The 144,179-nt window shown below is 46.2% G+C and overlaps 6 protein-coding genes and 1 pseudogene across 6 annotated transcripts; 5 read left to right on the top strand and 2 right to left on the bottom strand.

Annotated features, from left to right (window-relative positions):
* Positions 1-58,219: 58,219 nt before the first annotated feature.
* Positions 58,220-96,752, top strand: LOC147963841 (putative wall-associated receptor kinase-like 16). Its single transcript, XM_087531254.1, has 2 exons — positions 58,220-58,767; positions 95,494-96,752. Exons 1-2 carry the CDS (start codon positions 58,235-58,237, stop codon positions 95,945-95,947), a joined length of 987 nt encoding a protein of 328 aa, XP_087387380.1. The 5' UTR covers positions 58,220-58,234; the 3' UTR covers positions 95,948-96,752.
* A 275-nt stretch (positions 96,753-97,027) lies between these two features.
* On the bottom strand, positions 97,028-98,775 carry LOC125514160 (pentatricopeptide (PPR) repeat-containing protein). Its single transcript, XM_048679435.2, has 2 exons — positions 98,431-98,775; positions 97,028-98,344 (listed from the first exon to the last, which is right to left on the bottom strand). The coding sequence occupies exons 1-2, from the start codon at positions 98,704-98,706 to the stop codon at positions 97,157-97,159; spliced, it is 1,464 nt and encodes a 487-aa protein (XP_048535392.1). The 5' UTR covers positions 98,707-98,775; the 3' UTR covers positions 97,028-97,156.
* Positions 98,776-103,574: 4,799 nt separating this feature from the next.
* On the top strand, positions 103,575-104,294 carry LOC147963840 (uncharacterized). Its single transcript, XM_087529728.1, has one exon. It carries the CDS (start codon positions 103,575-103,577, stop codon positions 104,292-104,294), a length of 720 nt encoding a protein of 239 aa, XP_087385854.1.
* A 750-nt stretch (positions 104,295-105,044) lies between these two features.
* On the top strand, positions 105,045-107,113 carry LOC147963839 (uncharacterized). Its single transcript, XM_087529727.1, has 3 exons — positions 105,045-105,830; positions 105,932-106,496; positions 106,596-107,113. The coding sequence occupies exons 1-3, from the start codon at positions 105,045-105,047 to the stop codon at positions 107,111-107,113; spliced, it is 1,869 nt and encodes a 622-aa protein (XP_087385853.1).
* Positions 107,114-109,413: 2,300 nt separating this feature from the next.
* Positions 109,414-110,745, top strand: LOC147963838 (uncharacterized). Its single transcript, XM_087529726.1, has one exon. It carries the CDS (start codon positions 109,414-109,416, stop codon positions 110,743-110,745), a length of 1,332 nt encoding a protein of 443 aa, XP_087385852.1.
* A 378-nt stretch (positions 110,746-111,123) lies between these two features.
* On the top strand, positions 111,124-111,990 carry LOC147963837 (uncharacterized). The gene has a single exon (XM_087529725.1). The coding sequence runs from the start codon at positions 111,124-111,126 to the stop codon at positions 111,988-111,990; it is 867 nt and encodes a 288-aa protein (XP_087385851.1).
* A 7,950-nt stretch (positions 111,991-119,940) lies between these two features.
* Positions 119,941-121,023, bottom strand: LOC125516514 (wall-associated receptor kinase 3 pseudogene; annotated as a pseudogene).
* Between the last annotated feature and the right edge of the window lie 23,156 nt (positions 121,024-144,179).

Here is a 144,179-nt window from a genome sequence, read left to right as displayed (position 1 = left end):
CACCACTTCACTCCCAATTCTATCGTGTGTCTTGCTGCTTTCATTTCCTTGTGTGAGGGTTTCTTGGGTTGCTTCCCCCATTGGGGACTCTTTAAGCACATCTTTACTTGCCGTTCCCAATCGGTCAAGAAGGCCAAGTCGAGTGATGAAAGGACGCAGGTGATCTAGCTGTGCGGGGGCCTAGCGATCCAGACGAGGGGAAAAAGTTGTTTTCCATCTATCACTTTCCCAGAGTCGGTCCGTGGTTGGCAGGCGACCTGGTTCTACTGTAAAGACCAGGCGACTCCAGGACAGTCGAATGGGCTTCCCCCTTTCTCTCTCGACCGAGCCCAAAAACCTGCTTCTTTGAAAGTGACGCCAGAAGAAAAGGCCCAAGTCAAAGTGCTGGTTGGTCGAGTGGTTCAACTTGTCCGCGATGGCGTAACTGGCATGGACTTGCTGGAGGTCTTCCTTCGGAGGCGCATCCAACCGCTCCAGGCTCGTGACCACCCGATGTGGCTGTACTCGGGTCTCGACGACACCACTCGGATCCACCCGGAGGAGGTCACTGATGAGATGTTGGAGGGGTGGCTGTCGAGTATCACAGGAAACAAAGACAACCCCCGAGGAGCCAGGAGGGTTGTTCCACTCGACAACACATACGAAGTGGACCAGGTCTGACTTTATGCTCCTGACTGAGATCTTGTTTTCTTCATTGGTCTTCTTTGAATTGGTCGATTGACTTTTGTCTTGTCTGTTATTTTCCAGGCAACTACTGAGATGTACTCGACGCCCAACGGGGCACAGGAGCCAACTGAGGAAGGGGAGGCGAGCGGAGGTGAGAGTGGAGACGAACAAGGCGAGTGGGAATCCGATGGCGAAGGAGAGGGAGACGACGATGTCGACTCCAGCGAAGAGGAGGAGGAGGTTGAACCCCCCCCCCCCCCCCCCCCGCCCGGAGAGGCGATCCAAGCTTACCCACGATCCAGCGTGGGAACGCGGTAAGGCGACTGCTCCTGTTGGGCAGTCGTCGAAACGCCCTCGGACCTCTTCTCCTACGCCGACCGAAAAGGCTCCCAAGCACCCGCGCACGACGCTGTCCAAGCCGCCCAAGGCTCTGCCCAAGATGAAGATGACTGTCCCCACCATTTCTGGGTAATAATAAAACTTGTTTTCCTTTGTCGACCGTGGACAGATCCTTGGTCGACTCATTGAGCCAACTGACTGACTTTCGAGATTTGCAGTGCTGCTACTTCTGAGCTCTCCACCAAGGACGACGATCAAGAGATGGAGGATGTTGTTACTTCCAACCCTGGTACGATTACTGATGTTCTGCCTTGCGTCGACTGGACATTTATTGCAACCCTGGTCGACTGAATTTTTTCTTGTAGCTCCTCCTCGTGTTATCGACCTCCCGGATGATGACAACGACGTGCCGCTGAGAGTGAGAAGGAACAAGAGGGCGTTGGCTGGCAAGACCCCCCAATCCACTCCAGCGCCTGAGGCCGTAGCTCGAGACGGTGGTGAAACCACTCGGGCTTCTGTGACTTTCGCCATTCCTCTGACGAGTGTGCGGCCCTCGACACCGACTGCGGATCCGCCTTCGCTCTTCGCCACACACCACGTCCCTGAGGACCAAGTGGATGCAGCTAAGGAAGTTGTACGCCAGGCAGGGATCATGATGGAGCAGGTCAAGGTGGTTCGAGAAGCCAACCAAGCAACTTATGACGCGAGTTCAGCTCTTCAGAGTAACGTCCAGGTCAGTCGATTCACTGCTTGTTCCGTTAGGGTATGCTGTCTGAAGAATCTCTTTTCTGTAGATCTTTAAATCTGTACACCCACTAGGTGTGTCTGTTAAGTCTTGGACGAGTGGGGGCACGCTTAGTGCACCCACTGGGTGTAGTCCCCGAGACTACGGTGGACTGCTGGCAGTCGACTGTAGTCTTTATATTGTGTTGCAGTAGTTGTACTTCTTCACTCAGTCTGGTCAGGCCATGTCAAATGAAACTGTATCCGGTCGACTGCGGGCAGTCGATTTTTTTTTTGCAAAACCAGTGGGGGCACGCTGAGTGCACCCACTGGGTGTAGTCCCCGAGACTACTGTTGAATGTTTTTGATTCAGCTGTAGTCTTAGAAGCGCCATTATTGTCTCTTGGTTACTCGGAAGCAACTTATCTTGGACCTCTGTCGACTGATTTTTGCAGAAATCATGTGGACTTGTGGCTCTCTTTATTGAGTTGGAGAACAAACAGGTCCAACTCAACCTTGACTTGAAGCTTGCTCAACAGAACCTGCAGAAGGCGCAAGAAGAAGCAAAAGGTATGGCTGGTGTGGTCTCTCATTCTTGACGAGTAACTTTTCTTTCTTGCCCGTTCTTGATGCTGAGCTCACTCGACGTTCTGTAGATAAAGTGGAGGAAGCTCTGAAGCAGAAGGATCGAGATCTTGCCGAAGCGCAGAAGGACGCCTCAAGCAAAACGAAGCTTGCAGAAGAGAAACTGGCTTCGGTCGGAACTCTTGAGCAGGAGAACTCCAAATTGAAAGCTGCTATCGAGATAGCTAATCAAGAGGTCAGCCGACTAAAGAACGACAAGATGGGTCTGCACGACAAGGCGGGTGAGCTGGCGGGGAAGGTGAACGATCTGGAGACTTATCTTGGTGGACTCGCCAAGAAGCTGTTCGTTATGCTCGAAGGTAGTTACTCCGACCCAACTGTTTTTCGGTTCCCAAGCCCGTTTAGGCTCACTGTCTTATTCTTGAATCATGTTCGCAGAGTTCTGCCAGAACTTTGAAGAGGAAACCAGTCGAGTGGAGCCAGGCTTGGATCCCACCAATTCTCTCGTGAAGGACGAGGCTGCTATGAACGTGCTCCGACTGGAGTCTCGTGTTACCAGCATTGTTGACTATCTCACCCGGCTGAAGGTTGCGATGTCGCGGATCGACACATCACTCTGGCATGAGACGACGCTTCAGAACGACCTCGAGTCCCTGATGGCTTGACTTAATGAAGTCCCAGGTCGAGTGGCGGAATCGAAGAAATCTTCTGCTAGATGTGGTGCTGATGTCGCTCTATCTCTGGTCCGCGTCCATTGTAAGGAGGCGCGAGAAGAGAAGCTGGCTGCCATTCAAGTTGCCAATACCAGGAAGCACAGCTTCCAAGACTTCATGGAGACTTTCATCGCTGCCGCTACTCGTATTGCAGACGGGGTCGACTTGGACGAGTTCGTCGCCCCTTCCAGCCCTCCTCTTGAGGAATAAAAACTTTTATGCTTCGCTTTAAATTTGCCTCGGAATGCCGAGTGCATTTGTAACCGTTAAACTCTGCCGAGCCAAGGCTCGAGTACTTTGATCTGAGGTTTGGGACCTTTAGGCCTTATCTGAACTTGATTTCTCGTTGAATATCTTCATGGTTTGATCCGTCGAGTGGAACTTGATCTTCACTCGGAATAACCTTGTATTTGTGGCGTAACTCCGAAGGAGAAGGTAGCAGTCGACTTGCGCCTCGTCGTCTTTGCGGATTAGGTTGTGTCCTGTACTTAGGTGAGCACTGGGCTGCAGCTAAGCCTCTGAGTGGGAGGTTTGCTCTCCACTCGGTAGGATTTTTAAACACTTAGGCGAGCACTGGGCCGCAGCTAAGCCCCCGAGTGGGAGTCTGGCTCGCCACTCGGTAGGATTTTTGAACACTTAGGCGAGCACTGGGCTGCAGCTAAGCCTCCGAGTGGGAGGTTTGCTCTCCACTCGGTAGGATTTTTAAACACTTAGGCGAGCACTGGGCTGCAGCTAAGCCTTCGAGTGGGAGGCTGGCTCACCACTCGGTAGGATTTTTAAACATTTAGGTGAGCATTGGGCTGCAGCTAAGCCCCCGAGTGGGAGGTTTGCTTGCCACTCGGTAGGATTTTTGAACACTTAGGCGAGCACTGGGCTGCAGCTAAGCCTCCGAGTGGGAGGTTTGCTCTCCACTCGGTAGGATTTTTAAACACTTAGGCGAGCACTGGGCCGCAGCTAAGCCCCCGAGTGGGAGTCTGGCTCGCCACTCGGTAGGATTTTTGAACACTTAGGCGAGCACTGGGCTGCAGCTAAGCCTCCGAGTGGGAGGTTTGCTCTCCACTCGGTAGGATTTTTAAACACTTAGGCAAGCACAGGGCCGCAGCTAAGCCCCCGAGTGGGAGTCTGGCTCGCCACTCGGTAGGATTTTTGAACACTTTGGCGAGCACTGGGCTGCAGCTAAGCCTCCGAGTGGGAGGTTTGCTCTCCACTCGGTAGGATTTTTGAACACTTAGGCGAGCACTGGGCTGCAGCTAAGCCTCCGAGTGGGAGGTTTGCTCTCCACTTGGTAGGATTTTTAAACACTTAGGCGAGCACTGGATTGCAGCTAAGCCTCCGAGTGGGAGGTTTGCTCTCCACTCGGTAGGATTTTTAAACACTTAGGCGAGCACTGGGCCGCAGCTAAGCCCCCGACTGGGAGTTTGGCTCGCCACTCGGTAGGATTTTTCAGACTCAGGCGAAACGGATTCGCAGCTAAGTCACCCACTGGGGGATTTCGTATGCAAAAAAAAGTGACAGCAATTATTGGAACACTCTCGTCTTTGATAAAAATGAACTGCAGAAGTTTTTCTTATTACATCTCGTCCAAGGGAGAACTCAAGTGTAAAAGGGGCGGAGCAGTTTCACATTCCAAGATCACGGCTCGTCGATCTGGCGATCAACATTGTAGAGGTGATACGCTCCATTGTGGAGGACTCTGGTGACAATGAAGGGGCCTTCCCGAGTAGGAGCAAGCTTGTGTGGTTTCTGTTGATCCACTCGGAGGACCAAATCTCCTTCTTGGAAGGCTCGACTCTTCACATTCCTGGCGTGGAATCGACGCAAGTCTTGCTGATAAATGGTCGATCTGATCATGGCCATCTCCCTCTCTTCTTCTAGGAGGTTGACTGCGTCTTGCCGGGCTTGTTCTGCTTCATCTTCGGTATAAAGTTCGACTCGGGTGTGTTGTGAAGAAGATCACTCGGCAGAACTGCTTCGGCTCCATAAACCAGAAACAATGGAGTTCTTCCAATTGACCTGTTCGGGGTGGTCGTCAATCCCCACAGAACTGACGGAAGCTCGTCGACCCAAGCACCCGCCGTGTGCTTGAGATCACGCATCAGTCGAGGCTTTAGTCCTTTGAGAATCAGACCATTTGCTCCCTCAGCTTGTCCATTCGACTGGGGATGGGCGACCGATGCGTAGTCGACTCGTGTGCCTTGTGTGGCGCAAAAAGCTCTGAATTTGTCCGAATCAAAGTTTGATCCGTTGTCAGTGATGATGCTATGTGGGACTCCATATCTGAATGTTAACCCCCTGACGAAACTGATAGCAGTGCAAGCATCAAGATTCTTGATAGGCTTAGCTTCAATCCATTTGGTAAACTTGTCGACTGCCACGAGCACATGTGTGAAACTGCTCCTGCCTGTTCTCAGTGGGCCAACCATGTCCAATCCCCAAACAGCAAAGGGCCACACGAGTGGAATGGTCTTCAGGGCTGATGCAGGCTTGTGTGACATGTTGGAGTAGAACTGGCACCCTCCACACTTGTCAACTATCTCCTTTGCCATCTCATTTGCTCTTGGCCAGTAAAATCCCGCTCGGTATGCTTTAGCCACAATGGTCCGAGAAGACGCATGGTGACCATAGGTCCCCGAGTGGATATCATCAAGGATTATCTGGCCCTCTTCTGGTGTTATGCACTTCTGACCGATTCCAGTCGCGCTTTCTCTATACAACTGTCCCTTTATGACCGTGAAGGCCTTGGATCGGCGGACGATCTGTCGAGCCTCTTCCTCGTCCTCCGGGAGTTCTTTCCTTAGGATATACGCGATGTACGGTATCGTCCAGTCAGGAGTGATTGCCAAGACTTCCATGATTAGGTCGACCACAACAGGGACTTCGACTTCAGTCGGATCTGTGGCACTTTTCGGCTGCGGGGCTTCTTCTGTAAAATGATCTTCTTGGACTAACGGCGAGTGGATGTGCTCCAGGAACACGTTGTTGGGGATGGCTTCCCTCTTGGAGCCTATCTTTGCCAAATCGTCAGCCGCCTGATTTTTCAGTCGGGGGATGTGATGAAGCTCTAACCCCTCGAATTTCTTTTCTAACTTTCTCACTGTATTGCAATAACCAGTCATTGCCAGACTTCTGACGTCCCACTCCTTCATCACTTGATTGACCACCAAATCTGAGTCGCCATAGACCATGAGGCGACGGACGCCGAGTGAAATGGCCATGCGCAACCCATACAACAGTGCTTCATATTCTGCTTCATTATTGGAGGAATCGAAGTGAATCTGGAGAACGTATCTGAGCTTATCCCCTCGGGGGGAGACTAATACTACCCCAGCACTGGAACCATTCAGCATCTTAGATCCATCGAAGAACATGGTCCAGTGCTCCGAGTGAACTTGAGTCGGAAGTTGTTGTTCAATCCACTCGGCGACGAAATCTGCGATTGCTTGGGACTTGATAGCCTTCTTTGCTTCAAACCTGATATCTAAGGGAAGGAGTTCAATCGCCCACTTAGCCACCCGACCAGTTGCATCTCTGTTGTGCAGAATCTCTGACAGTGGGGCGTCACTGACGACTGTAATGGAGTGGTCAGAGAAGTAATGTGCAACCTTCTTCGTGGTCATATAAATCCCATATACAAGCTTCTGGTAATGAGGATATCTTTGTTTTGAAGGGGTCAAAACTTCAGACACATAATATACTGGGCGCTGAACTCTGAAGGCCTTTCCTTCTTCTTCCCGCTCAACCGTAAGTACTGTACTGACAACTTGTCCTGTGGCTGCAATGTAAAGCAACAGAGGCTCTTCGCTGATCGGGGCAGCAAGCACCGGCTGGGTGGAGAGCAGAGCTTTGAGCTCTGCAAACGTTGCATCAGCTTCTGGAGTCCACTCGAACTTGTCAGACTTCTTCATCAGTCGGTAAAGAGGCAACGCCTTTTCACCGAGACAAGAAATGAATCGACTTAGAGCGGCCAAGCAGCTTGTAAGCTTTTGGACATCGTGCACACGCACAGGACGCTTCATCCGGAGTATGGTACCAACTTTTTCAGGATTGGCGTCGATCCCCCGTTCAGAAATGAGAAAACCGAGTAACTTTCCACCTGGAACTCCGAATGTGCACTTTGATGGATTGAGTTTGATATCATACCTCCTGAGGTTGGCAAAGGTTTCAGCAAGGTCAGTCCGCAGGTCAGAACCTTTCCGTGACTTGACCACAGTATCATCCATGTATGCCTCCACATTCCGACTGATTTGAGTGAGGAAACACTTCTGAATCATCCTCATGAACGTGGCTCCGGCATTCTTGAGGCCGAACGGCATGGTGACGTAACAGAAGCATCCGAATGGAGTGATGAAAGCCGTTTTGATCTCGTCGGGTCCATACAGACGGATCTGATGGTACCCGGAATAGGCGTCTAGAAAAGACAATCTCTCGCACCCCGCGGTCGAGTCGACTATTTGGTCGATGCGATGGAGAGGAAAATGATCTTTCGGGAAGGCCCGATTGATATGTTTAAAATCAATGCACATGCAAAGTGACTTGTCCTTCTTGGGGACCATGACGACATTGGCGAGCCACTCGGAGTGGTAAATCTCTCAGATGAACTCCGCTGCTAAGAGCCGAGCGACCTCCTCGCCAATGGCTTTCTTCTTCTGGACGGCGGACCGTCGAAGATGTTCTTTCACAGGCTTGAATTTTGGGTCGACTCGTAGACGGTGCTCAGCCAGCTCTCTGGGAATTCCAGGCATGTCAGAGGGTTTCCATGCGAAGATTTCCCAGTTCTCACGGAGGAGCTGGACGAGCGCTTCTTCCTATTTGGAGTCGAGCGTCGTTGAGATGTGAGTCGGGTCAGCATTGGGGTCGGTCGGGTGAATGTGGACTGGCTTTGTTTCACCGGACGACTGAAAAGCTGATTCTGAAGCAGGCTTGTTGGCTCGTAGCACTTCACTCGGATCAGCAGTCTTCTGGTACTCTTGCAGCTCGACCACTGCCATCTGAGCATCAGCGATCTTTGAGCCTTTCTGAAAACACTCTTCTGCTTTCTTCCGATTCCCTATAACAGTGATCACACCTCTGGGGCCAGGCATCTTCAATTTGAGATACACATAACACGGTCGAGCCATGAAGCGTGCATAAGCTGGCCTGCCCAAAATAGCATGATAAGCACTTTGGAAGTCCACAACCTTGAATGTCAACTTTTCCTTGCGGTAATTCTTTGAATCACCGGAAACCACATCAAGAGCAATCTGGCCGAGTAATTCGTCTTTCTTTCTGGGAATGACTCCGTGAAAGCTCATGTTACTAGTACTGAGCCTGGACATCGGAATGCCCATCCCTTTCAATGTTTCTGCGTATAATATGTTCAGGCCACTGCCACCATCCATCAGGACTTTGGTCAGTCGAGTGCCTTCGACAACTGGGTCGACCACCAAAGCTTGCCTCCCAGGGGTGGCAATGTGCGTAGGGTGATCAGATTGGTCGAATGTGATGGCAGTCTGAGACCACTTCAGATAACTGGGTGTTGCCGGAGCAACCATATTAACCTCACGGTTAATGACTTTCAGTCGACTTTTGCTTTCGACATCAGCAAAAATCATCAGGGTGGAATTGACTTGGGGATATCCATCGTCACTATCTTCCTTGTCCTCAACTCTGTCCGGCTCTTTTTCCTTATCTTTGGACTGCTTGCCCTGAAACTGCTGGATCAGGAGCCGACACTGTCGAGTGGTATGCTTTGGGCAAATAAAATTACCCTCTTCATCTTTCTTGGTGTGGATTTGACATGGCAGATCCAAAACATCATTTCCATCTTGACCCTTGACTTTCTTGGGCTTCCAGGGCCCCTTGGGTTTTCCCTGGAATTTCCCTTGGGTTACAGCCAGGGCCTCTCCAGGGGCGGCTGGCTCGGCCTTCCGCTTTTGTTTCCGACTGAAATTTCCTCCGATTTCTTGGGCGACTGCCTTGTGCTTGCCACTCCGGAGTCGATCTTCGTCTTCACCATTAGCGTATTTGGTGGCAATCTCCATCATCCAATTCAAAGACATCTCTCCAGTTTGACCGAACTTCAGATTCAGTTCTCTGTACTTAACGCCTTCTTTAAAGGCACAAACTGCTTGATGATCTGGCACATTCTCAACTGTGTGGTGCAATGTGATCCACCTCTGGATGTAATCCCTCAGAGTTTCATTTGGTTTCTGCACGCAAGACTGCAATTCTGTAAGGCCTGTAGGTCGCTTGCATGTTTCCTCAAAGGTTGTGACAAACACTCGGGAGAGGTCCTCCCAAGTGTAGATGTTGCTGGGTGCTAACTGATTTAGCCACGCTCTGGCTGAGCCCTCTAACATGAGAGGCAAATGCTTCATAACCACCTCATCATTGCCACCGCCAATCTGTACAGCCACTCGGTAATCTTCGAGCCAAGTGTCAGGTTTAGACTCACCGGTGAACTTGCTGACTCCAGTCGCCAACCTGAAGTTGGGAGGAATCACTGCGGCTCTGATGGCTCGACTGAAACACTCTGGGCCCGAAACATGTACTCTGCTGCTGGCAGGCGCATCTCTGTCGTGGCCTTCTCGGTGAGCTCTGTTCCTGTCAACCAAACCTTGAACGAGGATGGATCTCGCATCAAAGCCTGGGTCCCTGGGGTCGACTGGAATCCTCTGCCCAATACTATCAGGGCGCCTGTCATCTCGCCGTCGAGGCACATATGACCCACTCCTCGGGGGAGGGGTTGGTACTCGACGTCGATCATCACGATCGGATCGGTGATCATACTTCTCATTTCTTCTATACTGATCGTGCCGGTCTCCACGTCCCTCACGCCTCGGGGGCGATCTCGGGCTGTGAGCCGACTGGACTGTATCTGTTGCAACGGATCAACTGTGGATCCTATTCCGTGACTGAGAAACAGCGGAATTCTGGTTTCCCGTCGCCCGGAGCAATGCTCTGATCTGCAACAGGCCCCTGCTAGTCTCTGACTGGGAGGGCTGAATCGATTCTGCTATACGGGCCGTGGCGGCCAAATTTTGAACTGGGGTTCGATATACCTGCGTCGGCGGGAAGAGCTGACGTCGACTGGACTCGGGAGCTCGCTGACGCGCTTGCTCGTCGAGTATTCGCTGGAGATTCTCCAGTCGAGTGCGCTCGGCCAAGTTAGCCAAGCGCGCGTCCTCCAAGGCCCGGGCCTCGGGGGTTTCTCCGACGATGGGAGTGCGGAGTGCGTCCATGTTCCGGCGGCGAAGCTCCTCTCGCTGCAATGACGTGAGAGGCTCGGGGAGATACTCATCGTGGGGATGCGACGGGTCGCCCCCACCCGCGCCTCCATCAGCATGAGGGAAACCAGGAGGACTGTGTGTTCCATCGACCGCCAGAATCTCAGCCGCTGGGTCGCTGCTGTCGCACTCGGATGCGGTCTCCGTGGAGCCAGTCGACAGGTCGAACAGGCTGTAGAGGGAATCATCAGGCTCGATTGCCGTGACTTGTGGGGCGGCTGACTGGCGGGCCACGGCATGCCTCACCCACCTCTGAAGTCTCGACCGACCGGAGCGCTTGCGCTGGTGGGAGACAGGGCGGGGAGACGACACGGGGGCCGACCGATACTGGGTCGACGGCTGCCGCAGGAGGACGCCACGAACGCATGCGCGGAAGTGCGTCGCACCGTGAACGGGGAGCGCGTCGATGTCGAGTGGTGCCTCCTGAAGCCAAGCGGAGTCGTCGGCGATGAACGTGAGCGCGCCGAGACGGATCTCGCGGCCCGCCACCAAAACTCCGCACGAAACCATGATCAAAGGGATCGGAAAAATCGCAACTTCTCCAACTAGGCGCTAAGATTCCTGCCCCAAGGTGGGCGCCAACTGTCGTGGTTCTAACTCTGACAGTGATGTAGGGGGGTAAGTATGGAGAGGCAAGATCTTAGCTATGGAGTAGTTGTAAGCACGCGAGGTTTACGAGTTCAGGCCCTTCTCGGAGGAAGTAATAGCCCTACGTCTCGGAGCCCGGAGGCGGTCGATTGGATTATGCGTGTGTGAATAACAGGGGTGCGAACCCCTGCTACTGAGGAAGGGGGTGGCTTATATAGAGTTCGCCAGCCCTCTCCTGCCCTCAGTAATGCAGGGGTTAAGGTACATTAAGGTTGGACGTTACTGGTAACGCCCCTAATAAAGTGCTATGATGACCATAAAGACTATTTAATGACCGACCGTTTGCCTGCGGAGTGACTATAGATTTCCTGGCAGTCGAGTGGTTGACTTCATGGTCAAGTGGTAGCTCCTTGGTCGAGTGTCTTGAACCCGTCGAGTGGGTACCTTCAAGTCGATTGAAAAGTGACTTCTTCCAGGGATGTCCTTGGGTAGGGCTCTTAGGACAGGTCCATGCCCCTACCCTAGGTACATAGCTTCATCAATGGCCATGCTTCTTCGGAAGGAAATTCATGCCTCACGCGGAAAAAAAAAACGTGTTTTTTCACGCAAACTATTTTTAAATTTTTTTATCCAAAAGCTAAAGAAGATGAGTGGAAAACCAAAAGGCCGAAAAAACGTGAGAAAAAAACCATCTAAAAAACCCAAAAAACATGTAAAAAAATAAAAAAATCCAAAGAAGCACCCAGAACACGACACGTGGCGGCGACTGAGAGCGAGCCAAGTCTCATCCCACCCCAAGTGACCCTTGATGAGGCTGGGAACAAACGTTCCTTAGTTGATTGCTCCTGCAGTCACTAGGCCATCGTGGAGTTCAAGTTAGATAAGATGGGCGCGAACTACTTCAAGAAAAAACGCCGGCTTTCCACTGGCTTTTCGTTTTTGTTGTTTCAATCGGGTTTTCTCTGTTTTTCTGCTTTTTTTGTTTATTTTCCTTGGGTTTCTTTGTTTTTAGTGCCTTTTTCTTTTTCTTCCGTTTTGTTGCTTTCTTTCTCTTTTTTCATTTATTTTTCTTTTGTTTTCCCTTGGGTTTTCACTATTTTCCAACACACATTTTTGGTATATTTCTAATACACGTGCAACATTTTTCGAATACAAGTTTAATATTTTTTGGATACAAGGTCAACACTTTTTTATACAGATTTTTAAATGCTTGATTAACTTTTTTTCAATACAAAATTAACTTTTTTTGAATATGTGGTCAACATTTTTCTCTATAAATTTTTAACATTTGAACTTGTATGTAATATTGAAGAATGCTTAAACAGGTCAAAACTGATGGATGTCGGAACCAATTATCCCCTAGGAATTTTATGTCTACTTGTGGAGCTTAATTAGCTTAACCTTCAATTTCATACTGTTTGCACATTGTTTGCATGCAGGCAAGAACTTTATATCTACAACTGACCAAAAATGCTAATCCAGGCCTCATCTATACTTCATCAGTGTTTCGTCATTCAAGTGAGAAATATGTACGGTTATTATTGTAATCTCGTTGAATAAGTTTATCATAGACAATCAGCAAATGAAAATAACTATTAGCACCCAAAATTGCATAACATTATTAAACTGTGTTGAGAAAAAACACTTAATTCCAGTGAAAACATTCCTTAAGTAAGTATGCAGTGATTGACAGTTTCAAGTTTCGACAAAAAAATACAAAAAATATGAATAAAAGAAAACCACATCTCAGACTATCTGCGCTTCTTCATCAACTGAAATAGGAGTAGCGACATATGTTGTTTAGACGGTGGCTTTAATCTTATTGTTGTATAACTTTGTAAGGTCTTGCATTAATAATTAATAAAATGACTATATGCATCGTCCAGATGCAGAAGCCGGGGTCTTCCTCTTTAAAAAATAAAGGAAAACCACGTGCCGACGGCGGCGGCGGCGTTGCCGATGCCGTTTTTCATTTTCACTGGAGGACAAGTAGTACTAGTAGTAGGAGGTGGTCCGAGCTCGACCGCGACGCTGATTGGGATGTCCAAGTGCGTCACATCGTGCGGCGGCGTGGAGGTGCCGGGCCCCTTCAGCATTGGTCAGGACACCAGCTGCTACCTGCCGGGGTTCAACCTCACCTGCGACAGCACTACAAGCAGCGCTGGGCCACACCAGCTGCTCCTCCATCCCTAAAATTCAGAGTATATTTACTCCATCTCTACGCGGCCGAGTAAAATCGACGTTTCTTCTCCACGCCTCCTTTTCTCCCCCCACACTGCCGCCGGCACGCCCTCCGCTCTTCCCTGCCTTCCGGACATGGTGACCGCCGGTCCCCGTCCGCCGATACGCAGCGCGGATCTGCGCCGCCACGCACGCGGGTCGTCCTCCCCAGGCTCTTCATCGAGCCACCGTCACCGGTCGCCCGATCCGCCCGTCTCTGCACCACTACGCCGGTTCGAGGACTTACCCGTCCTCCCTTCGCCCCGGCTACCGACGAGGACCCACCTCGAGGTCCGGCAGCGTCACTGGGGGACGTGGGTGGCCGAAATCACGGATCAGGAGACCCACGCCCGGCGGTGGCTCGGGACCTTCCACACGGCCGAGCTCACACCATGGAGTACGACCGCTGGCAGGTTCGCTACCACGGCGCGGCGACTCGGCTCAATTTCCCCCAGGCACACGCCCGGTCCACCTCGTCCCGCCGGAGCCAAGGGTGGTGAGCTCGGCTATGGCGCGAAATGACTGTGAGGCGAGGGAGCGCCTCGAGGCCGAGCTCGCCGACGAGGCCTGCATGCAAGAGCTCCACCGGCAGCACCTGGAGCTCGTGGAGACGGAACGGATGATCTTTGCCAACACCGACGACGAGGTTATCATTGTCCCCTCCTCCGACGAGGTCGAAGGCGGCGAGGTGGGTGGCGATGATGAGGAGATCGACGTCGACGAGTGGAGGAGTGTCTTCTCCGACGACCCCGACGACGGCACCGGCCCGGACCCGACTCGCGGCACACCGTACCTAACGAGGAAGGGTTGGCTCGACATCCACTTCAACCAAAAGTAGTTTAGTTGCTTAATTTAGTTTAAATTTATGTTTTATGTTTGATTGTGCAAAATTATCTATGCTTATATTTGATGCAGACTACTTTCGGTTCAGATTGCTTGAACTTGATTAAATTGAAGTTTACTTCGTTGAGTTTAAAGAATCGGCTAGAAACGCTAAAAGTCCCCACTAAGGATTTTACTTCCTTGGGATCGGCTAGAGAAGGCCTGAGCAGCAAGCAAAGCTAGATAGCCAATCAATCAGAAAGCACACAGTACACACGTACAATAAGAATGGCGAGGTGGTAGATTAGGAGTTTGACCAAACAAAAGGTGGTACAATATGCGAAGTGCACATAGATAAGTCAGTCCTGCTACATATGTGCGGACGTGCTGACCTTCTGCATAGCGGCTGTTAGCTTAGTTAGTTACATCTGTTATTCAACCTTACAATCTGTCAAAACTATCACTAGTAGAAAAAGGGCCATTTGTTCCGGTTCGTAAGGGCCTTCTGTGCTGGTTTTGGAACCGGGACTAATAGGTCATTACTAATGCCTTTGGCCTTTAGTCCCGGTTCTTACATGAACCAGCACAGATGGGTCTCCACGTGGCCGCTGCGGCCAGCCTAGGCAGGGAGGACTTTGGTCCCAGTTGATGGCACCAACCGGGACCAAAAGACGAGCTGAGTTATTATTTTTTTTGAAATGGGCTGGTTTAAGGGTTTTGGGGGTTAACTTAGGTTGTTATTAGCTAGTTAATAGAGATAAGTGTCCTATCTTATATCTCCGTGCTTGATTTACCAACACTACTGCTATGCCTAAACATGGTTTAGATTGAAGTGAAGGCAACATGTGGTGCATGTCGAAAGTACTACTAATCCTAACTTGATCAAGTTTGGATTGTACTACTTTCGACATGCACCACATGCATGTTGCCTTCACTTCAATCCAATCCATATTCATTTCACCCGCTGATATATAATAAATCTTCATGCTCGCATCATGCATCATCATATATAATAACAAGTCTACTAACCATCATCATACAACTTCTACTCGTTATTAATAACAAGTCATACGATCATCATCCTCATAGTCATCGAACCAACCCTACTTAATTGTTCTTAGCACATGATCATCAGTATTAGGTAGGACCTATATACCCTCTTTAAGGTAAAATAGCATAAAACAATATAGACCCCGACTCTCCATTATGGAGAATGGAGATCATCCTGTCTCCAATTCTTGCGCTTCGCTTCCTTTTGCTTCCAAGAACCTCCTTACGACTGTCCATACATTTTTTTATCCTTTGATTTGCATGTCTCCATTTTTTTAGAAATCTGGTATGGACAGTTGAGATTCGTAGGATGACCTGGCTGTATGTTCAAAACATTAAGGCTACCTTTCTGATACATCAAATGAGGCACACAATTCTCTGGGATTATCTGTTGAAAAATATAGTAATAACTTCATAGTTAGCAATGATGTACTAGTTTTAAAACTATGCAAAAGATGCATGGATGTCGTAATAGTAAAAAATCTTACCAGGGTATCTCCATGGTAGTTACCGTAGTTCAACACGTGCACTAGTGGCGCGTATTGACCATAATGTTGAGGAGTTTGATTGTACATATTGTAATTCTAAATATCAGTACAAAATCCGAACAGATGATTTTTCTCCTGATAAGTTAATTCGGAGCCATCGGTGTAGTGGATTTTGTCTACCATCTTCCGCACATTCTTTGAAGAATGAAAATAAGCTGTCAATGGAAATAAGCTGTCAACTATTTTGAAATAAACAATATAAATTATTTAATAACTATGTTTGAGAAACTCACATAGCGGTAGAACTGGAAGCGTATCAACAAGGACCCAAATGTCCGTATTGTCTTGGTCCATGTCAGGATCATCAAGATCCATGGTGATAAGCATACCCTCATGAAAACCATACATCTTGCAAAGTGTTTCCCAATTTTTGCAACCAAAATGGGTTACGCTCTCAGAATTATACAGATTTACTTGAAAATCCACATCATGATAAGTCCTTAGGTGAATTTTCTTTGTTTCATAATTTTCATGGTCTTCAAAATCCATCATCTCCAAGACATAGCGTCTTGCATGGCATGGGATAAACTACTCGAATTGTAAAAGATGAAAATTACACGTTGAAATAGTTGAAGTCATGCTTAATTACGAAAAAACACTTGTTGTCGTTGCGTACCGTTTCAACATCGAAGGTCTCCTCGAGCTTAATGCTGAAGCGCCGATCATCTTCCAGGTGAGGCCTGTCGCACCGACCTCGATCGTCGTGGCACCAGCTGCACTCCCCTGGGAGACTTTCATCGTCTGATGACGATATTTCCTACATTCATAATTCAAAGATTAAACTTGTACAATCAAATATATGTACTAAAAAAACTAAATTAGATCATTATTATTCATCACGGGTTGACTATCGGTCTGTCGAGTCTTTCCTTGAAAACTCTCAGCTCACGTGGTGTATATATTCGACTCTCGGTGATGGTCGCTCCTCCCTTCATCCCCGAGTGCATTACACCAAAATGTCTGGCATAGGGGAACGAAGGAGAAGCAACCCCCACGACAACAGTCGGGATTCTTCGTCCTCTCATATATATATATGATGGAACTCTCCCTCACTGATTCCTCTCTAACATTTGCGACCGTCGGTGATGGTAGCTCCTCCTTTCGTTCCCGAGTGCATTACACCCAATTTTCTAGCACACGGGAACGAAGGAGAAGCTACCCCCACGACAACAATCGGGATTCTTCGTCCTCTCATATATGGTGGAGACTCGAAAGACTTAAAGTCAACCCAAAATATCGTTTAATTATATTTCTAAAAAAGGACATATCGTCCTCTCATATATAGGACTCATATTGACATCGAGATTTGGCTAGTCTCACCTCGAGGTCGGAGGGGGGTCGGTGACGGGGACGACGGTAGGGATGATGGAGGGGCTCCTAGATTTCTGCAAAAACATAAACCCTATAAGCTATCAACTAATAAAATGCATACGCCTTGCATAGTGCTCTGCAATTTTAGCATTCAAAGTAGGAGTACTTTTCCGATTTGAGCATTCAAGAAGAAAAACCAAATCGTAAAATAAAGTAGTATTCAAATTAGCATGCATTCAATTATAAGCAAAACTACATCATCTCTTGCGTCCATACATCATCGAATATTATCACTAATACACCTCGAATACTATCATACATATAGCATCGCTAATATAGCTAGAACCGTAGCGCCCGACGGGTATTGGCGTGGGCGGTGGACATCCAAAGAGAAGGAACCATCACAGGATCACTCCAGTGAGATCCCTGAAGAACCTGCCAGGTATTGTCGAACCTGCCCTCCAACGCAACCATGTAGCGAGAGACGTGCTCGTCCTCCTCGCTGACACGGTGACGTACCACCTCTACGGTGTCCGGAAGCCTCGCCACCGTCACTGGCCCACGCGACAGCCACCAAACAAGGATCGGGTCAACAACGGGCTGGCTCCTCACCAACCTACGCCCCCGGAAGGTAGCACCTCCCAATACCAGCCCGACGGAGCCCAGTCCCGGACATGGCCCCTCTAATCAAGCCGGCCTCCTCCGCCGAGTCGACGACGAGGATGCGGGATAGGCATCGTCGACGTCGATGCGGGAATAATTGCTTGAACTAAAAAAATAAACTAGTTCTATTAATTTTCTTGCTAAAAATAAACCACTTCTATAGTAAAATAAAGTAGTTTTATTAAATCAACTAGTTCAACTACTAAGCACTTACTATAAATAAAATAAAGTAGTACTTACTAAAAATAAACTACTTCTATAATAATATAAAGTAGTTTTCTTAAATCAACTAGTTCAACTACTTAGCACTTACTATAAATAAAATAAAGTAGTACTTACTAAAAATAAACTACTTATATATATAGTAAAATAAAGTAGTTTTATTAAATCAACTAGTTCAACTACTAAGCACTTACTATAAATAAAATAAAGTAGTACTTACTAAAAATAAACTACTTCTATATATAGTAAAATAAAGTAGTTTTATTAAATCAACTAGTTCAACTACTAAGCCCCTCAACCCTCGACCCCTCGACGACCCTCGAACCCTCGGCCCCTCGATGACTCTCGACCCTCGACCCCTCGACCCTCGAACCCCTCGACCCTCGAACCCCTCGACCCTCGACCCCTCGACGACCCTCGCTCGACCCCTCGGTCACCCTCGACCGCTCGGTGATCGAAGAAAAAAAAGAAAAAAAAAGAGGAGAAGAAGAAAGGAATAGAGGAGAAGAAGAAAAAATAGAAAATATTTTCTATTTTTTCTTCTTCTCCTCTATTCCTTTCTTCTTCTCCTCTTTTTTCCTTCTTTTTCCTCTTCTTAATTATTTTTTCGACATCCCCCCCATGTCATGTCCGACGCCCCCCTCATCACATGTCCGACCCTTATTTTTTCCCTCTCCTTCTTTTTCTTCCTCTTCCTTCTTCCTTCTTCCTAAAAGTAGAACAAAGCTAAAATGCACTAAATCAACTAACATAAAATGCACTAACCTAAAATCGATACCTACTAATTACAACCTAAATAATACATATATGAACAAAACAATTCATCATTCATCTCATTATGTACATCCATGCATACATATGAACAAAAAACATCATATATATCATCATCTATGAACAAAAAAAAGCATAATATGAACAAAAAAACTTGTATGAACAAAACAAAGAGGAAAAGGGGGCCGGCCGCCGGACCGAACGGGGAGGGGCGACGCGCACCGTCGGGGTAGGCACAGGTGCGCGGCGGCACGTTGATGGCGAGCTCGGGGCAGGGCAGGGGCGTGGGGCGGCGAGGCGACGACGAGCTCGGGGCTGGGCGCGCAGGGGCGTGGCAGTGGCGCGGACACAGCGAGCTCGGGGAAGGGCAGGGGCGAGGGTGTCGACGGCGAGCACTGGCAGGGGGGCGGCGGCGGCGCGTCGACGGCAAGCTCAGGGCAGGGCGAGGGAGACGGCGTCTGGCAGCCTGGCTGTGTCCTGTCCGCGCGCGTCGTTGGGGGCGAACTGCAAGATGCAATCCAAAATTTTCACAAGTCTGCCTTATATACAGGAAGCCTTAGTCCCGATTCTTAGCCCTGGACTGCTGAAAAGAGACCTTTGGTCCCGGTTGGTGCCACAAACCGGTACCAAAGAGGGTCATTGGTCCTGGTTGGTGCTAAAAACCGGTACCAATGCCACCCATTAGTCCCGGTTGGTGGCACAAACCAGGACCAAAGGTTGTGTGCTGGAACTGGCGTGGTGCGGTGCTATGTTTAGTCCCACCTCGCTAGCCGAGAGGGGCTTGGAGTGGTTTATAAGCCCTGCCAAGCCGACCACTTCGAGCTCCTCTCTACTGCAGGCTTACGGGCTTAAATCTAGTCTTTGTGCTTGTGGGCCTACTGGGCCTACTGCGGGCCTGCATCCTCGCCCTAGTAGTGGGTTTCTAGTCGTATGCAGGTCGTGGTGGCCCAGTAGGTGGCACTTTTTTTTAAAAAAAACAGTTTTTTTGCTTTCTTTTTTGTTTTATTTATTTTAATTTGTTTCTACTTATAGCAAAATACTTACTAGTTTTTAAGTTATTCTTTTTGGTTTTAGGTAATAAAAATTATAAACTTTCTGTTAGTGCCATTATTATTTTTCCAGTTTTTTTGCTTTATTTTTTGTTTTATTTATTTTATTAAAGTTTATTTATTTATTTTTCATGCATTTACTTATTTTATTTATGTTATTAAAGTTTATTTTGTTTTATTTTATTTTGTTTCTACTTATATATTTTATTTTATTTTGTTTCTACTTAATAAAAATTGAAAAGCATTTCAAATGAACTCTGAAAAGGTTGAAAGTTGACATGGTATCATCATTTCATCCACATAGCATGTGCAAGAAAGTTGAGAAGGTTACGGCAAAAACTGGATGCACTTTGTGTACAAAATGGACATTCTCTTTCGATGTATCAGGATTTCATACGGAAACTTGTGTGTTACAAAGGGATTTCATTTTTTAGAACTTATTTGAACTCCTGACTTTTCGTGTGTTCAAAAGGCACCATTCAAAGCCACATCATCAACTTTCAACCCTTTCTGACTTCATTTGTTATTTTTCATGCATTTACTGATTTTTTTGAGCTATAAGACCCTGAAATTCAAAAGCATTTCAAATGAACTCTGAAAATGTTGAAAGTTGGCATGGTATCATCATTTCATCCACATAGCATGTGCAAGAAAGTTGAGAGGGTTACGGCAAAAACTGGATGCACTTCGTGTACAAAACAGACAATCTCTTTCGAAGTATCAGGATTTCATACGGAAACTCGTGTGTTACAACAGGAATTTCAAATGAATTACGAAAAGGTTGAAAGTTGGCATGGTATCATCATAATAGTTGTGGAGAGAAAGTCTTCACTTTTTCTTTGCTTGTGTCATTTGCTTATTTCGCCGTAACCATGGATAATCTTCATCGTTTATTAGGATGCTTGGGTCAGTCTTGACTTTGAAGGGAGGAATTTCATGAAACTTTTCATAATCTTCGGACATGTCTGTCTTGCCCTCCACTCCCACGATGCCCCTTTTTCTTGAAAGAGCTATGTGGTGCTTTGGCTCATCGTATGATGTATTTGCTTCCTTATCTTTTCTTTTTCTCGGTTTGGTACACATGTCCTTCACATAGATAACCTATGCCACATCATTGGCTAGGAAGAATGGTTCGTCAGTGTACCCAAGATTGTTCAGATCCACTGTTGCCATTCCGCACTTTGGGTCTACCTGTACACCGCCTCCTGACAGATTGACCCATTTGCACTTAAACAAAGGGACCTTAAAATCATATCCGTAGTCAAGTTCCCATATGTCCACTATGTAACCATAATATGTGTCATTTCCCCTCCCGGTTGTTGCATCAAAGTGGACACCGCTGTTTTGGTTTGTGCTCTTTTGATCTTGGGCGATCGTGTAAAATGTATTCCCATTTATCTCGTATCCTTTGTAAGTCAATGCAGTCGAAGATGGTCCCCTGGACAACGAGTACAGCTCATCACAAATAGTGTTGTCACATCTGAGACGTGTTTCCAACCAACTGCTGAAAATCCTGATATGTTCACAGGTAATCCAGTCGTCGCACTGCTCCGGGTGTTTGCAGCGCAGACTGTTCTTGTGTTCATCGACATACGGGGTCACCAAGGTAGAGTTCTGTAGAACTGTGTAGTGTGCTTGAGACCAAGAATATCCGTCCCTGCATACTATTGAGTCCCCTCCAAGCGTGCCTTTTCCAGTCAGTCTCCCCTCATACCGTGATTTAGGGAGACCTATCTTCTTAAGGCCAGGAATGAAGTCAACACAAAACCCAATGACATCCTCTATTTGATGGCCCATGGAGATGCTTCCTTCTGGCCTAGCGTGGTTACGGACATATTTATTTAGGACTCCCATGAACCTCTCAAAGGGGTACATATTGTGTAGAAATACGGGGCCCAGAATGACAATCTCGTCAACTAGATGAACTAGGACGTGCGTCATGATATTGAAGAAGGATGGTGGGAACACCAGCTCGAAACTGACAAGACATTGCACCACATTACTCCTTAGCCTTGGTATGATTTCTGGATCGATCACCTTCTGAGAGATTGCATTGACGAATGCACATAGCTTCACAATGGCTAATCAGACGTTTTCCGGTAGAAGCCCCCTCAATGCAACCAGAAGCAGATGCATCATAATCACAAGGCAGTCATGAGACTTTAGGTTCTGGAACTTTTTCTCTGGCATATTTATTATTCCCTTTATATTCGACGAGAAGCCAGTCGGGACCTTCATACTAAGCAGGCATTCAAAGAAGATTTCCTTCTCTTCTTTGGTAAGAGCGTAGCTGGCAGGACCTTCATACTTCTTTGGAGGCCTGCTGTCTATTTCGTGCAAACGTTTGATACGTCTCCAACGTATCTATAATTTTTTATTGTTCCATGCTATATTATATCTTGTTTTCTACATTATTGGGCTTTATTATACACTTTTATATTATTTTTGGGACTAACCTATTAACCGGAGGCCCAGCCCAGAATTGTTGTTTTTTGCCTATTTCAGAGTTTCGCAGAAAAAGAATATCAAACGGAGTCCAAACGGAATGAAACCTTCGGGAACGTGATTTTCGGAACGAACATGATCCAGAGGACTTGGACCCTACATCAAGATATCAACTAGGAAGGCACGAGGTAGGGGGGCGCGCCCTCCACCCTCATGGGGCCCATGTTGCTCCACCGACATACTCCTTCCTCCTATATATACCTATGTACCCCCAAACTACCAGATATGGAGCCAAAACCCTAATTCCACCGCCGTAACTTTCTGTATCCATGAGATCCCATCTTGGGGCCTTTTGCGAAGCTCCGCCAGAGGGGGTATCGATCACGGAGGGCTTCTACATCAACACCATAGCCCCTCCGATGAAGTGTGAGTAGTTTACTTCAGACCTACGGGTCCATAGTTATTAGCTAGATGGCTTCTTCTCTCTTTTTGGATCTCAATACAAAGTTCTCCCCCTCTCTTGTGGAGATCTATTCAATGTAATCTTCTTTTGCGGTGTGTTCATTGAGACCGATGAATTGTGGGTTTATGATCAAGTTTATCTATGAACAATATTTGAATCTTCTCTGAATTCTTTTATGTATGATTGGTTATCTTTGCAAGTCTCTTCGAATTATTAGTTTGGTTTGGCCTACTAGATTGATCTTTCTTGCAATGGGAGAAGTGCTCAGCTTTGGGTTCAATCTTGCGGCGTCCTTTCCCAGTGACAGTAAGGGCAGCAAGGCACGTATTGTATTGTTGCCATCGAGGATAACAAGATGGGGTTTACATCATATTGCATGAGTTTATCCCTCTACATCATGCCATCTTGCTTAAAGCGTTACTATGTTCTCTTGAACTTAATACTCTAGATGCATGATGGATAGCGGGCGATGTGTGGAGTAATAGTAGTAGATGCAGGCAGGAGTCGGTCTACTTGTCTTAGACATGATGCCAATATACATGATCATACCTAGATATTCTCATAACTATGCTCAATTCTGTCAATTGCTCAACAGTAATTTGTTCACCCACCGTAATACTTATGCTCTCGAGAGAAGCCTCTAGTGAAACCTATGACCCCCGGGTCTATTTTCCATCATATTAATCTTCCAATACTTAGTTATTTCCTTTGCCATTTATTTTACTTGCATCTTTATTTCTCTTTATCATAAAAATACCAAAAATATTATCTTATCATATCTATCAGATCTCACTCTCGTAGGTGACCGTGAACGGATTGACAACCCCTTTATCGCGTTGGTTGCGAGGAGTTTATTTGTTAGTGTAGGTGCGAGGGACTCGTGCGTGGCCTCCTACATGATTGATACCTTGGTTCTCAAAAACTAAGGGAAATACTTACGTTGCTCTGCTGCATCACCCTTTCCTCTTCAAGGGAAAACCAACGCAGTGCTCAAGAGGTAGCAACGTTGCAGGTCCTCTCGTGCCTCAGCTGTATCTTTTGTCTTCCCATACACACTGAAGAAGCCTAGCAGGTTCACGCAAAGGTTCTTCGTCACGTGAATTGCGTCGATCGAAGAGCAGACCTCTAGGTCTTTCCAGTAGGGTAGGTCCCAAAGTATAGATTTCTTCTTCCACATGGGTGCGCATCCCTCAGCGTCATTCCGAACAGCTAGTCCGTTGGGACCCTTTCCACAGATTACTTGTAAATCATTAACCATAGCAACTACGTGATCACCGGTACGCATGGCGGGCTTCTTCTGGTGATCTGCCTCGCCTTTGAAATGCTTGCCTTTCTTTCGACATTGATGGTTGGTCGGAAGAAATCGACGGTGGCCCAGGTACACATTCTTCCTGCATTTGTCCAGGTATATACTTTTGGTGTCAGCTAGACAGTGTGTGCATGCGTGGTATCCCTTGTTTGTCTGTCTTGAAAGGTTACTGAGAGCGGGCCAATCGTTGATGGTTACAAACAGCAACACGTGTAGGTTAAATTCCTGTTGTTTGTGCTCATCCCACGCACGTACACCGTTTCCATTCCACAACTATAAAAGTTCTTCAACTAATGGCCTTAGGTACACATCAATGTCGTTGCCAGGTTGCTTAGGGCCTTGGATGAGAACTGGCATCATAATAAACTTCCGCTTCATGCGCATCCAAGGAGGAAGGTTATACATACGTAGAGTCATGGGCCAGGTGCTGTGATTGCTGCTCTGCTCCCCGAGAGGATTAATGCCATCCGCGCTTAAAGCAAACCATACGTTCCTTGGGTCACCTGCAAACTCAGCCCAGTACTTTCTCTCGATTTTCTCCACGACATGCTCTTTGTTTCTGAACAGTCGTTTCAACGGTGGTATTATAGGAGCATACCACATCACCTTCGCAGGAACCCTCTTCCTGCGGGGCTCGCCGACAACATCACTAGGATCATCTCGTCGGATCTTATACCGCAATGCTGTCACACCCTAGCTAGTCTATGCATTAGAGTGTGCATCATGTTTACTTTCATCAGAAACTTGAAATGGGGAAGGCAGAACCCCCAGCACCCCTCTTGAAATCAACTAGGGTTTACTAAAAATAATTTCAATGAACCTGAAATGCCCTTCTAAAATGTTCACCCTCTTTGTCTTAGGTTAGAACCTCTGGCAAAATTGGTGCACAATTTTCTAGGTCAATAGAAGGTCATTGAATTAAATCATAAGTATTTGAATTTGGGAATTTAAATGCTATAAAATAATTTAAATGCTCAAATAATTCTGGGAGTAAATGTTTCCTGTTGGAAATAATCTAAACAGAGGCCACATTTATTTTCAGGATTTTTGTAAATGTTTTAGTATTTTTAATAAAGCCCTAAAGCTACAGAGAAATAGAAAAAGAAAACAAAATCAAAAAAAGGGGAGAAAGAAGCCCACCTGGCGCCACCCACCAGGCCCACCTGCCGGCCCAGCCCAGCCACCGCGCCAGCGAGCAGCTTGTCTTGGCTAGGCAGGCAGGCAGGTGCTCGACGGCGGCACCAGCTCGCGCCACGTAGCTGGCTGCCGTCCTGCTTCCTCCCCTCGCCGCCCTGCTGGCCTGGACAGGCTCCACGTCACTGCCTCGACCCCCTGGACACGCTCATTCGCCCCCTGCCTCTCTCTTTCGCTCCCCTCCTCCATGGCCGACGCTGCTGAGCTCGCGCCATCGTGAAACCCCCGTCCACCGACGTCCCCGTGATGCACCACCGTGTCCATCCTCTCCGCCATCGTCGACTCCTTCGAGCAGCCAAGCCCCGAGCGCTCACACGCTCTGCAACGTCTTCTTCGACCTCGTCTTCACCGAGCATCGCGGGAGATCCCCTTCGACGTCGCCGCCGCATCGACTCGTCCCGGACCGCGCCGTCTACTTCCTCGTGATCGCCGTGAGCTGCTGCACCTCCCCAACCTCTCCGTTCCTCTTCTCGTGCACCACAACGAGCACATGAAGCTCACCCGCACCCGCCGCCGTGGAGCTCGTCGCCGACGTGTCTCCGGCCAAACTCTGGCCACGCCACCTAGTCTAACCACTCCACCGCATCCCTAGGGGCACAACGTACCTCACCACACGCCCTGCCGTGCCCCGTAGCCTCGGGCTCGTTTTCACCCGACTCCGGCGACCGCAAGGCTCGTCGCCGGCGACGTTCCCGGCCACCCCGAGCCCAACCACCACCACCAAACGCCGCGGTTTGTCCCCAGCTACCCGTAGCTGCTCTCCGCGCACCAAATGGTGCCCTGTGGGCGATTTCCGCAGCGCGCCACCGCGTCTGGCCTCGCCGGTGGCTAAACGCCGGCAGGCTTTGACCCGCTGACCGGCGAGGTTGACCTGCTGACGTGGGTTGACCTCCCCCCCTCTCTCTCACCGACATGCGGGCCCTGCCCGACTAATTACCCTGTTAGTGCTAACTAAATAGGTTAGTTTAATTAGTATAGTCACTGACTAGTGGGCCCTGCCAGTTAATTAGGCTAACTAAGCGTGGTTAGTGCACAGAGACACTGACCAGGGGGCCCCACCAGTCAGGTTTGACCTGGCTGGCGCCTTTGACCTGCTGACGTCACCCAGACGCATTGCTGACGCAGTAATTGATTTTCTGGCTTTATTCTTATTCAGGAAATTCCAGAAATAGTTCAAACTTCAAAAATTCATAGAAATTCAACCATAACTCCAAATGAGATAAATTATATATGAAAAATTATCAGAAAAATTCAATCTATCCATCTGTAATGGTTTCATGCATGAAAAAAAAAGTTTACCTTGCTGTTTAAGCAGAATAAGGAAATGCACTATTAAGGCCATATTTAATGAGCTAATATTTGAATCTTTGATTCAAATGAGTTCATCCCTTTTTATTCTAGCTTGCATTAGGCCAAAACACATCCATATTGCCATGTCATAGCATGCATCATATTGTTGCATATCGTCATGTGTTGATTGTGTTCGGTTGTGTTCTTCGTGGTAGGTTCTGCCTCCGAGGATATTCACGAGTATCCAACTGAAGGGCAGTATCCCGTTACCACTCCATCAGGCAAGCAACCATTGATCATTCCGATACAACCCATGTTCTCACTCCTGCTCTTGTTTACTCCATTAAGACAACGCGATTTAAACTGCTGTGTGCTACGGTAGTTGAACCCTTATCCTCTGCATGACCTGTCATTGCCACAGTAACTAGATGAAACCCACTAGCATGTGTAGGTGTTGATTGAGCCATGTTTTGTGATTCCTACCTTGCTATGCCTGCTATGCTTAGAGTTGTGTCAGGTCTGGTTCATCTGGGTGATGGGCTGGAGTGAAATGCTTATGCGGGTAATGTGAGGGATGTGTTGAACATGTTTTGGTAAAGATATCGATGAGAGGCCATGTAGGAGTACATGGTGGGTTGTTTCATTGAGGCGGTCCATAAGAACTGAGATCTGTATGTGTGATTTAAGATGCAGTTACTACCGTACATTGGGCCCGAAACCAATGGACCCCCTCGGCTTCTTAATCACCCTAGTACTCTGTCCAGGAGTTGCAATTAGTTTCTGGTGTTTGTAGGTTATGTGTTGGCGGCCGTGCGTAGCGCTGACCCTAGGGGTGGGCTATGTTGCGGTAGATACACCGTGGCCAGGTGTACCGAGTCACCCGTTTGGTGTCTCGGGAACCCTGTTCACATCGTTCGGGGCCGTATGTGGAAACCTCGGCCGGACTCCCTGCGGATGGAACCTGGATAGGCGATAAACCTAGACTAGAGACTTAAGTGTTTAGGTAGGCCGTGGCCGACACCCTCGCTGGGCTTCCGCTTGAAGGTTGCCGAGTACATGTCGTGTAAACGGCGGTAAGTGGTGAAAGCGTGTATGACGAAGTACACCCCTGCAGGGTATAAACTATTCGAATAGCCGCGTCCACGATAAAGGACTACTTGGTTACCTATACAGTTCATAGACAAGTTAATGGATACTACTAAAAGACTCAAGATAAGTGTGAGTACCGAGGATGGCCCTCTCGTAGGATGACGAGGGAGGATCCCCGGTGGAGTATTGTGTTGGTGAGTAGTGGACTCGTGTGCGAAAACTATTTTATTGGTGAAGTTCCGTAGGATAGCTTAGCCAAGAGTCAAAGCTGGCTTGCTGCATTAACCCCGCCGCCTTCTTGAGAATAAGCATGTATAGTAGGTTCTGATGTAAGACTTGCTGAGTACCTTTGTACTCATGTTTGCTTATTTATTGTTTTCAGACGACAACACTGCCCCCTCCGATGGATTTTATGTAGACCTTGACGTCGACGAGTGACTAGCCACCCAGGTGGTGATCTTGGCCATGGAGGGCCCTATGTAGATAGACGGGCTTCGAGAAGCCTTCTTTCTTTTTTTAAACTCTGTACTCAGACTAGTTGCTTCCGCATGTGCTTGTATGATTGTATGACTTGAGTGTCGGGTCATGTGACCCCTATCTGTATGATATGTTATGAATGGCTCTCTGGAGCCTTTAAATAAAGTACTTAAGTTGTAGAGTTTTGTTGTGATGCCATGTTGTATGTACTCATATCGGGCATATTGTGTGTATGATTGAAATGCTTGGTATGAGTGGGATCCGACAATCTAGTTGTATATCCTTGGCAGCCTTTCTTATGGGGAAATATAGTCTAGTGTTCCTCGAGCCATAGTAGTCCGCTACAGCCCGGTTCACCGGAGTCCTGCTAGCCCAGCACTACTGTTCAGGACACTTGACTGGCCGGCATGTGTTTCACCTCGTTCCTATGTCTGTCCCTTCGGGGAAATGTCACGCGGTGACTTCCGGAGTCCTGCCTAGCCTGCTACAGCCCGGGGTTCCCCGAAGTCCTGTTAGCCCAGTGCTACAGCCCGGATTCACTCGTTGATGACCGACATGCTCGATGTGATTCATGTATGCCTGTCTCCATAGGTCTGCGCCGCTTTGGGTTCACGACTAGCCATGTCGGCCCGAGTTCTATGTCATATGGATGCTAGCGACACTATCATATACGTGAGCCAAAAGGCGCAAACGGTCCCGGGCCATGGCAAGGCGACACCCGTGGGTTACCGTGCGTGAGGCCGCAAAGTGATATGAGGTGTTACCGGCTAGATCAATGTGACTATGGAATCGGGGTCCTGACAGCGTTGGCATCAGAGCCGGACTGCCTGTAGGTTCGTTGAGCCAAACTGGTCGATGTCGAGTCTAGAAATGCTTTAGTTATATGTAGGGCAATTGATTGTGGGAGGGAACGTAAGGCTCTTTTACTCCTTTACCCTATGCCTCTGATCTGAGTCATTCTCTTCTCATTCAACGTGGGTTAAGGACTAGGCTTTCTTCTTCTATCAGGTTCACGTGTTACTAATCCGTAGTAGCTTATAGGATTATTGCTACGAGTCCCAGTCCAGTTTCTACTATTCTTAATATGTTGCTATTTGAATCAGAACCTTGATATGATGTTGTTGAGCGGTATTGTGAACTGTTGTGGATGTCAGCTCATTATGCTAAGATCGATTGTGCCACTAGAGCCGTTCAACTTACTCACCCCTCGGGTAAGACAGTTAATGTCTTAACTCGAGTGGCCAAGCGCCAACTTTACTCCCTAAATGCCAACCCTCTTCCAGACCTTGAGGATGTTCCGGTAGTTCGAGACTTTCCGGATGTCTTTCCAGAAGAACTGCCAGGTGTTCCACCTGACAGGGATGTCGAGTTTGTGATAGACCTTGTTCCAGGAACCATTCCAATTTCTAGAAGACCCTATAAGATGGCACCCTTAGAGCTAGCCGAGCTTAAGAACCAACTCGATGAGTCCTTGAACAAGGGTTTCATCCGTCCTAGTTCCTCTCCTTGGGCTTGCCCCGTTCTCTTCGTCAAGAAGAAGGATGGAACGGATCGAATGGTCGTGGATTACCGACCTGTCAATTTGGTCACCATCAAGAACAAATATCCGCTTCCCAGGATCAACGACCTGTATGATCAGCTCGCTGGATCCTCAGTCTTCTCCAAGATGGATTTGAGGTTGGGCTACCATCAAATCAAAATCAGAAACGGGGACATTCCCAAAACGGCCTTTGTTACTCGTTATGGCCTATACAAGTACACCATCATGTCCTTCGGTTTAACCAATGCCCCGGCTACTTTTTCTCGGTTAATGAACTCAGTCTTCATGGAGTACTTGGATAAATTCGTCGTTGTATACCTCGATGACATACTCATCTACTCCAAGAATGAAGAGGATCATGCCGTACATCTAAGGCTGGTATTGATGAAACTTCGAGAGCATCGCCTTTATGCCAAATTCTCCAAGTGTGAATTTTGGTTGCCAGAAGTGACCTATCTAGGCCATGTAATCTCTGGTAAGGGTATTGCTGTCAATCCCGAGCGAGTTCAAGCCGTCCTTGATTGGACTCCACCTGAGACGGTCAAGCAAGTTCGGAGCTTCATTGGCTTAGCGAGCTACTGCCGCCGCTTCGTCGAGAATTTCTCCAAGGTTGCTAAACCTCTAACTGAACTCCTCAAGAAAGATAAAAAGTTCGAGTGGACTCCACAGTGCGAGTTCAGTTTTCAGGAACTGAAAAGACGCCTGACATCTGCTCCCGTACTGGTACCGCCAGATTTCTCCAAGGACTTTATTATCTACTGCGACGCCTCGCGACAAGGACTAGGTTGCATACTCATGCAAGATCGTCAGGTAATTGCCTATGCCTCACGGAAATAACACCCACATGAGGAAAATTATCCTACACATGATCTAGAGCTTGCAGCTGTAGTCCATGCACTTAAAACCTGGCGACATTACCTTCTCGGTAATCGTTGCGAGATCTTCACCGATCACCAAAGTTTGAAATATATCTTCACCCAACCAGATTTGAATCTCAGGCAAAGACGTTGGGTCGAGTTGATCTCGGATTACGACTTAGGAATAACTTACACCCCGGGCAAAGCCAACGTCATGGCTGATGCACTAAGTCGTAAGTCCTATTGTAACAACCTGATGTTACAACAAAGTCAACCACTTCTCCATGAGGAATTTCGTAAGCTAAACCTTCACATTGTTCCTCGAGGATTTCTATCCACACTGGTGGCGGAACCTACCCTTACGGATCAGATCATCAAGGCACAGAAGGTAGATCCGGGAATCTCCCGCATTAAGAGAAACATTAAGAAAGGAGTCGCGAATTGTTTCTCCATTGATGATCAAGGTGTCGTATACTTCGGGAATCGCCTAGTGGTTCCAAAGGCACGAAATCTGAGGCGGCTCATCCTTAAGGAAGCTCATGAATCCCCTCTCACCATTCATCCCGGTAGTACCAAAACGTATCAAGACCTACGCCAGAGGTTTTGGTGGACTAGGATGAAGAGAGAAATCGTTCAATACATTGCTAATTGCGACGTTTGTCGTCGTGTTAAAGCAGAGCATCAACGGCCTGCTGGCACCCTTCAACCTTTGGCTATTCCTGAATGGAAATGGGATAAAATCAGTATGGATTTCATCACTGGGTTTCCCAGGACCAAGAGAGGGAATAATGCCATCTTCGTTGTGATCGACCGACTTTCTAAAGTAGCCCACTTTCTACCTGTTCGTGAGAGTATCACCGCTAGCCAGCTAGCTGATTTATACATCTCCCGAATAGTGTCTCTTCATGGTGTTCCATTGGAAATTAACTCAGACCGTGGGAGTCTCTTCACCTCTCGATTTTGGGAAAGTTTCCAAAATGCTACGGGAACTCGTCTCTCTTTTAGTACCGCCTTCCATCCTCAATCAAGTGGTCAAGTAGAGCGAGTCAATCAAATTCTGGAAGATATGCTCCGAGCTTCTGTTATCTCATTCGGAATGAGTTGGGAGAAATGCCTTCCATTCGCGGAGTTTGCTTATAATAATAGTTACCAAGCTAGTTTGGGCAAAGCTCCTTTCAAAGTTCTTTATGGACGAAAATGTCGAACTCCTCTTAACTGGTCAGAAACCGGGGAAAGACAACTCTTTGGCCCGGATATGATTCAGGAAGCAGAAGAGCAGGTTCACGTTATTCGTGAGAAATTGAAAACAGCCCAATCTCGTCAAAAGAGTCAATATGATCGTAAACATAAGCCCATGACTTATGAGGTCGACGAGAAGGCTTACCTTCAGGTTACTCCGTTAAAGGGAACCCATCGTTTCGGTATCAAAGGCAAATTGGCTCCTCGTTACATTGGACCCTTTCGCATTCTTGCCAAACGAGGAGAAGTTGCCTACCAATTGGAACTACCTCCGCATTTGCTTCGCGGATCCCATCCGTGGAGTGGACCACGACACGCTTGATCTACAAGATAACCTCTCTTATCGGGAATATCCCGTTCGTATCCTTGATCAAGCCGAGCGTACCACTCGACGTCATAATATCAAGTTTCTCAAGGTTCAATGGTCACATCACTCCGAGGAAGAAGCCACTTGGGAAAGGGAGGATCGTCTTCGACTCGAGTACCCCACCTTCTTTCTGGAGGGTCCTAAATCTCGGGACGAGATTCTTTTGTGTGGGGGTGAGTTGTCACACCCTAGCTAGTCTATGCATTAGAGTGTGCATCATGTTTACTTTCATCAGAAACTTGAAATGGGGAAGGCAGAACCCCCAGCACCCCTCTTGAAATCAACTAGGGTTTACTAAAAATAATTTCAATGACCCTGAAATGCCCTTCTAAAATGTTCACCCTCTTTGTCTTAGGTTAGAACCTCTGGCAAAATTGGTGCACAATTTTCTAGGTCAATAGAAGGTCATTGAATTAAATCATAAGTATTTGAATTTGGGCATTTAAATGCTATAAAATAATTTAAATGCTCAAATAATTCTGGGAGTAAATGTTTCCTGTTGGAAATAATCTAAACAGAGGCCACATTTATTTTCAGGATTTTTGGAAATGTTTTAGTATTTTTAATAAGGCCCTAAAGCTACAGAGAAATAGAAAAAGAAAACAAAATCAAAAAAAAGGGGAGAAAGAAGCCCACCTGGCGCCACCCACCAGGCCCACCTACCGGCCCAGCCCAGCCACCGCGCCAGCGAGCAGCTTGGCTTGGCCAGGCAGGCAGGCAGGGGCTCGACGGCGGCACCAGCGCGCGCCACGCAGCTGGCTGCCGTCCTGCTTCCTCCCCTTGCCGCCCTGCTGGCCTGGACAGGCTCCACGTCGCCGCCACGACCCCCTGGACACGCTCACTCGCCCCCTGCCTCTCTCTTTCGCTCCCCTCCGCCATGGCCGACGCTGCTGACCTCGCGCCACCGTGAAACCCCCGTCCACCGACGTCCCCGTGATGCACCACCGTGTCCATCCTCTCCGCCATCGTCGACTCCTTCGAGCAGCCAAGCCCCGAGCGCTCACATGCTCTGCAACGTCTTCTTCGACCTCGTCTTCACCGAGCATCGCCGGAGATCCCCTTCGACGTCGCCGCCGCATCGACTCGTCCCCGACCGCGCCGTCTACTTCCTCATGATCGTCGTGAGCTGCTGCACCTCCCCAACCTCTCCGTTCCTCTTCTCGTGCACCACAACGAGCACACGAAGCTCACACGCACCCGCCGCCGTGGAGCTCGTCGCCGACGTGTCTCCGGCCAAACTCTGGCCACGCCACCTAGTCTAACCACTCCACCGCATCCCTAGGGGCACAACGTACCTCACCACACGCCCTGCCGTGCCCCGTAGCCTCGGGCTCGTTTTCACCCGACTCCGGCGACCGCAAGGCTCGTCGCCGGCGACGTTCCCGGCCACCCCGAGCCCAACCACCACCACCAAACGCCGCGGTTTGTCCCCAGCTACCCGTAGCTGCTCTCCGCGCACCAAATGGTGCCCTGTGGGCGATTTCCGCAGCGCGCCACCGCGTCTGGCCTCGCCGGCGGCTAAACGCCGGCAGGCTTTGACCCGCTGACCGGCGAGGTTGACCTGCTGACGTGGTTTGACCTCCCCCCTCTCTCTCACCGACATGCGGGCCCCGCCTGACTAATTACCCTGTTAGTGCTAACTAAATAGGTTAGTTTAATTAGTATATTCACTGACTAGTGGGCCCTACCAGTTAATTAGGCTAACTAAGCGTGGTTAGTGCACAGAGACACTGACCAGGGGGCCCCACCAGTCAGGTTTGACCTGGCTGGCGCCTTTGACCTGCTGACGTCACCCAGACGCATTGCTGACGCAGTAATTGATTTTCTGGCTTTATTCTTATTCAGGAAATTCCAGAAATAGTTCAAACTTCAAAAATTCATAGAAATTCAACCATAACTCCAAATGAGATAAATTATATATGAAAAATTATCAGAAAAATTCAATCTATCCATCTGTAATGGTTTCATGCATGACAAAACAAGTTTACCTTGCTGTTTAAGCAGAATAAGGAAATGCACTATTAAGGCCATATTTAATGAGCTAATATTTGAATCTTTGATTCAAATGAGTTCATCCCTTTTTATTCTAGCTTGCATTAGGCCAAAACACATCCATATTGCCATGTCATAGCATGCGTCATATTGTTGCATATCGTCATGTGTTGATTGTGTTCGATTGTGTTCTTCGTGGTAGGTTCTGCCTCCGAGGATATTCACGAGTATCCAACTGAAGGGCAGTATCCCGTTACCACTCCATCAGGCAAGCAACCATTGATCATTTCGATACAACCCATGTTCTCGCTCCTGCTCTTGTTTACTCCATTAAGACAACGCGATTTAAACTGCTGTGTGCTACGGTAGTTGAACCCTTATCCTCTGCATGACCTGTCATTGCCACAGTAACTAGATGAAACCCACTAGCATGTGTAGGTGTTGATTGAGCCATGTTTTGTGATTCCTACCTTGCTATGCCTGCTATGCTTAGAGTTGTGTCAGGTCTGGTTCATCTGGGTGATGGGCTGGAGTGAAATGCTTATGCGGGTAATGTGAGGGATGTGTTGAACATGTTTTGGTAAAGGTATCGATGAGAGGCCATGTAGGAGTACATGGTGGGTTGTTTCATTGAGGCGGTCCATAAGAACTGAGATCTGTATGTGTGATTTAAGATGCAGTTACTACCGTACATTGGGCCCGAAACCAATGGACCCCCTCGGCTTCTTAATCACCCTAGTACTCTGTCCAGGAGTTGCAATTAGTTTCTGGTGTTTGTAGGTTATGTGTTGGCGGCCGTGCGTAGCGCTGACCCTAGGGGTGGGCTATGTTGCGGTAGATACACCGTGGCCGGGTGTACCGAGTCACCCGTTTGGTGTCTCGGGAACCCTGTTCACATCGTTCGGGGCCGTATGTGGAAACCTCGGCCGGACTCCCTGTGGATGGAACCTGGATAGGCGATAAACCTGGACTAGAGACTTAAGTGTTTAGGTAGGCCGTGGCTGACACCCTCGCTGGGCTTCCGCTTGAAGGGTGCCGAGTACATGTCGTGTAAATGGCGGTAAGTGGTGAAAGCGTGTATGACGAAGTACACCCCTGCAGGGTATAAACTATTCGAATAGCCGCGTCCACGATAAAGGACTACTTGGTTACCTATACAGTTCATAGACAAGTTAATGGATACTACTAAAAGACTCAAGATAAGTGTGAGTACCGAGGATGGCCCTCTCGTAGGATGACGAGGGAGGATCCCCGGTGGAGTATTATGTTGGTGAGTAGTGGACTCGTGTGCGAAAACTATTTTATTGGTGAAGTTCCGTAGGATAGCTTAGCCAAGAGTCAAAGCTGGCTTGCTGCATTAACCCCGCCGCCTTCTTGAGAATAAGCATGTATAGTAGGTTCTGATGTAAGACTTGCTGAGTACCTTTGTACTCATGTTTGCTTATTTATTGTTTTCAGACGACAACACTGCCCCCTCCGATGGATTTTATGTAGACCTTGACGTCGACGAGTGACTAGCCACCCAGGTGGTGATCTTGGCCATGGAGGGCCCTATGTAGATAGACGGGCTTCGAGAAGCCTTCTTTCTTTTTTTAAACTCTGTACTCAGACTAGTTGCTTCCGCATGTGCTTGTATGATTGTATGACTTGAGTGTCGGGTCATGTGACCCCTATCTGTATGATATGTTATGAATGGCTCTCTGGAGCCTTTAAATAAAGTACTTAAGTTGTAGAGTTTTGTTGTGATGCCATGTTGTATGTACTCATATCGGGCATATTGTGTGTATGATTGAAATGCTTGGTATGAGTGGGATCCGACAATCTAGTTGTTTATCCTTGACAGCCTTTCTTATGGGGAAATGTAGTCTAGTGTTCCTCGAGCCATAGTAGTCCGCTACAGCCGGTTCACCGGAGTCCTGCTAGCCCAGCACTACTGTTCAGGACACTTGACTGGCCGGCATGTGTTTCACCTCGTTCCTATGTCTGTCCCTTCGGGGAAATGTCACGCGGTGACTTCCGGAGTCCTGCCTAGCCTGCTACAGCCCGGGGTTCCCCGGAGTCCTGTTAGCCCAGTGCTACAGCCCGGATTCACTCGTTGATGACCGACATGCTCGATGTGATTCATGTATGCCTGTCTCCATAGGTCTGCGCCGCTTTGGGTTCACGACTAGCCATGTTGGCCCGGGTTCTATGTCATATGGATGCTAGCGACACTATCATATACGTGAGCCAAAAGGCGCAAATGGTCCCGGGCCATGGTAAGGCGACACCCGTGGGTTACCGTGCGTGAGGCCGCAAAGTGATATGAGGTGTTACCGGCTAGATCGATGTGACTATGGAATCTGGGTCCTGACAAATGCACCGCATACCGGGCATGCGTTCAAATCATTGTACGCACCGTGGTAGAGGATGCAGTCATTAGGGCATGCATGTATCTTCTGCACCTCCAATCCTAGAGGGCATACGACCTTCTTTGTTGCGTACATACTGTCAAGCAATTTGTTATCCTTTGGAAGCTTCTTCTTCAATATTTTCAGTAGATTCTCACATCCTTTGTCAGGCACAACATTCTCTGCCTTCCACTACAGCAATTCCAGTACGGTACCGAGCTTTGTGTTGCCATCTTCGCAATTGGGGTACAACCCTTTTTTTGTGATTGATACGTCTCCAACGTATCTATAATTTTTGATTGTTCCATGCTATATTATATTCTGTTTTGGACATTATTGGGCTTTATTATACACCTTTATATTATTTTTGGGACTAACCTATTAACCGAAGGCCCAGCCCAGAATTCCTGTTTTTTTGCCTATTTTAGGGTTTCGTTGAAAAATAATATCAAACGGAGTCCAAACTGAATGAAACCTTCGCGAACGTGATTTTCAAAACAAACATGATCCAGAGGACTTGGACCCTACGTCAAGACATCAACCAGGAGGCCACGAGGTAGGGGGCGCGCCTACCCCCCCCCCCCCACCCTAGGCGTGCCCTCCACCCTCGTGGGCCCACTGTTGCTCCACCGACGTACTCCTTCCTCCTATATATACCTACGTGCCCCCAAACTACCAAATACGGAGCCAAAACCCTAATTCCACCGCCGTAAATTTCTGTATCCACAAGATCCCATCTTGGGGCCTGTTCCAGAGCTCCGCCAGAGGAGGCATCGATCACGAGGGCTTCTACATCAACACCATAGCCCCTCCGATGAAGTGTGAGTAGTTTACTTCAGACCTACGGGTCCATAGTTATTAGCTAGATGGCTTCTTCTCTCTTTTTGGATCTCAATACAAAGTTCTCCCCCTCTCTTGTGGAGATCTATTCGGTGTAATCTTCTTTTGCGGTGTGTTTGTTGAGACCGATGAATTGTGAGTTTATGATCAAGTTTATCTATGAACAATATTTGGATCTTTTCTGAGTTCTTTTATGTATGATTGGTTCTCTTTGCAAGTCTCTTCAAATTATCAGTTTGGTTTGGCCTACTAGATTGATCTTTGTTGCAATGGGAGAAGTGCATAGCTTTGGGTTCAATCTTGCGGTGTCCTTTCCCAGTGATAGTAGGGGCAGCAAGGCACGTATTGTATTGTTTCCATCGTGGATAAAAAGCTGGGGTTTATATCATATTGCATGAGTTTAGCCCTCTACATCATGTCATCTTTCTTAAAGCGTTACTCGGTTCTTATGAACTTAATACTCTAGATGCATGCTGGATAGCGGTCGATGTGTGGAGTAATAGTAGTAGATGCAGGCAGGATTTGGTCTACTTGTCTCGGACGTGATGCCTATATACATGATCATACCTAGATATTCTCATAACTATGCTCAATTTTGTCAATTGCTCAACAGTAATTTGTCTACACACCATGAATACTTATGCTCTTGAGAGAAGCCACTAGTGAAACCTATGGCCCCCGGGTCTATCTTCCATCATATTAATCTTCCAACACTTAGTTATTTCCTTTGCCTTTTATTTTACTTTGCATCTTTTATTTCTCTTTATCAGAAAAATACCAAAAATATTATCTTATCATATCTATCAGATCTCACTCTCGTAAGTGACCGTGTAGGGATTGACAACCCCTTATCACGTTGGTTGCGAGGATTTATTTGTTTGTGTAGGTGCGAGGGACTCGTGTGTGGCCTCCTACTGGATTGATACCTTGGTTCTCAAAAACTGAGGGAAATACTTACGCTACTCTGCTGCATCACCCTTTACTCTTCAAGGGAAAACCAACGCAAGTGCGCAAGAGGTAGCAAGAAGGATTTCTGGCGCCGTTGCCGGGGAGGTCTACGCAAAAGTCAACATACCAAGTACCCATCACAAACCCTTACCTCCCGCATTACATTGTTTGCCATTTTCCTCCCGTTTTCCTCTCCCCCACTTCACCCTTGCCATTTTATTCGCCCTCTCTCTCTCTCCATCCTCCCTCTCTTTCTCTATTCGCCTCTTTTTGCCCGTTTCTTGTTTGCTTGTGTGTTGGATTGCTTGCTTGTCATTATGGCTAGGCCCCTATCTTCTCCTTTGTCTCCCGAAAATGAAGTTCTTAATTTTAAGCAAAGGGAAGGAGAAAACCTAAAAGACGCTTGGTATAGAATTTGCAATGCTCAAAATAGATCTACCAGGAAGCAATCTAATTCTATTATTCTTCGCAATTTTTATGTAGGCGCTATTCCCTGGCACAGATATGTCCTTGATACCATTACCGGAGGGAACTTCTTGGGTAGCCACACTTTTTATTCCTATAATGCTATGATAGATTTATTTGGCTCACCTCCTCTTTTGGTTAATGGAACTATGTTAACTTTGGAGCATGTAATGCAAAAATTTGAAATTATTGAAAATAAAGTTGCTACCGTTGAGTTAATTGAAAATTTCGATAAAAAGATGCACAACCAAATTACCCAATATGGATCTAAAGTAGGAGTAACTTTGAAAAATACTAAAGAGAAGGAACCTATAGTTAATGGAAGAATAAATCATGATTCCACTAGAATCGATAAACTTGAGGGTATCATTACCAACTTGGGAACCGCTTTTTATTCCGTAAAGAATACTCCAAGTCCTCCAACTAAAATTTCCAAGCTTATGTATTTTCCTAAAAGTAAGGGTGAATCCTCTAGCAAAGAAACCGCGGATCTCAAATCTATAAGTATTCACCCTAATCTTTTTGCTATCATTAAGGAACCATTTGCTACTAATGATTTTTTTCGATCTCGTGCCTAGAAGTTTGATTATTGATAAAAGGAAAGAAAACTACTAAAGGTGATAGATGTCTCATTAAAGAATTGCCAACTAAAGATGGCAATACCTAGATCTATCCTTGCTTTTATGCCTAGCTAGGGGCGTTAAACGATAGCGCTTGTTGGGAGGAAACCAAATTTTATTTTTATTCCTTGCTTTTTGCTCCTGTTTATTAATAAATAAATTATCTAGCCTATGTTTTAGTTGTGTTTTTTGTGTTTGATTAGTGTTTGTGCCAAGTAGAACCGTCGGGAAGACTTGGGGAAAGTCTTTTTAATCTTGCTGTAAAAAACAGAAACTTTAGCGCTCACGAGAACTGCTGCCATTTTTATTTGGAAAGCGATATTCAGTTAATTCTTTTTGCAGATGACTAATAGATAAATTCCCCACGTCCAGAAATTTATTTAAAATTTTTGGGGTTCCATATCTTGCGTTAGCTACAGATTACTAAAGACTGTTCTGTTTTTGAGAGATTCTGTTTTTCGTGTGTTGTTTTGCTTATTTTGATGAATCTATGGCTAGTAAAATAGTTTATAAACCATAGAGAAGTTGGAATACAGTAAGTTTAACACCAATATAAATAAAGAATGAGTTCATTACAGTATCTTGAAGTGGTTTTTTGTTTTCTTTCGCTAACGGAGCTCACGATATTTTCTACTTTAAGTTTTGTGTTGTGAAGTTTTGAAGTTTTGGGTGAAAGATTTGATGGATTATGGAACAGGGAGTGGCAAGAGCCTAAGATTGGGGATTCCCATGGCACCCCCAAGATAATCTAAGGGCACCTAAAAGCCAAAGCTTGGGGATGCCCCGGAAGGCATCCCCTCTTTCGTCTACTTCCATCGGTAACTTTACTTGGAGCTATATTTTTATTCGCCACATGATATGTGTTTTTCTTGGAGCGTCTTGTATGATTTGAGTCTTTGCTTTTAGTTTGCCACAATCATCCTTGCTGCACACACCTTTTTGAGAGAGACACACATGATTAGGAAATTATTAGAATACTCTATGTGCTTCACTTATATCTTTTGAGTTATATAGTTTTTGCTCTAGTACTTCACTTATATCTTTTAGAGCACGGTGGTAGATTTGTTTTATAGAAACCATTGTTCTCTCATCCTTCACTTAGATTATTTTGATAGTCCTACAAAACAACATGGTAATTTGCTTTAATTATTTTAGGCATTCAAGATTAATAATAAAATTTTCTTATGAGTGTGTTGAATACTATGAGAAGTTTGAAACTCGATAATTGTTTTGAGATATGGAGATGGTGATATTAGAGTCGTGCTAGTTGAGTAGTTGTGAATTTGAGAAATGCTTGTGTTGAAGTTTGTGATTCCCGTAGCATGCACGTATGGTGAACCGTTATGTTAAGAAGTCGGAGCATGATGTATTTATTGATTGTCCTCCTTATGAGTGGCGGTCGGGGACGAGCGATGGTCTTTTCCTACCAATCGATCCCCCTAGGAGCATGTGCGTAGTACTTTGCTTCGATAACTAATATATTTTTGCAATAAGCATGTGAGTTCTTTATGACTAATGTTGAGTCCATGGATTATACACACTCTCACCCTTCCACCATTTCTAGCCTCTCTAATACCGTGCACCTTTCGCCGGTATCATACACCCACCATATACCTTCCTCAAAACAGCCACCATACCTACCTATCATGGCATTTCCATAGTCATTCCAAGATATATTGCCATGCAACTTTCCACCGTTCCGTTTACTATGACACGCTCCATCAACTTCATATTGCTTTGCATGATCATGTAGTTGACATTTTAGTTGTGGCAAAGCCACCATTCATAATTCTTTCATATAAGTCACTCATGCATCATTGCTATCCCGGCACACCGCGGAGGCATTCATATAGAGTCATACTTTGTTCTAGTATCGAGTTGTAATCATTGACTTGAAATAAATAGAAGTGTGATGATCATCATTCATAGAGTCCCCCCCCCCAAAAAAAGAGAAAGGCCAAAAAAAGGGAGGCCCAAAAAAAGGGGCAATACTAGTATCCTTTTTCCACACTTGTACTTCAAAGTAGCACCATGATCTTCATAATAGAGAGTCTCCTATGTTATCACTTCCATATACTAGTGGGAATTTTTCATTATAGAACTTGGCTTGTATATTCCAACGATGGGCTTCCTCAAAATGCACTAGGTCTTCGTGAGCAAGCAAGTTGGATACACACCCACTTAGTTTCTTTTTGTTGAGCTTTCATATACTTATAGCTCTAGTGCATCCGTTGCATGGAAATCCCTACTCACTCACATTGATATCTATTGATAGGCATCTCCATAGCCCGTTGATACGCCTAGTTGATGTGAGACTATCTTCTCCCTTTTTGTCTTCTCCACAACCACCATTCTATTCCACCTATAGTGCTATGTTCATGGCCCATGCTCATGTATTGCATGAAGATTGAAAAAGTTTGAGAACATTAGAAGTATGAAACAATTGCTTGGCTTCTCATCGGGGTTGTGCATGATTTGAATACTTTGTGTGGTGAAGATGGAGCACCAGACTATATGATTTTGTAGGGATAACTTTCTTTGGCCATGTTATTTTGAAGAGACATAATTGCTTAGTTAGTATGCTTGAAGTATTATTATTTCTATGTCAATATTAAACTTTTGTCTTGAATCTTTTGGAGCTGAATATTCATACCACAATTAAGAAGAATTACATTGAAATTATGCCAAGTAGCATTCCACATCAAAAATTCCGTTTTTATCATTTACCTACTCGAGGACGAGCAGGAATTAAGCTTGGGGATGCTTGATACGTCTCCAACGTATCTATAATTTTTTATTGTTCCATGCTATATTATATTCTGTTTTGGACATTATTGGTCTTTATTATACACTTTTATATTATTTTTGGGACTAACCTATTAACCGGATGCCCAGCCCAGAATTGCTGTTTTTTTTGCCTATTTTAGGGTTTCGCAGAAAAAGAAAATCAAACGGAGTCCAAACGGAATGAAACCTTCGGGAACGTGATTTTCGGAACAAACATGTTCCAGAGGACTTGGACCCTACGTCAAGACATCAACCAGGAGGCCACGAGGTAGGGGCGCGCCTACCCCCCCCCCCCCAGGCGCGCCCTCCACCCTCGTGGGCCCCCTGTTGCTCCACCGACGTACTCCTTCCTCCTATATATACCAACGTACCCCCAAACTACCAGATAGGGAGACAAAACCCTAATTCCACCACCGTAAATTTCTGTATCCACAAGATCCCATCTTGGGGCCTGTTCCAGAGCTCCGCCAGAGGAGGCATCGATCACGGAGGGCTTCTACATCAACACCATAGCCCCTCCGATGAAGTGTGAGTAGTTTACTTCAGACCTACGGGTCCATAGTTATTAGCTAGATGGCTTCTTCTCTCTTTTTGGATCTCAATACAAAGTTCTCCCCCTCTCTTGTGGAGATCTATTCGATGTAATCTTCTTTTGCGGTGTGTTTGTTGAGACCGATGAATTGTGGGTTTATGATCAAGTTTATCTATGAACAATATTTGAATCTTTTCTGAATTCTTTTATGTATGATTGGTTATCTTTGCAAGTCTCTTCGAATTATCAGTTTGGTTTGGCCTACTAGATTGATCTTTCTTGCAACGGGAGAAGTGCTTAGCTTTGGGTTTCATCTTGCAGTGTTCTTTCCAAGTGACAGTAGGGGCAGCAAGGCACGTATTGTATTGTTGCCATCGAGGATAACAAGATGGGGTTTATATCATATTGCATGAGTTTATCCGTCTACGTCATGTCATCTTGCTTAAGGCGTTACTCTGTTCTTATGAACTTAATACTCTAGATCCATGCTGGATAGCAGTCGATGTGTGGAGTAATAGTAGTAGATGCAGGCAGGAGTCGGTCTACTTGTCTCGTGCGTGATGCCTATATACATGATCATACCTAGATATTCTCATAACTATGCTCAATTTTGTCAATTGCTCAACAGTAATTTGTCTACCCACCATGAATACTTATGCTCTTGAGAGAAGTCACTAGTGAAACCTATGGCCCCCAGGTCTATCTTCCATCATATTAATCTTCCAACACTTAGTTATTTCCTTGGCCTTTTATTTTACTTTGCATCTTTTATTTCTCTTTATCATAAAAATACCAAAAATATTATCTTATCATATCTATCAGGTCTCACTCTCGTAAGTGACCGTGTAGGGATTGACAACCCCTTATCGCGTTGGTTGCGAGGATTTATTTGTTTGTGTAGGTGCGAGGGACTCGTGCGTGGCCTCCTACTGGATTGATATCTTGGTTCTAAAAAACTGAGGGAAATACTTACGCTACTCTGCTGCATCACCCTTTCCTCTTCAAGGAAAAACCAACGCAAGTGCTCAAGAGGTAGCAGTGATCCTCTAACATGCGATCGAACTTCAGCTTCTCCTTTTGACTTTCGCATTGCGTCCTTGCATCAACAATGACCCGACGGAGATCATCATCATCGGGCACATTGTCTGGTTCCTCTTGATCTTCAGCAGCTTCCCCCGTTGCAGCATCATCGGGCACATCGTCTGGTTCCTCTTGATCTTCAGCAGCTCCCCCCATTGCAGCATCACCTTATTCAGGGGGCACATAGTTTTCATCTTCCTCTTGTTCTTCGTCGTCTTCCATCATAACCCCTATTTCTCCGTGCCTCGTCCAAACATTATAGTGTGGCATGAAACCCTTGTTAAGTAGGTGGGTGTGCAGGATTTTCCGGTTAGAGTAAGACATCGTATTCCCACATTTAGGGCATGGACAACACATAAAACCATTCTGCTTGTTTGCCTCAGCCACTTCGAGAAATTCATGCACACCCTTAATGTATACGAAGGTGTGTCTGTCACCGTACATCCATTGCCGGTTCATCTGCGTGCATTATATATAATTATGTGTGTCAGAAGTAAGAAAATCAGACAAGTATCTATCTAAAGTAAGAAAATCAGAAAGAAAATAAGAATAAGAGGCTCACCACGGTGGTGCCGGCGACGAGATAGGCGCGGGCGATCGACGGCGGTGAAGACGGGTATGGGACGTGACAGACCGCTAAACCTATGCAAATCTCGAGGAAAATGGAGCTTAGAGGTCGAGCTTCGAGAGGAGAAAGCATAACTAGCGTGGCTCGGGTATTTCATCGAACACCTAATGTGCATAGGAGGTGAGCTAGAGCACCCAAATGCCCTCTCCTCGCCGGCCAAAAAAAACAAAGCACTGTGGAGTGCTTTGCTGCGGCGACGGGGTATATATAGGCAACTCATTTGTCTCGGTTCATCGCACGAACCGGGACTAAAGCTCCCTCTTCTGTCCCGGTTCTTGCCACGAACCGGGACCAATGTATGTGGGCCAGGAGCGAGGCCCATTGGTCCCGGTTCATGCCTAGAACCGGGACAAATGGGTCCATACGAACCGGGACCAATGCCCATGAGGCCCCGGCCGGCCCCTTGGGCTAAAGAACCGGGACGAACGCCCCCATGGGTCCCAGTTCGTGACTGAACCGGGACTAATGGGCTTGCCCTGCCCGAACCAAAGCCCTGTTTTCTACTAGTGTATAGTATAAGAACACAAGCTAAACACCTCGGTAGTTTTGGCAAAACTGAGAAAAACAGGTGTGTATAGAGCACATCTAGATTGCTTTACTTATTGCGCATCTAAGTGAGTGAATCATGCATAAAGAGGAAGAAAAAAGAAAAAGAAAATATCCACACGAATCTCAAAGTAAGATCAATGAGATAGGTCTTAGATGTGCAATACTTATGGCACATCTAGATGTGCTTTAGCAAAACTGTTTCTTAAAAACTATGTTGCCAAACTTGTTTTGCAAATAAAAAAATTCATTCATCAACCAGGAGAATTACTTTACCTCAAAAGAAAGAAAACCCCAGGACAATTAGAGCATCTACAACCGGACCCCCAATGCAGGGCGCAAGGTTTTTTTTTTTTGAAACTTCGTAACATCTTTTCCGCATGACTTTCCCCAGTTTTCATTGGATGTTGGTTTCCATGTGATAATCTCCTTATGTTTACCGCCGTTTTCCAACTGAGTTTTTTTTAGTAAATGAATGCCCTTTTTAGACATTAGATAGTGTAAAAAATTTCCCGACATGTTATGTTTATAGGTGCTATATTCTTGTTTTTAGTTTGTTTTCATTCAACAAATAGTCTCCTTCTCCACAAAAAAAGCTAGGGTTTCTGCCTTTCGCCGGCGCCGCCGCAGATCCGCCTCCTCTCCGGTGGCCCTAGGGCCATGGGGGTGCGGTGGGTCTCGGCAAGGGCTGGCGGGAGGACTCCGGTTTTAGCCGTTTCTTTCAGTTTTGCTAGGGTCTGTGTCATGCTCAGGAAGACGAGATGGCGGCAGCTCCCTGAAGGTGGAATAAAGGTCTCCCCGCCTAGCTCTTGTTCCCTGATGGCGGCAGCTCCCTGAAGGTGAAAAAAAGCAACAACATTGCATACAGTAAGTTTAGGGGGAGATTGATGTGCTTGGTATTCTTCAACTCAATCAACTTAGGATGCATAAAAACAGACTGATATATAATTTGATGTTTGTGTTTGCACCATCATAATTTGCATGCATGCATGCACGGCATTTGGTTCTGATTCGTTTTAATTTCAAGTCTGAACGTGAATGCTTTTGTGCAGGCCGACTAGCCAAGTCACGAGCTCATGCCAATCCAAGGACAAATCGCGTGGGATTGACAGGAGAAAGGCCAAAACAAAAACACAATGATAGCCGTTAAGACTGAAATAACCCGCGTTAACATTTTTGACGGGAGTTTCGGCTGTCGGTGGAAATAGAGGTACTCACATACACACACGTGTCTTTCTCTGGCTGGACCGAAATGGCTTGGTGTCTCATCATCTCCTCACAAGAAAGAATCGAACAGGGTTCGCAGAAGACGCCAGTCCTCTGAAGTTCGGCGTCAAGCTGCATGGGAATCAACAAGTCCGGCCGGCCATCATGGAAGCAGCGAGCGAGCAGCTGCCATGGGAATGGATTGATTTTTAGCCGGCTCTGCAGACATCGCAGTTGGTAACACGCATGTTTTCCACGTGAAACTGGTGGATCCGTGTACGTACTCACAACAACTGGCGCCGGCATGATGACGCTTGAGGTAGCCAGTGCCAGGCTAGCGCTTTTATAGGGCTCGATCCACCGTTGAAGCATCCATCCATCCATCCATTGCAATGGCAATCCCTGCCTCATCGACGGGTGTAAAGGTAAATCTAATTAAAAAAACATAATTTTGGTATCTTTTGCAGGCATTGATAATTCTGTTTATCTGATGATTGTATATGTAGATGCGAACCCGTGCGGCATAATACGACAGTCACTCACTAACTGCTACGGTGAATGTATCAACACCGAAGGGTCCTTCACGTGCCGATGCCCGCCAGGAACCACCGGCGACTACGCCGTACCCGGTGGGTGTGTTAACATTACTGTCCCTCTGAAAGGTACGTCACCATGTTTGTAACAGACAGTTCTCCCGACCAGTTTCTCTTTGTCGGTTTTAATTTTCTTCTTCATGCAATTATGTTTAGATACATCTTCTGTAACATACTCCCTCAATTCCAAAATATAGTGCCTCTGCGTTTTCCGATGTTCGACTTTGACCATAAATTTAACCAACGAGACCGACTGCGGCGAAAGAAAAAAATATATAATTGAAAACTTCTTTTGAATACGAATTCACTGGTACAATTTTTGCTTCCGCCGCAGTCGGTCTCGTTGGTTAAATTTATGGTCAAAGTTGAAGCACAAGAATAGAGAAAGCACTATATTTTGGAAAAAGGGGGGTATTTCCCAACTATAAAAAGAGAAAATGTTTCCTTCTAAAATTCTTAAAAGCATCTTATATATCATTATTTATTTATTATGATAGGAGGAAGAGGTAATATCTTTGCTAGTCACGGAACTTGTGTTGGATGTGCAGTTTGGTGCTAAAATTTTAAAAATACAGTCTTCTGGTGATCTAACTTGTGTTTAGGTGCAAATACGGCCACTCCGGTTGTTTACACGCGTACACGCTGCTCGGCAACACGCGCACAGTTTTTATTTTGCACAGCCCTTGTATGTATTTAATTACAAACAAAGACCCCCTCAAATAAAATAAAAAAGGCGCCCTCAAATAAAATAAAAAGACTGCAGCCGATGGGTCTGAGAACCCAGGACTTCCTAATAAGGCACCCGTGCACAGTGGCGGAGCCAGAACTTTTGTCGAGCCTGAGCAAGTTGAGCCTAAGTGTATAATCTAGAAATCAAAAATTGGGTATTCAGATGCACATCATATAATATATCACCAAACTTTTGAATCACAAATCCACATTAATAATGATTTCACATAAATATAATAGTCACACAAAATGTAATTTTAAAGTGAACTAATATATAATATATCAATATATGTTTCATAGACTAAATAAAGTTGAGACTTCACAACAAAAGATAAATAACTAGCCTTGCATAGAGGCAAACCGGCAATGATGCCAACAAAAGTAAAGCTATCCATACGAGACTAAATGTCACCGGATGTCATGTCGCAATTTCTTCCACCACGGTCAAAACAATCTCGCATTTGTTCATTTTCGCCGAAAGAAAGACATACAATCAGCCTTTCTCTGTGCCAACATGAGCAGTGCACCCAACTGGCTAACCCATTTGGTCGGCTTCAGCATTTTTTTGCCAAATTTTCTGAAATGACATTCCATACATATATATCGAATGGACAAATAAAAATAAAACATTGACACAAGTAAGTCATATAGTTATTCCAACAATAAATAAAAATCGCATAGTTTACAACCAAATGAATTTAAAGTTGTAGCAAATATACTGAAAGGAAATGAGCATATACATCTATTGGTTCCCTACCTGAGTACACATATGCTCAACCAAATCATTTTGAAGTTGAATGTGAGTTGTCAAATCTCTCATTCATTGATCGCTAACAACCGGTTGTATCTGCAATATTTAGTTCTCTCAAGTACTCAATGTCAAACACTGCAACGACAAATTTGCAGAACATGTGCAATGCCCCAAGGCATCTGGACTCACTCATGCAGACATACTCGTCCACAAGATCACCGGGAACTCCATATGCAACATCTGAACAGTTGCAATACATTTTTGATAAGAGGAGAAGACAACCTTTCCCAGGGCATCAGGCTTGCATTTGAAGTAATCATCATACCCATCACTCCCTTCCAAAGACGGCCGAACACATGTCTTGCCATCCAGAAGTGTCAATGGAAAAGTTTGGCAGGGAATAGTGGGTCATTGAGCTCGAAGTAATCATTGTAGAGAGTAGCCAATGACTGCTTTCTCTGTTACGATTCAACCCCAGAGCATGGCCCGGGATCGATCCCCTAAGCAATGGCCACTGGCTCAAGATTTGCTCACTGACCACCATAGTAGCCACCGTGAATTCCTCATCGTCGGACTCATCATCGGACGATGAACATAGGATGTTTATGAAAAAACAACTCATTCGTGCTATCCACCATTGCCCCTTCGGAGTGATCAATTGGTACCTTCTGGGCGTGGAGGAGCCTCGGCCGGTCAAACGGCCGAACAACTTGTGGGCATCGACAGAGGCGAGAGTGAGTGAGTCGCGGTCGGTGAAGGCTACCGTCCTTGGCCCGTCGCGGTAGGCATGTCCAAGAATGTGCCCTCTAGTGGTGTCGTGGAGGTAGAGGTGGTACACCGAGGGTTGCCGCCGACCTCGGGGTAGGCGTGCCTTGTAGTAGTCTGGCGGCAGCGAGAAGCGACCACAATGCCGGATAAGTGGGCATCGGTGGTTGTGGTGGTTGTGGGGGTAGTCGGTGGATGCGGTCACGGGGGCTATGGCGGTGGTGAATCGGCAAGAAGTAGGTGGCAGCAGCAAGTGTGACGAGACCGGGGTGTCGTTGTGGAGGGGGTAGGGTCAACAATGGTTGTTGTGCCACAGATGGCGGGCTAGGGGAGGACAATGGGAAGGACAGCGCGGGAGTCCATGCTGTGTTTGCACAAACGCAAAATCGGCCCAAAGTTGGATCGGAAATGGGTTATCTATATACTATACCTACTAATAAAAGAAATAGATATTCTTAGTCCGTCATGTTATTTCGTAGAAAACCCCTTGATGTTTCTGACATTAAACCCGCAGTACATATCAAATGTTTTTTAAAACACTCATATCTTCTAAACCGCAACTGTAAATTTAACATGTTATATATGAAATTTGATTAGAAAAATATATAGAATCTGAATATGATGTTATTTTACCTGTTAAAATTTAAAAAATACTATCTAGGTTGCAATGTAAATCAATAATGCATTATCCGTCTTCTTTTCATACCAGGATTGGATATAAAATTGAAGATAAATTTGCTAGAGACACCTAATAAATAAAGACATGCATGACAAGAAATAAAAGAAGAACCCAATAAAGATGGGATGTCCGCTATAAAAGGACACAATAAAGATGGGATGTCCCCTATAAAATAAATAAAAGAGAAAATGCAGAGAAGATCCAATAAAAGATAAGATGTTATGCTATTCTCCAATATAGAAGAATAAAAAAGAGAGGACATGCATGCAAAAAGTAAAAAGAAGGCATGCATGACAAAAAATTAAAATAAAAGACAAGTTTGAGAAGATATAAATAGTGATGAAACAGGGACCAATACCTATGACATGCATGGCAAGAAATAGTGATGAAATAGGGCACAAGTACCCGCGTCAACAGGAGACCATACAAAAATGTTCTTTTCCAGACAAAAGAAAATCTCGTTTTATGATTGAAAAATACTATATCTTTTTAACAACTCTTCATGTATTTAAGAACAAATTCTCAGATTATAGAACATTTTTTATAAACTAAGAGTACAGTACTTTTTTCTCCCGTTGCAACGCGCGGTTCTTTTTGCTAGTGATGGACAAAAAATATGGACACAAGCCCACTTGTGTCGGCGAGTTGGGCCGTATATTTTATCCGTGCAGATCCAAATAGAAGCAAACTAGACGAAATGTGTCTCTGTGTTGGAGTTGCCCTTTAAATGCATGTTAGAAGGTAATCACCTTATTTAGAGCAACTCTAGCAGACCCCGCAAAACGCGTTTGTAGTTCGCACAAAACAGCTTTTGCGGGCCGGCGCGGGCTGGCACAGATGCCGACCCCCCAAACGGATCCGTAAAAAAGTATATTCGCGGAATATGCTTTTTTACGGGTCGGCTATGCGGGTTCTGCTCTTTGCGCCGCTGCATCCCCGCATATCATCAGCCCGCAAATATCAAATCCAACATAATTCAACAATCGAAAACAAACTGAATTATTCAAATCAAACATAAATCAATAATCATCCGCATTACAAATAATTATTCAAATCGCCGTAGCAAACTTAAAATAATGCAATACAAAACTTGTCATGAATACAAATACAAATGAATACAAAAATTAGTCACTGTCCAGCCCTTTGCCAATGGTACTCAATGAGATCTTTCTGAAGTTGAAAGTGTGTGTCTGCATTTTCAATCTCCTTGTATATCTCAAGAAAAGCTCTAATGCGGCTTGGGTCTCTAGCTGGTTTGACACGGCTACCCACATTGTCATAAAAAAATTCTAAGTTCATTCCTCTCTCATCTTCAAGAATCATATTGTGCAGGATAACACAGCAAGTCATGATGTTCTTCAGGGTTTTCTTATCCAAAAAACGAGCAGGACCACGGACAATGGCAAACCTAGATTGCAAAACACCGAATGCTCTTTCAATATCTTTTCGGGTTGCCTCTTGCACCCTTACAAATTCACATTGTTTTTTGTTTTGGGTTCTTTGATGCTCTTGACAAATGTGCACCAAGGAGGATATATACCATCTGCAAGATAGTACCCCTTTGTATATTCATGCCCATTGATAGTGTAGTTGCAAGCAGGAGCATCACCACTAGCAAGCCTAGCAAACAAATGAGAGCGTTGCAACACATTGATATCATTGAGTGTGCCAGGCATACCAAAAAAACAATGCCAAATCCATAAATTCTCGGATGCTACGGCCTCTAGCACAATTGTTGCATCACGAGACTTGCCACAATACATTCCTTGCCAAGCCTTGGGGAAATTTTTCCAATTCCAATGCATACAATCAATGCTACCTAGCATGCCAGGCCAACCTCTCCTCTCATTAGCTGCCATCAATTTCTTTGTGTCATCTTCGTTTGGTGCCCGAAGATACTCGGGACCAAAGACACGGACGATCACTTTCGCAAATCTACGCACAGACTCAATTGTGCTATCTTCACCAATGCGAAGATACTCATCGGCATAGTCAGCCGGAACGCCATATGCAATCACCCGCATAGCTGCGGAGATTTTTTGATATGCACTAAATCCCTTTAAGCCCGCGGCATTCCTTCTTTGAGTAAAATACCGGCAATTTGCCTCGCAAGCTTCAACAATTTTCCCAAAAAGGGATCGGCGCATTCGGTACCTTCTGCGGAAGACGTGTGCAGGATATGTAGGATTCTCCGAAAAATAATCTTGCATCAACATCTCGTTCCCAAGATGGCGATTCCACGGAATGCACACACGCCCAACAGTAGATCCTCGCCTCCTCTTCCGGTACTCGTCTTTATGCCCCTTCATGCCAAGCGCCATGACCAATGTTTGCTGCCGAAAGGTCGCAAGCATGGTCTCCACATCCGAGTCGTCCGAATCGGACGAATCGGATAGCAAGAACTTCTCGCACAGGGTCAACTCCATCTACACGCACACCGGCGCGTAAATCTACTACATAGCTCGCAAAAATCACAAAAAGGGACTAACCGGTGGCGAGTGATCCCGGGCGGCGACGAGGGGGGTGTGCTCGGCGGTGGTCGATCCCAGCGGCGGCGGCGACTAGGGGGCGGCTCTTCTTGCCGGATCCGAAGGGGCAGTGCAGCGGCTCGGCGCGGGAGGGTGTGGGGCGGCCCTGCGGAGTGATTCCGCCCGCAGATATGGCCGGAATCGCCGGTGGCGGGCGGGCGGAAGCAAGGGCGGGCGGCGGCAGAAGGAGGGAAAAAGAGCGCGAGGCTGAAATGTCCCTCCCACCAACTGCTTCTCTGTGATGCAGGGCACCGCAGCCGCGAGTGGGAAACCCGCGTTTTCCCGGGTTGGGGTCGGGAATTTGCCGCGCCCCCTAAAAATTTTTGTGGGCCGGGACGGGATGCGGGGTCTGGTCGGGCAGGCTTTCCGACCCGTACCCGCATTTTGGCGGTTATTTTGCGGGTCGGGGGCGGATGCGGGGTCTGCTAGAGTTGCTCTTAGACAACCTTTCCTCCTCCTCTAGCGCTCACTGCGGGCAGCAGGGGAGGAACCCTAGTCGTCGGCAACCTCACCACCTCTCCTCTCCTCTTCCTCCTCCCGTCGCCGCCAGAGGGCGCGCCCAAGAAAAGCCCAGCCAACGACAGCAGCGGCAGGGCCTTCTCACCCCCTAACGAGGCAGGGGTGGCGCGGGCCAGCGTTGTCGAGCTGGGGCACCATGGAACACGGGACGTGGCGGCGCGGCGGCGGCTCTGCGGGCAATGGCGCAGGGATCTAAAGTGTCGATCAATCTTGATGTGGTTTTTTATCATGCTCGACATTGTTGTTTGCCATATCTATAGTTGTATTACTACCACACTTCAATGACGTGTGCCACCATGTAGGTGGAATTCATCCAACAATATATTCAGCCACATTGGCTCACAAACACCCAATTCCATGGCTCCATATTCTGCATTTGCCATTGACCGATCCACTACATCATGTTTCTTGGTTCTCCATCTTAACTAATTTCCACTTACATATGCGCGATAGCATGCGGTAGACGGTTTGCTATTGTCCAAGCAACCTACTGAATCAACATGCGTGTCCTCCTCAATATTATGATGACCATTAGCACCAAGCAATAAGCATTTTCCTGGACATCCCTTAAAGTATTGGAGTATTATATTGAAGATGTGCATGTGCCCCTTCCATGGGCCATACATGTGCTACTCACAATACTCACAACACAAGTAATATCTATCTAGTATGTGATATATAAATGAGATGGCCTACTAGCCTTTGATGTTAACCAATTTCCACTTGTTCATCTACCTCAGATTGCAGCTAATGCTTTTGCTTGATAGGAGTAGATAATGGTTACCATGCAACATACCCATTCTAGATAATCAATTAAATACATATTTCCGTTGTGACACACCTTAACGGTAGTAGGCACCAATAAAATAACCAAGACGCTCCAATCTTCCATTCAAAAGATTTTGTTAACTTCTTTTTGTGAAAAGAGGAATACCCCGGCCTCTGCATCACAGGATGCACACAACCATTTTATTGAACATGAATAAAGTTTAAGTCACCGAGTACCAGATACAGATAAATAAAGTTGAAAACACAACCGCAGCCGGTAGGACCTGAGATTGCATAGATCATCATGTAATCTCCGAGTGGCTCGCCAGTCAAACTGGTTGAATAAGCCCTACACAACCGTTTCTGCCAGTTAAACCCAAAGGCCATAAGCGCCTGCGCATCCACATACTAAAGTGATGACCACATACAGATTGAAGTCATAGTCCTGCAGATAGCCTCCAAGAAATTAGGAGTAGATGATCTGTTAAAAAGGCAGTCATCCCAACAATCCCATATTGCCTAGAGAACGGCACAAATTTCCACATGAATTTGACCCTTCGGCTTATCATGAATACCACCTAACCAATTTCCAAACAAATTTTGGATACTCGTTGGCGGTGCTAAATTGTATGTAACATGGATCATGCGCCAGATCAAGGTGGTACATGATGAATTATCTCCTCCTAATCATGAAACAACATTTTCTGCTTCCATGCCAGTTACGCTTAGCAAGGTTATTTTTGGTAAGAACTATACATCCCTTTTCAAAAACCACATGAAAACTTTGATCTTGGAAGGAACCTTTGTTTTCCAAATGTGTTTACTATGAAAAAGTTGTCCAGAATTAATAAGATCCACATACATAGACTTCACAGTGAAGATAACATTAGTGGTTAACCTCCATTGGGACAAATCTAACATCTGAGTTAGATTAATCATGGATCCACTTAGTACATTCATCACCCAGTATTGCCCTACAAAATTGGATGCTCAAAGGGCTAGCCCCAAGAACAGAAGCCACCGAATCCTCTTTTCCAAACACAATATTATACAAGGTCGAGTATTGTAGAGCTAATGGAGTATCACCCAACCAAGTATTGTCTCAAAAACTCATTGATTGGCCATCACCAAACTTAAAGGAATGTCACTTAAAAAAAGATGACTTGACCTTGGTCAAGCCCCTCCAAAATGGTGAATCCATAGGCTTAGAATCTTAAAGGAACGTCTCTTAATGGAGTTCGGGTATTTTTTTGTGCAGCAACTCTTGCCAAATACCTTCCTCATGAAGTAGCTTACACAGCCATTTGCTGAGCAATCACTTGTTTTTATTTCAAGGTTTTCAATGTCCAACCCACCTTGATCATTAGGCCTACACAACATGTCCCATTTATCAAGTATGTACTTCTGTTTCTGCTCCTCACATTGCCAAAGAATCTAAGAGCGATAAAGTCTAGACTTTGCAAGACCCCCTTAGGTATCTCAAAAAGGATAGCAGGGACATCGGTAGACTAATAACGACAACATTGATGAGGGTAGGTCGTCCTCCGTATGACAAAAGCTTACCCTTCCAACTGTTGAGCTTCTTTTTGAAGTGGTCTTCAATAATTTTCTATTCCTTGTTGGTGGGCTTATGTGATGAATGAGAATCCCAAGGTACATCACAACCAAACACTTTCCTGTACTGACTCTCCTCCTCTTTGGCCTTACCAAAACAGAAGAAATAACTTTTGTGAAAATTAATTTTGAAACCTGAAAGTCGTTCGAAAAGACACATGATCAACTTCATACTAATCACTTTTTAAAGGTCATGTTCCATTAAAATGACTGGCCCTGGAGGATAGACACACGCTCATCTTCCAACGTGACCATCCTGCTTAACTCTTGCTATAAGAATATGCAACATATCCACCACACACAATATTAAATAATTGGCAACTGCCTTTAATCCTAGAAATTACATCTTTATCATCTCCAGTGATCACAATATCATCATCATAAACACTTAGTATGGTGGTCTTGCCCTCATAATGTTTGAAGAACAACGTTTGGTCATCATCATTTTGACTACATCCTAGCCTCTTCCATGTTTTCTGCCTTAATAGCAATGGTTTTCCTATTCCTACATTTCCAAATTCCTGCGATGCAAAGAAGCCTTTAGCTTTTAAAATTTAGTTGTAGAGCACCAAATTTATTTATTTTTCTTTTCCCTAGAGGGTAGAAACCAAATTTAGTTGCATAAACATTGACATTTTTTTGTAATCTGTAGTATTTATTTTGATTTTTTTTAGACCAGAAGCCTCTCTGCTATCTAATCTAATCACAACCAAAGATTGATCACACACAACTATAACTAGTAAATGCATACATGCAATGCATGTTATTATTAGGGAGAAAACAAATTGCATGTTTATAGTAGATAGAATATTAATTATGTGCTAATTGCATATTTATATAGGTTGGATACCAGATACAGGTTAATTGCAAATTTATATTAACTCACATTTTGATATTTGTCATGATATTAATTACATGCTAAACATGTTGAACACTCATCATTAGAGCAATACATACCCTTAATCTCGTTGGAGACATGGTTTGATAGTCAAGATTAACTGGATCTACCGCTTTGAGTCTTCTAATATTGGTAGTAAACGATACCTACATATTTCAGTCCTGCAGAAAAAATCACTGCCACGAAGAAACAAAGTGGAAATTTGGAATCAGATATGTGTAGCTTGTTCACATTGAAATTACATCCCGTTTTCTAATGTCACGACGCTGATTTGTTCAACAATTGTGTCTGAAACAGCTAGTTGCATGACATTCTGCGGGGGCGTGGATGTGCCATACCCGTTCGGCTTTGGCAAGTCCGAATGCTACTGGCCTGGGTTCCGCCTCGCGTGTGATACCAGCCATGAGCCCGCGTGGTTGCTCCTGGGCGACGGCCAGTTCCGAGTTGTCAATATCGATCTCCCTCTCCACAACCACGATGCGTGTCATTCACAGCGAATCCCTTGCTCCCCTGGGGTTGTTACCACCTTCTACGTCCTTTGAATTCTATATGGGACTCCCTTCTTTCACTGACATAGAGGTGCCCTACTCGTTGTCCTCTAGCAACGAGCTTGTCATCATGGGGTGCAATACACATGCAACGCTTGTGGGGCATAGCGACCAAGAAATTGTCGGCGGTTGTGCCTCCATCTGCCCCCGCAACGACACCGGTGGTGAAGTGAGGTGGCCAACAAGCGGCATCCACGGTGGAAGTGGCGGCGGCGGCAACTACTGCTATGGCATCGGATACTGCAAGGCCCATATCTCCGAGTCCATGGGCGGAATGCCAAAGAAATTCGTATCAACATGGATCGACACTACGGGAAATTATGATGCACACAATCTCGTTTATGTGTTCGTCGCAGAGGAGGGATGGTTCGATCCGCTGGGTGTCACCGGCAAACTGATGCGGGAGCGTCGTGGTCCGGACAATCGGACATCGGATGCCATGAAGCCTCGCATTCTTCTCCGGTCGGAGGTGTTGCTCCCGCATAATGGCTCATCATCAGCCAACGTGAGCTCACATCCGGACTGCGATGGCGGGGATTATCAGGTTACACCACGCGACCAGATCTGCAAGAGCAAGGACAGCCAGTGCAAAAGTGGGAACAGAGGCTATACGTGCCAGTGCAACGAGGGCTACGACGGCAACCCATACGTCGACGGCGGATGCAAAGGTTCGATCAATTCCATCGATTGCTGCACACATATATACATATATATTACTCCCTCCGTCCGGAAATACTTGTCATTAAAATGAACAAAAGGGGATGTATCTAGACATATTTTAGTTCTACATACATCTCATTATATCCATTTTGATGACAAGTATTTTCGGACCGAGGGAGTACGTAATACCACTACCACGTACATGTAACTTACTAAATTCCACCTTTTCTTGTCTCCAGATGTCCGCTCCAAATACGTCAGAGGTGAGCAACAAATGCTGCAACTTTAATTTTCCTACCTACATCAATGGGGCAGTCTGGTACTCCATATTATGTATCGATCGATTGCTCCTGCTAATATATTCATATGTTGCCAATATTTTCGCTATTCCATATAGAAGTTTCTTAGTAAAATGTGGATCGACTCTGAGTACCCCCATTGGTAAACATAATATGACTTCCTAGAAAGCGTGCAACAACAAAAAATGCAGGTTTTCAACTAAAAAGGTAAGACTTTGATAGCTAACATACTAAAAAAATATTTGGTTTTGCAAGGTCAAAATAGTATTATTAGACTCTTTATCATGAATATACAATTCATAAATTTCCACAAACATGTTTTACCTACAAAAAAAGTAGCGATCAAAGAAACATGTTGGAGGTTGTCTCAATATATATATGAAATGTGTCAATCATAGCTATACATATTTCTACTAACATATTATAAAAACTGTGTCTATCACAGCTTACCACAAAACTTGTTAAGGCTCCCTAAGGTTTTAATCCTAGGGGGGATTAGAAGTAGTCAATGGTCAATGAGCGAAATGAGAATGTGTTAACAATTTCAGGAAAAGGAACAAAACATAAACTAATTAATTTGGTCGACGAAAAACCACAAACAATTGTCATTACCACTATTATGATCCGTGTATTTTTTGGCTCTATCTCTGTTACTCCTTCCGGCCAGTTGCTAAATGTTTCATTTTGCACATCAACACGACATTCAAAACACAGCAAACCTTGACCACTAGTTTATGTTTTGGTATATTTATAATACCTAGTAAAATCATACAATATGAGAGCACTTTTTGCAACAAAATTACAGATTATATTTATGCGCATACCGGAGAAAATGAATGACAATGCATTACTTTTTCAGGTACAAGCGTCATTATTGGACTTGCTAGTGGGGCGGGCCTCATACTTTTGGTCCTCATTGCATACTATATTTCCTACAAATTTAAGCTTCAAAGGGCACAAATGTTGAAACGGAAGTATTTCGAGCAAAACCGTGGGCAGTTGTTGCAACAGTTGGTATCTCAAAGAGCTGATATTGCAGAGAGAATGATCATAACCTTGGAAGAGTTGAAGAAGGCAACAAATAATTTTGATAAAGCTCGTGAACTTGGTGGTGGTGGGCATGGTACGGTCTATAAAGGGATTTTATCGGACCTCCACGTCGTAGCCATCAAGAAACCAAAGATGGTTGTTCAAAGGGAGATTGATGAGTTTATTAATGAGGTTGCTATCCTATCACAAATCAACCATAGGAATGTAGTAAAACTATACGGCTGCTGCCTTGAAACAGAAGTCCCATTGTTGGTCTACGAGTTCATATCCAATGGAATTCTTTATGATCATCTTCATGTTGAAGGACCAAGATCATTGTCATGGCATGATAGGCTACGGATAGCAACTGAAACTGCCAAATCTCTTGCCCATCTTCACTCAACGGCTTTAGTGCCAATCATCCATAGAGATATCAAGCCTGCTAACATACTTTTGGATGATACTCTAACAGCAAAGGTGGCAGACTTTGGCGCTTCAAGGTACATTCCTTTGGACAAATCAGGGCTCACAACAATGGTGCAAGGTACACTACACTGGTAGAAAAATGGCCTATAGTCCCGATTCGTAAGGGCCATTAGTCCCGATTCCTGAACTGGGACTAAAGTGTCGGTACTAATGCCCCGACCCTTTAGTCCCGGTTCAATCCAGAACCGGGACTGATGGGCCTCCACGTGGGCAGTGCGCAGAGCCCAGGCAGGAGACCCTTTTGTCCCGGTTGGTGGCACCAACCGGGACCAATAGGCATCCACGCGTCAGCATTTCTGTGGCTGGGGTTTTTGTTTTTTTTTTGAAGGGGGGGGGTTTGGGGGTTTTGGGGGGTTAATTTAGGTGTTTCATATATTGTGTTAGCTAGCTATAATTAATAGAGAGAAGTGTCCTCTCTTACGTCCGTGCTTGGTCGACGCTACGTACTATACATACGTATAGAGAGGACTAGACACGCTAGTTAGCTAGTAAGCAAACGAAGGAAACAGAAGATCGTCATGAACATATATGCATACAAAGAGAAGTGATATCGACCACCTCTCCTTCTCTCCGAGAGATTGGTCGAACAACAAGTTCTCATATATCTATCCGACACTACCGGCTACATATATACAATAATTACCTCTTACAAATATAATCATACGGACTCATGGTCCACATAGTATTCTCCGTCTTCAGCGATCACTTGGTCAAGAAAGAATGCCGCCAATTCCTCATGAATTGCTCACATGCGAGCAGGTGCTAGGAGTTCATCCCGCTTCCGAAACATCTAATTTGAAGAAGGGGGTCAATACATATATATATGAATGAATGAAACTCAATACAAATGATGGTAATAAAATAAAATTGCGAATGTTGTTATTTACGTACTTCATATTGTTCGTCAGAGTACCCGCCCCGCTCACAGGTCGTGTGGCGGATGGACTCGCAGACGTAGTATCCACAGAAATCATTCCCTTGTTCCTGCCACAACCACTTTACAAGAAATAGAGGTCAATCAAACTGATAAGCAAGAATGCTAAATGGTATTGATGAAACTAGCGCTTGAATCACTAGGAGATGCGCGGAACATGCTACTATAGTACTTACTTTCGGGTGTCTAAATTCCAGCTCCTTCGGCAGTCCCGGAACTTTTCTGGTGAATTTTCTCCAAACCCTGCCGGACAAAGAAAACAATTACTTGATATCAGGAAATGAACAAAGTTGCTGATATGGTGGATAATGATCGATTTAACTTACTTCTTGAGGATTTCAGTCATGTCCGCATACTCCTGGGGATCTTTTCGTTTAGAGTCCAAGACGGTTACTACTCCCTGCTCAAGCCTAATCTCTAGGAGAATATAGTGGAAACTGCACACGCATGCATAACTCATCAATTACATTACTATAACCTGGACTAATATATAAGGGAAACCGAATATGCACAAGACAGTAACACTCACTTGAAGTTGTAAGGAAAGAGTATTATATCTTTGTTTTCATTTTTTTAATGATCCTAGCAAGTTGGCCTCGGTATCTCCGGGACGATGTTCAACCTCAGTTGCATCTATGAGATATGTGTTAACGAACCCAATATCACCGATTTGTCTTTTCTTCAATTTGGCGATCTTCATTCTGCATAATATAGTGAGGATAATTATAAATACATGCAATGAAAGAGATGAGCTATATAGAGAGACTTAATGATAGAAGTAGTAGTACTTACAAACAGTAGCAGGTGATCGTTGTTTTATCGAGGGCCAATTGATTGAAAAACTGATAGAACTCCTCAAATGGAATAGGCAACAGTTCAATTCCAACGAGGTCATGCTCTGGTTTAACTCTCGCATACAAAGTACTCCTCCCCCCAGACTCTCTGCAGATTTTCAAGTACCAATCATGTAATCTTCGCATCATCGTTGTTAAAGATTTTTCATCTTTGACGAGAGGCTTCCCGTACTCGTATCTGTGTATGTGCACCTCCATGGGATCATAATGTACATCGTCGGGCAGGTAATCGTCAACATTGCCATAACCGGGCACCATCCTCGGATCGACGATGTCGCTAGGCACCTTGAGAGGGGGGGCGCGATTGCTTCGCTTGTTTGCCGAGCTGGGCAATTTGTTTCCCAGCTGCTCGTCGTTCTTTCAGCCTTTGATCATTGACTGTACTTCCCGACCGCTCCGCTTCGGCCCATGTCTTTGCAATAATGCGCTCATGGTTGCCTTTCGGCGGAGACTTGGGTGGTTTTGCCAGGGCAGCCAGAGTGCGCTTCACTTTCACCGGATCTACCTTCTCCTCCGGAGGTGGATGTCTCTTTGCTTTCAACCCTTGAAACCAGTCATCCACTTCGGTTCGCGCAATCTTCGCATTCTCCTCCGGGATCCTCTCGTATGGTAACTTCTCTGGAGTCTTCAGAGAAGGACCGAATCTGAAAGTGCGTTATATCGACTAGAGGGGGGGTGAATAGGCGATTTTTATGAAATTCTTCAAAACGTGGAAGTTATGAAGACAACCAGAATGGATGGGCCTATTACTATGCAGCAGAAGTTAGATTACACTAGACAAGCCATGGTCAAGTATTCAATAGAGTGAAAGCACAGTGACAAATAGCTTCAGTGTAATAAGGATCAGGTAGGAAGAAGTTATGAAGCCAAATATATTATGCAGTCACGTTGTGAAGACAGAAGATATAGCAGGCATGCAATGACTTCACAACTAGTAAGAGTAAGTAAATGGAAGTGAAGATGAAACCAGTGACACGTTGAAGACAATGATTTGTTGGACTAGTTCCAGTTGCTGTGACAACTGTACATCTGGTTGGAGCGGCTAGGTATTTAAACCAAAGGACACACAGTCCCGGACACCCAGTCCTGAACACGCAGCTCAGGACACCCAGTCCTCACCGTTTTCTCCTTGAGCTAAGGTCACACAGACCTCGCCCAATCACTCTGGCAAGTCTTCAAGGTAGACTCCCAAACCTTCACAGACTTCGTTCACCGGCAATCCACAATTTCTCTTGGATGCTCAGAACGCGACGCCTAACCGTCTGGAGGATGCACAGTCCTCAAGTGTAATAAGTCTTCAGATCACTCAGACACGAAGACTTAAGTGATGCCCAATTTACTCTGGCTCTAGGTGGTTAGGGCTTTTCTCCTCGCTAGGAATTTTCTCTCAAAGGCTTCAAGGTGGGTTGCTCTCAAACGACAAAAGCCGTGCACTGAAATCTGAGCAGCCAACCGTTTATGGTTGTAGGGGTGGACTATTTATAGCCACTGGGCAACCCAACCTGATTTGTCTGAAATGACCCTGGGTCACTAAGGAACTGACACGTGTACCAACGGTCGGATTTTGAACTCACACGGCAACTTTACTTGGGCTACAAGTAAAGCTGACTTGTCCGACTCTGGACAAGATTTGCTCTCAAAGTCTTCGCTCGAAGACATAGGATTTGAATTAGGCATCACTTCAGTCATTCTGACTGGTTCTCTTGGACCCCACTTAACAGTACGGTGGTTCCTATGACACAGCACAGATGAAATAAAACTACGAAGGACATAAGTCTTCGAGTTCCATAAGCTTCATGAGGTGTCTTCTCTTGTCATAGTCTTCAATGTGAATATCTTCATAAACCACCATTGTCTTCAATGTCTTCGTACATTTTTAGGGGTCATCTCTAGTAGTAAAACCGAATCAATGAGGAACTTCTACCTGTGTTATCCTGCAATTCTCACAAACACATTAGTCCCTCAACTAGGTTTGTCATCAATACTCCAAAACCAACTAGGGGTGGCACTAGATGCACTTACAATCTCCCCCTTTTTGGTGATTGATGACAAACTAGTTGAAGTTTTCGACGGGAACATAATTTGTGAAATTGTAAAGGAATTGTCTTCATAAGCTGCAAGGGCTCCCCCTGAAGATGTGCATATAAGTAATTTGCTTCTTGAATGCAAATGCACATGGCAGGTTGTACTTGTGGAGATCCACTTCAACTTATGATGACAATCCACTATGCATGTAAGAGTATACGAAGATAATGACATGCATAATGGAAAATGGACGTCTGCAGAATGATCTAAGTGCGGAATTTATCGTCGCACATGCGGAATTTATCTTCGCATAACAGAGTGACAAACAGGTAACAGACGACCATCAAGTCTAAGTGTTACAACTCAAAGAAGTAAATGTAGCAAAAACGGGAGTTGTAAGCACGAAGAAAAATGTAGCAAAAATATAAAGGCACCCGCCCATAGTGACCCGCTTGAAGACTATAAACATCATATGCTTCTCCCCCTTTTGTCAGTGATGACCAAAAAGGTTTGAAGACATAGAGTTTTCTACGCGTTCCCAGGCGCAGCAGGGTCGGTGGAGGTGTTTGGCGGTGCAGACGAGCTTGGTGCAGCTTCGACGCGCACTGAAGGAGGTGGAGGTGAAGTGGCATCGTCTTCTTCTTCAATGATCCGTCCAGTCACCGTGTCAGCAGAGGAAGAGAACTCTGAATCTTCGAGTGAAGGAGTTCTGTGCAGCATGGCCCTTCGAGGAGGCGTGGAGTCGAATTTGAAGCGCTCTGTGAAGCCATCCTCGTGAAGGTCAGCTTCAGGACACATCATTGTGAGTCCTTTCCAAGTGCGGCGACAGGTTTCGTGTGCAACAAATGCATTCTTGGTTGCCAGATTTCTGATGCGATTGACGTCTTCCATGATGCTTTTCATCTGCCTCTTGAGCCAGTCGTGATGCCTATCTTGCTTTTGGTGAAGAGCCACAAGAAGCTCTCGGTCATTGAGGGCACGAGCGCGCTTCTTGGGTCTCTGAGCAGCTGTGCTGTCAGTGGCTTCAGTAGATGCAGGTGCACGTGTGGTGCCAGCCAACGGGTACACCCTTGAGATGGCTTCAACACCTTCAACATTCTGAGTGAAGCTCTGGTGTTCTGCATTCTGAAGACTCAAGGGCTGCTTAGCGGGCTCAGGATATATAGCTTCAGCAGAGGTGTCTACATCTGGCAAGAAGATCCGATGGTTGCGGGCTGAGGGCTGATATGAAATCGAAGAGTGAAGCTTGATCAGCCTCATAACCCAAGGAGCATAAAACTTCAAGCCAAAGAGATCTGAGCCGGATGCTGCAAGTTGGTGGATGAAGAAATCCTATGCGTTGAAGCATTTGCCATGAAGGATGTAGAATATGAGAGTCTTCATTGCACCCTCAACCTTAGCATGTGGAGAGTGTCCCTTAATGGGCCAGAGAGTCCACCTGATGATGTGATATATGGTTCTGGGCAGGTACTCTAAGTCTTCAACGAAGAACTCAGTTGGATAGGGTGCATCATGAGGCAATGGCTTCATAATTGAGAGCATCTGACTCATATTTGGTTCAGGCCGCTGGAATATGCTTTTAGTTGCTTCAGTATGGAGTTGACAGCCTTCTTCAAAGAATTCGCCAGGAGTGGGCAGGCCGGTAAGCTCAATGATAGTAAATGCATTGGCTTCATGATGGACATTGCCGGTCATCCACTCCAGGACCCAAGTCTTCGGATCTCTGTTGTAGCCTTTGATATGAAGTGTGGCATAGAATTGAAGCAGAAGCTCTTCATTCCAGTGCTCTTCATCTGTGATAAAAGGCAGCAGACCAACTTGCGTGAAGCAATCCAGTGCTTCTTCCAGGCCGGGCAGACCAGCAACAGCTTCAACCTCAAGGCGCTTGTGCGGAAAGATGCGACCTTGGTTGTATAGGATGCATGAATAATAGCTGCGTTGTTGGTAGCTCCAGAACCTATCTGATACAATCCGTTCCCTTGAATAAGGAGAGCTTTTGAAGAAGGTATTATCTGCCCTGAAGCTATTGACGTTGAAGGAGCCAGGTGCTGATGCAGGACCTGGGAACCTTGGCAGTCGTGGGATCGGCTTCTGGACCTGAGGCCTGTGCGCAACATGATAGTTGAATTGTGGACCGGCAGCAGACTCAGGCACAGAAGTGTCAGGAGCAGTAGCTTCAGTGTCTTCTGAAGCTGTTGTTGGGGAGGGCTCCACACTGACTTCAATGTTGGTGGTGGCAGCCTCAATGTTTACCACCTCCACTTGACTAGCTGGAGGGTCAGATTCAGGCACGTTCTCCTGGAGAACGGCTTCTTGTTGGAGCATGGGAGTTGGAGCTTGTGGTATTTCTTCATGCTCTTCGGCTGATGCAGCCGGAATGTCGTCAGCAGCCGGAGCCCTTGGACCTTTGCGAAGCCTGCGGAATGCAGGCGACGCCTGCGGAGTTGCAGTAGGCTGGGGCTCATTATCTTCCTCCTATGGGCGATCTGCCCACGATGCATCTTGTGTGATTGGCGTCAACGGACGACCAATGCTGATAAGTTCGCTTGTCTCAAGATGAGGAAGGGCTGCATCATCTTGTACATTGTCTTGGTGACCAATGTCTTCAGCAGTGATGGGGTCGGCTGCTGGAATGTCTTCAGCTTCAGGAGCCTCTGTGGGAGCAGGCTCATGCACTGTCAACTGACGATCCGCGTCAGGATAGATGACAAAGAGGGGTTCAACTATCAAGGGCTCTGTGGGAGCAGCCCGAGCTTTCTTTGTCTTGCGCTTCTTCTTGGTGGGGTCAGAAGGAGAGGCTTCAGAGTGTTTCCTCTTTCTCGCTTCAGCTTCAGCTGTCCTTGTCTTCTTGAGCTCGGAAGCAGTGGACCGGCTTTTTGGCTTCGAGCCAGTTGTGGCAGTGGGGAAGACAATCGGAGCAGCTTCTTGTCTTGGTGCCTCTGGTCAGGCGCAGCAGACTTCTTCTTCTTCTTCGCGGCCATCCTGGGGTCGATGCCGGGACGCCCAAGTGCCTTGCGCTTCTCGGCCTCATTGTAGGCCTACACACAGCGATCAGCCAGAATCTTCATTCGCTCCCGCGAACCCTGAGCTTCTGCACGCTTCTGCAGAAAGTTCTCCTTGAGCTCGTGCAACATGATCTTGAAGTTTTTCACTTCTTGCACGCTGAGCTTGGCCATTTGCTTCTTGAACTTAGCCTTTTCAAAATCAATTTTCTGCTTCAGTTCGACAATGCGCTGGGCAATTGCAAGTTCTGAAGCAATAGCGCCTTGAAAGGCGACGCTGAGGCCTATTGGCAGCTGCAGATCATCGAAGCTTATGTCTGGTGAGGCAAACCATTCATCGATGAAGTTGTGGATGATGGAGACGTCAAATAGAGGCAGATTGTTGAATATTTCAGCTTCTTCCTTGCTCTTGATGAGCTGCTCAAGAGCGTCATCTCCAAGATCTTCATCGCTTGACAGATCAATGGTTTCGCTGCGCAGAATGGCAGCAACAGTGAGCTCTTTGCCTATGTGTGGCTGAGGCTTCTTGGCTTCCTGGGGCTTGGAGACTCGTGATAAGTCTTCAGACTGCACACTGGCTTCAGGAGGTGCAGTTGCCAATGGCTTCGCCCTTGAGATTTTGGGTGAAGGGGCCGGCTTTGAAGCTTTTGGCTTCTTCATCTGCTTTGGCTTCGGCGCAGCAGGAGCGTCATCAGACTCAGTGTCTCCTGGAGGGTCATTCACAGCAGTCCCTTGGACTATGATGCGGGTGATGAGGCCTGCAAGACTGGCATATGGACCGATGATATTGGGTTCGGCGTCGCGTGTGCCACCCGCCCTTGGTTCGGAGGGACCAGGATTGAAGTCTAACCCCAATTTCTTCTTGTTTTGTTTTGCAGAGTTCTGAGGAAACTGAAAGTTGCGCTTGAACAGATTGTCATCGCGACACCAGAGGAGTGATGACGGATGTGCTTCAGCTGGCTGCGGTCCTCGGACCATGCATGGATAGAAGCCTTGAGCAATGGCTTCGTCTCTGGATCTGGGTACGAGATTTTTGTATAGTATGTCTCCCCACGGTCTCTTGATGGCGCACTTCTCCGCATACTCCTGAGTGACGAAGCGGTAGTGGAACCATTGTTCTGCCCAGTATCTTTGAATCCATTGGATTGGAGTCTTGCGCTGACCATAGCTCTCTTCAGGGTCTGTTTTGTACATTTCTGCCAGTTCATCAGGCAGATCTTTGGAGGTTTCCCCACGTCTCTGTCTGCCCCCCTTCCTTGCTGCTGGTTCTGAAGCCATAAACCTTAACTTGGAAGGCTTCAAAATGTTCAAAGGCTTCAAAGGCTTCCGTTTGCTTGACCAACAGGAACTGGCTTCAAGAGAGTTGATGTTATGCTGTAAGTACTCTGCAAATGAATGCAGACTATGAGAACCAAAGGATTCTCCCACGGACATGTACCTGTGACAGCATTAAGGTGTGAGGGAAGGGGAAGAGGTCATATGCATTCTCAGAAGATTTTGAAGATAAATTGGTTTAGAAGACATTGACCTCAGCGTGCAAAGACATTCACTCATAGAAAAGAAGTTGGTTCCAGATTTGTACAAACCCACAGATCAGTACAAGTGAGGAATCTAACTACTTCATGAAGCACAAGTGAATATACTAGGCAGGTTATGAGATGCAGACTGAGAGAGATCTAACTTGTGAGAACAGAAACTTCTTATGGCAGAAAGTGACTGAACTATAGGATCAAAAGAGGTTGTAAAAAGAAGTTTTATTTACCACACTTGGAACTGCTAGACGAAGTGGTAGAATAGGCCGAGCAGTTCGATCCTCCGTGCCCTAACTTGGCGACGGAAGACACCTACGGTGACGGCGGAGAGGACGATGTCCGCGGTCGGCGTGAAAACGGCGTCGGAGAGGTTGCGGCAGTGAAGCGCTTCGTCACCGGCGTCGTCGAGAGCTAGCGGTGGCGCTAGGGTTCATGTGAGGGTGGAAGAAGAGATAATGACCGCAGTGTATCGTGTATTTATAGGGATAGAGGCGGCACTGCGCTATTACACAGGTGCCCCTGGCGATTCGCATCTGAATAGCACGTGTCCACCATGTGGAATATCGGGGGTAGTTCCACATCCCACGCACGCCTGGATTGTCGGGTGGTCGTTCCTACTTCTCCGGATTTCTTGTGGATGAATGAGCATTGAAAACTGTTTTAAAGTTTCTCTCTGTGTCTTCTGCTGACAAGGACGCAGAGAAGACATTCGACAGTTTCAATAGAATGCATATGACTTGGAGAGATAGAGTTTGAGATAGGAAGCATAGAGAGGTTAGGGTCCGATCACATTCACTTAGTTCAAAAGATTCAAACAAGAAGACATAGCTATAAGTGAATGCTGTAGAGGACAGAACACTAGTATACATATATATATCTATATAATCCAAGTAGTGAAGATAATCATGAAGACATGTTGAAATTGAAGCCAAACCAAATGTGAAGACATTGCAAGGTAACGCCATGAGAGAAACACTTCAAAATGGAACGTTTGGTGGTGGCGTTACCCACCGTATAGGAAGTATTAGACTCAGACACGGCGCACAATTATCGTGGCGCTCCGAAGTCAATTTCCACATTAATGTATTCACACTTAGAATGTATGTCTTCATTGATTGAAGATATACGTTACTTCGTGTGTTGCACACCTAAGTCATCAATATGCATAAGTGTTAGGATGTGTGCCTGATCACAGGACATTTGAGGATTCCAAGATATTTAGCTCACACCATAACTTGCAAAATCTCTTCTCATCCAAGGGCTTGGTGAAGATATCTGCCAATTGCTCTTCAGTGTTGACGTGTATGCTATCAATATCTTCCTTTGCAACATGATCTCTGAGAAAGTGATGACGAATTTCAATGTGCTTTGTCTTCGAGTGCTGAACTGGGTTGTTGGCGATCTTGATGGCGCTTTCGTTGTCGCAGTAAAGTGGCACTTGCTTCAGATGAATGCCATAGTCCTTGAGAGTTTGCTTCATCCACAGTAGCTGAGCGCAGCAAGATCCAGCAGCAATGTATTCAGATTCAGCAGTGGAGAGGGATACACAGTTCTGCTTCTTTGAAGACCAACATACAAGTGATCGGCCCAGAAAGTGACATGTGCCTGACGTAGACTTCCGATCAACCTTGTCACCAGCATAATCAGCATCCGAGAATCCAACCAGATCAAACTCTGAGCCCTTTGGATACCATAATCCTAGAGTTGGGGTGTGAGCCAAATATCGAAGAATTCGCTTCACAGCTAAGTGATGTGACTCCTTTGGTGCCGCTTGAAATCGAGCACACATGCAAACACTAAGCATAATATCTGGCCTAGATGCACATAAATAAAGCAAAGAACCAATCATGGAGCGGTATACCTTTTGATCGAACTCTTTACCATTGTCGTCAGGACCCAGATGATGTTTGGCTGGCATTGGTGTTGTGAAGCCTTTGCAGTCTTGCATACCGAACTTCTTCAGGCACTCTTTAAGATATTTCTCTTGAGATATGAAGATGCCGTTGCGTTGTTGCCGTATTTGAAGACCGAGGAAGAACTTTAGCTCCCCTATCATGGACATCTGATATTGCTCTTGCATCATATAGCCAAACTCTTCACTGTACTTCTGATTGGTGTAGCCGAAGATAATGTCATCCACATATATTTGGCACACAAACAGTTCACCATCATATGTCTTCGTGAAGAGAGTGGGATCTAGGGAACCAGGTATGAAGCCTTTGCTCTTCAGGAAGTATTTGAGTGTGTCATACCAGGCCCGAGGGGCTTGTTTGAGGCCATACAGTGCCTTGTTGAGCTTGTATACCATGTCAGGATGTTTTGGATCTTCAAACCCAGGTGGTTGTGCAACATATACTTCTTCTTCAATCTGGCCATTGAGAAAGGCACTCTTCACATCCATTTGATAAAGAAGTATGTTATGATGATTTGCATAGGCCAGCAGTATACGTATGGCTTCAAGTCTAGCCACGGGAGCAAATGTTTCATCGAAGTCAATGCCTTCCACTTGAGTATATCCTTGAGCAACGAGGCGAGCTTTGTTTCTGACAATTTGTCCATGCTCATCTTGCTTGTTGCGGTATATCCATTTGGTTCCTATTATATTGTGCTTCCGTGGATCAGGACGCTTAACCAGTTCCCATACATTGTTCAGCTCAAATTGTTGAAGCTCTTCTTGCATTGCTTGAATCCATTCAGGTTCCATAAATGCTTCTTAAACTTTCTTGGGTTCTGAAATTGAGACGAATGCGAAGTGCCCACAGAAATTTGCCAGTTGAGTTGCCCTTGAATGAGTGAGTGGACCAGGTGCATTGATGCTATCAATTATCCTGTCAATCTGCACTTCATTGGCAACACGAGGATGTACAGGGCGAAGACTTTGCTCTTGCCGATCTGTGTTGTCGTTGGGAGGAATGTCTTCAGGCTGAGCATTGTCTTCATGTGGATCAGGTGCTGAGATGATAAGTTCTTCTTCAGGATGAGCTTCAGAAGGTACAATCTCTCCAGTTCCCATAAACTTGATAGATTCACTAGCTGGAACTTCATCTAGCACACTGGGCAGTTGCTCTCTTTGTGAACCATTGGTTTCATCGAACCGCACATCCACTGTTTCAACCACTTTGTAATGAAAGAGATTGAAGACTCTGTAGGAGTGAGAATCCTTTCCATATCCAAGCATAAAACCCTCATGTGCTTTTGGTGCAAACTTTGAGTTGTGGTGTGGGTCCTTGATCCAGCATCTTGCGCCAAATACTCTGAAGTAACTGACATTTGGCTTCTTGCCAGTTTGGAGTTCATAAGATGTCTTGTTCAGAAGCTTGTGAAGATAAACACGGTTGATTGTGTGGCATGCAGTGTCAATGGCTTCAGGCCAGAATTTTCTTGGAGTCTTGTACTCATCTAGCATCGTTCTGGCCATCTCAATGAGTGTTCTGTTCTTGCGTTCGACGATGCCATTCTGCTGTGGTGTATACGGAGCTGAGAATTCATGTGTGATGCCCAAGGTATCAAGATATGTATCAAGGCCAGTGTTCTTGAATTCAGTGCCATTGTCACTTCTGATGTGCTTTATCTTGGCGCCATAATTGTTCATAGCTCGATTGGCGAAGCGTCTGAAGACATCCTGCACTTCAGTCTTGTAAAGGATTATGTGCACCCAAGTATATCTAGAATAATCATCAACAATGACAAAGCCATAGAGGCAAGCAGTAGTGGAGAAGGTTGAGTAGTGAGTGGGACCAAATAGATCCATGTGAAGCAGTTCGAAGGGTCGAGTAGTGGTCATGATTGTCTTCGAGGGGTGTTTTGCCCTCGTCATCTTCCCTGCTTCACAGGCACCGCATAAGTGATCTTTCTTGAACTTGACGCCTTCGATGCCTATGACATGCTTCTTCTTTGCAAGGGTGTGGAGGTTCCTCATGCCAGCATGCCCAAGCCTCCGATGCCAAAGCCAGCATTCTGAAGCCTTTGCCAGAAGACATACTGCAAGCTGTGGCCCTGCTGAGAAATCTACCACATACAAGTCATCTTTCTGATACCCTTCAAACACTAGAGACTTGTCAGATTCCATTAGTACCAGGCAACGATATTTTCCAAATATTACGATCATGTTCAAATCGCAGAGCATTGAGACAGACATTAAGTTGAAGCCAAGGGATTCAACAAGCATGACTTTATCCATGTGTTGATCCTTTGAGATTGCAACTCTACCTAGACCCAATACCTTACTTTTACCAGTGTCAGCAAATGTGATGTGGCTCTTGTCAGATGGACGTAAGGTTGAGTCCATGAGAAGACTTCGTTTGCCAGTCATGTGATTTGTACATCCACTGTCAATAATCCATTCTGAAGCCGCTGGTGTCGTACCCTACAGTGCAGTTAGGGGGATAGGCTTCACGAAGAGTATTGTGAAGTAGAAACATTTGACGAACCAGTGGGTTATGAAAACTTAGATCCAGATTAGGACTAATAGGGAGAGTAGCATGCGATTCAGGAACGAAATACATAGTGATGCCATTCGGGCATTTAATCTTGCGCCCCACAAGTTTTTTAAGGTCCCCAGCAATAGCGTCAGAAGATTTTGGTTTTCTGCTGGAGACCTTTCCCTGCAAAAGAGAGTTAAGCTTTCTTAACCACCCACATTTTCAAGGGTGGATTAGAAGCAATAAGTCTAAGTGCAGCATCTGAGAATTTTGGCTTAGGAGCCCTAGCAAACAGTCTAGCAGGAGGACAATAATACTCATATGAATAGGCAGAATAGTTTTTGGTCATATGAACATGACGGTTCGATGAACCGCTCTCATATTCATATGCCTGGGTATGGTTTCCCTGCAAAGCATTTGCGTTAGTGCGACTCAGGTGAGTCCTCTGTCTGTATGAAGCCTTTGGACCATATGAAGCCTTTGGTCTGAGGTTTGTCTTCTTTATGTGAGGTGTCATGAAGACATTCACAGGAAGATTCTCGAGACACGTTTTTGGAACCCAGATCTTCTTCATAGGCGGTCCATTCCTGCAGTTAGTACCAATGTACCTGGCAAACACTTCACCATTCTGATGCTTAAACAGTTTATAGTTTGCATCAAAGGATTCATCAATGATAATAGGGTTAGCACATGTGAAGCCAGATAGATTGGATGGATCTGCTGAGGATTCCTTTGCAGCAACCCATGTGGTTTTGGGGTACTGTTCAGGTTTCCAGTAAGAGCCATCTGCATTTATTTTCCTCACGAACCCAACACCCTCTTTCCTAGGGTTTCGGTTCAGAATCTGCTTCTTGAGGACATCGCACAATGTCTGATGTCCTTTGAGACTTTTGTACATCCTTGTTTCAAGCAATGTCTTCAACCTAGCATTCTCATCAGCAATAGCAGTGGTATCCTCAGCAGAGGGGTTAGTTACCACTTCAACAGTTGAAGATATTGCAACAGCAGTAGTAGTGGAACATTCAGAAACAGAAGTAGCATTATCACGCTCAATGCATTTAAGGCATGGTGGTTCAAATCCTTCCTGAGCGGAACTGATCTGTTCGGCGCGAAGTGACTCGTTTTCCTTTTGAAGGTCTTCATGAGCCGCTCTTAATTTCTCAAGTTCTTGCTTCCTTTGAAGATAATCATAGGAAAACTTTTCATGAGTAGTTGAGAGAGTATCATGACGATCTTCAAGTTCCTGATACTTAACGTGAAGATTTTTTATGTCTTCAATTAAGGATTCAGATCGAGTCATTTCAGCACCCAACAGATCATCGCTTCTGTCTAACAGTTTTTGAATATGTTCCATGGCTTTCTGTTGTTCAGTTGCAATTTTAGCAAGAGTTTTGTAGCTGGGTTTTGAATCACAATCAGAGTCATCGTCACTAGATGTTTGATAGTGAGTAGTGCGTGAGTTTACCTTGGCACCACGTGCCATGAAGCAGTAGGTAGGAGTGGAGTCGTCCTTGTCGTTTGCATCAGTGTTGGTGATGAAGTCATTGTCTTCAGTGTTGAAGATGGACTTGGCGACGTATGCTGTAGCCAGACTTGCAATGCCAGAATTAGACTCCTCCTCAGACTCCACCTCTGCCTCCTCAGAAGCGGACTCCTCCTCTGAATCCATTTCCTTGCCAACAAACGCACGTGCCTTGCCAGATGAGCTCTTTTTGTGTGATGAAGACTTTGAGGAAGACTTGGAAGAATACTTTGAGTATTTCTTCTTGTTCTTGTCGTCAGAGTCATATTCCTTGCTCTTCTTCTTCTTTCTGTTCTCATTGTCCCACTGTGGACACTCAGAGATGAAGTGTCCAGTTTTCTTGCAATTGTGACATGTTTTCTTCTTGTAGTCATGAGCAGAAGCTTCATCATTCCTTGAGCTTGACCGTGAAGACTTTCTGAAGCCTTTCTTCTTGGTGAATCTTTGGAACTTCTTCACTAGCATTGCAAGTTCCCTTCCAATGTCTTCAGGATCATCAGAACTTCTGTCAGATTCTTCTTCAGATGAGGAAACAGCTTTTGCCTTCAAGGCACGAGTTCGCCCATAGTTTGGACCGTAGGTATCTCTTTTCTCAGAAAGCTGAAACTCATGTGTGTTGAGCCTTTCAAGTATGTCAGATGGATCGAGTGTCTTGAAATCAGGACGTTCTTGAATCATCAGGGCTAGAATGTCAAATGAACTATCAAGTGATCTCAGCAGCGTCTTGACGATTTCATGTTTGGTGATCTCAGTGGCGCCGAGGGCTTGAAGCTCATTTGTGATGTCAGTGAGCCGGTCAAATGTGTGCTGGACATTCTCATTGTCATTTCGCTTGAAGCGGTTGAAGAGGTTGCGAAGAACACTGATTCTTTGATCTCTCTGGGTTGAGATGCCTTCATTGACCTTGGAGATCCAGTCCCAGACGAGCTTGGATGTCTTCAAGGCACCCACACGGCCATACTGTCCTTTGGTCAGATGACCATAGATGATATTCTTGGAAGTAGAGTCCAGTTGAGTGAACTTCTTGACATCAGCAGCAGTGACACCTTCTCCAGCCTTGGGAACGTCATTCTCGACGACATACCATAGGTCGACGTCAATGGCTTCAAGATGCATGCGCATCTTATTCTTCCAGTAGGGATATTCAGTTCCATCGAAGACGGGGCACGCAGCGGAGACTTTGATTATCCCTGCAATCGACATAGCTAAAACTCCAGGTGGTTAAACCGAATCACACAGAACAAGGGAGCACCTTGCTCTGATACCAATTAAAAGTGCGTTATATCGACTAGAGGGGGGTGAATAGGCGATTTTTATGAAAGTCTTCAAAACGTGGAAGTTATGAAGACAACCAGAATGGATGGGCCTATTACTATGCAGCGGAAGTTAGATTACACTAGACAAGCCATGGTCAAGTATTCAATAGAGTGAAAGCACAATGACAAATAGCTTCAGTGTAATAAGGATCAGGTAGGAAGAAGTTATGAAGCCAAACAGATTATGCAGTCACGTTGTGAAGACAGAAGATATAGCAGGCATGCAATGACTTTACAACTAGTAATAGTAAGTAAATGGAAGTGAAGATGAAACCAGTGACACGTTGAAGACAATGATTTGTTGGACCAGTTCCAGTTGCTGTGACAATTGTACGTCTGGTTGGAGCGGCTAGGTATTTAAACCAAAGGACACACAGTCCCGGACACCCAGTCCTGAACACGCAGCTCAGGACACCAAGTCCTCACCGTTTTCTCCTTGAGCTAAGGTCACACAGACCTCGCCCAATCACTCTGGTCTTCAAGGTAGACTCCCAAACCTTCACAGACTTCGTTCACCGGCAATCCACAATTTCTCTTGGATGCTCAGAACGCGACACCTAACCGTCTGGAGGATGCACAGTCCTCAAGTGTAATAAGTCTTCAGATCACTCAGACACGAAGACTTAAGTGATGCCCAATTTACTCTGGCTCTGGGTGGTTAGGGCTTTTCTCCTCGCTAGGAATTTTCTCTCAAAGGCTTCGAGGTGGGTTGCTCTCAAACGACAAAAGCCGTGCACAGAAATCTGAGGAGCCAACCGTTTATGGTTGTAGGGGTGGACTATTTATAGCCACTGGGCAACCCGACCTGATTTGTCCGAAATGACCCTGGGTCACTAAGGAACTGACACGTGTACCAATGGTCGGATTTCGAACTCACACGGCAACTTTACTTGGGCTACAAGTAAAGCTGACTTGTCCGACTCTGGACAAGATTTGCTCTCAAAGTCTTCGCTCGAAGACATAGGATTTGAATTAGGCATCACTTCAGTCATTCTGACTGGTTCTCTTGGACCCCACTTAACAGTACGGTGGTTCCTATGACACAACACAAATGAAATAAAACTACGAAGGACATAAGTCTTCGAGTTCCATAAGCTTCATGAGGAGTCTTCTCTTGTCATAGTTTTCAATGTGAATATCTTCATAAACCACCATTGTCTTCAATGTCTTCGTACATTTTTAAGGGTCATCTCTGGTAGTAAAACCGAATCAATGAGGAACTTCTACCTGTGTTATCCTGCAATTCTCACAAACACATTAGTCCCTCAACTAGGTTTGTCGTCAATACTCCAAAACCAACTAGGGGTGGCACTAGATGCACTTACAGAATCTGTATGTCCTCCCGCCTCTGGTTGTACTGCTAGACGCCGACCGAGCAGACGGAGCGGTTGTCTTCTTTACTTGCTTACGAGGCGGAGAAGGACTACGACACGCCGGAGCAGCTGGAGCGGCGGCAGGTCTCTTCCGCCCTTGTTGACGAGGCGGAGAAGGAGGAGGCTGGCTGCTCGGGCGCGTCGGCGTAGGCGGAGAAGGAGGCGGAGTGCCGCCACACGCCGGAGAAGGAGCTGGCCGAGGGCCCTAATCGTCACTCGCCGGAGGAGGAGGCGGTGGAGGAGGCGGAGTGCCCTGACTCGCTGGAGGAGGAGGAGGAGGAGGAGGAGGCGTCCAGTTCGGAAGGTTGATGAGCTCCTTCCGCCATAGGCATGGAGTCTTCAGAGCAGACCCCAGCCGAGTCTCCCCTTCACCGGTAGGGTGGTCAAGCTGGAGGTCCTCAAATCCCTCTGTTATTTCATCCACCATCACCCTAGCATATCCTTCTGGAATCGGTCGGCAGTGAAAAGTTGCGCCGGTTCAGTAGGATAAACAGAGCCAACAACCACCTTGACCTTCAAATTCATCCATTGCGTCATAAGGTGGCAATTTTGAGACTCCGTGATAGCATCCACTGGATAGCTAGCAGGAGCCATCAAGGCATGCTCCGGCTGAAGCAGCTCGGTGGAAGCCACACTGCTTCTGCGCTGAGATGGCGGGGTAGCTTCGGGGGAGGCTTCGGCAGTACGTTTGCTGCGATTTGCTTCTCGTTCCTATATCGCGTCTACCCTTGCTTGCAGCGCCTACATTTGGGTCTGCTGCACTTTTTTCCTCCTCTCATGGGATTTGTAACCGCCTGCGTCCGGAAACCCAACCTTCCACGGAATGGAGCCTGGCGTGCCTCGTGTCCGTCCAGGGTGCTCAGGATTCCCGAGGGCCATTGTGAGCTCGTCGTTCTCTCTGTCTGGAAAGAACGTCCCTTCCTGCGCTGCTTTGATATACTGCTTAAGCTTCCTGACTGGTATGTCCATTTGATCGTTCATCCAAATGCACTTCCCTGTTACAGGGTCCAAGGTTCCGCCAGCCCCGAAGAACCAAGTCCGGCAACGGTCTGGCCAGTTAATTGTCTCTGGTTCGATCCCTTTATCAACCAGATCATTCTCAGTCTTGGACCACTTGGGCCGGGCTACGAGGTAGCCACCTGACCCCGTGCGATGGTGAAGCTTCTTCTTCGCAGCATTTTGCTTGTTTGTCGCCGACATATTCTTACTCTTTTCCGATGTCTTGTGGGCCACAAATGCGGGCCAGTGATCTCTGATCTACTCATATCTGCCCTTGAATTCTGGTGTCTCATTATTTTCGACAAACTTATTCAGCTCTTTCTTCCACCTCCTGAATAGTTCTGCCATCCTCTTAAGAGCAAAAGACTTGATTAATTTCTCTTTAACTGGGTTCTCTGGATTATCCTCTGGCGGTAGGGTGAAATTTGACTTCAGCTCAGTCCAAAGATCATTTTTCTGCATATCATTGACATAAGACACCTCAGGGTCTTCTGTAGTCGGCTTAAACCATTGTTGGATGCTTATCGGGATCTTGTCCCTAACCAGAACCCTGCACTGAGCAACAAATGCGCTCTTTGTCCGGAGGGGTTCAATCGGTTGGCCATCGGGCGCGATTGCTATGATCTCAAACTTTTCATCCAAGCTCAACTTTTTCTTCGGGCCTCGTCTCTTTACCGAAGTTGTGCTCGATCCGGAGGGCTAGAAAAAAGAACAAAGACTTAATTAATATGTGTACATACCAAAACAATGAATGCATCAATCAGCTAGTTAGCACAGGCTTAACTAATATATATACCTGGCCGGACTCGGTTCGGTCACCGGAGCCGTCATCACGGTCTCCTTCTTGCACCGGCATTGGGTCACCGGAGCCGTCCTCATGTTCTTCTTCTTGCACCGGCATTAGGTCACCGTAGCCAGCTTGTTCACCCTCTCCTTCCAGACCATCGGTTTCGTTGAGAAACAACGAGATGGCATCACTTCCTTCTGCGATTATGTCCCTCAACAACGCTTCTTTTGCTTTGTCTAGGGCGGTGTCCATAGTTTCTACAAATATTTACAACATGGCAATTATTATTCAAACATGACAGATGGATATATTAGTGCCAAACGTAGAACTAGCTACCTAATCATAGTAAGCTATCGGGAGGGGGTATATATCGACAATGACGACACTACATCTATGTCCCTCGACGACCCTCGTTCCCGATAAAAAAAAGAGGAAGAAGAAGAAAAAAAAGAGGAGAAGAAAGAATAGAGGAGAAGAACACCTCTATTCTTTCCTCTCCTCTTTTTTTTCTTCTTCCTCTTCTTTTTTTATCCTCTTCTTCCTCTCATGTTCGAGAGGATCGCCGAGGGGTCGGGAGGTTGCCTAGTGTCAAAGGATTCAACAAAACCATGTCTTCATCATTAGGCGAAAGTAACATGTGCATGATGGTAAGAAGCTCTTCAAAGTTGTTCTGGAACAGAGTCCCAGATAGGATAATTCGCTTTTTGGTACAAAGTTCAGCAAGAGCCTTCCGAATATCGCTATTTGGAAGGCCTTTGCTGAATTCGTACCAAAAGGCGGTTTATTCTATCCGGGACTCCATTCCAGAACAACTTTGCAGAACTTCGTACCAACATGCCCTGGTTACTTCCGACTAATGATGAAGGCATGGATTTCTTCAATACTTTGACACTAGGAAACCTCTCTCGACCCCTCGGCGATCCTCGACCCCTCGAACCCTCGACGACCCTTGAACCCTCGACCCCTCAGCGATCCTCTTCTTCCTCTCATGTTCGAGAGGATCGTCGAGGGGTCGGGAGGTTGCGTAGTGTTAAAGGATTCAACAAAACCATGTCTTCATCATTTGGCGAAAGTAACATGTGCATGATGGTACGAAGCTCTTCAAAGTTGTTCTGGAACGGAGTCCCAGATAGGATAATTCGCTTTTCGGTACAAAGTTCAGCAAGAGCCTTCCGAATATCGCTATTTGGAAGGCCTTTGCTGAATTCGTACCAAAAGACGGATCATTCTATCCGGGACTCCATTCCAGAACAACTTTGCAGAACTTCGTACCAACATGCCCTGGTTACTTCCGGCTAATGATGACGGCATGGATTTCTTCAATACTTTGACACTAGGAAACCTCTCTCGACCCCTCAGCGATCCTCGACCCCTCGAACCCTCGACGACCCTGGAACCCTCGACCCCTAGACGACCCTGGAACCCTCGACCCTCGACCCTATAGAACCCTCGAACCCTCGACCCTGAAACCCTCGACCCTTGACCCCTTAACGACCCTCGACCCTCTACCCTAGTTCCCGACCCTCGACCCCTCGGCGATCCTCGACACCCTCATTCCTGATAAAAATTAAGAAGAAGAAGAAGAAGAAGAAGAAGAAGAAGAAGAAGAAAATAGAGGAGAAGAAGAAAGGAATAGTGGAGAAGAAGAAAAAATAGAATATTCTATTTTTTCTTCTTCTCCACTATTCCTTTCTTCTTCTCCTATTCTTTTTCTTCTTTTTTCGTCTTCTTATTTATTTCTCCTCTTCTTCCTCTCCTCTTCTTCTTTTTATTTAGTTCTCTCGACCCCTCGTCCCTCTCTCGATCCCTCGACGACCCTCGTCCCTGATAACATTTTTTCTCCCCTCGACACCTCTCGACCTCTCGTCCCACTCTCGACCCCTCATCATCATCTATCACCACCCTCGTTTCCTTTTTCCACTCCTTCATTTTCTTCTTCTTCTCCTTCTTCCTTCTTCCTTCTTCCTCTTTTCTTCCTTTTCCTTATTTTACTTTTTCCTCTACACTAACCTAATTAAAATGCACTAACCTAAAATCGATATCTACTAACAAACTAAATAAAAAATTAATACATATATAAAAAACATATATAAACAAAAAAATGCTATGAACATTATATTCATACATACATATATAGCCACACCCATTCATCATATAGCTATAAACAAAAAAATTAATACATATATGAAAAAACATATATAAAAAATAGAGCCTCGACGGCGGCGGCTCACAATGGGGGCGGCCGGCGAGGGCGACGGCGGCGGCGGGCTCGGGGCGGCGTGGGGCGCGGGCGACGGCGGGGGCGGCGACGACGTCGGGGCGGCGCGGGCGACGACGGGGCAGCGCGGGGCAGCGCCTGGCGGCGACGGGGCAGGGGCGATGAGGACGGCGGGCTCGGGGCAGCGCGGGGCGCGGGCGACGGCGGGGGCGGCGACGACGTCGGGGCGGCGCGGGAGACGACGGGGCGGCGCGGGGCGCGGGCGACGACGGGGGCTGCGACGACGTGCGCGGGCGACGACGATGAGAAACTGAATGAAATTTTTGACAAGTGTTGTATATATAGCAAGAGCATTGGTCCCGGTTCGTGGCACAAACCGGGACCAATGCCCCCTTTAGTCTCGGTTGGTGCCACCAACCGGGACCAAAGGCCAATTTTCAGCAGCCCAAAGGGCGGGAAGCGGCGGCCTTTGGTCCCGGTTGGTGGCACCAACCGGGACTAAAGGGGGGCATTTGTCACGGTTGGTGCCACGAACCGGGACCAATGCCCCCTTTAGTCTCGGTTGGTGCCACCAACCGGGACCAATGGCCTTGTGTTGCCCCGCACCCAAAAGTTTAGTCCCACCTCGCTAGCTGAAGGGCGCCGGCACTTGTTTATAAACGCTGGTGTGCCTCCCCATTCGAGCTCCTCTCTTATGCAGGCTTTCGGGCCTAAACTTGCTACTGCCTGTGGGCCTATTGGGCCTTCTGCGGGCCTGAATCCTGGCCCATGTAAGGTTTCTAGTCGTATTCAGGCCGTGGAGGCCCAGTAGGTGGCATTTTTTTTGGTTTTTTCTTTTTTATTTCTACATTTTTTTGGTTTTTTATTTTTTTATTTCTACTTAAAACTAAATACTTACAGTTTTTTAGTGATTTCTTTTTGCTTTTAGGTCACAAAAATTATAAACTTTCTGTTAGTGCCATTAGTTTTAAATTTTGAATAGTTTAAACTTGAATTTTTAAAAATTTGTGTGAATCACTAGTTTATGAATAACTTTACTATAAAAATAGCATTTTTTCTATTTATTTTTTATTTATACTTACAACTAAATACTTATAGTTTTTTAGTGATTTCTTTTTGATTTTAGGTCACAAAAATTATAAACTTTCTGTTAGTGCCATTAGTTTTAAAATTTTGAATAGTTTAAATTTTTAATTTTTAAAATTTGTGTGAATCACTAGTTTATGAATAACTTTACTATAAAAATAGATTTTTTTTCTTTTTTGCTATTTATTTTTTATTTATACTTACAATTAAATACTTATAGTTTGATTTTAGGTCACAAAAATTATATTCTTTTTGCTATTGAAGAATATTATAGTTTTATTTGAGTTGATCATAACATAATATTTTAATTGATTGTTTTTATTTTCATAAAAGTTTTGTAGTTCATTCTGTTTGTTATTAATTCATTCTTTGAGCTAAATGACCCTGAAATTGGAAAGCATTTAAAATGAACTCTGAAAAAGTTGAAAGTTGGGATGGTATCATAATTTATTTTCTTTTGTTTTATGCTTTAATTTTTAATTCTTTTTTGCTTTTAGGTTAGCAAAATTATAAACTTTCTGTTAGTGCCATTAGTTTTAGAAAAATTATAAACTTTCTGTTAGTGCCATTAGTTTTCAAATTTGAAAACACTTTTTTAGTTTTTTTGTTTTCTTTGTTTCTTTATTTATTTTATTTTGTGATTAACTTTACTATAAAATAGTTTTTTCCTGTTTTTTTGATTTGTTTTTTGCATTATTTATTTTCTTTAGTTTTTTGCTTTAATTTTTAATTATGTTTGCTTTTAGGTTAGCAAAATTATAAACTTTCTGTTAGTGCCATTAGTTTTAGAAAAATTATAAACTTTATGTTAGTGCCATTAGTTTTCAAATTTGAATAGTTAAAATTTGAATTCTTTGAAAATTGTTTGAATCACAAGTTTGTGATTAACTTACTAAAAAAATGAGAATAGATGCGCTTATAGAGAAAATTCAACCTAAATTCCTAGTAAATTTCTATGAATTTCAGAGAAAGTCACTATGAATTTAGGTTAAACTTTTCTCTATTAGGGCATCTATTTTCACTTCGAGAGGAGCTCAACAAGGCAGAGAGGGAAGGGCTTATAAACCGGTGTGAGCCCCCTTCGGTTGGCGAGGTGGGACTAAACTCTGCCCGCAACGAGGACCAACCCTTTAGTCCCGGTTTGTGGCACAAACCGGGACTAATGGTCATGGGCCAGGGGCGAACCATAAGACATGAAAGCATTTCAAATGAACTCTGAAAAAGTTGAAAGTTGGGATGGTATCATAATTTCACCCACATAGCATGTGCATGTACAAAACGGACAATGGTAGCATGTTCGTGTGTTACAAAGTTGGCATGGTATCATCATAATAGTTGCGGGAGAAAGTCTTCACTTTTTCTTCGCTTGTGTCATTTGCTTATTGCGCCGTAACCATGGATAATCTTCATTGTTTATCAGGATGCTTGGGTCAGCCTTGACATTGAAGGGAGGAATTTCATGAAACTTTTCATAATCTTCAGACATGTCTGTCTTGCCGTCCACTCCCAGGATGTCTCTTTTTCCTGAAAGAACTATGTGGCGCTTTGGCTCATCGTATGATGTATTCGCTTCCTTATCTTTTCTTTTTCTCGGTTTGGTAGACATGTCCTTCACATAGATAACCTGTGCCACATCATTGGCTAGGACGAACGGTTCGTCAGTGTACCCAAGATTTTTCAGATCCACTATTGTCATTCCGTACTGTGGGTCTACCTATACCCCGCCGCCTAACAGATTGACCCATTTGCACTTAAACAAAGGGACCTTAAAATCAGGTCCGTAGTCAAGTTCCCATATGTCCACTATGTAACCGTAATATGTATCCTTTCCGCTCTCGGTTGCTGCATCAAAGCGGACACCGCTGTTTTGGTTGGTGCTCTTTTGATCTTGGGCGATCGTGTAAAATGTATTCCCATTTATCTCGTATCCTTTGTAAGTCAATACAGTCAAAGATGGTCCCCTGGACAACAAGTACAACTCATCACAGACAGTGTTGTCACCTCTGAGACGTGTTTCCAACCAACTGCTAAAAGTCCCGATGTGTTCACATGTAATCCAGTCGTCGCACTGCTCCGGGTGTTTGGAGCGCAGACTGTTCTTGTGTTCATCGACATACGGGGTCACCAAGGTAGAGTTCTATAGAACTGTATAGTGTGCTTGAGACCAAGAATATCTGTCCCTGCATATTATTGAGTCTCTTCCAAGAGTGCCTTTTCCAGTCAGTCTCCCCTCATACCGCGATTTAGGGAGACCTATCTTGTTAAGGCCAGGATAGAAGTCAACACAAAACCCAATAACATCCTCTGTTTGATGGCCCATGGAGATGCTTCCTTCTGGCCTAGCGCGATTACGGACATATTTCTTTAGGACTCCCATGAACCTCTCAAAGGGGAACATATTGTGTAGAAATACGGGCCCCAGGATGACAATCTCGTCGACTAGATGAACTAGGACGTGCGTCATGATATTGAAGAAGGATGGTGGGAACACCAGCTCGAAACTGACAAGACATTGCGCCACATCACTCCTTAGCCTTGGTACGATTTCTGGATCGATCACCTTCTGAGAGATTGCATTGAGGAATGCACATAGCTTCACAATGGCTAATCGGACGTTTTCCGGTAGAAGCCCCCTCAATGCAACCGGAAGCAGTTGCGTCATAATCACGTGGCAGTCATGAGACTTTAGGTTCTGAAACTTTTTCTCTGGCATATTTATTATTCCCTTTATATTCGACGAGAAGCCAGTCGTGACCTTCATACTGAGCAGGCATTCAAAGAAGATTTCTTTCTCTTCTTTCGTAAGAGCATAGCTGGCAGGACCTTTATACTACTTCGGAGGCATGCCATCTTTTTCGTGCAAACGTTGCAGGTCCTCCCGTGCCTCAGGTGTATCTTTTGTCTTCCCATACACGCCCAAGAAGCCTAGCAGGTTCACGCAAAGGTTCTTCGTCACGTGCATAACGTCGATTGAGGAGCGGACCTCTAGGTCTTTCCAGTAGGGTAGGTCCCAAAATATAGATTTCTTCTTCCACATGGGTGTGTGTCCCTCAGCGTCATTCGGAACAGCTAGTTCACCAGGACCCTTTCCAAAGATTACGTAGTGTAAATCATTGACCATAGCAAGCACGTGATCACCGGTGCGCATGGCGGGCTTCTTCCGGTGATCTGCCTCGCCTTTGAAATGCTTGCCTTTCTTTCGACATTGATGGTTGGTCGGAAGAAATCGACGATGGCCCAGGTACATGAAGGAAATATGCCCTAGAGGCAATAATAAAGTTATTATTTATTTCCTTATATCATGATAAATGTTTATTATTCATGCTAGAATTGTATTAACCGGAAACATAATACATGTGTGAATACATAGACAAACAAAGTGTCACTAGTATGCCTCTACTTGACTAGCTCGTTAATCAAAGATGGTTGTGTTTCCTAACCATAGACAAAGAGTTGTTATTTGATTAACGGGATCACATCATTAGTTGAATGATCTGATTGACATGACCCATTCCATTAGCTTAGCACCCGATCGCTTAGTATGTTGCTATTGCTTTCTTCATGACTTATACATGTTCCTATGACTGAAATTATGCAACTCCCGTTTACCGGAGGAACACTTTGTGTGCTACCAAACGTCACAACGTAACTGGGTGATTATAAAGGAGCTCTACAGGTGTCTCCAAAGGTACATGTTGGGTTGGTGTATTTTGAGATTAGGATTTGTCACTCCGTCTGACGGAGAGGTATCTCTGGGCCCTCTCGGTAATACACATCACATAAGCCTTGCAAGCATTGCAACTAATGTGTTAGTTGTGAGATGATGTATTACGGAACGAGTAAAGAGACTTGTTGGTAACGAGATTGAACTAGGTATTGGATACCGACGGTCGAATCTCGGGCAAGTAACATACCGATGACAAAGGGAACAACATATGTAGTTATGCGGTCTGACCGATAAAGATCTTCGTAGAATATGTAGGGGCCAATATGGGCATCCAGGTCCCGCTATTGGTTATTGACCGGAGACGTGTCTTAGTCATGTCTACATTGTTCTCGAACCGTAGGGTCCGCACGCTTAAAGTTACGATGACAGTTTCATTACGAGTTTATGTACTTTGATGTACCGAAGGTTGTTCGGAGTCCCAGATGTGATCACGGACATGACGAGGAGTCTCGAAATGGTCGAGACATAAAGATCGATATATTGGAAGCCTATATTTGGACATCGGAATCGTTCCGGGTGAAATCGGCATTTTACCGGAGTATCGGGGGGTTACCGGAACCCCCCGGGGGGTTATTGGGCCTACATGGGCCTTGAGGGAGAAGAGAGAAGGAGGCAGGAGGTGGCCGCGCGCCCCTCCCCTTCGTAGTCCGAATAGGACAAGGGAAGGGGGGCGGTGCCCCCCCCTTTCCTTCCCCTCTTCCTCCTCTTTCCCCCTTCTCCTTCTCCAACTAGGAAAGAAGGGAGTCCTACTCCCGGTGGGAGTAGGACTCCCCCCTGGCGCGCCCCTCCTTGGCCAGCCGCCCCCTCCCCTTGGCTCCTTTATATACGGGGGCAGGGGGCACCCTAGGAGACACAAGTTGATCTTCGTGATCGTTCCTTATCCGTGTGCGGTGCCCCCCTCCACGATATTACACCTCGATCATATTGTAGCGGTGCTTAGGCGAAGCCCTGCGATGGTTAAACATCAAGATCGTCACCATGCCGTCGTGCTGACGAAACTCCTCCCCGAAGCTTTGCTAGATCGGAGCCCGGGGTGCGTCATCGAGCTGTACGTGTGTCAAGAACTCGGAGGTGCCGGAGTGTCGGTGCTTGGATCGGTTGGACCGAGAAGACGTACGACTACTTCCTCTACGTTGCGTCAACGCTTCCGCTTCGGTCTACGAGGGTACGTAGACAACACTCTCCCCTCTCGTTGCTATGCATCACCATGATCTTGCGTGTGCGTAGGAAATTTTTTGAAATTACTACGTTCCCCAACAGTGGCATCCGAGCCTAGGTTTTATGATTTGATGTTATATGCACGAGTAGAACACAAGTGAGTTGTGGGCGATATAAGTCATACTACCTACTAGCATGTCATACTTTGGTTCGGCAGTATTGTTGGATGAAGCGGCCCGGACCGACATTACGCGTACGCTTACACGAGACTGGTTCTACCGCCATGCTTTGCACACAGGTGGCTGGCGGGTGTCAGTTTCTCCAACTTTAGTTGAACCGAGTGTGGCTACGCCCGGTCCTTGCGAAGGTTAAAACGGCATCAACTTGACAAACTATCGTTGTGGTTTTGATGCATAGGTAAGATTGGTTCTTGCTTAAGCCCGTAGCAGCCACGTAAAACTTGCAACAAACAAAGTAGAGGACGTCTAACTTGTTTTTGCAGGGCATGTTGTGATGTGATATGGTCAAGACATGATGCTAAATTTTATTGTATGAGATGATCATGTTTTGTAACTGAGTTATCGGCAACTGGCAGGAGCCATATGGTTGTCGCTTTATTGTATGCAATGCAATCGCCCTGTAATGCTTTACTTTATCACTAAGCGGTAGCGATAGTCGTAGAAGCATAAGATTGGCGAGACGACAACGATGCTACGATGGAGATCAAGGTGTCGCGCCGGTGACGATGGTGATCATGACGGTGCTTCGGAGATGGAGATCACAAGCACAAGATGATGATGGCCATATCATATCACTTATATTGATTGCATGTGATGTTTATCTTTTATGCATCTTATCTTGCTTTGATTGACGGTAGCATTATAAGATGATCTCTCACTAAATTATCAAGAAGTGTTCTCCCTGAGTATGCACCGTTGCCAAAGTTCGTCGTGCCCAGACACCACGTGATGATTGGGTGTGATAAGCTCTACGTCCATCTACAACGGGTGCAAGCCAGTTTTGCACACGCAGAATACTCAGGTTAAACTTGATGAGCCTAGCATATGCAGATATGGCCTCGGAACACGGAGACCGAAAGGTCGAGCGTGAATCATATAGTAGATATGATCAACATAATGATGTTCACCATTGAAAACTAATCCATTTCACGTGATGATCGGTTATGGTTTAGTTGATTTGGATCACGTGATCACTTAGAGGATTAGAGGGATGTCTATCTAAGTGGGAGTTCTTAAGTAATATGATTAATTGAACTTAAATTTATCATGAACTTAGTACCTAATAGTATCTTGCTTATGTATGTTTGATTGTAGATAGATGGCCCGTGCAGTTGTTCCGTTGAATTTTAATGCGTTCCTTGAGAAAGCAAAGTTGAAAGATGATGGTAGCAATTACACGGACTGGGTCCGTAACTTGAGGATTATCCTCATTGCTGCACAGAAGAATTACGTCCTGGAAGCACCGCTGGGTGCCAGGCCTGCTGCTGGAGCAACACCAGATGTTATGAATGTCTGGCAGAGCAAAGCTGATGACTACTCGATAGTTCAGTGTGCCATGCTTTGCGGCTTAGAATCGGGGCTTCAACGACGTTTTGAACGTCATGGAGCATATGAGATGTTCCAGGAGTTGAAGTTAATATTTCAAGCAAATGCCCGGATTGAGAGATATGAAGTCTCCAATAAGTTCTATAGCTGCAAGATGGAGGAGAACAGTTCTGTCAGTGAGCATATACTCAAAATGTCTGGGTATAATAATCACTTGATTCAGATGGGAGTTAATCTTCCAGATGATTGCGTCATTGACAGAATTCTCCAATCACTGCCACCAAGCTACAAGAGCTTCGTGATGAACTATAATATGCAAGGGATGAATAAGACTATTCCCGAGCTCTTCACAATGCTGAAAGCTGCGGAGGTAGAAATCAAAAAGGAGCATCAAGTGTTGATGGTCAACAAGACCACTAGTTTCAAGAAAAAGGGCAAAGGGAAGAAGAAGGGAAACTTCAAGAAGAACAGCAAGCAAGTTGCTGCTCAAGAGAAGAAACCCAAGCCTGAAACTGTGTGCTTCTACTGCAAGCAGACTGGTCACTGGAAGCGGAACTGCCCCAAGTATTTGGCAGATAAGAAGGATGGCAAGGTGAGCAAAGGTATATGTGATATACATGTTATTGATGTGTACCTTACTAGAGCTCGCAGTAGCACCTGGGTATTTGATACCGGTTCCATTGCTAATATTTGCAACTCGAAACAGGGACTACGGATTAATCGAACACTGGCAAAGGACGAGGTGACGATGCGCGTGGGAAATGGTTCCAAAGTCGATGTGATCGCGGTCGGCACGCTACCTCTACATCTACCTTCGGGATTAGTATTAGACCTAAATAATTGTTATTTGGTGCCAGCATTGAGCATGAACATTATATCTAGATCTTGTTTGATGCGAGACGGTTATTCATTTAAATCAGAGAATAGTGGTTGTTCTATTTATATGAGAAATACCTTTTATGGTCATGCACCCTTGAAGAGTGGTCTATTTTTGATGAATCTCGATAGTAGTGATACACATATTCATAATGTTGAAGCCAAAAGATGCAGAGTTGATAATGATAGTGCAACTTATTTGTGGCACTGCCGTTTAGGTCATATCGGTGTAAAGCGCATGAAGAAACTCCATACTGATGGACTTTTGGAACCACTTGATTATGAATCACTTGGTACTTGCGAACCGTGCCTCATGGGCAAGATGACTAAAAGGCCGTTCTCCGGTACTATGGAGAGAGCAACAGATTTGTTGGAAATCATACATACAGATGTATGTGGTCCGATGAATGTTGAGGCTCGTGGCGGATATCGTTATTTTCTCACCTTCACGGATGATTTAAGCAGATATGGGTATATCTACTTAATGAAACATAAGTCTGAAACATTTGAAAAGTTCAAAGAATTTCAGAGTGAAGTAGAAAATCATCGTAACAAGAAAATAAAGTTTCTATGATCTGATCGTGGAGGAGAATATTTGAGTTACGAGTTTGGTGTACATTTGAAACAATGCGGAATAGTTTCGCAACTCACGCCACCCGGAACACCACAGCGTAATGGTGTGTCCGAACGTCGTAATTGCACTTTACTAGATATGGTGCGATCTATGATGTCTCTTACTGATTTACCGCTATTGTTTTGGGGTTATGCTTTAGAGACGGCCGCATTCACGTTAAATAGGGCACCATCGAAATCCGTTGAGACGACGCCTTATGAACTATGGTTTGGCAAGAAACCAAAGTTGTCGTTTCTTAAAGTTTGGGGCTGCGATGCTTATGTGAAAAAACTTCAACCTGATAAGCTCGAACCCAAATCGGAGAAATGTGTCTTCATAGGATACCCAAAGGAGACTGTTGGGTACACCTTCTATCACAGATCCGAAGGCAAGACATTCATTGCTAAGAATGGATCCTTTCTAGAGAAGGAGTTTCTCTCGAAAGAAGTGAGTGGGAGGAAAGTAGAACTTGATGAGGTAACTGTACCTGCTCCCTTATTGGAAAGTAGTTCATCACAGAAACCGGTTTCTGCGATACCTACACCAATTAGTGAGGAATTTAATGATGATGATCATGAAATTTCAGATCAAGTAACTACTGAGCCTCGTAGATCAACCAGAGTAAGATCCGCACCAGAGTGGTACGGTAATCCTGTTCTGGAAGTCATGCTACTAGATCATGATGAACCTACGAACTATGAAGAAGCGATGGTGAGCCCAGATTCCGCAAAATGGCTTGAAGCCATGAAATTTGAGATGGGATCCATGTATGAGAACAAAGTATGGACTTTGGTTGACTTGCCCGATGATCGGCAAGCAATTGAGAATAAATGGATCTTCAAGAAGAAGACTGACGCTGACGGTAATATTACTGCCTACAAAGCTCGACTTGTCGCAAAAGGGTTTCGGCAAGTTCAAGGGGTTGACTACGATGAGACCTTCTCACCCGTAGCGATGCTTAAGTCTGTCCGAATCATGTTAGCAATTGCCGCATTTTATGATTATGAAATTTGGCAGATGGATGTAAAAACTACATTCCAGAATGGATTTCTGGAAGAAGAGTTGTATATGATGCAACCAGAAGGTTTTGTCGATCCAACGGGAGCTAACAAAGTGTGCAAGCTCCAGCGATCCATTTATGGACTGTTGCAAGCCTCTCGGAGTTGGAATAAACGCTTTGATAGTGTGATCAAAGCATTTGGTTTTATACAGACTTTCGGAGAAGCCTGTATTTACAAGAAAGTGAGTGGGAGCTCTATAGCATTTCTAATATTGTATGTGGATGACATATTACTGATTGGAAATGATATAGAATTTCTGGATAGCATAAAGGGATACTTGAATAAGAGTTTTTCAATGAAAGACCTCGGTGAAGCTGCTTACATATTGGGCATTAAGATCTATAGAGATAGATCAAGACGCTTAATTGGACTTTCACAAAGCACATACCTTGACAAAGTTTTGAAGAAGTTCAAAATGGATCAAGCAAAGAAAGGGTTCTTGCCTGTGTTACAAGGTGTGAAGTTGAGTAAGACTCAATGCCCGACGACTGCAGAAGATAGAGAGAAAATGAAAGATGTTCCCTATGCTTCAGCCATAGGCTCTATCATGTATGCAATGATGTGTACCAGACCTGATGTGTGCATTGCTATAAGTTTAGCAGGGAGGTACCAAAGTAATCCAGGAGTGGATCACTGGACAGCGGTCAAGAACATCCTGAAGTACCTAAAAAGGACTAAGGATATGTTTCTCGTATATGGAGGTGACAAAGAGCTCATCGTAAACGGTTACGTTGATGCAAGATTTGACACTGATCCGGATGATTCTAAATCACAAACCGGATACGTGTTTACATTAAACGGTGGAGCTGTCAGTTAGTGCAGTTCTAAACAAAGCGTCGTGGCGGGATCTACATGTGAAGCGGAGTACATAGCTGCTTCGGAAGCAGCAAACGAAGGAGTCTGGATGAAGGAGTTCATATCCGATCTAGGTGTCATACCTAGTGCATCGGGTCCAATGAAAATCTTTTGTGACAATACTGGTGCAATTGCCTTGGCAAAGGAATCTAGATTTCACAAAAGAACCAAGCACATCAAGAGACGCTTTAATTCCATCCGGGATCTAGTCCAGGTGGGAGACATAGAGATTTGCAAGATACATACGGATCTGAATGTAGCAGACCCGTTGACTAAGCCTCTTCCACGAGCAAAACATGATCAGCACCAAGGCTCCATGGGTGTTAGAATCATTACTGTGTAATCTAGATTATTGACTCTAGTGCAAGTGGGAGACTGAAGGAAATATGCCCTAGAGGCAATAATAAAGTTATTATTTATTTCCTTATATCATGATAAATGTTTATTATTCATGCTAGAATTGTATTAACCGGAAACATAATACATGTGTGAATATATAGACAAACAAAGTGTCACTAGTATGCCTCTACCTGACTAGCTCGTTAATCAAAGATGGTTGTGTTTCCTAACCATAGACAAAGAGTTGTTATTTGATTAACGGGATCACATCATTAGTTGAATGATCTGATTGACATGACCCATTCCATTAGCTTAGCACCCGATCGTTTAGTATGTTGCTATTGCTTTCTTCATGACTTATACATGTTCTTATGACTATGAGATTATGCAACTCCCGTTTACCAGAGGAACACTTTATGTGCTACCAAACGTCACAACGTAACTGGGTGATTATAAAGGAGCTCTACAGGTGTCTCCAAAGGTACATGTTGGGTTGGCGTATTTCGAGATTAGGATTTGTCACTCCGTCTGACGGAGAGGTATCTCTGGGCCCTCTCGGTAATACACATCACATAAGCCTTGCAAGCATTGCAACTAATGTGTTAGTTGTGAGATGATGTATTACGGAACAAGTAAAGAGACTTGCTGGTAACGAGATTGAACTAGGTATTGGATACCGACGATCGAATCTCGGGCAAGTAACATACCGATGACAAAGGGAACAACGTATGTAGTTATGCGGTCTAACCGATAAAGATCTTCGTAGAATATGTAGGAGCCAATATGGGCATCCAGGTCCCGCTATTGGTTATTGACCGGAGACGTGTCTCGGTCATGTCTACATTGTTCTCGAACCGTAGGGTCCGCACGCTAAAAGTTACGATGACAGTTTCATTATGAGTTTATGTATTTTGATGTACCGAAGGTTGTTCGGAGTCCCGGATGTGATCACGGACATGAAGAGGAGTCTCGAAATGGTCGAGACATAAAGATCGATATATTGGAAGCCTATATTTGGACATCGGAATCGTTCCGGGTGAAATCGGCATTTTACCGGAGTACCGGGGGGTTACCGGAACCCCCGGGGGGTTATTGGGCCTACATGGGCCTTCAGGGAGAAGAGAGAAGGAGGCGGGAGGTGGCCGCGCGCCCCTCCCCTTCCTAGTCCGAATAGGACAAGGGAAGGGGGGCGGCGCCCCCCCCTTTCCTTCCCCTCTTCCTCCTCTTTCCCCCCTTCTCCTTCTCCAACTAGGAAAGAAGGGAGTCCTACTCCCGGTGGGAGTAGGACTCCCCCCTGGCGCGCCCCTCCTTGGCCGGCCGCCCCCTCCCCTTGGCTCCTTTATATACGGGGGCAGGGGGGCACCCTAGGAGACACAAGTTGATCTTCGTGATCGTTCCTTAGCCGTGTGCGGTGCCCCCTCCACGATATTACACCTCGATCATATTGTAGCGGTGCTTAGGCGAAGCCCTGCGACGGTTAAACATCAAGATCGTCACCACGCCGTCGTGCTGACGAAACTCCTCCCCGAAGCTTTGCTGGATCGGAGCCCGGGGTGCGTCATCGAGCTGTACATGTGTCAAGAGCTCGGAGGTGCCGGAGTAACGGTGCTTGGATCGGTTGGACCGGGAAGACGTACGACTACTTCCTCTACGTTGCGTCAACGCTGCCGCTTCGGTCTACGAGGGTACGTAGACAACACTCTCCCCTCTCGTTGCTATGCATCACCATGATCTTGCGTGTGCATAGGAAATTTTTTGAAATTACTACGTTCCCCAACAGTACACATTCTTCCTGCATTTGTCCAGGTATATACTTTCAGTGTCATCTAAACAGTGCGTGCATGCATGGTATCCTTTGTTTGTCTGTCCTGAAAGGTTACTGAGAGCGGGCCAATCGTTGATGGTCACGAACAGCAACGCCTTATGGTTAAATTCCTCCTGTCTGTGCTCATCCCACGTACGTACACCGTTTTTATTCCACAGCTGTAAAAGTTCTTCAACTAATGGCCTTAGGTACACATCAATGTCGTTGCCGGGTTGCTTAGGGCCTTGGATGAGAACTGGCATCATAATGAACTTCCGCTTCATGCACATCCAAGGAGGAAGGTTATACATACATAGAGTCACGGGCCAGGTGCTGTGATTGCTGCTCTGCTCCCCGAAAGGATTAATGCCATCCGCGCTTAAAGCAAACCATACATTCCTTGGGTCCTTTGCAAACTCATCCCAGTACTTTTTCTCGATTTTTCTCCACTGCGACCCGTCAGCGGGTGCTCTCAACTTCCCATCTTTCTTTCGGTTCTCACTGTGCCATCGCATCAACTTGGCATGCCCTTCGTTTTTGAACAGACGTTTCAACCGTGGTATTATAGGAGCATACCACATAACCTTCGCAGGAACCCTCTTCCTGGGGGGCTCGCCGTCAACATCACCAGGGTCATCTCGTCTGATCTTATACCGCAATGCACCGCATACCGGGCATGCATTCAGATCCTTGTATGCACCGCGGTAGAGGATGCAGTCATTAGGGCATGCATGTATCTTCTCCACCTCCAATCCTAGAGGGCATACGACCTTCTTTGCTGCGTATGTACTGTCGGGCAATTCGTTATCCTTTGGAAGCTTCTTTTTCAATATTTTCAGTAGCTTCTCAAATCCTTTGTCAGCCACAGCATTCTCTGCCTTCCACTGCAGCAATTCCAGTACGGTACCGAGCTTTGTGTTGCCATCTTCGCAATTGGGATATAACCCTTTTTTGTGATCCTCTAACATGCGATCGAACTTCAGCTTCTCCTTTTGACTAATGCATTGCGTCCTTGCATCGACAATGACCCGGCGGAGATCATCATCATCGGGCACATCGTCTGGTTCCTCTTGATCTTCAGCAGCTTCACCCGTTGCAGCATCATTGGGCACATCGTCTGGTTCCTCTTGATCTTCACCAGCTCCCCCCGTTGCAGCATCACCGTATTCAGGGGTTACATAATTGTCATCGTACTCTTCTTCTTCGCCGTCTTCCATCATAACCCCTATTTCTCCGTGCCTCGTCCAAACATTATAGTGTGGCATGAAACCCTTGTAAAGCAGGTGGGAGTGAAGGATTTTCCGGTTAGAGTAAGACCTCGTATTCCCACATTCAGTGCATGGACAACACATAAAACCATTCTGCTTGTTTGCCTCAGCCGCATCGAGAAACTCATGCACGCCCTTAATGTACTCGCGGGTGTGTCTGTCACCGTACATCCATTGCCGGTTCATCTGCGTGCATTATATATAATTAAGTGTCCAAATTAATAGAAGTTCATCATCACATTAAAACCAAAGTGCATACATAGTTCTCATCTAACAACATATAGCTCTCCAGAGCATCTAATTAATTAAACCATACATTGAAACTATGTAAAACATTTCAATGCGAAAACAAATGCGATCATAATCGCAACCAAGGTAACAATTGATCCAACGGCATAATGATACCAAGCCTCGGTATGAATGGAATATTTTCTAATCTTTCTAATTTTCAAGCGCATTGCATCCATCTTGATCTTGTGATCATCGACGACATCCACAACATGCAACTCCAATATCATCTTCTCCTCCTCAATTTTTTTTATTTTTTCCTTCAACAAATTGTTTTCTTCTTCAACTAAATTTAACCTCTCAACAATAGGGTCGATTGGCATTTCCGATTCACATACATCCTAGATAAATAAAATCTATGTCACGTTGGTCGGCATAATTTTCATAAACAATAAATGAACCAGTAGTTATAAAGATAATATACATACCACATCCGAATCATAGACAGGACGAGGGCCGACGGGGGCGGATACCAAAACCATCGCACTATATAAGATGCAATAATAAATGTAAGAAAATGATACAAGTATCTATCTAAACATACAAGTAAGAATATTTTTCCTTTCAGAAAGAAGATAAGAACAAGAGGCTCACCACGGTGGTGTCGGTGATGAGATCGGCGCGGGTGATCGACGGCGGTGAAGACGGGGACGGGGCGGGACGGACCGCTAAATCTAGACAAATCTCGAGGAAAATGGAGCTTGGAGGTCAAGCTTCGAGAGGAGAAAGCTTAAGTAGTGTGGCTCGGGCATTCCATCGAACACCTCATGTGCATAGGAGGTGAGCTAGAGCACCACAAAGCCCTCTCACCCTCGGCCAGAAAAAACAGAGCACTGTGCTCTGCTCTTGCGCGAGGGGGTATATATAGGTACCTCATTGGTCCCGGTTGGTGACATGAGCCGGGACTAAAGGGGAGCCTTTGGTCCCGGTTCAAGCCACCAACCGGGACCAATGGTGGTGGGCCAGGAGCGAGGCCCATTGGTCCCGATTCATCCCACAAACCGGGGCCAAAAGGTCCAGATGAACCGGGACCAATGGCCCACGTGGCCCGGCCGGCCCCCTGGGCTCATGAACCGGGACCAATGCCCACATTGGTCCCGGTTCTAGACTGAACCGGGACTAATGGGCTGACCCGGCCTGGACCATAGCCCTGTTTTCTACTAATGCTAGGATATCTCGACCCGATGTACATGCACACATGGCGCCTCACAGAGAAAAGTGATGTTTATAGCTTTGGTGTTATGCTTATAGAGTTAATGACCAGAAAGAAACCATTTACCTATATGGCTTCCGAAGGCAATGGTCTTGTGGCACATTTTGCAACCTTATTTGCAGAAGGGAATTTGTCGGAGATATTAGATCCACAAGTTATGAGTGAAGGTGGCAACAGAATTGATGAAATCGCTGCAATTGCAGTAGCATGTGTTAAGTTAAGAGGGGAGGAACGGCCAACCATGAGACAAGTGGAGTTGAGACTGGAAGCTGCTCAATCACCTGAGGAATTTGAGGCAAATGGTGATATTGTAGCAAATTCTCCATTAGCATGCGGAGCGGGATTGACTAGCAGGCAGTATAGTATGGAAGATGAGTACGCGTTGTCTGCAAGATATCCACGGTAGTTCTGCTTATGTGAGTTGAGCACAGTTAACTTTTGAAGATTTATGTGCAATCTGCTACATTAGTGATTAAAAACGTTCCGAGACCTATTTTCCAATGGCAGCTTTGGTCCTTAGTTTTTTATTATTTTTCATATCCAGTGTAAAAAAAAATAAACCAACCCAAGGGCTAACCCTCGTTGGCATTTTTGATAGGAGAAACTCCGTGAACACCGCGAGTCCGAACCAGGACTTGAACTCGGGTGGGCTGACAGCAACCCCAGCTGCCCAGCCAACGGGTCGACGCCCCGTCCTCCATATCCAGTGTAAACTCACGGTCAGCTTTGTAAGCTCATTGTAGTCGATTTATCTGCCTCTGGGACAAAAGATATCTGTTGCACTGCTTTCATGGTGGCTGTTTTCTACTTCCTGTAGCTAAACCTCTATTTTCCTTTCTGTACTGAACCATGCTAGATCTAATTCAAACATATCTAATTTGAGTGATCCGTGGCTTCATGCGGTGAGTTCCAAGTAAAGCCCCATTTCATTATCTAAAAAACTATTTGAATCATGAAAATTCCATATGTATCTAATACTGAAGAATGCTTAAAGAGATTGTAACCGACAGATGTAATAATCTATTACCCCCAGGAATTTTCTATCTACTTGCTGAGCTGAATCAACTTAAAGTTCATATTGTTTGCATGCCAAACAAAACGTTTTATTTTCGACCGACCAGAGATGCCATATATGCAAAGATCTGTTACGGTTCAAGAAACAATAGTATCAGCTTCGATTAATTTGGGTAAGATGCAGCTATGTCAGTACTAGGATGCACATACCCGAGATCCAATAGATGTTCTTGTGCAGGACTTGAAAAACACAGCTGAGGTTACTAGGAATAATTAAACTTCACATTTTCAATAGGTTTCTAAAATTTCACCATAAAGTAAGGCACATCAAAGCAGGGGTTAAACACCAGCTACAACTTGAAAAAAATGTCAGCAGGGCAGTAAAATTACCTTAAGGGAGCTGCCAAGGACTCGAGGGACAAGTCTAATATGCAGTCAGAGGCCTGGTTACTTTCGTGCTTTAAGACCCTAGTTCACCATTCGGAAAGAGATGACTATTTTTTCCAGCATTCACACAACACCCATCTTTTATCAATCTACAACATAAAGAAGATATTATGCCTATTCGGAACCTCCTACTCTACAATAAACAGTTTGCCATTCATCTGGAAACTGGCACAAATGAGGAAAAGAACTGCCCGAGTTTCCTTAAAAGATTGGGCAAAAATGGTTGCTGATCACTTGCATTGGGCTTCTGATCCGTGCTCTCCTCAGGCACCACGGAAGTCAACTCAGTGGCCAGCCATTGTTTCACCCTGTCTCGCTTCGCCACAAGCCGGCCTTTGTTCCTCGCAGACAGCCGCAGAGGGCTCCCCATCCGGCTCAGAACCTCTTGTGCCAGCTCCCGCACTTTGGGCTCGCCTCGGACATCGCTGTGCTTCCCGACACCGCACACCACAGACACTTCCAATGGTAATGTGCGCCCCCCTTTCAGTGCGGCCACCCACTGCAGCATCAGCACATAGGCAGAAGTTATACTGAACCCATGCAGGTTCAGCTTCACCTCAGTTTCTGACCAAACCATCGCCTTGGTCAACACTGATGAGGTGGACAGAAGCTCCTGCACCACCTCAGCTTCTGCCGGCCATGGAGATGTAGACTTGACCTTCCTCACCAACTTCGCCGCCGACAACGGTAGCGAAGGGCCCAATTCACGGGCCATCAACACCACTGTCGGGCACGAGTTGAGCACAAAATTGTAGGCTTTCGTGGTCGGTGCGACGCACAATTTTCGCATCTTCTTCAGCCACATTAGCATCTTACCATGGTCACGGCAAGCGCTGTAGCATGAGAGGACAATGTTCGCCGCGCCGGTGCCCAGGCGGATGCCGGCGTCAGACATGGACGCAATCACCCTCTCCATCTCAGCCAATTGGCCTGCCTTACCATAGCATTTCGCCACCAATCCGAACTGAAACGCATCAGGCTGGTACCCCAGAGACACCATCTCCCGGAGCGCCTCCTCGGCCTCGGCGGCGAGGCCCATCATGCATAGGGATTTAATCATGGCCATGTAGGTCTTGGCGCCCCCGGCGAGCGGCGTCGGCATCACCCGGAGCTGCGAGTAGAAATCCATGGCCCGGCGCTTCAGTCCCCGCGAGGAGAAGGCCGCCATGAGGTCGCAGTAGAAGAGGACCACCTCAGCGGTGGACTCGAGGCGCGCGGCGGAGTCGGCGATGAGGGATCTGGATTCCTCCGCGGCGCCGTTGGCCTCGAGCAAGGCGGCGACGGCTGCGGCGTGGATCGAGCTCCACTTGAACCACCGGGCCTGGGTCACCGCTTCGTAGAACTGCGGCAAACGTTCAGAATTTCGCCGGCGAGGTCAGCGAGAGGGAGAGGGGAGTTGGAGAGAAGGAGGGGTGCGCGGGGGCTCACGGGGACGGCGAGGGGGTCGGAGTCCATGAGGAGGCGGGAGAGCGCGGCGAGGGCGGCGCGCTTCGACTTGGTGCCGACGTAGCCGCGGATGACGCGCTCCGCGGCGCCCGCCGTCACCGTGCGCTCCAGCTCCGACATGAGCCGCCGCTCGCTCCGCCAGCTCGAGCCCCCTCCGGATGCGGCGCGACGGAGAGACGCCGACGCGGGGGGGAACCTCCGGCGACGCAATGCGGCCGGCCCCGGCGCCGGTGGCGGTAGGGACGTCACCGCCGGCATTGCTGCTTGGGGGCAGGAGCGCGCTAGGCTGTGCAAGGTATCAGATGAACGTACCTTATCTATCTGCTTAAACCAGAGTCCTCAAAAGGAGATAATGTAACAGGGATACGACAATATGTTAAAAAAATCATTTCACATTTCAAATTTAGTTGAAAAAATACAGTACTTGTTAATATTGTATAGTTTGTGTTCAGTTGTAGATGTAGACTTAATGGTCCCATTTTTATTGGAGCAATGGAGGATTTTATTGGAGAATTTTATTATAGAAATGTGTAACAATTTAGGAAGAGACATAATAATTTCTTTTAAGAGAGGAAAAAAGATTGATTTCAAATTTTTTTGATAAAATGATTAATTATATTTGTTATTTAGGCAGGTTTATTAATTATAGAAGGTTTAGTACCTTGGGAGCGAGCAAAAAAGACACTAAAATATGGGCAACTCAAACGCACCGACACAAACGAACGCAGATTTGATCCGCTTTTTGTTTGTTTGGATCGACAGTAGGGGCAGTGTTTAGCCCCGTCCACATTTTGCTAGCCAGTGCATCCAACCGGCTGACGCATTTCGTTCCCGTGGCCGGTATGCGGCCATATTTTTACACAATTTTTGCATACAAATCTAAACATTGCCGAAAGTTTAAATCACATAGTTTCATCACAATGATCAATAGTTTACAACCAAATAAAAATATCATAATTTGCAAACCAAATGAAATTTAAATTGTTACAAATACATTAAAATAAATACGGTTAAACACATGTCTCACCATCCGGAAGCGGCGTCGGAAAAGTTTGAGGTTGAAAAGTGGGGACATACATTGAAAGTAATCGGCGAAGAGTATGTAATGGCCGCTCTCTCTGTTGTGATTCAACACCGGAGCATGGCTCGAGATCAAGCCCCTAAACCTCGGCCGCTGCCTAGCAATGTGGTCACTGACGACGATAGTCGCAACCAAAAAATCCTCATCGACCAATGATGAATCTTCGGATGAACACATGAAGTTATTGAAAAAGAACTCATCCCCACTATCCATGATACCTTGTGGGCAAAGCGCCGAACACCTTACGGGTGTGGTGGAGAGTCGGCCGGTGAAGAGCATCATGTCTTTTTCACGTACAGGTAGCAAGCCTGTTGAAGTGAAGGCGGCCGTGGAGCAAGGCTGGCAGGCTTGGAGCTAGGCAGGTGGCGGTGGAGGCGAGGGGGTGGCATGGCCGTAGAGGTGCTACAACAGTGTCAAAAAGAGGCCGCCAACGCCGGCAAGAGTGGGCATCCGATGTGGCGTGGAGGCGGTGGAAGTGTGTGGATGCGGGGCGGCAGCCTCAGCGGCGTCCAAGCGAACGGAAGTGGCCGGAGGTGTTGGATGTGGGGGAAAGGGGATAATGGGCGTTGTGCCATCGAAGGGTGGGCAAGGGGGAGGACAAGGCGTGCGTCGTGTACGTCCACGCCGAAGCGAACAGTGGCTGGCAGGGCGTCCGCCATTGGTATTTGGCCAGATTACTAGTGGCAGGTGCAAATACACGTGCACCACTGTTATGATTACACCCATAAACCGTTCGGTAGTAGTGTCTCCTAGTGCAAAAAAACTCTCCATTATTTGTACCGGCTTTCATTCTTCAAGGCACGAATTGGCTTTGTTTCAAATTTTGCGTGAATATTACTGGAAGATTAATTTTATGGTCAAATTAAGACATTGTAACTAATAAAATCACAGAAAATTCAGGTTGAGACTAAACCATCCAGTCAACACTCACTATGCTAGAAGATGGTATTAGGAGAATAAGAACGTATGACAATAACAATTGCATGTTGCATCTAGAGTAACCATGTAGTGCTTGGTTGTGATTTAACATACATATATAATTATGAAAGTAACTTTCATGTAGTAACTCTAGATTAATCCATGCTAATACATATGTAAGTATTTTATGTTTACATATGCAAGATAATAAATTTGAGTAAGGAAAAAGCAAGATGCATTAACTGTAGATTAGACCTCTTGAAAAGGTACAATACGGATAGAAACCAGATACACCTAATTTTCGCTCCCAGATGAGCATGGTCCCTGGTATTGGCTCCTAGCCCCCACCCCGCCCCCCGCGGCCAGCACGGCGGCCACCAAATCCCGGCGCGCGTCGGGTGCGCCCTGGCGCCCAAAGCCATGGGGCGCTCGCGCTCACCTAGATCCTCTGGATCCGCCTGTTCAAGCCCACAGGGCAGTGAGGGATGGGGCCTGCCGGCCTCGGTGCCGGGCCTGGTTAGATCCAGCGGTCCGTCGGAGGTGCCGGCCTCTCTGCGTCTTCCTGCCGCGCCAACGGCTCCCTCCGCCTCCCCGCCGCGAATCCTGCTCCGGGGCAAGTGCTCCCACGCCGCAGACGCCTTCTCCACCCCGGTCGTTGCGCAGTCTCCCCCTGCTGAGCGGCAGCGGCTTAACTCCATCGTGGTTCGGCCCTCCCCTACGCTGGCCTTTCCTCTTCCGGGCCTGGCGATGGATGGACGGAGGTCCAGTCGCGCAAAGATCGTCGGCTCAGCCGGCGCCATGATGGCGCCCCGGCCATGCCCCGCGGGCACGCAAAGTCCACCAACCCGCCTTGAATGCGGGCGCCGGGTGGGAGGCCTTCTTAAGGCGTTTTCGGGTCCTCTACTTTAGATGCCTCAGCACCGAACACCGCCTATAGATTGTAGGGATCCAGTTCACCGCATTGACTGCAAGCTTCCAGGCCACATCGGCAAAAACTGCCCGGGCAAGAAGGGGCGTGCTCCTGTGAAGGCGCGGCTGGGCTCCTGCGTAGGTCGCGGCCCAGTTTGCAAGCGCATTCGCTTCCCCTCGCCGCCTCCGACGGCGGCGGACAAGATGATGGCCCACCACACCGACCCGCCGCGCCGCCCAAGGTCCAGCCACAAGGTGGTGATCGAGACGCCGACTATGGAGCACCAGATCTTCCTGCTCCGTCGCCACGCGGTGCTGCTGATCTCCACAGTGGAGCGCCATGCTGGCAGCCCCATGTCGTTGGGGCGCGCCTTCGACACGCCGTTGCACACGCCGGCGCACCTGCTGTGGGTCACGAGCCACGACCCGGAGGACTTTTTGGTCCACTTCGAGCTGCCGCGCACAGAGACAACGCCGTGCACCTGGGCTCCATCAATGTCGACGGCGTCGTCTTCAACATCAAGTCGTGGCACGAGGACGACCACGTCGTGCACCAGGAGTTCCTTCTCCACGTCTGCGTCTTCATCGAGACAATGCCGATGCACCTCTGGTCGCTCGAGGGTGTGGCAGAGGTCCTCGGCGACAAGTGCATCATCGACCGCATCGACAGCCGGACCCATGAGCGCGGGCACACGAGGACCTTTGCGTGCTGGGTGTGGGTATGGGATGTGGCATTCATCCCACCCAGCACACCATCTGGAGGGCGGCGCAGGGTGCTGGCCGCATGGAGACCATGTTGGGCTACTCGCCACCGAGCCGGGAAGTGGTGCCACCGCCACGACATGCTTGTCCACGTCGATCATGTCGAGGACTTGTCGCCTCTCTCACCGCGCTCGTCACACTCTGCACAGAGCGGCCTGCCCTCGTCAGAGTCTGATGATGCCCGCTCGGTCCCGTCGATCTGGCCGGGCACATGGTCCATGCACGTCGAGGACAGCCAAGGCACCCGGTGCCACCCGGCCCTGGTGGCTCCATCGGGCTGCGACAGCATCCGTCAGGGCGGGCTCCGTGACCGCGACGACCACGACAACAGCAAGGACGGGCGTCGTTCATGGAAGGACAACCTCCTGGGCTGCAAGCAGCCCGGAGGCACGCTGCAGCCCCGGAGGGACGTTGCTAACTCAAGCCGCCAGCAGAGTCGGACGCATGTCAGCCGCCGACACGAGGCCACTGGGCGGGTTTCCGGCGGCTGCCCAGAGTCTGCCGTCCTCAAGGCCACGCCGCTGCTGCCTCTGGCTCCGCGCGCGTCGCCTGCCGCTGCTGCAGTTGCTGATGTTGGGTGGGACCCAGTAGCCGACTTCTTCAGCAGCGTCGACCCCGTCCTGCCCCCGCCGCCCCGCGTTGATGATGTGCAGCAGGAGCTCGACGAGTCCATCGCCGCTACGCTTGATCGCCCGCTCCAGTTCCTCGGCCGCTCGTCCGCCACGGCCTGCCGCTCCACGGCCACTGCAGCCCAGACCAGCCTGCATGTGGGCGCCATGACGCAGCAGGTCATGCAGCTGCAGCTCAACGGTGCTGACGATCCGACGCCGCGCATCTTCGTCATCGCCCCCCCTCCAGTCAACCCCGCTCCACCGACGCGTCGCTCCACTGCACCACCCAGGTCCAGAGCTGCCTCTGTCCCAGTCAGGCACAACGCACGCCAAGCTGCGCAGCAGTCCAGTGTTCCGGTGGCGAAGAGGGCATCTCTGCTGCTGGTCAAGCGCCTCGGCATGCTGGGACCCAGGGAGAATATGACTGCAAAGGCGGCGGAAGCCCTCATATGCCGATTCGATGAGCTACTGACGGACGAGGACATCTCCAACATCGCCAAGCTCACACGCCTCGACCTAGAGGCCCTCCGCATTGCAGGTGACATGGCGGGCCCTGATGCCGACGCGGACGTCGCGGCGTAGTGTTGTTATGTTAGTTCTACTTAGTATTAGTTTTCGGCAGGGATTGGCATTAGGCCGATTTGAGTTAGGTTTCATGATCAATGACTCTAATGGTTGTCTTATGGCTAGTTGGATCATCTCGCGCCAAAGTAGTTTTGGGCCTGTTGGTGGTCTCTGGCGCCCCCTTGCTAGGCGGATGGTGTACTTGTGTTCGTCTCAGATCAATAGAATGTTGTTACTGCCGGAGAAACCCCTTGTTCCATATGAGTAACACAACTGGTGCAATGTTGAGCTGGAATGTGAGAGGGATGAATTGGCCAGCGAAGCGTGCAGCCGTGCATGAGATTGTGGAGGCTCATCGAGCAAGAATTCTATGCCTCCAAGAAACAAAGTTGGAATCCTGGACACCTGCCATTGTTCACGAGCTGGGTGGCCGCAAGCTAGAGGGGTGCGCCGTTCTGCCTGCAATGGGTACCAGAGGGGGAGCGGCCATTCTCTGGGACAAGACCGTCATCAGTTTCACCACTCATGCAATCGGCTGCTTCTCGATCACGGGCAAAGTATCTGATCTGCAAGACAACTCCTCTTTTTGGCTCACGACACTATACGGGCCTGCTGATGATGCGCGCAAGGAAGCTTTCCTGGCAGAGATGGCACACGCTGCACCGCCGCCGGGAGAGCCCTGGCTGGTTAATGGAGATTTCAACGTCATATATGAAGCAAGAGACAAGAACAATCTGAATCTGAATAGGAGGATTATGAGCAGGTTCAGGGCAGCTATAGACACGGTAGGTTTGCGTGAGATCAAGTGCAAAAATAGAAGGTTCACATGGACAAATGAGCGCCAGGACCCAACAATGGTCTGCATCGACAAGGTTTTCTGCAATGCAGAATGGGATGCCCTCTTTCCATCATACATGGTAATGGCTTCGGCAACAGGATCACTACCCGCTCGTGCTGGCCAACATCGCAGCTTCGAAGAGGAGGCCCGTTTTCTGTTTTGAGCCCTTCTGGCCACGGTTTCCGCACTTCCACGACACGGTAAACCTGGCTTGGCAGCGTCCGGTTAACCACACATGCCTAGTGATAAGGATCAAGGTCAAAATGCAACAGGTTGCTCATGATCTTAGCATTTGGGCCAGAACCCAATTCAGTGATGCAAAGGTGTAGTTTCATTTGGCCTGTGAGGTGGCCCAGAGGATGGACATTGCACAAGAGAAGCGTGCTCTCACTCCAAGCGAATTCAACCTGCGTAAGCAACTAAAGCAAAGAACCCTGCGGCTGGCTGCGATCGAGAGAGCCTGCAAGAGGCAAGCCTCCCGGATCACCTGGCTCAAGGCGGGGGACGCTTGTACTGCTTTGTTTCAAGCCAAGATCAACTCACGCAGGCGGAAGAACTTCATTCACTCCCTGGAAACTGATAATGTCGTGGTCGCTGCGCATGATGAAAAGGCCTCTGTTGCACACATGCATTTCTCCAACTTGTTGGGAAGAAAAGAGGATAGAAAGTGCTCGTTTAACTGGGAGGAGTTGCACATGCCCGCAGTCCAAAATGAGGGGCTTGATAACCCATTCACTGAAGCTAAAGTTTGGGCTGCAATCTTAGCGTCGCCGGCGGATCGGGCACCCGGCCCTGATGGGTTCTCGGGCATGTTTTTCAGAAGCTGCTGGGGCACGATAAAGGAGGATATCATGGCTCTGTTTGATCATCTCTACAGCCTCGCCGGGGGAACTTTGTTGACCTGAACACGGCTATGATTGCCCTGCTCCCAAAGAAGGATGGTGCTGTCAAAATGAGTGATTTTCGGCTGATTAGTCTCATTCCCTCTATTGCAAAGCTGTTCTCCAAAGTTCTGTCCATTCGGCTTGTCAGCGTTATTGACAAGCTGATCAGCCCAGCGCAAACAACATTCCAAAGGAAGAAGTGCATCCACGACAGCTATTTATATGTGCAAAACACGGTCAGAAAACTGCACAGAAGCAAAACCCTGACGCTTTTGCTGAAACTTGACATTGCTAGGGCCTTTGATTGCGTCTCTTGGGAATACATCTTGGAATTGTTGGAGGTTCTCGGCTTCCCTCTGCGATGGAGGGATTGGATAGCTCTCCTTCTCTCGACATTATCCTCCTCCTGTCTCCTAAACGGGGTGCCAGGGGACTACATTGAACACCATCGAGGGCTTAGACAGGGAGACCCCCTGTTGCCGCTGCTGTTTATACTGTATGACACTCTCCACCGCCTGCTAGAGGCGGCCACTACGTTAGGCCTGCTGGCGCCACCGCCGGCGATAGCTTCTAGGATGCGCACAAGCTTGTACACCGATGACGCAGTCATCTTCACCAATCCAGTGCGCGAAGAGATCTATGCCCTGATTGGCCTGCGATGGCAGTTCGGCGATGCCACGGGCCTGTGGGTCAATTCCTCCAAGTCGTCCGCGATCCCTATGCGTTGCAGCGACATCGACCTGGCCATGGTGCTGCTGAACTTTGGAGGCTCAACAGCTACGCTCCCGATCACATACCTGGGCCTGCCCATCACGGTAGGGAGGATTAGGCTAGTTCATCTGCAATTCATCCTTGATAGAATTAGGGCTAGGTTAGCCGGCTAGAAAGGTAGATTAATGCCAATGGCGGTTCGCAGCGTCCTCGTGCGTTGCGTCCTGCCCGCCATTCTAACCTTCGCGCTCACGGCCTTACGGGCGCCCAAGAAGCTCTTCAAGGAAATCGACAAGTCTCGGTGACGTTTTCTCTAGGCGCAGGACGAGGAGATCTCAGGGGCAATGTGCAAGGTGCAGGCTGGAAGACGGTGGCTACACCGGAGCTGCATGGAGTCCTGGGCATCCACGACCTGCCCAGGTTCGCCCGCGCGCTGCGGCTACGGTGGTTGTGGCTTGCGTGGCAACAGCCTCACCGTCCTTGGGTTGGCACCGGCACACCTTGCGATAGTGGTGACCAGGCTTTGTTCGTAGCCTGCACCTCCGTCTCCATCGGGAATGGAACCTCGGCCTCATTTTGGTCCTCCTCTTGGCTCGGAGGCCGTCAGCTTTGCATGGCATTTCCAGCACTCTTTGCCGTGACCATCAAGAAAAACCTTTCGGTTAAGGAGGCCTTGCAGGGCGACCGCTGGGTTCTTGATCTCAGACATGCCAACCACAACGACATCATTCGCCAAGTCATCGAGCTAGCCAGAGAAATTAGGAGTGCTGGCATTGTCTTGGAGGCCTAGACACCGGCCATGATTCGTTGGACATAGCACAGCTCAGGGACCTACTCCACTAAATCTGCCTACACTGCCCAATTTGCAGGTGGGCAGCACAACAGCTTCAGAAGCATAATTTGGAAGATCTGGGCGCCCGGGAAGATCAAGATGTTCCTATGGTTCCTCCATCAAGACAAACTTTGGTGCAACGACAGGCTGCAACGGAGGGGTTGGGAGAACGACTACTTCTGCCCTTTATATCTGAGAAATCTTGAGTCATCCTTTCACCTCTTCTGGGAGTGCCCAATCTCCCTGAAGGTCTGGAACAAAGCTGCTGGCTGGACCGGCTGCCAGGCCTTGAACCCTACTGGTTGGTGCAATGCAACTACGTTGATGGGCTGCGCCGAGAAGATCCTCACTGCTGCAGCTGCGGGCAACCGCAAGGGTACCAAGTCGATGTTGGCCCTCATTGCTTGGCACATATGGCTGGAGAGAAACTCCTGCGTCTTCAGAGGGAAGCAGGCTGATGAGCGGCACATCGTCGAGGCATGCCGCCGAGATTTGGAGCAATGGAGATTGGCATGCGCCAAATGCATAGAGCAGCCCTTCGGGGATATGACGTGAGATATCGCCCTAGAACACACTCTCCTAGGAGCAAAGCCCCTCCAAGTAATCAGCTGTAATCTTTCCTTCATTCATGAGATCACTTGATCTAAAACATTTTGTCGCTCTCTTCTGCTAAATCAATGAAACACCAACCCCAAGCTGGTTTCTTAAAAAAAAGGATAGAAACCTAAAGTATATGAATGCTGGCATATAATTATTTTAACCAATATATTTAATTAGAGGAGTCCATTCTGCACCATTTAGAACTAATAGCTAGAGAGCTATAGGGGTAGCCCAACAAATTCCATCTCACAAAAGTTTTGTTCATCTTGGTTCATGAGATTACAGAAGTTATAACCATGAAGCTACTACATTATGCATTGAATGAACACAAGTGAAAAGAGCCGAGAGTGTACTTGGAATAAAAATGAAGACCAAAAAAATCAAGCTATAATAATCATATACCAATCACAACTACAATTAGCTAGCCACCATAGTTGTCCATCAATACTTAAGGTACATATTACATCATCTATAATTAGCACCATAACCCATCACCCATGCCAATGAGCTTTTGTAGCAATCAGTGTCCATGTGACCGCGTTGACCACAAAAATGACATCAAGAAGACTATGGTATACATAGATGTGTCATCTATCTATCTATCTATCTATATCTATCTATCTATATCTATACCTTTCTATACTAATTACAGACTCCCAAGTAATTACCACGTTAATCAGAAATTAGGAGCCGTTCATTTGGTGGGACCAAGTGATTAGAGACTCCATACAAATTCACCTGAAAAAAGAGACTCCATAAGTATTACACTTTATTCATAATCAGATAATGGGCCCAACTTAGGCTCCACGTTTAACCCTAAAGATAAGAGAATATTGTCCATCCGATCTAATTTCTCCCCATCCGATTAATAAAATTTGCATTGCATAAGTTCTGTCAAAAAAAAGTTTGCATTGCATACGTAGCTCTCAACCAAACATACGTTTCCAAAGCCTCTCCCTCTATTGGCAGCAACCAGATCTTCTCGGTTATGTAGGAAAAGAGAAGGGAAAAAAGGTACACATCTGCCTCTTTCTAATGGCCATCAATTTGATGATCGAAGCCGCCGCCTGCATCTCTCCACGGATGAGTTGTCAGATATCGCCTAGCTTGGCCGCTCTCCAACTGCCAGGCGTTGCCCCTACTGATCACGTTCTTCTTGCCCAGTTTCCTACAAGGAGCGGTCTGGTTGAACCCCATGAGAGAAGAAGTTTTGAAGTGGTACGATGGGGACTCACTGCAGCTGCAGCTAGGAGGAAGATAGCTTAACGCTATCAAGGAATTAATGCATTTATTTGCTTGCTTGGGAATTTATTGGGTTCGAATCTTTTCTGTTGATCCCCATGAGCCATGAGAGAAGTCTTGAAGCAGTACGATGAGGACTTGGTGCACCTGCAGCTTGGAGCAAGATCAATGGCTTAATGGTAGCAAGAAATTAACACCTTGATTGGCATGCTGGGAATTTATAGAGTTTGAATTTGTTCTGGTCTGTAGCAAAATTGCTCCGAGTCACACAAAGTAAACTTTCTAGCTCGAATAGAATACAAGTTTTATAATATCTCGATGATATTATTTTACTCTCTGCAGGGTCTGAAGCAAAGAAGTACCATAGTTGATTGTCGCTTGAGAAGAAGGATTTATTGTCAAGGTTTCCAGATCGTGGTTGTGGTTGGCTGGGAGCATGTTTCTCTTTCACATTCTTCATGTTCTTTCACATACCTTATTTCCCTTTGGAAGTTGGGTTACAGAAGGTGAAGCGTTGTGAGGGCAACTATTGGCCAGAGGTAGATTCATATTCTGCTCCTACTTGGTTTGGTCTCAACATCCTTGACGTACGCTCATATGTGTGTATCTCCAGATGAAGCAGGAACTTTTTTCTTCTTGAAAAAAACAGATACACTCAATGCTATTAATCATGCAGGTTTGAACTAGGTGATTACGATACGTCCTCAAACCTGATGTTTGATATATTGCCTTCTATGTTCACAAAAACTTTCAGTCCATGTCATTCTCTTTGGAGTCTTTAAATATATGGTTTTGAATAGATACTTCACGGATTCATCGCACAAAAAGTGTTTATCTTTGCAGTCCCATATTATGTAAGTGCAGAGGCATGCAAAAACTGTTATAAATAAAACGAGTTTGCAATACATCTAAAATCGGTTTGATTTGTAACCACAACCCCTATATCTTGCCCAGCCATCCCAATACAAATATGTCCCTTATTATGAATTAATACAAGGGGTTACCTTACAGACATGAGCCACTCCCGTCGCTTCGCGTACGCGCTCATCAACCCCCCGTCGGCCAGCCCCGCCGACCTCCTCCTGCGGGTGTTCGAGCGCCGCCTCGGCACCAACTCCATTGGCCTGGCTGCATCCCACTACGGGGCAATGATGGTCGTCTTCGGCTCGGAAGCTGAGCGCAACAACGCCATGCGGCAGTTCCCTTTCCCATTCGACGGGCATGTGGTTATGCTGGAGCGGCCGGAGGACGGCGAGACCCGTTTCGGCTGGGACTACACCTGCTTCGCCCAGCTCTCCACCACCGCTTTCCCCCTCGAGCACTGCCACGAGGGGGGCATCTGCACCGCCTTCCGCTCAGTCGGCAACGTCTGCTACATCGACCCGCTTTGCCTCAACGACCGCGACTTCTCTGCGGTGCGCCTCGTCATCCGTCTGGAGCATGAAGACGACGTGCCTTTCTCGCTCCTGCTTCGCAACTTCGACGGTGCCGTCTCCGCCGACGTGGCCATCCGCGTCATCCGTTGCTGGTCCGCTGAGGAGGATGGCTCGTCGGTCTCCTCCTTCCACTTTGAGCGGGACGGCTCCCCTCCGCCTTCCCCTCATGGCCGCTGCTCGCCCGGAGCCGACGACATCGACAACGACAGCCGGCGGGCGTTCGGCGCCCCTTCCCCTCTCGGTCGCACCTCCTCCGGTCTCGACGACATCGACACCGCGAGCCTGAGGGGGTTTGGCGACCTCTCCCTCGCTCATCTCCCCGCTGGTCCGGTTGTCGCTCCGGTGGACAGCGCCAACATGGCGGCGTTCCGCCGTGAGCTAGGCCGACACATGTCATGCCTCCTCTCTGAGCCCTTCCCAGCTCGCTGGTGCTCCATCTTCCCTCCGGGGACCCCCTTGGTCTCGGACGGGGACGACTCCGGCTCCCCCTCTGCGGTCTCTGACGAGGCCGCCTCCGACTCGTCTACGCCGGTTCTCTCTCTTCTCTTGGCTCCCTCTGACCTCACCACAGACGGGCACGAGCATGCGGCGCTGAAGTCCCGTGGGCAGCGCAAACGCGCTGTCGACAGTGAGTTCACCCGTCGGAGCTCCCGCCTCGCCGGCAAGGAACCGACCAAGTACGTCAAGATGCTCGACCGCGCTAAGGCGGTCAAGGCGGCGCGCTTCGACGCCGGGAAGGGCTCCCCTCGCATGCGCGTGGCGGTTCGTGCTGCTGGGCTGGACGTTCTCGACGGTGTGCCGGCCTTCACCTCTCTTCATCAGCTCCAGGAGATGGGCGCCGCCTGCGGTGTTGACATGGAGGCTCTGGCGGCTGGGGCCAGGGCCCAGAAGCCAACCCGTGCGCCATGATCTGCTATCCTACCTGGCACCCTCGTTGGGGTCCGTTGTGTTGCTTGTGCTCTATGCCAGGTGGGCCCGTAGTCTGTTCCCCCAATCCCTCCTCCCCTTTTAGATGTTCAGTTTTGTTCTCGTGCTCCCGTCCGTGGGCCTCCTGGCTAGGCTGTCGGAGCACTGTATCTTTTTTCTTTTCCTCCTTTCTCCCCGTGGGGTCTTGTAACAGCCTTAGGCCTTGTCGTTTGCTTAACATGCCTGTTCTTTTTTACCTGTTGCTGTCTCCTACTCTCTCCTTTTTTCTGCCCTGTCCCCGGTGCCCCTCGTACTCTAATGACTAGCTCGTTCGGAATCTGTACTTGGAACGTTCGTGATCTGGGCAACAGTGACAAATGCATGGACGTGCGCGCTAATATCGAGGCCATGCAACCATGTTTTCTGGCTCTTCAAGAAACTAAACTTGTTGCCCCCGCTTTAACCAAAACTAACTCGTTCCTACCACCTCGTCTTCGCTCCTTTGTCCTGCTCGACTCGGTTGGCGCGTCGGGGGGGATTTGCTCAGCGTGGGATGACTCGGTTTTCTCTCTCACAAGTAGTTTTTCGTCCACCCACGTCCTCTCTGCTGACCTTACCCTTTGTTCCGATAACTCCGCTGTCCGCGTGTCCAACGTCTATGCCCCCTGCGCCCATGCGGAGAAAGCCGACTTCCTTTTCGAGTTCTCCGCCCATGCTCCCACCGTCTCCACTCCCTGGGCTATTGTTGGAGATTTTAACCTCGCTCGAACCCTTGCTGACTGTAACACGGACACCTTCCCGCGTTCAGAGGCAACTCTGTTTAACGACTTCATCAACGGGCTCGCGCTCATTGATCTCCCGCTCCGGGATCGGTTATATACTTGGTCCAACCGCCAATCCTTCCCCATCCTTGCTCGCCTCGACCGCGTTCTTGTTAACGTGGATTGGGATGCCATGTTCCCTACATCCACCCTTTCGTCCTTCTCCCGCTCAACCTCCGACCACGTCCCCCTACTCGCCACCATTTCCTCTCGCGCCCCCCGCTCTACTGTTTTTCGGTTCGAGGAAGCTTGGGCGCTCCACCCCTCCTTTCGCCATACTATTGCTTCTGCGTGGTCCTCGACTTTCCGTCCGGATGCGACAGCACGCCTCATTGCTCGCTTGCGCCAATGCAGGCTCAGTTGCAAGCGTTGGGCTAGACGTCTGTCTCCGGCTGCCGTCCGGGAGCAGGACTCGCTTCCTCATTAACATTTTGGGCTGTCTGGAAGAAATGCGCGCTCTCTCTCACCTTGAGTCTCTGCTTTGCTCTCTCACCATTGACGCCCTCCGTGTCTCCATCAAAGAACACGTCCTCTACTGGAAACTTCATGCCAAGGTCCGGTGTGCCATCGATGGAGACGAAAACACCAAATTCTTCCACGCTTCTGCTTCCGCCCGCTTCCGTCGAAATCGCATTCCCATTCTTTGAGTAAACAACGTTGATATCACGACCCACGAAGATAAGGCGGCTGCTCTTAGAGACTACTATAAGCTGCTTCTGGGAACTACTTCTCCTTGTCGTTGGGATTTTCCCCTTGCGGATCTCTATCACGACTCACACCACCTCCCCGCGGACCTCTCATCCCCTTTCACCCCCTCAGAAATTAAAAACGCCTTCCTGGATATGAACAAACTTTCCAGCCCTGGGCCGGATGGCTTTGGCCCGTCTTTCTACGTTAAGTTCTGGGATATTATTGCTAACGACGTCGAAGACATTTTCCGTGATTTCTACGCCGGGTCCATCGACCTTACCCGCATCAACCGTGCCTTTCTTGTCCTGCTGCCCAAGTTTGAGGCCGCCCGCAGCCCTCCCGACTTCCGCCCTATTTCGCTTCAAAACTGTATCATGAAAGCCATCACAAAAGCCCTATGCTCCCGTCTCCAACGTTTTATTCATTCGCTTGTCGACCCCGACCAAACCGGTTTCCTCCATGGCCGTCGCATATCCGAGAACATCATCTACGCAGCCGACCTAGTGCGTGCTTGTCACATTCGGAAAGTCCCCACTCTAGTGTTCAAAATTGATTTCCGCAAAGCCTTTGACTCAGTCAACTGGAACAGTCTCCTTGCAATTCTTTCTGCCCGTGGCTTCGATAATCGGTGGTGCGGTTGGATTCATTCCATCCTCTCCACCGGTCACACTTCTGTCCTCCTCAACAACTCCCCTGGAGACTGGATCCTTTGTCGGAACGGGCTCCGGCAAGGGGATGCCCTCTCCCCCTACCTTTTCTTGCTCGTGGCAGATGTGCTCCAACGGCTTATCCGTTCTGCTTGCTCTGCGGGCCAGCTAGCCCACCCGATCGACCCTTCCTTGTCGTGCCCCGTTCTTCAGTATGCGGATGACACTTTGATCCTTTGTCACGCGGACCTCCCTTCGGCGGTCCATCTTAAATCACTCCTCGACTCGTTTGCCCATGCGACCGGCCTGGCGATCAACTTTCACAAGTCGGTGTTCGTTCCTATGCACTGTGATAGCGCCGACGCCATCGCGATGGCGGCGGCCCTCGGCTGTCCTATCTCGTCGTTCCCCCAACCGTACCTAGGCCTTCCCCTCTCCCCCCTCAAACTCCCCATTTCCGCGTACGACCCCCTCCTTCTCTCGTTCGACCGTTACCTCTCCGGTTGGCGTGCTCTCCTTCTCTCATCTGGCGGCAGGCTCGTCCTCTGCAACGCGGTTCTCAACAACCTCCCCACGTACTTTATGTGTTCCTTTCTTCTCCCTCCTGGTGCGGTTGAGCAAATCGATCGTAGGCGTCATGCTTTTTTTTGGACCGGCAAGGATACTTGCTCGGGTGCTCGCTGTCTAATTGCTTGGGATAAGGTGTGTGTTGATGTGCAGGAAGGTGGCTTCGGGATCTGCGATCTTCGATGGCAAAACATGTGCTTGCTTCTCAACTTCGTCCACAAGCTTCACCTCCCGGAGTCTCCGCCTTGGAAGCAGTGGTTCCTCCGCTGCTCCCGCGGCGACATCGGTGATTCCACGTCGTCTCCGTCTTTTCTGCAGAGCATCGTTGACATGGGGCTGCCGACGTACAGGTCGGTCACCCGCGTGGAGCTCGGGGATGGCCGCACTACTTCTTTCTGGCAGGACAGGTGGCTCCCCGGATGTGCGCTGTGCTTCCAGTTCGAGGCTCTCTTCTCCCACTCGACGCGGCCTAATGCCACCGTCGCGGGTGTCCTTTGGGACGGCATCTCGCTTCAGCCGCGGCTGTCTGCTGTGGCCGCTGCGGAGCTGGAGGCGGTCCGGGTGGTGCTCCACTCCGTCCATCTCTACCCTAGGGCGGATCGCCGGATCATGGCCTGGGGCCCGGAGACGCGGTTCTCCTCACGTGCGGTGTACCGGGTGCTCTCTCTACACGGCTGCACCGACCTCACCTCCTCCGAGATTTGGGCCTCCCGCCTCCCCTTGAAGATCAAGGTGTTCGCGCGTCTTCTCACCGGCGGGCGCCTTAGCACGCGGGTGAACCTCCACGCCAAAAGTTGCTCCCCCACCCCGTCATGCGAGTCTTGTGGCGCTGATGAAACCATTGACCACCTCTTCATCACCTGTACGCGCGCAGCCGAGGTCCGGGGCGGCTCAGCATGGGCTCCCTACGTTGTGTTGGCGAGGCTCTCTCCTCTGCTCCCCCTGAGTCTGTCTCTTGCTCGTGTTGGAGAGACGTGCTGTTTGTTCTCCTCTGGCAGGTTTGGAAGGCACGGAACGAACGTGGTCTTCAACCGCCAATAGTGTGACGCGAGTTCAGTTCTTCAGAAGGCTTCCGATGACCTCCTTATCTGGAGTAGGCGCTTCCGTGACCATGAGCGCCACCAGCTGATGGTCGTTCGCGCCTTGCTCCTTGCTTGTGCTTAGCATAGATGAGTCACTCCCTCCGCCCATGTTGTCTTCCTTTATCTTGTTGCTTTTATCTTTTCGATAAAAACACTGTATGACTGCCGAGTCCTTCGAGTAATATAACAAACGGTGGGCTTCCCCCCCCCCCCCCCCCCCCCCGTCATTCTCGGAAAAAAAGGCAAGAAGTAACCAAAGCCTGTAAGAAAGCAAGAAGTCAATTGTGTGGCTTTGCATATGTAATGTGAGACAGTGTTGTTCATGATTGGAAAAGTGACAGAACTAAAATACGCAGAAATTTTTGGCAGAAACTTATATTGTCTTACCTTTCCGCTGATAGGTTATCTGTGTTGTCAATGTTTGCTTTTCGCAAAGGTTCTGTCAATGTTTTAGATTACTTTATCCAATTTTACCATGAACTAAAAATGCAGAAACAGACAGGGAGAGATACTGTTGGGAAGCATCATCACATATTCGAGATGAGAAAACTATAGAGTATAGCCACGATTACAGCACCAGCTCGAGGTGAAAACTGCAGCTAGAAAGGGAGCCGCCAGCAGAGACAAGTTTGGTTGACGAGGAGGAAGCCATTCGTACTTTCTATGGCGGCAACCATGGCTGCATGGAGACCAATGAGAATAAGGTAAAACAAACAATGATGGCAATGGAAGGCTGAGGGCGAGATAATGACTAGGCTGCTAATTAAATCAATCTTTCTCTATCTGTCTGCTGACCCATCCCCCATAACATATGAATTGGTGCCTCGGACATAGGCAATGTGTCTCTCATGAGGAAAAACGAATCAGTGGTGTGTTGCACTACGACTTAACAGATTTGATCCATTTGTTTTTCCAGTAGATCTCCATATAATCCGATGCTTCTCATGGAACCTTCAGTTTTTTTTGCGTTTTCCATATTGATGCAAGCAACCCTGGTGGTAATTAAAAGAGCTAGATTGTGGCGTTCAAAGCAAGAATGTTGTCTTGCGTTTTACATTCAGACATGTAAGTATCTCGATTCTGCTTTTACTCGCCGGTCAGTATGCAATTATGCATAGTGGTGTTTGCATCATCCCTAAAGTTCCAACAAAAAAAGCTTTAATGGCTTATTTGTGTTTTAGAATCGTTACTTTTCAGGCTATCTAAATAACCCTGTCATGTTGCTTCATATATTATCATTTGCAGATACCAATTTAGTCAGTAATGTGTTTTGACGTGAGATTATGGTTCTCAGCAAATGTAATAAAATTTACGTGTTCGTATCATGCCACTAACTCAGATTTGTGATCTGAAGGATGATAATAGATATACGATGTGAACCATGTCGTTTGATTTGCTTTAAGAATTATTTTAGGTAGTTCCTCCTTTCAGTTGACTACTATTCAGATGTGGTATGCTAAATAATACATGTGTTTATACATACCCATATATTATATACACGTGGGTATAGTGATTTTAGTCACATTTGTAGCGTCATAGACCATCGATCATGTGGCACCGAATTATAATGTCTTGGATCAAAGAAAGAGTATTATATACTCAACCGAAAAAAACTAATGCTACATGTGAAAGAAAACAGTCCTTGGCCAACAAAATATATTATCGTCACAGATTTCCCTCGGTTAGTATTGAAGGAAACAGTGTTGGCCAACAAAACATAGTAACATTAGAAACTTCAGTCAATTAGTATTGATCTACATATCCGCAAAAAAATTACTAAATGTGAAAAAAATGAATCCTTAGCCAACAAAACGTAACAGGTTTAGAGATTTCTCTAGGTTAGTGTTATTTACACAGCCACAAAAATAAATACTACACATGAGAAAAGGAGACCTTGGTTAACAAAACATATACCAACTTTAGAGATCTCCCTCGATCAGATCTGTCCATCTCATCCCATGTATCCCCGTAGAGAAGTCCAATCTCTCGATCGCAGCCATACAATATCGTGAGTGACCAAGCACAGATAGACTGTGTACCTTAAATTGAAAGGAAATGTTGCTTTTTTCTTGGATCAGTGACCACAGACCATTCAGATAGAACTGGTACGTGTTGTCTCTTGCGCATTCGAGTTCAAACCATTTTTTTTTGTTTTGTGGCTTTTATAGCACTGGAGCTTGCACCGAAGGATGAGAAGGTGTGGCATGTGGAGATGATGGCTTCATCCCTTAGAATTTAGTACTTCCGTTCCGGACTGCGTTTGAACTTAAAACTAAGTGGTGTGCATGATTTCCCTTGCAGGTGTAATTACCCACATACAAAATTAATGCATTTTTGTGAGGGTTCGTCATTCAGCCAGTTACTGGAACCACTCTGATGTTTCATTGTGCCAGATCATTTCAATTAGTATAGCTAATGATGTTGCTGTATTAGCAAATCAATCTGGTTGTCTTCGTCTCTTCGACAACACATGAAGCCTATATCATGTGAAGCATATATCATGTTATCACGCATTTTGTCGGATCAATTGTTATCCAACACTTTAAATCAGTTGTTTATTTTTCTGGTGTCTTTGTCTTCTCCATTAGTAAATCTCACGCCCTTTAGATATAAATTATTTAATTTGTTCACATTCTCTCTTTTTAGTTTATATTCATGTGGGTTGTGTACAAGAAGTCAACCAGTGATATAAGTTTGGACAATCGCCAGAGTCACCTGTGGTGGCTGTCATGCCTAGACGAGTCAAGACTCAAAGCCCATGTGTGCAACTGTAGGTACTTAATAACAACCGACACGTAATTGGCAGATTTGCATTGGACTATGCTAACCAAATTGAGATCGGCCATATGTGCTACAAATCCGCCTATTTCCAATATCTCAGTAATTTTTCTAATCCACTTTCAGCATGCATGGTGATGCCGGACACAAAGCTGTTGCTTGCACCGCGTCATGACCAAGGATGAATACACATGGTGAGGATCGATGGTCGATGAGGTATGACTTCGTTTTTTATTTTAAATGAGGAAATAAATATTATGTGTTTTAGTAATTCTTCCTTCACACAGTACGAGATGAAAACTAGACTGAATAATTTATCTTATTTGAGCTGGTCTTTGAAAAATGCATGCCTATGACTATCAGTAGACGTACAAGTCCAATGCTCGCCCGTTATTCAATTTTTTTTTAATTTGTATTTGTATTATGGACTGCTGCAAAAATCATGATGACAATGACCAAACGATTTAAAGTTCCTCTTATATCTAAGCAAAATATGGCGACTTATACAAGGGGAAAATCTGGAGCAACCATCCCGGCCTATTTGTTCAGTAAAAACGCACAATAGCACGATGTGGCCTGTAATTAAACTTTGAAGTACATTTTTCGCGTAAGTCCATCATCGATGTTGTACATGTATACTATCCAAGTCCCAAATTTAAATTCTACATATGGTTCAGGTGCATGTAATAAAAATCACTATATGTAAGGATCTTTGGTATGATGTTCACAAAAGCTCTCTAGAGGTTGTGGCATGCATTCTTCAAATTCCAGATGTGATAAAGTGTGTTCTTTCTTTAATTTCAACTTATTTGTTCTACCGTTTCTTAGCTACATATCTCACTTGGATATGTTGTGTACTTTGTTTACCAATTGTTTTCTTGACCCAATTTATATGAAGCATATATGAAGAGGCAATGCAACCATAGGAAGTAAGCAACACTATTCTTTTATTGCTTTTCCTAGATTGAATTTACAAAGGAAGCAATCATTTCTCACCGAGGAAAACATAAGATTTGCTAAGCACGCCGTATGAATAGGTCTATGCAAGTAGGTAGTAGTTAGTCGACTTTACATGCTACTGAGATGAGATAAAAAAATCTTCCTTCCTCATACTTATAATGTGCTTATATTATGTTATCTCAGCATAAACTATTTTTAGGTGCCACTTTATTAATTAAGGTGGGTAAGTCCAACTACCTCAATATACATTGAAATTAAATATTAATTAACTAGCCGGTGCGAATGCATGGGTTGGCGACTAGTCTAGTCTAGTCAGCGGCGTCAGGTAGAGCATACGGACACACCTACGAGAGAGGCCACGAGGGTGCGGGCAAGTAGTTGGTAAGTGCGTGGGTCGCTTTAGGTATGGAAGACAAAGGGCGTGTGCTTGGCATTCCATAGCAAGTAGCAGAGGATTGTGCTGAGGTGAGTGTAGCAGTCTGGCGGCGGTGTGGTCAGGGGTGGGGCTTTTGTGCAGCAGCAGGAGGTCGCGAGCTGGTCGATTCAGGAGTGGAGGCGGTGGTAGTTTGCTGGCAATACTGCTAGGGTTGAACCGGAGAGTATGGCGACCGATGACAACTTGATATCCGCACCAGCGAGCATGTGACGAGTTTTTGTTCAATGATGGACGAGCAGGACAATTCTCATGTGAGAAGCTTTGGTCACACATGTCAGTAAGTTTCTTAAAGTAAAGATCCAGATGGTCTAAAGCTATGACTATGTACAGTTAAAGTTTAAAGGCTTTGTTTTCCATGGGATTTTCTAACTATTCACCTTTTTCTGGTTAACTTGTGTTACCGTTTTGCACAATAGATAGATAGATGTCATCTGTTCCAACACAAAAATTCTTTCGTGTTACCGTTTTGCATAGTCTATTTCCATTTTTTTTATTCTTGTTTGTTTCTCAGCCATACGGCCAAGTCCCTTTTTAGTCATCGAGTATAACATAGATGCCCACCACCACCATGAACAGATTTTAATAACATAAGATTGTCCTAATACCAATTATTAGCTCCAACCAAACGTGAAATGAACAAGTTGAATGTTTAGTGTTCGCATCATTATGCACCCTTTGTTATCGGAACTGAAGCCATTTATTTGAACTTCAAGGTGAGCTGATTTCGGGCCGGTGAGTAGACTGGAAACTCCAAGGGTAAATGGGTACTCATGCTACACATCTATAAATTTTAATTGCCCTTAAAGCAAGTGTTTTTCCGTGTTAAAGATATATGGAATCTCATGTTTTAAATGGGGTTTCCTAATTTTTTTTGTTATTCCAGTGAATGAAATGAGGCTTTACTCAGGAGCCATCCCATGAAGCCAATGACCATGCAAATTTTACATTCTAAACCAGAGCTAGTATTTTATAGTATAAGCAAAAACTATCAAGTATTGTTTAGTTACATGAGGTATAAAAATAACCTCCATGCTAAACAAATTGACTAGAATGAGCTTCCAAAACAGACCATGAGATTACAGTAAATGCAAAAAAACTGAATAGCTAAAAAACTACGCTAAATTTTTAGAGAAAGTTTAAGAGCATATTCTCATCATGGTAACCAAGTGCACATAATCTCTGAAAGATAATTGCACGCAATTCTTGTGTAAGCGGAACTACCGCGGATATCTTGCAGATAACATATACTCTTCTTCCATACTATATTGTCTGCTAGTCAACCCCTCTTTGATTCTTTCATCTCTATGTAACGGGGAATCTACTACAGCATTAACATTCGCCTTAAATCCCTTAGATGATCGAGCGACTTGCAATCTCAATTCCACTTCTCTCATGGTTGGTCGTTCCCTCCTTCTTAATTTTACACATGCTACTGCAATTCCAGCGATTTCTTCAACTAGGTTACCACCCTCATTCATAACTTGTGGGTCTAATATTAGTGACAAATTGCCTTCTGCAAATAAGGTAGCAAAATGTTCCACAAGGATATTGTCTTCGCTAGCCATATAGTCAAATGGCTTCTTTCTAGTCATCAGTTCTATAAGCAGAGCACCAAAGCTATAAACATCACTTTTTGCTGTGAGGCGCCCTGTGTGCAAATACACTGGGTCTACATATCCTAGTGTGCCTTGCACCATTGTTGTTAACCCTGATTTCTCCAATGGGATGTATCTTGAAGTTCCAAAGTCTGCTATCTTTGTTGTTAGAGTATCGTCCAGAAGTATGTTAGCAGGCTTGATATCTCCATGGATGATTGGTATTAAAGTTGCTGAGTGAAGATAGGCTAGCGATCTGGCCGTTTCCGTTGCTATTCGTAGCCTGTCATCCCATGATAATGATATTGGTCCTTCAACATGAAGATGATCACGAAGAGTTCTGTTGGATATGAACTCGTAGACTAACAATGGGACTTCGGTTTCAAGGCAACAACCATATAATTTTACCACATTCTTGTGGTTAATTTGTGATAGGATAGCAGCCTCGTTAATAAACTCATCAGTCTCCCTTTGAGATAGCGTCTTTGGTTTTTTAATAGCTACAACATGGAGGTCAGGCAAAATCCCTTTGTAGACGGTACCATGCCCACCACTACCAATTTCATGACCTTGATCAAAATTGTTTGTTGCCTTCTCTAGCTCTTTCAAGGTCATGATCATTTTCTCTGAAACATCAGCTCTTTGAGATGCCAATTGTCGCAGCAATTGCCCACGGTTTCGCTGGAAATACTTCCCTTCCAACATTTGGGCCCTCCGATGCTTAAATTTGTTGAAAACAAGGAATGCAATGAGAGCCAAAAGTACAAGGCCCGTCCCACAAGCAACTCCAATAATGATGCTCTTCGTGCTGGAAAAGATAAGCGCTGTCATTCATTTTGTACCGTATGTGTATAGATACTATGGTAGATATGAGTATATACAGATAGAGAAATTGATACTATGTGCCGTAATGTAAAACCTTTTTTGACACTAGTGTAGTGTTAAAAATCATCTTATATTATGGGACGAAGGGAGTACAATCTAACAATAAAACTTCAAATGACAAAAGGAATAGGTACCGCTCGTCTTGATGACGCGGCCCGCAGGTGGGCACCCCCATCGGCGTCGGGGCCGGGCTCGTCCCATCACCCATTGCTGCTGGTCGTCCAGCGAAAGTGAGCAGCGGCATGAGTAGTAGTGCCGCTACCGCCAAGATGGTTATTTGCGCCATTGTTATGGTCTTATGGAGTATGGAGCATGGATGGATGCGATGAATGGTGAATGTGAGCGAGCCCTTTTGCATGCTTTTATGAAGAGGAAGCAGGGCTACCGATAGATTCATGCCGGCGCCAGCTGTTCCGATTACGTACGTACACGGAGTCACGGATCCACCAGTTTCACGTGGAGAAGATGCGGCCCAGCAGCTCGATGCGTGCCAGGTTCCCATGGTGACCCAAGCTCTGGAAACGTACGCGTCTGCTGCAAACCCGAGCCCGCTTCTGTCCTTGTTTCTTGACGCGAAGCTCGATTCTCTCTTCCCCGCGCGGAGACGAGGTATCTCCAGTCCGGCCGCCCAGCGCTCCAGATGCCAGACGCCCGCGCCTCGAAGGTACAAGCGGCCTTCCGTTCCATTTGACTGCTGTTCCCGTGGAGGCTCTGCAAGTCAACCACCGTCACGACGTCGTCTTCAGCGCCGTTCGTCTCCCGCGTCGTCAGTTTTCTCTCAAAGCCTGCGATCGTAGACCGGGGCGCCCTTCCTCGGCTCCTTTAATCCTTTTAGGCCAAGTCTAGCCCGATCACAATAAAATAGAGGAGGATCCGTCCGAGTAAAGCTTAGTGGAATATTTTTACTCTACTAAGTATTGGCCTGACCTAGCCGATCTTCTAACTATAATCGGAGTATAATTTTATTTTTTCTAACTTATTCATTTCTAGTTTATATTTCAACTACATATTAGCACACATACAGAAGCTAAACATAAACACGAAGGTTGAAGCAAATCATCAATATAGTTTACAAACCGAAATCAAAGTTTACAAACCGAATCATTCAAATTTAAACACACCGAATGATTCAAATGTAGCAAATAACAGGACAAAGCACAACTAGAAAGTGCTATGAAGTTGTCAGTGATACTCAATAAGATCTTCTTGGAATTGAGTATGAACTTCAGTTCTCGATCCTGCAATGCCCTTCAAGAAATGCCTGGATCCTATTTAGGACAGTAAAACTGAACCAAAACCCAGCCCTCTCATGATCTGAACATTTCTGGCCATCCATTTTGTGGGATTTTTGCTATCTCAGTCGTCGGATCTGTTGTCTGTTCCGCCCTCCACCGCATGTTTTATTTACTGGGCCCTCAGTCCTAAAAGGACTGCTACTCCACGGGACAAATCGGAGCTCTGTAGTTAACTGGGCCTTTTTTGGCCCCGTTATTCTCATCCCGGCAATCGTTAGGCAAGAAAGGCCGCGACGGTGGCAACCTCTGTCGAAAAAACAGTTTGGCAGGCGGGTTCATGTAGTCGCAGCCCTCCGTCGTGGCGCCCGATGGCCGGGAGCAACGACTCCCATGGTGACCGCGCCGGGGTCCAACTACTACTAGGGAAAACCTTATATACAGAAGCTCACCGGTAGTGCCTGATCACAAAACGCGCTGCAACTAAGGTTATAACAGTAGCGCATCTACAGAAAGAAGCGCTACTACTACAATTCCCACACCGTTCTCAGCAGGCTAGGAATAGTAGTAGTGAGCTTAGGTAAAACGCGCGGCTCCTAAATTGGTTGTAGCAGCGTGTTTTCATGGAAAAGCCCTACTGCTAATGAAAAGAAAATGAAATGAAAATCATACTGAAAAGTAAATGAAGATGAAAGAAATAGAAAAAGCGGAAAGGAAAAAAACAAAATGTGAAGGAATATAAAAGAAAACAAAAAATAAAGAAGAAAGGAATGGCAGTAGCGATCTTTCAGAACAAGCTCCGTAGCTAATGTAGCAGTAGCGCATTCCTTGTACCCCCCGCTATAGATAATTTCCTTAAATTAAGGAGAAAGGAAAAAAGAAAAGGAAATAAGAAAAAAAAAGGAAAAGGAGAAAAGAAGACAAAAAGGAAAATAAATAGCTACTACCTATAGCAGTAGCGCGTTATGGCAGCCAGCGCTATCGCTAAGTCAGCTATAGCGCTTCTCTGGGCCAGCGCTACCACTATTTTTGACTTACCCCCCCGCGCGATTTTTCTTCCCCCGGCCACTTCCCCCAAATCCCCCATCTGCTGTCGCCGTCGTCATCACCCTACATCACCATCGGCCGCTGTGCGCCCTCCCTTCGCCCTCCGCATGCCGCCTGCTTCCCTCGGTGGCCGTCTTGTGCCCGCCCTCCGCCCGCGCCCGAGCCCCAACCTCGACGCCGCATGCCCCTCCCTCGGCCGCTCTGCCTCCTCCTGCCCCCGCACTCTGCCGGCGCCCGAGGTGAGCATGCCTACACCTCCCCCTCCTCCTCCTCCTCCCCTACCTCTGCCTAGCTAGGGTTCCCAGGGTTCATCAAATTTTAGGGTTCATCAAATTAGCTAGGGTTCATCCAATTAGTTAGGGTTCATCAAATTAGCTAGTACTTATAGATGCTTAAGTAGCTATATAGTTGTGGTGCACCCAATGTAGTTAAGTAAATATATTTTTAGGACAAATTTGTATATGCTTAAGTAGTTAACTAAATATTATTTTTAGGACAAATGTGTATATGCTTAAGTAGTTAACTAAATATATTTTAGGGTTGTATAGTTGCTTAAGTACTTGTATAGTTGTTCTGCACCCAATGTATGCTTGTAGTTGTATAATTCATAGGGTTCATCAATGGGTGCTTAAGTAGCTAGCTAGGGTTCATCTAATTAGTTAGTACTTGTAGATTCTTAAGTACTAGGGCATTAGGGTTAGGGTAGTAGGGTTTAACTAGATGTTAATTAGGGCAGTAGTGTTCAGTTTAGAGAAAAAAATTTAATATACAAATATAAATTTCTATTAGTGCTGTAAGTCTAGTAGGTTCTTAATTTGTACTGATTTGTTTATTATGACAGAAATTTAGGACATAATTTGAATTGAGTTCTAGGGTTCATCATTTGAAATTTAGGACAAAAATTGAGTTCTAGGGTTCATAATTTATATTAGGACATAATTTTATTTAGGATAGCAATTTAGGATAGAAATATGTAAAGGTTCTAGGTTTCTCGAGATCATCCATCTATATTTGGGTTTTGAATTGAGTTTGAGAGAGCATGAGATTTGTGTAGATTTTCTTGAAGTGTCAAACATTAGGAGACACTGCTAGGGAAAAGCCTAGCAATAGTGCGGGTTTTTGGCTTATCAGTAGCGCGGGTTACCCGCTACTGCTACGACACTACAGCTAAAGGTTAGCAGTAGTGTTTGTTAGCCCGCGCTACTGCTATATCTACCTAGTAGTAGTGCGTCCTGTAAAAGGCGCTATTGGTAATTACTAGTAGCGCGTCTCACTGCCCGCGCTACTACTATTATTCCGTATTCTATTTCTTTTTTATTTTATGTCGTATTCATACATCTTTATACAAGTTTTCATACAATAGCAAATTAGGGATTGTTTTTACATTATAATGAGTTATTGAATCACTAGGTGAAAGAACCGCGGATTAGTTTCAAGTGGATGGATCCTAAGTGACCAAGTCATGGATTATCATGATAATCCATGACTTGATCACAACCGTGGATTAGTTTCTAGTGGATGGATCCTAAGTGACCAAGTCATGGATTATCACGATAATCCATGACTTGATCACTTAGGATCCATCCACTTGAAACTAATCCATGGTTCTTTCACCCAATGATATAGTAACTCATCATCATCATCATCATATTAATATAAAAACTCTTGCATCATATCATCACCAACAACACTAGCTAATAATCATCATAGTCATTACACCAACACTATTTAATCATCATAATCATAGTGTAGCTATCTAATCACCACCAACACTAGCTAATAATAATCATCATAGTCATTACCATCAACACTAGCTATTTAATCATCATAGTCATAGTGTAGCACATCATCATCTTCAAACTCATTCTAGCTAGCTAGTCACTCCTGCTGCAATCTCTCGGGTAAAATAGCATAGAACATGTGTAACACTCCTGATTCATCATATTGGTGCATGCAGATGAACCTGTCTCCTAATTGTGGGATGCGCTTCTGATTGCTGCCCCTAGTACTTCTCTGTGATCCTTCACAATTTTGCTCCAGTCTTTGACTATTAAGACTTGCTCGCTTTTGGAAATCCTGAATGCACTCATGTGCAATGTAGGATGTCTTGGACGTAAGCTAACCATTTTCATGCGACCTTTAGCCTCGATCCAATGAGGCACAACTATCATCGGGAGTCCATGTTGAAGAACATCGTAGTAACATACTTAGCAATGATGTTTAGCTTAAAAAATAATGTATGCAAAAGATGCACTGAGGACAAATAGTAAAAATATTACCATCTTTCCTAAATAGATGTGACCGTAGTTCAATATGCACGCTAGTGGTCGCACGTTTTGAGTACTAAGATTTTGAAGTCCATGAAAATAACTTGTCTTGATAGTATCAAGATCCTCAAGCCATGAAACATAATGACTTATCTCCTTGCAGTTTAGTTCAGCCCCGAGACAGTACTAGGTCATGTCTACCAAGCACCGGACATGTTTGCTTGAATGGAAATAAGCTGTCAATAGAAATTAGTTGTCAACTATTTCTGAATAAACATTATCCAAGACATAAATATGGTTGAGAAACTCACATAATGGTAGAACTGGAGGCGTCTGCACATTTTGACGCAGATGTTGATATTACCTTCAATATCATCTTCCGGACGAATATCAAAGGTGATAAGTATATCAGGCTCAAATGCATAAGCCTTGCATAATGCTCTCCAATTTTTGCATTCAAAATAGGTGTATGTGTATACATTGTATAATTTTACGGCAAAATTATAACCATGCTTGGTCCTCAAGTGAATTCTCTTTACCTCCATAGTTTTCATAGGACTGAAACCAATCTTATCCAAGACATAAATTCTTGCATGGCAGGGAATACGCTGGTAGAATCACTACAAGAATCAGGCACTTTGCATGGAGGACGGTAAAGGCATACATGGCGAACGAGAAAGTTCTTTGCCGTCAACCAGCTGACAACAACAGGTCCGACTGAATAGGCTACGACAAAGGCTTCTTTGCCGTCAGCTGGCGGACGGCAAAGATGAAACGATCTTTGTCATCAGCCGGCTGACGACAAAGGTCTTGGACGGCACAAGTGACAACGTCTGGCCGTTAGGGGGCTAACAATGAGCTTTGCCATCAGCTGGCGGACGGCAAAGACCATTGCACCTTTGTCGTCAGCCAGCGGACGGCAAAGATCCTGTATGGCCCCTGTTTTTTTGTGTTTTTTCTTAAATTCATTCAATTTGAACACACAAGTTTCAACGCACAAATTTCAACACACTAATTTCACAAAAGACATATCCAACACACAAGTTTCATCATATATACATACATAACCAACACATAGTTCCATCCATACATATTACAAAAGTTTCACATTGTTCATCCAACACCGTTATCCATCCATCCATATAACAAGTTCCATCCATGCAAGTTCATTGATACAAAAAAAAGCGGAAAGGGAAAATAAGCACTCCATCCATGCAAGCTTCCGTGAATTAAATGAGATCTACAAAATGGGAAATAAGAAAGTTAGAAGAAGAAGAAGAAAATGAAGAAGAAGAAGACTTGAATAAGAAGTAAGCATACTTAGGTAAAATGGAGCTAACCTAGCTAATTATGCCATCTTTGAGTGAACTAAGCATGTTATGCCATCTTGGTCATTTTGGAGCTAGCCTAGGTAAACTAGGTCATTTTGGAGCTAACCTAGGTAAACTTGGTCATTTTGGAGCTAACCTAGGTAAACTAGGTCATTTTGGAGCTAACCTAGGTAAACTTGGTCATTTTGGAGCTAACCTAGCTAAAATGGACCATATTGGAGCTAACCTAGGTAAAATTGGTCATTTTGGAGCTAGCCTAGGTAAAATGGATCATATTGGAGCTAAACTAGGTTAAATGGGTCATTTTGGAGCTAACTTAACTAATTATGCCATTTTTGAGCTAACTAAGCATAATTATGCCATTTTTACACAAGTAAGCCAAGTGTATGTCATTATTGGGCAAACCTAGGAAACTAAGCATATTAGAGATAACTTGCATATTAGAGCTAACTTATGTCATTTTAGAGGAAACAAAGCTAAGTATATATAGATCATTCTGGAGATCTGACATACCTGACATAGTTCACTCCTCATTGTTCTTCTCCTTCTCCATCCTCGTCCTGATGCACCAAGAGTGGCGAGGCGGTGGAGGCAGTGGGATGTAGTCTTCTACCACAATTGGCATGGTCATGTCGCCCGGCTGTGGGATCGCCGGTGCCACCACCATCGCGAGGTCATTGTCAGGCACCACCACCATCGCGAGGCCATCTTCAGGCAACACCATCGCTAGGTCATCCTCAGCCACCACCATCTCTTGCCCATCGTCAGCCACCACCATCGCTACGTCATCCTCAGCCACCACCATCTCTTGCCCATCGTCATCCTGCACCTCCTCATCCCCACTCTGCTCCTCTTCTTCCCCACTCCATTCTGGATCATCCTTGTTGCTGCTTTTGCTGCAGCCAGAGTCGCTGCTGCTTTGGCTGTAGCCAGAGTCGCTGCTGCTGCTTCCATTGCCTGACCAAATGCAACAATGACCGTTAACAATCGATGTGAGACAAAGCAAAATGTAGAGGAAGAAGAGGCAGAACATACTGGCATCATCGTTGTCCTGGTAGCGCATGCAACACATAGTCGTGTTGAACACCCTCACGGTGAGCATGGCGTCACCGTCGTACCTGAAGAGAAGGAAGTATCCGTGCCGCAGGTCATAGGCACGGTAGAACTGCTCCCAACCACGACACAGGTACATGTGGTCGTACCTGATCACCAACTCCACATCCCAACGCCTGCGAAGCCCGCTGCCGGCCTATCGCAGCTTCACATTCTTTGGCCGATGGCCGTCCAGCATCGTCATAAAAGTGTCAAGTAGCCTCTGCAGTTTGGGACAAGGAGTGATGTAGCAAAAAACAGAGTTATCATAATGAGATGGGTGAAGGGGGGATATCTCCTTTTATATACCTGCCTCTTGGAGGAAGTCCCAAGTATGATACTGAAGAACTCGAAAGCATCCAACTCGTACTCCGGTGTGGTAGAGCAGAGCCTACGGTGATGGCCTCCCCCCATCTCTAATAAGCAGCAGAAGGGACCAATTAGTATCTAGCTAGAAGCATATCTATAAACATAGAGCCAAGTTTCTAGACATGACAGAAAACTAAGAAAAAAAAAGCAATGCACTTGTGCTCAACAACATCAACAACACTTAATTAATTTGGTAGGTTAGTTGGCAATGGCAATGGGCACCCTTCAAAACTAGGAATTTTTTTAGACGTGAAAGAAAACCAAAAATGTTGAAAGAAGAGCATAGTAATCTAAAAATAGGGAAAAAATACACTTCTTCTTCCTCCTCTTTATCTTCTTCTTCTTATTTTTTTCATCTTTCTTCTTTCTTCTTAACCAAAACTAAACCTAAAGTTCCTTGTGGTGTGATCACATTGGAATACTTGTGGCAACAATCATAGTTGCACCATATTTTAGGTGGCTCTAGGTGCCACACACCAAGCAAACAAACATACCTCAAATCAGAAACTAAGGGCAGTGTCCTAAAATCAATTTACTTTGTATGCAAATCAGAACAAGTACCACATCACATTACCATAGGATCCTATTACAGAAAAGGTATGTAAATGCAAGCTGGGGTAAGACATTATAACCATACTGCAATCTTATACTTGCTCAACTATGATCACAGGAGACACAACTAACATACGAGTTTGAGGCACACACACCTCAACAATGATGTTGCCATTTGCTAGGACTGTGACCGTCGCAGTCACTCCGATCAACACGGCCTCCTGTTTAGATTGAGATTATGCTTTCATGCCTATGCTAGTGAGAAAGACACGCTAGACTTTCCTTCGGCTTGCTGAATGTATAGTTTGCCTTTCCGCAAAAAAGAAAAGAATAAGACGGGTATAGTTTGCCTCTTATGACAGATTCGATAAGCAAGATGCATGCCTTGTTGTTTTCTCAAATTAAACTAATTCGATTGTTGCTGATTACTTCAACAGGTTCATGCTTAATTATTTCAATATTTTTAAAAATGCTTTATTATGTGTTGTTCTTGTAGGGGGAAGAATTATCATATTATAAGGAACTTATCTAGTTATATTAATGTCGCTGGGATGCTATCTCCTGAAAAAAGTAACACTGCATACTCAGGTGTGATCGGCAGCTGGATTATACACCATGCTTCACATCAGTGCACTAGCACCGCATTTCAATAGCAGGCTACGCATCTTGAGCTACTGGTGTATCAGCGAGCTACCAGGTTCTATTCGCACGGACCCTAAGAACTTCCAAGTCTGGATGAGCTATCATAATCAATTCTTGCACTACAATATAAGGCTCTCTGCTCCAAACCTAAACTAAAGTAAATCTAAACTAAACCAAAACTAAAGTAAACCTAAACTAAACTTAAAATACAGAAACAAAAACATAAAAAATACAAGAGGTCTCACCGGGTGGAGGAGGGGGCACCGGAGGGGTGGGGCGGCCGTGGTGGTGGAGGAGAGGGGCGCCGGGGCGGCCGGGTGGAGGAGGGGGTGCCCGAGCGGCGGAGCGGCCGCGGTGGTGGAGCAGAGGGGCGCCGGGGCAGCCGGGTGGAGGAGGGGGCGCCGGAGCGACGGGACGGCCGCAGTGGTGGAGCAGAGGGGCGCCAGGGCCGCCGGGTGGAGGAGGCGGTGCCGCGGCGACGTGGGTGGCGTGGGGTGGCGGCGGCTCGGGCACGAGGCGGCACAGCGCGACGACGGGGATGGCGCGGGGCGGGGAAGGGGTCACCGGGGCTGCTGGGGCGGCACGGCGACGGGGATGGCGCGGGGTCGGGGCGGCACGGGGGCGGGGTGGCACGGGGCGGCGGCGGCTCGGGCGCGGGTGGAGAGAGAGAGGGGACAGAGGGATGGGGCGCGGGCAGGCGTTGATGGATTTTAGTTAGGGCACGGTTCTTTGTCGTCCGCCAGCAGACGGCAAAGATCCTAGCTAACGGACGTTAGCTTGGCCACTTTCTTTGCCTTCTGCTAGGGGACGGCAAAGAAAGTGTCTGTTAGGTGGTTCTCGGTAGTGGGCCACCCTTATTCTTTGCCGTCCGCTAGCGGACGGCAAAGATTCTATGCCGTGAGCTGGCGGACGGCAAAGAGTTGGCTGACGACAAATAGTGTTTTGCCATCAGCCCTTTATTTGTCGTCCGCTTTGTGGAAGCGGACGGCAAAGAGGAGGCAGACGGGAAAATGCCAGATTCCAGTAGTGAATAGTAAAAATTTAAAATTATAAGTTGAAGCAAAAGAAGCAGAAGTCATGCTTAATTACGAAATAAGACTTGTCGATGTGACTTACTATATCCACTTCAAAGGTCTTATCCAGCTTCATGCTGAAGCGCCTACCACCAACTAAGAAATTTCTGTTGCACAGGCCGCGCTCGTCTTCTCAGTATTCACACATACCGAAAGAATTTTCATCGTCAGACATTTCCAATTTTCATATTTGAAACATTAATTGAAAATCGATCGAAGGCAACTACCAGGAAACTCCCTCTCTGATATTGCGACCATCGGTGATGGTCGCTACTCCTCCTTTCCCTAGTGCATTACAAATATCTAGCACAAGGAAAATAAAGAGAAGCGACCCCCATGACAACAGTCAGCATTCTTCTTCTCTCATATATGGTGGACACTCCCTCACAGATTTTTCAACCGTCGATGATAGCCACTACTCTTTCTTCCCCTAGTGCATAACAAAGGTCTAGCACAAAGAGAAGAAGGAGAAGCAACCCCCACAACAATAGTCGGCATTCTTCTTCTCTCATATATGGTGGAGACTCTCCCTCACCGATTTTTGACTATCATGTATGGAGCCCCGACAGACTTAAATTCAACTCAAAATGTCATTTAATTCTCTTTCTAGCAATTCCGGGGCACTCGATATTTTCTACATATTCTAGGACAAGTCATGCTTAAATTCACGGACAAATCCAGCATGTCCTTTCCTAAAGTAGGACATATCGAGCGCCTGAAATTTGCCGGAACAAAAATGAATCAACACTCCGGAAAAACATAGGCCACTCGGATTTTCCCTACGATACAAAGATGTCCATACACATACAACGATGCTTAAACTTGCAATTCCATCCGGATCAATTATCATAAGCATTCTCACATGAGCTTACCGACTAAATACCCTAGTTCTACTCTATTCAACACACCGTGGAGTGGAGAAGGAGGAGGTGGACTTTTAGCTCACCGACTCGAGTGTAGAGGAAGTAGAGGTAGCTCGGACGATGATCACTCCAAGGAGACATGACTCTACAAAGCCTACATATTCCACCGAGTACATTTTTAGATCATCAAATCTCATATAGCATTCTTTGATGACAAAGTTATAATATCATAAAAATAATTAAATTTTCCAATACATTACTATATTGAAAAAAATACAAAAAATTTCTATACCTAAATTTTCTTAATAAAAATAAACTAGTTCTATTAATTTAACAAATTCAACCAAGCACTTACTATAAATAAAAATAATTAATTTTCCTACTAATTCAACTTGTTCAACTAAGCACTTACTATAAATAAAGATAATTAATTTTCTTACTAATTCAACTAGTTCTATTAAGCACTTACTATAAATAAAATAGTTCTATTAACCACTTAAATTCTATGTACATTCTAAAAAATTCTACCTATCTATACTATTGAAAAAACCTAGATTCTACCTATCTATACTATCAACTAAATCTATGGATGGAGGAGGGGGAGGGAGTAGGGGCTATGGAGGGAGGAGGGGCTGTGGAGGGAGGAGGTGCTGTTGATGGAGGGGCGGCTAGAGGAGGGAGGAGCAGGGGAGGGATGAGGGCAGGAGGAGAGGCAGCTAGAGGAGAGAGGATTAGGGCGGAGGAGGGGGAGGGGCAGCTAGAGGAGGGAGGAGGAAGAGGAGAAGGAGGAGGCTTACCAAGGGCGGCGGCAATGCGGCAACGTCGGCGGCAATGCGGTGACGGGGACGAGGAGGACGACGACCGTGACAGTGAGACAAAGGAGAGTGAGGAAACAGGCGGGCACGCGGGGGGATAAGGCTGGATTAGCAGTAGCGTGGTTTAGAAGAAAGCGCTACTGCCAAACTACCTAGTAGTAGCGCGTTTCATTGGACATCGCTACTACTACACTTAGCCTGGCAGCAACGGTGGGGTAATTTTAGTAGTATCGCTCTTCTCCATGGCCGCGCTACTGCTATGTACATAGCAGTAGCGCCTTCTGTTGCCCCGCGCTACTACTAAGTAGCAGTAGCGCCGCTTTTTAACCAACGCTACTACAAAAGTTCTGTGTATAAGGTTTTCGCTAGTAGTGAGATGCAAATTTGAAGTGGTCATGTGATATGCAAATTCCTCAATAGTGTTTGCTCATGTATACCTACTGTTGTAGTTGCTCATGTATAGGTTCTTAAGTGGTCCTGTTATATGCAACATTGAAGTGGTTCGATTGTCCCCAAGTGGCCTTTTGTAGTTTGTAGGGAATGTAGCCGAGTGGCCTATGTTTTGCCGGAATGTAGATTCATTTCTGTTCCGACAAATTTCAGGCGCTCGATTTGTCCACTTTGTAGAAAAGGTCATGCCGAAATTTTCCTTGAATTTTGGCATGACTTGTGCTACAAACTAGGACATATCGAGTGTCCGGGATTTGCCACAATGGGAATGAATCAACATTCCTGTAAAACATAGGCCTTTTTATGTCATTATTCCTTTTATTAAGTCTAGAATTAATTGACTAGATTTAATCTTAGGAAACATGGCTCGCAACAATGAAGGATAGGGTTCTGGTGATTGAATGTCTACGAGGCGGCAGACGCCTATTTGAACCTTCTCGAGGAGCAACGGTTTTTGCAGGGCCCACCTGTCATTTCCGAGACTGAGACCGGCATCGAGACCGGCGCCAAGAATGGCGCTGAGACCGACACCGGCGCTGGGACCGACACTGAGACTGGCGAAGCCGGTATAGAACCAAAACCGAAGAGGATACGACGCCCAATCTAGCTCAGCACTTCTAGACTGGTGGTCACGGAGGTGGACTCCGGCAATTTTGAGCCAAAAGAGCTTGCGGAAGCGCGCGTGTGCTACGACAATCCAATAGGCTACATCCTACGGGCAACCTCCACCATCAACGATGATAAATTAAAGAAGATACCAAATATGGAGCAGTCCCTCCAAAGGAAGCTGCACCAGGCATTCTTGTTCCCGGGCCGGGATGAAATCAAATATACTCGACCGTGGCAAGACCCGACAATGAAGAAGATAAACAAACGCGCCATGGGAAAGTTTAGCGACGTGTTGTCCGCCTGAAAAGTAAGGGTGAAACATCGGATCATCATCAAAGAAGAACCCTACTCCGAGATTGTAAAGGATAACCTGTCGGTGTACTAGAGTAGGGGTACCCTTAGTACCTCGAACTCGTGCACGGGCAGTCGCAGCGTCCCGCGGCAGGGCTTGCCGGGTAACCGCCAAGACCCTCCATGGCTACTTTAGAGCCATTCGAGAACAAAGTATTTAGACCAAGGCCCCGGCAAGAGGAGCTTGCCGGGAAGAAAACCAGACCTTGGCAAGAGGAGCTTGCCGGGAAGGTCTATCGAGGGATGCAAGACCTCGGCAAGAGGAGCTTGCCAGGAAGGCCAACCAAGGCATATCAAGGAGACTTGCCGCGACGCGCCACGCGCCCCGGCAAGGCACGGTGAGCGACAAGCTCCCGGACGCGACAAGACAACAACCGCGACAAGGCACTTGCCGCGGCAAGCCCCCACTCCGTGCCCGCGTTCCAGCGCGCCCGCCGACGTGTCGTTCTGGGGCCTTTCCAGGAACACGTGGCGGAGGGCTGCGCAGCTAGGGGTGCGCGGTGGCAAGCATGCACTGACGAGGTAGCCATCGTGGCAAACGGTGGCGTCCCAGACGGTCCCTGTCTATACTGTTCGGGCGACACAGACGGGCAATTAATGCCCTTGTCCCCTGCCGTCAGGGTTAGGTATGATACGCTGTACAAGTAGTTGTACCAACCACCACTCTTCCATTTTTGCCCTTTTGTCTACGTTGCCACCTGTCGGTGACCCCTTGAGCATATAAAAGGAGGCCCGTGTGCAACATAGTGAAGGGGGGACACTCATTCACGCTCGCCCTCACCAGCTGCTGGAGTGTACTGTAGCACTCCGCGCTCCCGAGCAAGAAACCAATACAAACACAAGCAGGAGTAGGGTTTTACGCATCCGTGCGGCCCGAACCTGGGTAAAATCGCTCGCGTGCCTCGCCTCGATCTGCTCTTTGCCCAAATCCCCACCCCCGCCGAACCAAAAGGGGCTCGCTCCGTCGAGTCCCATAGGTGCTCGAGCATCAGCTTCTTCCCCGACATAACCCGACAATTACTGAAGAGCAGTTTGAAATATTCAAGAAGGCTTGCATTGCCGAAGCTGCCAAATAAAAGTCGGAGTACATGAAGGGGCTTGAAGAGAGGAACATGGGGTGCCACCACCTCGGAAGCCGTGGTTACGTAGGGAAGAGGCCCATATGGGCCAAGAAGGACGCGAAACGCGAAAGTCTGGGAATCCCAGACCCCTTGGCAGAGTTCACCGTCCTGCAGGAGCGTGACGTCATTAGGGCCTGGTACCATTGGGACTGAGTCAACAAGGTTTTCGAAACAGACTCGGTCATGAAGGAGTTCATGAGACTAATGGTTATTATTAATTTACCCCCTAATTTTAGCTTCTATTCAATTTGACTGCACGTTTAGTCACATTTGTAAATGATCCACATTCCTTTTGCAGAAAGAGCAGCACATGATTGCGGCCGAAAGCGACTCGCCGTCTGAAGCGTTGGAGAGGCCCAAGTGGGACACCCCATTCAACCAGGCCTTGAACATATTGAAAGGGCTCCCGGTGGACACTCACCCATCGTATGGACACATGTACAGCGTCGGAGATGGCGCTATGTGGAAGAAGTACTACAGTGACACTAGCGAGGAGAGAAAGGAAAGACGAAGGTTAAATGAAGAAACCATCGACAAGAAGGTTGACATTGTGGTTGATAAGAAATCAGCTGGGACAGTTGAAGTAGTGGTAGCTGCCGCAAGAGAGGAAATGGCATCTTCGTATAGTGTCTTGATTCCGGCTATTGTCAGTTGGACCAAGCAAAATCCAGATAAAGAGGCGGCGGACTTTCCCCTTTCCAACTTCTTCGGGAGCAGCTCGTTTAGCGTTGCACCAGCACCTGCTCCTTCACCCGCTCCTTCACCTGCTCCCGTACCTACTGATAGCATCCCGTCCTCCGTCTCTGGCGTGCTCGGCAGGGTTTCATCTTTGGCTGAGCTCGATGCCCTCACGGTCCCTGTCACACCAACCCTCTTCCATATATGTATAATCTTCCGTTTTCGTTGCCTTTCGGATGTATCATGTCGTAGACATGTCTTCGTCGACATGTTTTTGTTGCAAATGTTCTTATCGTCGAATAGTGTTTATGTATATATATGTGTGTGTGTGTGTGTGTAACTCATCATCATCATAGTCATAAAAAATCATGCATCATCATAATAACTAATCATCATCATAGTCATAATAAACACTAGCTAATTGTTCTTACTACCTAGGACCTAGTCCTCTCTCCTAGGTAAAATAGCATAAAACAGGTAAACCGATCCATCTCCAAAATGGAGAATGGAGATCCATCTATCACCAACTTCTGACTTGCGCACACACATGTTGTCTCCAATCGGTTGCGTGCGCGCATTCGTTAGTTTGCTCCATTCTTTGATATTGAGCCTTGCATCTTACAAAGAAATAAAGTATGCACTATGGCAAGCCTTTGGTGCAGACGGTCGTAAGCTGACCATATACATATGACCTTTAGTAAGCATCATGTCAGGCACAACCTCCTTCGGGAGCTTCTGTTGAACAACACAATAGTAACATATATAGTTAGCAAATGTTGTTTAGTTAAGAAGAATGTATGCGATGAAGTTACCATCATTAACAAAACCATACCAAGTTTTTGGCAATGAAGTGACCATCCTGCAACTCATGGACTAGTGGCACGTATCCACTAAAATTTGGGCTAATAGAGTGATTGGTCTTAAAGGCCTCGACATCATCTATAAATGAGACAAGATAACCTTTCTCCTCACAATTAAGCTTGAAGCCACATCTGTAGTATGTCTTGTCTACAACCTTCCAAGTATTTTTTCAAGATAAGAAATAAGCTAACAGTTATAAATAAACAAGTTTAGTAGCGATGAACACCTAATTTTTTTACATAAACAATATAAATTAATTAACTTAACAAATTAGTTTGACAAACTCACATTTACGCAAAACTAGAGGCATATCCACATCCACCCAAATGTCGATATTATTTTTAATATCATCAACTTCGGGACGAATATCAAATGTTATTTGCATGTTCTCCTCAAATCGACATGCCTTGCAAAGAGCTTCCCAATTAGAGCAACCAAAATGGGACTTATTAAGCGCATTGTCCAGCTTAACCCAAAACGTATAACCATGTTTAGTACTTAGGTGAGCCCTCCTAGTCTCCATGTTCTTAAAGTCTTGGAAACCGAGCTTCTGCAAGACATACAGTCTACGCATGGCACGAGATGTACTACTTGAATTGAAAAAAAAAGGAAATTACGCATTGAAGCAAAGAAGCACAAGTGTTATTAATTACGATGAAATGCTTGTCATTGCGTACCGTACAAACAACAAAGGTCTCTTCCACCTTCACGGTGAAAAACCAACCATTTTGCAGGTGAGGCTCCGTGTCGCACAAACCCCGGTCATCGCAGTAGTAGTCGCACTCCGGGATCTTATCATCGTCAGATATTTCCTGTGTTCAAAATTCAAAGATTATAAATCGATGGCAATTACATGGAACTCACGACAACAGATCATCGTTATTCACCACAGGTTGACTTTCGGTCTGTTGAATCTTCCTTGAAAACTATTACCTCACGTGGTGTATATGATGGGTACTCCCTTCCTGATATATTCGACCATTCATGATGGCCGCTCCTCCATTCGTTCCCGAGTGCATTACACCAAAATGTCTAGCACATGGGAATGAAGGAGAAGCGACCCACACAACAATAGTCGGGATTCTTCCTCTCTGACATTTGCAACCGTCGATGATGAAAGCTCCTATTTTCATTCGAAAGTGCATTACAACAAAATGTCTAGCACCTTCGAATGAAGAAGAAGCTACCCCCACGACAACAGTCGGAATTTTTCGTCCTCTCTCATATATGGTGGACACTCCCTCACTAATTTTTTGACCGTCGGTGATGGTCGCTACTCCTCCTTCCCCTAGTGCATAACAAAGGTCTAGCACAATGATAAAAAGGAGAAGCGATCCCCACGACAATAGTCGACATTCTTCTTCTCTCATATATGGTGGACACTCTCCCTCACTATTTTTTGACTGTCATGTATGGAGCCCCAACAGACTTAAAGTCAACCCGAAATGTCGTTTAATTCTATTTCCGACAAATCCAAGGCACTCGATATTTCCTACATTCTAGCACAAGTCATGCTAAAATTCACGGAAAAATCAGGCATGATCTTTGCTAAAATAGGACATATCGAGCGCCTGAAATTTTCCAGAATGGAAATGAATCAACACTCCGTCAAAACATAGGCCACTCAGATTTTCCCTACGATACAAAGATGTCATACACATATAGAGATGTTTAAACTAGAAATCTAGACCAATCAATTATCATTTAAAAATACCCGCGTCACATTGTCACAACTACTCATCTACTACTACTACATCTATAAAAACATCTATTAAAACTTCATTTTCGTATTTAAGCAACCACATATACCATGTTTACTCACTATAGACGATGGTTGTCGACTGGGCGCGGGTGTTGCCGGTGATATTCTAGGCATCGTCGGCCGGCTCTTCGGTGATCTACCCTACGCCACACGTGAGCATTCAAACTTGGTGCTCATTCACAATGGTTCAATAGAAACTAGGTCTCTCTCTCTCTAAATTTGGCAATGTGAGATTGACATAACTAAATACACTAGTTCTACTCTATTCAACACTTACTAAAAATTTCTATTACTATAATTGCTATACCTAAATTTTCTTACTACAAACTTCTATTACTAAATGTGATACCTAAAAATTTCTCATATAGCATCCCAATACATTTCTATATTGAAAATTTTCTACACAATTTTTTTGTATCTACTCCTATAAAAGAATCAATTGGTGATGATGGTGTGTCTGTCATCCGTTATTTCTGACCATTAGATTTGCATCTAACGGTTGCGATGTAAGTTGTGGCCTTTTGCAACAATATCCCACTTCTTTGATCCAATTTACCCCTTAGTATCTTGAAACCAACAACATTCCTCCCTTACCTCATGAAAACAGCCCAAGGAACATATTTTGATCCGTTGCAACACACATGCAACGTTCTAGTTACTGCTACTTCTTGATCTTGCGTTGTTTTTTTCCTTGAAGAGGAAAAGGTGATGCAGCAAAGTAGAGATAAGTATTTCCCTCAGTTAAGAACCAAGGTATCAATTGAGTAGGAGGAACACACAGGTCCCCAATAGATGCACCTGCACAAACAAACAAATACTTGCACCCAACGCGAAAAAGGGGTTGTCAATCCCTTTACAGTCACTTGCAAGGATGAGATCTGATAAAGATTGATATAAAAGATAACTAAAAGTGTAAAATAAAGTAAAGGTAAATAAATTGCAGCAAGGTATTTTTGTGTTTTGGTTTTATAGATATGAAAATAATATGATAAAAATAGACCCGGTGGCCATAGTTTCCATTAGAGGCTTCTCTCTTGAAAGAACACATACGGTGGGTAAACAAATTACCGTTGAGCAATTGATAGAAAAGCGCATAGATATGACGATATCTAAGGCAATGATCATGAATATAGGCATCACGTCTATGACAAGTAGACCAACTTTTGCCTGCATCTACTACTATTAGTCCACATATCAACCGCTATCCAGCATGCATCTAGTGTATTAAGTTAACAAGAACGGTTTAATGCCTTAAGCAAGATGACATGATGTAGAGGGATAAATCCAAACAATAAGATATAAACCCCATCCTTTTATCCTTAATGGGGACAATACAAATATGTGCCTCGCTACCCCTTCTATCAATGGGTGAGGACACCGCAAGATTGAACCCATTACAAAGAGCCTCTCCCATTGCAAGAAAGATCAATCTAGTTGGCCAAACCAAATCAATAGATCGGAGATAAGTACAAAGATATCTTAATCATGCATAAAAGAGTTCAAAGAAGACTCAAATAATATTCATAGATAATCTAATCATAGACCAACATTTATCGGATCTCAACAAACGCACCGCAAAAGAAGATTACGTCAAATAGATCTCCAAGAACATCGAGGAGAACATTGTCATCGTCAAAAGAGGGACAAGATGCCACCTAGCTACTAGCTATGGACCTGCACGTCTATGGTGAACTACTCACACATCATCGAAAGGGCAACAAGGTTGGTGTAGAGGCCCTCCGTGATCGAATCCCCCTCCGACAGAGTGCCAGAAAAGGCCCCAAGATGGGATCTCACGAGAACAGAAGCTTGTGGTGGGAGAAAAGTATTTTTGCTGTGCCCTCTAGTATAGGGGGAATATTTGGGTATTTATGGACCTGAGATTAGAGTTAGAGGTGCTACAGGGGCCCACAAGCTCATAGGACGCCCCCTAGGGCGCGCCTGGTGAGCTTGTCGCTTACCCGTGGACCTTCTGGCCTCCTCCCGAAGCTTCCTAGGTGTCTCTGGTCCAAGAAAAATAATCAAAAAGTTTTGTTCCATTTGGTATTAATTTTCTGTGAAGGACAAAAAAAGGAAAAAGCAACAATTGGCACTTGGCACCATGTTAATAGCTTAGTCCCAAAAATGATATAAAATAGCATATAAATGTTGGGGATCGTAGCAGAAATTTAAAATTTTCTACGCATCACCAAGATCAATCTATGGAGTAATCTAGCAACAAAGCGAAGGGGAGTGCATCTACATACCCTTGTCGATCGCTAAGCGGAAGCGTTGCAAGAACACGGATGAGGTAGTCGTACTTGTGGCGATTCAGATCGCGGTCAATTCCGATCTAAGCGTCGAACAACGGCGCCTCTCGTTCAACACACATGCAGCCCGATGACGTCTCCCACGCCTTGATCCAGCAAGGGGAGAAGGAGAGGTTGGGGAAGACTCCGTCCAGCAGCAGCATGACGGTGTGGTGATGGTGGAGGAGCGCGGGACTCCAGCAGGGCTTCGCCAAGCACTACGAGAGACGAGGAGGGAGAGAGGTAGGGCTGTGCCAAGAGGGAGATCAAATCATGTGTTGGGCAGCCCCCAATACCTCAAGTATATATAGGGGGAGGGGAGGGGCTGCGCCCCCTTCTAGGGTTCCCTCCCTAGGGGGGGCGGCAGCCCTAGATGCCATCTAGGGTGGCGGCCAAAGGGGAGAGGGAGAGGGGGCCGCACCAGAGTGGGCCCTAGGGTTTGCCCCCTCCCCTCTTGGAGGCGCCTTGGGCCTTGGTGGGAGGCGCCCCATCCCACCTAGGGGCTGGTCCCTTCCCATTGTTGGCCCACGTAGGCCTCCGGGGCTGGTGGCCCCTCGCGGTGGACCCCCGGGCCCTTCCGGTGGTCCCGGTACATTACCAGTGATGCCCGAAACACTTCCGGTGGCCAAATCCTCACTTCCTATATATCAATTTTTTACCTCTGGACCATTCCGGAACTCCTCGTGACGTCCGGGATCTCATACGGGACTCCGAACAACATTCGGTAACCGCGTACATACTTTCCCTATAACCCTAGCGTCATCGAACCTTAAGTGTGTAGACCCTACGGGCTCGGGAATCATGCAGACATGACCGAGACATCTCTCTGGTCAATAACCAACAGCGGGATCTGGATACCCATGTTGGCTCCCACATGTTCCACGATGATCTCATCGGATGAACCACGATGTCAAGGATTCAATCAATCCCGTATACAATTCCCTTTGTCTACCGGTATAGTACTTGCCCGAGATTCGATCGTCGGTATCCCGATACCTTGTTCAATCTCGTTACCGGCAAGTATCTTTACTCGTTCCGTAACACATCATCCCGTGATCAACTCCTTGGTCACATTGTGCACATTATGATGATGTCCTACCGAGTGGGCCCAGAGATACCTCTCCGTTACATAGAGTGAAAAATCCCAGTCTCGATTCGTGCTAACCCAACAGACACTTTCGGAGATTCCCGTAGTGCACCTTTATAGCCACCCAGTTATGTTGTGACGTTTGGTACACCCAAAGCATTCCTACGACATCCGGGAGTTGCACAATCTCATGGTCTAAGGAAATGATACTTGACATTAGAAAAGCTTTAGCATACGAACTACACGATCTTGTGCTAGCCTTAGGTTTGGGTCTTGTCCATCACATCATTCTCTTAATGATGTGATCCCGTTATCAACGACATCCAATGTCCATGGTCAGGAAACCATAACCATCTATTGATCAACGAGCTAGTCAACTAGAGGCTTACTAGGGACATGGTGTTGTCTATGTATCCACACATGCATTTGAGTTTCCTATCAATACAATTCTAGCATGGATAATAAACGATTATCATGAACAAGGAAATGTAATAATAACCAATTTATTATTGCCTCTAGGGCATATTTCCAACAGTCTCCCACTTGCACTAGAGTCAATAATCTAGTTCACATCGCTATGTGATTAACACTCATAGGTCACATCGCCATGTGACTAACACCCAAGAGTTTACTAGATTGAATAATCCAGTTCACATCATTATGTGACTAACACTCAATGAGTTCTGGGTTTTATCATGTTATGCTTGTGAGAGAGGCTATAGTCAACGGGTCTGCAACAATCATATCCACATGTACTTCGCAAAACTTTATGTCATATCATAGATGTTGCTACCACGTTCCACTTGGAGCTATTCCAAATGGTTGCTCCATTACACATATCCGGTTTTTCTACTCATAGTCATCCGGACAGGTGTTAAAGCTTGCATCGACGTAACTCTTAGCGTCGAACTCTTTATCACCTCCATAACCGAGAAATATTTCCTTATTCCTCTAAGGATAATTTTGACTACTGTCCAGTTATCCACTCCTGGATCACCTTTGTACCCTCTTGCCAGACATGTGGCATGGCACAAATCAGGTGCGGTACTCAGCACAGCATGCCGTATAGAGCCTATGAAAAAGCATATGGGACGACCTTCGTCCTTCCTCTTTCTTCTGCCGTGGTTAAGCTTTGAGTCTTACTCAACTTCACACCTTACAACTCAAGTAAGAATCCCTTCTTTGACTGATCTATTTTGAACTCCTTCAAAATCATGTCAAGGTGTGCGTTCTTTGAAAGTATCATTAGGCATTTTGATCGATCTCTATAGATCTTGATGCCCAATATGTAAGCAGCTTTATCCAGGTCTTCCATTGAAAATCACTCTTCAAACAACCGTTTATGCTTTCCAGAAATTCTACATTATTTTAGATCAACAATATGTCATCCACATATACTTATCAGAAATTTTGTAGTGCTCCCACTCACTTTCTTGTAAATACAAGTTTCTAGCAAACATTGTATAAACCTGAAAGCTTTGATCACTCCATCAAAGCATATATTCCGACTCCGAGATGCTTGCTCTAGTCCATAGAATGATTGCTGGAGCCAGCATACCTTTTAGCATCCTTAGGATCGAAAAAACCTTTTATTGTATCACATACAACTTTTTCTTACGAAAACTGGCAAGAAAACTTGTTTTGACGTCCATCTGTCATATTTCATAATCGAAAAATACAGCTAATGCTAACATTATTCTGACGGACTTAAGCATCGCTACGGGTGAGAAAATCTCATCGTAGCAACTCCTTGAAATTGTGAAAAGACTCTTTGCCACAAGTCGAGTTTCATAGACGGTAACATTACCGTCCACGTCCATCTTCTTCCTAAAGATCCATTTATTTCAATGGCTTGCCGATCAACGGGCAAGTCCACCAAAGTCCATACTTTGTTCTGATACATGGATCCTATCTCAGATTTCATGGCTTCCAACCATTTGTCGGAATACGGGCCCACCATCGCTTGTCCATAGCTCGTAGGTTCATTGTTGTCTAACAACATGATATCTAAGACAGGATTACCATACCACTCAGGAGTAGTACATATCCTTGTCGACCTACCAGGTTCGACAGCAACTTGATCCGAAGCTTTATGATCACTATCACTAACTTCCTCTTCAACAGACGTAGGTGCCACAAAAACATCTTTCTGTGTTGCACCACTTTCCGGTTTAAGTAGAGGTTCAACAACCTCAAGTTCTATCTTCCTCCCACTCAATTCTTTCGAGAGAAACTCCTCCTTGAGAAAGGACCCGTTCTTAGCGACAAACATTTTGCCCTCGGATCTGAGATAGAAGGTATACCCAACTATTACCTTTGGGTATCCTATGAAGATGTATTTGCCCGCTTTGGGTTCGAGCTTTTTTGGCTGAAGCCTTAAGCATCGTAGCACCAAATATTAAGAAACGACAACTTTGGTTTCTTGCCAAACCAATGTTCATACGACGTCGTCTCAACGGACTTAGATGGTGCCCTATCTAAAGTGA

This window comes from Triticum urartu, chromosome 6A (genome assembly GCF_056163025.1).
Source record: "Triticum urartu cultivar PI428250 chromosome 6A, HENAU_Tu73, whole genome shotgun sequence".
In the NCBI taxonomy this organism is placed as follows: Eukaryota; Viridiplantae; Streptophyta; class Magnoliopsida; order Poales; family Poaceae; genus Triticum; species Triticum urartu.
This window is presented reverse-complemented; position numbering and strand designations above follow the sequence as displayed.

What these genes read in the sequence shown, in the direction of transcription:
- LOC147963841 (XM_087531254.1), top strand. Translation starts at nt 58,235, where the DNA reads ATGATCATAACCTTGGAAGAGTTGAAGAAGGCAACAAATAATTTTGAT. An exon ending in ACAACAATGGTGCAAGGTAC is followed by an intron (nt 58,768 to 95,493) that starts ACTACACTGGTA and finishes TTTTCTACTAAT; the next exon opens with GCTAGGATATCTCGACCCGA.
- LOC125514160 (XM_048679435.2), bottom strand. Translation starts at nt 98,706, where the DNA reads ATGCCGGCGGTGACGTCCCTACCGCCACCGGCGCCGGGGCCGGCCGCA. An exon ending in CCGACCCCCTCGCCGTCCCC is followed by an intron (nt 98,345 to 98,430) that starts GTGAGCCCCCGC and finishes CGTTTGCCGCAG; the next exon opens with TTCTACGAAGCGGTGACCCA.
- LOC147963840 (XM_087529728.1), top strand. Translation starts at nt 103,575, where the DNA reads ATGTTGAGCTGGAATGTGAGAGGGATGAATTGGCCAGCGAAGCGTGCA.
- LOC147963839 (XM_087529727.1), top strand. Translation starts at nt 105,045, where the DNA reads ATGATTGCCCTGCTCCCAAAGAAGGATGGTGCTGTCAAAATGAGTGAT. An exon ending in ACCTGGGCCTGCCCATCACG is followed by an intron (nt 105,831 to 105,931) that starts GTAGGGAGGATT and finishes GGCGGTTCGCAG; the next exon opens with CGTCCTCGTGCGTTGCGTCC. An exon ending in CAGAGAAATTAGGAGTGCTG is followed by an intron (nt 106,497 to 106,595) that starts GCATTGTCTTGG and finishes CCCAATTTGCAG; the next exon opens with GTGGGCAGCACAACAGCTTC.
- LOC147963838 (XM_087529726.1), top strand. Translation starts at nt 109,414, where the DNA reads ATGAGCCACTCCCGTCGCTTCGCGTACGCGCTCATCAACCCCCCGTCG.
- LOC147963837 (XM_087529725.1), top strand. Translation starts at nt 111,124, where the DNA reads ATGGACGTGCGCGCTAATATCGAGGCCATGCAACCATGTTTTCTGGCT.